Here is a 144,179-nt window from a genome sequence, read left to right on the forward strand (position 1 = left end):
AATATCACTTTTCATAAAAAGTGGCTGAATTACTAATAGTTTGATATTTTCCTCTTTTTTGTATTTAGGAAAAATATGCCAATTTATTTAAAAATATGTCAAAAATATGTAAATGCCTTCTTCTCATTTCTTCTAAACACACTGAATCCCACCCTCTTCCTTCATGTAAGAGACTTTAAAGACAATAACTAATAAAGACCTGGTTTTTCTGTGGTGGAGAGAAGAAGCAAGAAGCATTGTGCACTTACCGAGCTATGGAAAGAGCCTGGGGCTGCTGCAGTTGCATTATTCACTTGTTAAGATAATACACTGTAGATCTGTGTTCACTCATCTGCTTTTCCTAAGATTGGAGAATGTGGTCACTTAAACAGCTGAGCTCTTGGAAGAACTATTAACACACTCTATCAAAGGCAGGGTTGGGCTTTTCGACTGCCCCCCTAGGTTTAATGCCAGTGAAGGAGTTGGACCACAGGGTGCCAGGAACTATTGTCATTATTTTTTTGCTATTGTGCATCCCCTAAATGGGCTTCATTGCTTTTTTAATGTATGGATTGGAAAATTCTTAATTATTTTAGAGGAAATTAACATAATTTTGAAAGTCTTACTGTAACTACTAAAACAATTTATATATATATTTAAACCTAGCTCAAGAGAGCTTTTGGAAGACTTTTATTAAACTAACAAAATGTGTACAACCTATTTCAATTCCATATACACTATCTTGGAGAATAAGAGAAAATACTAACTTTGAGAGATAATAATAATTTTTTTTCTACATAGGAGACTAGATGTGCTTTTAGTTAAGCTTCAGATGTGATTGGTGGTCCTCCCTCTTTGAAGATAGAAAGTTTATCTTATGAAGGGAACAGAAAACTTGCTGAGCACCAGTTTATAAAAGTAGACACTGTGTATTTATTTCATCTATTAATTTAAGAATGAAAACCTTTGGCAGATATGTAATATCTGCTAGAATAAGCAAAGATATAATATTTGGTATACAGTTTTACTAAAAAACTATTGGTCATTGGGTGTTCAAATTTGGCTAAAAGTCCTGTATTTTATCTGGCAACCCAATCTATTTGGCAATGCTGAGTTGCTCCAGACCCATATCAAAAATGTTTGGCCAAAGTCTCATCCCCCTTTCAGATTATGGAATTGACCAAATACTTTATTTTTACACAAGGTATGAGGTTGGAAATGTGACAACAGTGGGGTAGTGAAAGGTATCATGGTCTAAAAATATTCAGATTCATTGAAAATCTTTTTCACTCATGTAACTGGGGCTTTTCTGTGGTACATTTACACAACGGAATACTATGCAGCAGAAAGAAAGAAGGAAATCCTACCCTTTGGGACAGCATGGATGGATCTGGAGAGCATTATGTTAAGTGAAATAAACCAGGTGGTGAAAGGCAAATACCATATAATCTCACCTATAAGTGGAAAATTATTAACAAAAAAAAAAGCAAGCAAAATAGAACCAGAGGCAAGGACATAAAGAACAAACTGACAGTGACCAGAGGGGAGAAGGGAGGGGGATTAGGGGGGAAAGAAGGGGAAGGCTCAAGGCAAGGAACATTTATAAAGGACCCATGGACAAAGACAATGGGGGGCAGGAGGATTGAATATAGAAGGTGGAGGGTGGGTAGGGCAGGGGAGAGTAATTGGGGGAAAATGGGGACAACTGTAATTGAACAATAATAAAAATATTTAAAAAAATAAAGTATAATTTATTCAATTTTTTATTCATTCAATAACTAGTCATAGAAATCCTGCCAGATGTCAAGACTTTCCATCTGTAGTCTTGATTGAGGCTGGAAAGTTTCCAGGACACAGGGCAGAAACTCCACTGAGACCCTCTCTTTAGAAATACCCCATAAAGTAATTCCACTCAGCAACTATAGGGATAAAGAACTAATCATGTAGGATGTGAAACATGCTAGTTCTCAAATAGTTGACTGTCCTGTCTATGGCAAGGTAAAGTCAGAAAGCAAGAATAAGATTTTAGAAAATTTTATAGCAAGCAAAATTTTTTAGCAATTTTATAGATTAGTTTGTTCTATAGCCTCCAAACTTTTAAAGGTGGGCTAATAGTATATATGCTTTTTGTCTTATATTTTGTTTTTTATTAGTTCATTTTTTATAAAAGACTTGAATTTTTAGAATAGTTTTAGATTTACAGAAATATTGCAATGGTAATACAGCACCTCCTTACCATGTAACATGCACCCAGCCCCTTATTATTAACATCCTTCATTAATATAGTATTTGTTACAGTGAATGGATCATATTTATATTTAATACATTATTATTAATTAAAACATACTTTACTCATATTTCCTTACTGTGTACTTAATGTCGTGTAGACTTCCCTTGTTTTTTAACACTATGACTGTTTTGAAGAAAACTGGCCAGTTATGTTCTTCTAATACCCTTTTATTGAAGTTTGTCTAATATTTTATTCTCATGATTAGACTAGAGTCATGTAATTTGGGGAGGAAGATCACAGAGATAAAGTGTCATTGTCATCATATTCAATCAAAGGTACATACGAGCAACAAGACTTAACCTTGTTCCTATTGATCTTGATCACCTGGCTGATGTTTGTCAGGGGTTTCCTCTGTACAGTAATTCTTCCCCTCCACCCCCTTTCCGTGCTTGACTCTGTGGAAAGAAATCACTATGTATAGATCACACTCAAAATGTGGGAAGTTTTGCCCTCCCTTTGTGAACGTGGAGGAGCTTCATAGATTATTTGTGCAGAAATATTTGTTTTTCTTATATATTAATCAATTGATATGGTAATTATAGATTATTATAAATGTGATAAATATGATCACAAATAACTATGAATGCTATATTATTACACAAATATTAATCAATACATAATTAATAATATTTATGTTGTCTCATTGATATTGCATTATACTTTGAGTTATAATCCAATACCATTTGATTTTTTGTTGTTCAAATACTTCCAGCTTTGGTCATTGGGAGCTGTCTCTGCTGGCTCTTGTGTTCCATGGACACAGGACCCACTTTCAGTGTATATATTACCTTCTGTCTCAGATTCAACCATTTCTCCAAGACTCTCATGCTCTTTTTCTTGGAGAATGACATTAAAACCAAGATCTAGGTACAAGGGCTGTCCCACAGTTTCTTAGTTTTATGCTCCTTTTTCCCCCAAGCTATACTGAGGTATAACTAGTATACATAATTAATGTATACAGCTTAGGAGTTTGGACATATGTATACGCTTATGTTACTATCACCACAACCAAGATAATAAATGTATGTATCCATTACATATCTTGACATCTCTGAAACTTTCCTTGTGTCCCATTTTTTTATTTACAGGTTTTTCATTTTGTGGTAAGAATATTCAATGTGAGATCTACCCTCTTAACGTATTTTTAAGTGCATAATACCCTCATGGTTAACTGCAGACATGATGTGGTGCCATAGATTCTGGAAGCTTTTTCTGCATCTATTGATATGACTGTGAAATTTTTGTTCTTTATTCTATTAATGTGGTATATTATGTTGATTGACTTGCATGTGCTGAACCATCCTTGACCAGAAATAAATCCCACTGGGTCAGGATGTATGAAACTTTCAATGATCTGTTGAAATCAGTTTGCTAACATTTTGCAGAGGATTTTTACATCTATAATGCTGCTAGACATTAACATGAAGTTTTCTTTCCTTGAGTTGTCTTTATCTGGAGAGATTTCAGAATGGTATTTTTCTCTTCACCACAAGAATATGGTGGGGTTCCAGAAGTAAAACCCAAGAAAGAGTAGCAACTTCCCTAAGACTGTAGCCTTTGGGAATTTCTCAGTTTTAAACCCAATCCACACTCAGCATCCAGCAATTTGTCACAATTAGTTCCTAAGAGTTTAAGGTTCCAGCAGCTCCTGCTCCAGGTGAGCAGAAATGACAAGGGCTCTATGAACTTCGGAGTTTCTGAAGAAATCAGGGTTATTAGCCAAAAACAAGTTGTTGGTTTTCAAATTGTTCAGATTTTTTTTTGTTTTAAGGAACAGTAACAACTTCTAATGCTCCACATATTAGTACTATTACCAGAGTTCACATAATTAATATTTTACTGTATTTTATAAAAGTTGTGGTTCAAGGTAGTCACAAATTAAAGAAAAAATCAATCCTCTGGCAAGCAATTTCAGAAGAGCTGTTATAATAATGTCCAAGGCTAACAACAACACACTGATGCTGCCGGTGTCACATTATCGGGAGGAAGGTGCAGTAGAGTGTGTGGAGACCAATATTCTGTCTGGACACAACGTAGATCCTATGTGAACAGGGTTTACATACTCATCACAAATGCACTGGTGGGGAAACACATTTACTCATTCTCCCAGGGGCCTGAATGAAACTGAACAAATGTAAGACCTAGATTTTCTTCTGTACCAACTTATTCCTCAGAGTCTTGCTATCAGACTGGAACACAAAGGTACTCAAATATTAAGTAAAATATTTATTATCACTCTCTGAAACCTCAGGCTATCTGATACAAAAAAGCTTAAAATGAGGGCGAGGAGGTGGGAAGGTCCAAAGAAGAGGTCAGTGTTGAGGGTGCGGGGAATATGCTCCTTTCCAGGCTGGGTCTTCACTTGGTCCCATGAAGAGCTGCATTCTGAACTTAGGCCACCAACTGTCACTTGGCATACTCCTTGAACTTGCAGACATAGGGAAACTTCTGTTTACAGTTATAATCTTCCCATTTTAGATATCCTGGAGAGAGAGAAAAGATAAAGTAAGTGGGGCTGGCAGAGCTTGTGACCCAAAGGAGAGGCATCCTAGGCTCTGGCCTATGATTCGAAGCCCCTCCCTCACCTTCACCAGGGACTCACTCCAGGGAAAGGAGACTCCAAGAAAGGAGAGATGAGAGGAGGTGGATGAAGAAAGACCAGCATTGGGGAGGGCTGGGTGGGTGGGTTGGGATGGGAGTAAAAGAGAGAAAATTGTACTGCGACAACAATTAAAATATTTTTTAAAAAAGAAAGAAAGATCAACATTGCATCTCCTAGTTTAGGAGGATTCCTTGAAGGGTAGGCTCAGAAATGAGGGATCAGGGGATGGAAAGTCTGGCCAGAATGCAGCTTTCCTGTTTCTTACCTGAGCTTTGTGATAGGCTCCCACAGACGGCAGGGTTTGTGATGGTGGCAGGGTTTCTCTCCCAGGCAAAGTAATTTATCACTTCATTATTGCTCCACTCCTATCTACCTGCATTGGACTTGTAGCCCTAGAGAGCAGAGAATGGAGCCAGGTAAGGTTGAATGGCTATTAGTTTTTGCATAATCCTCTCTGGTGGATACTGATCCCTTCTTCAAGATTGTGGAATTTGGTCTGCTATTCCAAATGTTGTCACAAAGCTTTCCTCCTGGAAACTCTCCCTAACAACTTGCTCCTATTGGCTATTCAAAAGTCAATAATTACAAAGACCAATGAATCCACTCAGAGTGACACAGTGGCTGGTGGCGTGTTTATCATTACCCTCTGAACCTTAAAGACAATGTCTGTTCTATAAGGAAAAAATGCACTTTATCTTCATTTAGGATTCCTCAGAATAGTATGTGTAGACTGATTGAAGCTCTGAAAGATGAATTAAAAGGTGTTATGTCTGAACTGTATAACAATCTTGACAAGAGGCAGATTAATTTCAGCTGGAGACTACTGACCTTCACAGAACTCAGTCATCATCTGGCCTCAAAGTTCCCCCGTTCTTCCAAATATCCATCCAGATCTCTAAGTGCTGGGGTTCTTTAAGGTACTTTCTGGGCAGGCACAGGGCACAGGTAGTGGCCCTGATTGGGCAAAGCAGCTTCAGAGATGACAGAGTGGAGATGTTATTGCACCTGTGTGGGATCATGGAGCCCAATCCAGACGTATGGGGAGGTGTTCAAATCGTTCTTGACCAGAGAAGCTGGGAAGGATGCCTCAGGTCTACGAGCACAGACACAAGAAATCCTGAGTGTTGCTTCTGGCAAGTAATCTGTGTGGGGAACAGAGAGACTGATCAGGAGGTTCAGAGGTCACTGCAGGTAGGACAGGGCTGAGATGATAAGAAGACATGTTTTGCAAAAGATGAGGATACTCATTCTCACCCTCAAAAAATTCTGGAGAATATAGACCACCCTCCTCCCTCCTGTCCCTAATGTACTTTCTGTTATCACCTCTAACCACAAATGTACCTACTCACATCTGCATCAGTCCAGGATCTTGGATTCATAAACAAGGCATAGCAGTGGGAATGAAAGGCATAGGAGCCTTGGGGACAGCTACTCCATGTAGAATGAAGTTCCTTCTTGGAATCTTCACCTGGGGTGGAAGGGAATAAAGGAGAGGGATGGGGTGAAATGAAGAGAGTAAATCAGTGTTGGGAAGTGACCTTGGGGAATATTTGTGAGGCCAGTTTTTGGGAAGTAACACCAAATTCTTGACTACTCATCATTGCCAACACTTTCAGGATTTCTCAATCTTGAACCAGCCACATTAAACAAAGGACCATCTCTTTTTGTTCTATCCTTTCTCTTATTTAAAAGTACAACACTTCTGCCACTCTGAGCTGACTGTTCTCACTCTGGGTTTCTAATTATTCTTCTCCTTAAGTCACTCCTAATGCTTCATGCTTTCTCTCTTCACCCTGCCAACACAAATTAGAGCCCACTGACAAAATGGAAATTTTCTCATTCCATTGATAGTGGACCACTGTAGTACCTCCCACTGTGAGTTATGCTGAAGGAAGGAGTGATGATGGAGGAACTGCAGGCAGTTTCATTGTGTCAGGCTACACCTCACCACTGCCACATGTGTCACACAGGAGGCTTTCTCCTTATCTTGGCCCTGAGCATTCATAGTGATCCAATACTAGAGGCAGAGAACTCTCACCCTGCACCTGAAACAAGGGCGTCAGACAGGAGAGCAGCACCCAGGACATGCTGGGGAGGGCCACGGGAGACAGCATGGTGTCTGTGACTTGAAGAGGCAATTAGAGATCATGAAAGAGTTGTAGTCAGAGAGAGGGCATTCAGAGAACCCTCTGTTCTCCCTCTCATCTTTTCCTTTGGATAGTCTCCTGGGAACAAATTGATCTTGGTGACATCTGTTACCTTCTTATGATTCTTGAAATAATTGGAAAATCTATAGTTTCTACTACCCCTGAGACCTCCCAGCATGGCCTCAGCTGAGTCTCAGAGCTCCTATGTTCTCTGAAGACTAGCATCCTTCTATAGCTTCCTCTCAACTGTGTGAGGTAAACCCCTGCCATGGCTCTCATCTTCTCTCAGCTTCCACTCAGCTGTTTTGCAGGTCTCTTCAATGGTTGGTCAAGTCAGAAAAGACTGGACTTTTATAAGTGGATTTGAGGGTGGAGCCCTGAAATGAATAACAGACTTGTGGAGCCAGGACATGGATAGTGGGAAAGGGCTTGGCTCAAGGAGGTTCATGTCGGGGTAGTGGACTTTTCCTGGCAATGGCTAGGAATTGCCACAGCTGTTGTTTCTTTCCCCTCAGCAGGCCAGCACTTTGCCCAGGCACAGGTGAAGTAGACTTTAGATAATGCGTGGATTTCTGTTCTGAAAAGCTTCCGAGAATGAAAGTAGCCCTGTGGTACAAATTCTGTTGTTACATAGTTAAGAAAATGTGGTATTCGGTAGATAAGGAAAATGTCAGTAGTGTATTTTTGAGCAATGTGCCAAGAACCGTCCTATAGGCATATGTATAAATGTTTTATTTTTAGGTATACATATTTGTCTTTATACCTTGTCTCTTAAGATTAAATAAAAACAGATTACTAAGTAAAAATTGGGTGGATATAGGAATTGGACTTATTGGTTAGAACTATGTATCATTTGAAGGAAAAGAAACAATGAAGCCACAGGAAGGAGCAATGATTCGGAGTTGCTGCTGCAGCAGCTATGTAAGTAAGTGGAAAAGCCGGGCTGGAAGGGAGAGCAGATGAATAGATCTGCTGTCCTCCTCTATGTCGGAAGGCTGAGAAATAGTGTTTCAGTTCAGTCCAGTTTTGAGATGGTGGTCTGATACCTCCAAGTGGCATTCTCAGATTGTGATCTGCAGTCCCATGGGGGTTTTCAAGACACTTCCAGGGAGACTGTGCAGTTGTAACTTCTGTCATTATACTAAAGGGTTGTTTGTCTTTTTACAGTGGGCAAAAGCAAAGATGGGCAAAATTTCTGATGCACCAGCATTAATCAAAGTGGTAGTATCAACCTGTGTTTTTCGTACCCATACACTTTCAAGAAATGACATTATTTACTGAAGGATGTCCTTGATGAACTTGATGAAGCGGTAAAAATAATTATAGTAAATCTCAAACCTGTATACAGTTCTATAGATATTCTATATGACTAAATGGGAAGTCTGCCTAATAAAATACAATGGTTGTCTTGAGAAAATGCATTTGTAACAGTTTTAATGGAACATAATTCTTACTTGAAAAAATGGACTGATAGAAAAACTTGTTATTCTTATATGAGCATTTTTGATAGTTTTTCAAAAATGATCAAAACAAGTTTTTTAAAAGCATTGTTTTAACATCTAGTATTATAAATATCAATGATTCATATGAATAAAAATGGAGTCTTCAGTAATTTTTAAGAGTGTAAAAGTGTCTTGAAATCAAAACATTTTGAGAACCTCTGATTAACATTAGGCTACCAAGTTCCAGGAAATATAGAGGATAGGGATAGTTTATTTTATAGCACACCAATACAACCAGCAAAGTCCAGAAGGTGGAAAAATACAGGACAAATGACTCCATTTCCTCAGCAAATAAATTTAAAGCAACAAAGCAATATTATGTTCTAAACATTTGAAAGATGTATCAATCAAATATAATGTATGGACCATGTTTAGATCTTGATTTGAATAAAGCAAATGGAAAAAAAGAACTAAGTAGAGACAATTTACTAAAAGTGAACATTTGCCCTGGCTGGCATAGCTCAGTGGATTGAGCGCAGGCTGCGAACCAAAGTGTTGCAGGTTCGATTCCCAGTCAGGGCACATGCCTGGGTTGCAGGCCATGGCCCCCAGCAACCGCATATTGATGTTTCTCTCTCTCTTTCTCCCTCCCTTCCATATCTGAAAATAAATAAATAAAATCTTTAAAAAAATAAAAATGAACATTTGAAAATGTTAAGGGATTATATTATTTTAAATGTTAGGTGATTATGGTATTTTAATTATTTAAAATGTTCTTATAACTTAGAAATACATAATAAAGTATTTACAGATAAATTATATTATTCAAGATTACCTCAAAATAACCCAATGTTGTCAGGGAAAAGAAAGTGATGTAGAGAGCATTTTAGATCTTGCTTACTGGTAATTGTCATCAGTTTTGATTCAAATAAATTCTTTTTTAAAGGATATTTCATTGATTACGCTATTATAGTTGCCTCAATTTTTTTCTCCCCTTTATTCCCTTCCACCTTGCACCACCCCAACCCTCCAGCATTCCCCTCCCATCTTAGTTTATGTCCATGGGTTGTACGTATAAATTCTTTGGCTTCTCTATTTTCTGTACTGTTCTTAACCTCTCCCTGTTTATTTTATGCCTACCAATTACACTTCTTATTCTTATACTCACCCCCTTCTCCCTCTCTCCCACCCCACTGATAACCCTCCATGTGATTTCCATTTCTGTGACAACAAACTCACAACTACTAACAACTGAACCTAAAAAAAAAATAAAAACAAACTAAGCAAAAAAACTAGAACAGGAATGGAATCAAATAAATTCTTATAAAAATAAAAAAAAAGTGATACAGCAGAAATGAGGCCATTGGAAGTTTTTTTTTGCTAGTGACAGATACATAGAGGTTTATTTCTATAACCTTTGGGTTTGTGTGAATGCTTGTTATAAAATATTGGGGAAAGAGTTTTGGAAAAAAGAAAAATTGAGAAGCAGCAATTGAGGAAGAAATCTTAAAGCCAATCTGACTGAAGAACATTGGTATGAAATTTCTGAACAAAAATGCTAAGCAAGTGAAATTCACCAATGTAAGTAATAAAGAGAAAGGTGAATGGATCTTGGAAATGTAAGGATAGTTTATTAGGGGAAACTACTAATGTAATCATTGAGAAATTAAAGGACAACAATGTTTTATCATCTTAAAAGGGAAAAAAATCATTTTGTGAATTTCTATACCCATTACTGAGTGACAAAAATTAACAAGGAAAAAGAAGAATAGAAGAAGAGGAAGAAGAAGGAGAAGAGAACTCCTTAACATAATAAAGAAACCTACACAGACTCAAAATAAAACATTAAAAACATTTCCTTAAAAATCAGAGAGAGTCCTGGCCAGGTGCCTCAGCTGGTTGGAGTGTCAGTCTGTGCACCAAAGTTTGCCATTTCGATTCCAGGTCAGGGCACATACCTAAGTTGCATGTTTGATCCCTGGTTGGGGTGTGTACAGGAAGCAACCAATCAATGCTTTATCAGGAATGCTTTATCTCACATCCATCTTTCTCTCTCTCTGTCTTTCTCTCTCTCTTTCAAATCAGTAAACATATCGTTGGGGCGAGGATTGAAAAATAAAATTAGTGTGATAAAAGTGTCTCACCCTCATTGAATCTGTTCAACTGTATATGCTATGCTGTAGAAATTACGCTTAGAAAAAAATACCAGAAAACTTAAACATGGTAAGAGAATAAGTGCAATTATTACATGCAAATCATGTTTTCTCCACATAGAACTCAAAAAGATCTCCAAATAAAGTCTTAGAATCAGTGGGAGTATTTGCAAGCAAGAATATGGTATCAACATATAAATTCCAATTGAATTTTATATTACAGTGATAAAATTACAAAAGTGTTTTTACTGGGAATTTTTACTATTTCTACTATGAAGAAAGATATAAAGTACCTAGGAATATATATGATAAAAATAATGAAACTCTCACAAAAATGTTAAATAAAGAAAATCTAAATATATGGAGAAATCTAATATGTTTGTGAAAGGATTCAATATTCTAAAGGTGTTCCTTTTTATAATATTGATCAGTTGAAGTGCAAGTAGACTACAAATGGGGTTTTCTTAATAATTTCATAAACTAATTTAAGTATTCAAAGGTAAAAACAAAGGACAAGGAATAATCAATGGATTTCTGGAGAAAAACAATGAGGTAAAAAATTTTGTTTGACTATACACAAAGGCTTTTACTACAAAGTAATACAAATGTGGGGACAGCAAATTTGACCAGTGTAATACAAGACAGAGCCCAGAAACATAATCATGATATGTGGAAACTGAAAATAGGGAAGGTCATTGCTGATCCATAGGAAAAATAGGCTAAATGATTTGAGTTTATTGATTATCTATATGAACAGAAAATAAATTAAATTCTAACCCTCAAAATATAAAACAAAACCCCCAATAAATCCAGAAGAATTGATGACATAAATGTGGAAACAAAAACATTATTTTTAAAAATGATTTTATTTATTTGTTTATTTATTTATTTATAAAGAGGGAAAGGGAGAGAGGAAGAGATGGAGCAAAACATCAGTGTGTGGTTGCCTCTCGTGCATCCCCTACTGAGAACCCAGCCTGCAACCTAGGCACATGCCCTGACTGGGAATGGAACCAGCAACACTTTGGTTTGCAGGCTGACACTCAATCCACTGAGCCACAACAGCCAGGGCAAAAAATTTTAAAGCTTTAGAAAAGAATACTAAAAAATACATTTTTTACTTTGGTTTAGGAATGTATTTCTTAATTTAAGCTATAAAATAGTACTAAAGTGACCACATTAAAATTGAAACAAAAAATAAAATGTGTAAGGCACAAATGAAATAAAATGATTTAGATACATATATTTGATAAAGGAGTAATAACTAGAATAGGTTAGCAATATAAATCTACAAGAAAAAGAATAATGCATTTATTAGAAAAGAGTGAAGAAACCTAAGTATTCAGTTCACTAAAGAAGCAAAGTGATCAATACATATTTGACAACATGTCAAACTCATGAGCAATCAGGGAAATTCAAGTTAAAATAAAAATGAAATATAATACACCTGCCAGATTAACAAGAAGAAGATCTGACTTTCCAAAATTTTGGTGAGAAAGTGGAGCAATAAGTCCTTCATATTTATGCTGGAGGAAGTATAAGTTGATACTAACTTCTGGGAAACCTGGCATTTTCTTACACCCTAGGATGTATAAATTTAATATATACTCCAAGTTTTATATACAGGAATGTTCATAGCATCATTATTTATAATGGCAAAGAGCTAAAAATGAGTAATATATCCATTAACAGGAAACTGAACAAATTTTTTTGTGGTTTAAATAAGTGGTAGAATGTATTAGAGTAGTGAAATTGAGTGAATTACAGTTATAGGTATCAGTATGGTTAAACCCATTGATAAAATAAAATCAAAATATAGAGAATTTTGTATTGTGTAGTTTTTGTTTTTTAAAAATCAAAAATATAAGTAAATAATACATCATTTAGGGATATGTATAGACATAATAAATTAAATTTAAAATAAGATCAATAAACTCAAAATTCCAAATTGTTACCTCTGAATGAAGGGAAGGGAAAATTTTTGGAATGTAGATACAAGAATAATTGAATATACTAGCAGTTATATATACTTTTAAGTAGAGTGGTATGTACTTGAACTTTTAAAAAATATTCTTTTGATCATATACATGTTACACATATCTACTGAATATAAAATATAATAAAATTTATGGAACAATTAATTACCATATTTTTCAGACTATAAGATACACTTTTTTTACCACATTTTTTGCTTCAAATTTTTTTCCCCTATTTTCCTCCCAGGTTTTAGAGGAGGCAAATAGGGGAAAAAATTTTGAAGCAAAAATAGTTAAAAGGTGCATCTTATAGTCTGAAAATATGGTAATTTCTGTTGAATTAAGTAATATAGAAAGACTAGAAATAATTGTTAAAAGCAGTCTTCAAATTATTGGAGTTAGCCCATAGAAATCAATCTAAAATAAATTTGAACTTCAATTAAAGATTTCATCAAGATATTGGTCTATAGTCATCTGAAGGGTTGACTGGGGTTAGAATATCACTTCCAAGGTGAATCACTAACATGCCAAATTTGTGCTGTGTATTACATCAGTTCCTCACCAGGTGAATGTTTTCGTAGGGCTCCTGGTGTACCCTTAAACATTGTGATGGTCTTCCTGAAACTTGAGTGACTCAAAAGAAAGCAAGGCAAAACCTGTAGTTGTCATTTACAACATAGCCTCAGATGCTGCACATGACCATTTCTGGAATATCATACTGGTTACATGGGTCAGCCCTGTCTGATAGGGTATGGAATTACATAACCATAGAAGTGTAAATGGCAAGAAGCAGGGATCATTGAGTGCTCTCCTTATAGTTTGCTACTAGAGTTGGAACCTAGTGCTTTATCAGTCATAGGTCAGAACTTCTGTGTAAGCATTTTGGTCCTTTTCGTCAACCCTGGGAGATCCTTCTGAATCCATGTGGTTTATACTATTTGTACAAGGGAGAAATAACTTCACTCAATTCCATCCAGTATACCTCAAATTTCAAATAAACTTCAATGTGGGTGAGAGTAAGAGACAAAGTGTTTATCTCCTACTTTCTAGATAATCTGATTCCCAGAGCCAAGTCTATTCAAAATGTTCAGTTATGAACTGAATTATTGTCACCTGTCTAAAACCTTTCAGTCATTCCTTTATTACCTACTGTTACTTATTGCTGCACAATAAACTATTTCAAAGTTAGGGGGCCAAAATAACTATTTTTTTTCTCATGGCTCTGTGATTTTATTTATTTGCTTTTTCCTTGGGGCTTCTCAAGCAGATAGTGGCTGGAGCTTCACTCCTAAGAAGAATCAAATGAACTGAACCTCAAAGATGATGACACACTGAGAGCTCAGTTGGGGTTGTTAAATAGAATGTCATCATAAAACATTTCCATATGGCTTGGATTTCTTATAGTTCAAAGGTATCAAGATGGTAGGACTTCTTTCATTGTTGGTCAGGATTCCCAGAGGGCAAAAGAAGCAGAAGCTGCCATTCCTCTTAGAATAGGTTGAAAAATGGCATAATGCTGTTTCCACCATACTGTATTGGACAAGCATGAGTCTGCATTTGTGGAGAGTATTAAGAATACAATAATGTCTATTTAATAAATGAATTTATTCACAATTATTTCAATAATTACTGCAGTTGCCTTTAATTGCATAATGCCCTAAATGTTTAGAAGACTTGAATTTTAATTTTAATGTTATTTAATTTTAATCTGTTATTTTGAGTAAATGACTTTATCTTCCTCTCTTTGCATCTGGTTTCTTAATTTTTTCAATGAGGATGTTGGATGGAGAGGTCTATGAGGTGTGTTCTATAATCCTCCTCTTGTTGGCTGGAATGCTGGAATGTCATGAACATGGGTCAAGAGACCCTCTGAAAAATAGTTATTACTCCATATTAAAATCTCAGATAACCTTTGGGAAGGCCATCTTCTTATTTTATTGTACCAAAGGGATCATTTGTGAGCAGGCTTTGAGAAAAGTATACTGTCATGAAACCAGTCTGAAAATGGAGCCATGACATAGAATTTTCATTTGACTGTTTAGATAGTTGTTAATTATTTGGCTAGTAGAAACAACTTACTTACTTTATTAGAAAAACCCATAGAGTAAGAGGTCCTTGCATATTTGCATGAAACCATTATATTTAAAGAATCAGCACACAGTATTTTCAATTAAATGCCTTTATTCAAAGTGTAATAATTCATTAAATTCTGTGATCTCAGTCCCTATGGTGCTTGAGGACAAAGAGCACTTTGCCTAAAGTACTTAATGTGGCTACGGGCATATGTATAAAAAATTATCAGGGAAGAATTCAATTACTAAAAGGACAAAATTCTTTCAGAAAATCTTTCAAAAATTAGTAAATTTTGCTGAGTGCTGTTTCTAATTACTCCTTGTTCCATGGGTTAATTTGATTCTAGTAGGGAGACTGACTATGTATTAATACACTGAAATTTGACCTAAGTTAAAGAGCAGAATAGAGAATGCAGGTAGATGCAGAAATGGATTCTAGGGGAGATGTTCTGAAGGTCAACCTTTAGAGACTAGTTTACTAAAATAAAATGAAAAAAAGAAAAAGGATTAAGAACATGAAGAAAACATCAGATAATCTGAAATTCTTCAGATATCTGATCTTATTGGTGAGCTGGAGACAAGAACTCAGAGAACTTTTTCTTGGGTGGGCTGTGTTGGGAGGAAAAGATAGAAAATTGTACTGAAACAACAATTAAAATAAAATTTTTTTAAAAATCAATGTTTAAGCTACCTTAGGAACACCATTCAAACATTTTATAAAAGTTCCCTTCTATTCTGCTCTGGTAAGATTTAGTGTTAAATCAGGGATGGATATTGTATTTATTGTATTTATTCAAATGATTTTTCTGAGTTTTGAGATAATTATGTTTTCTTTTTCTTTTGGGTTGTTAATGCAAGAAATAAATTGATGAATATTTGAATGTTAAATCAACCTTGCTTTTCTGGAATAAATTCCACTTGGTCATCAAAAAAAAAGTTTTTCTTTTGTTCTTTAACCTGACATTTTATGGTCTGAAGTTGAAAGGAGAAAGAAAAGAAATTTCCTAGAAAATACTCAGAGCAGAGTGTACAAAATCCAAGGCTTTTTTTTTCATTTGTCCTTTTCTCTTTATGTTTCAACCTTTGTTGCTTAGGAGAGAATGGAGACATGAATAAGATTATATTTTAATCAAAAGGATGAACAACAGTTAGGTCAGAATCAAAATGCAGACACTAAACTGAGGACTAGGTAGAAATGGAATACTAGGTAAGGAAGGTAAAATAACCAGATACCCCAAACTAAGTTCTAGGTGAAAAAGAAATGGCACATCTCAAAGCTGAGATTAATCCAAAACAACTGAGGAGAGTCAAGGAGCAAAACACTCCAAAAGCAAATCTTAGAGCACCATACTCTCAGGAAATGATGAAAATTCTGGCTCCAGCCCTCAGGGGATACTTGAAATTAGGTGGTTTGACAAGACTAGGGAACCCAGGTGTGTGGAGTAGAGAAACTATGGGCCTGGCCTTCCCAATAGAATTCCTAGGCTGGAAATTATGTGAGAGAGTATGAGTGCTTCAAAGTTATGTGCTCACTTTCCTATTCAGGATGTTCCCCTGGGCCTCCAGATACCCGTGCTTATTTGCCTCTGTGACAGCCCAGACAGTGGCTTAGTGGAAAGAATAATCAACGAGGTATAGTGATTAAGGGTTGAGCTCCCAAATCAGACAGACTCACCTCATGAGGTTGGGGTGGCAATTAAACAAAATAATGAATGAATATCCTTAAACATGATGCCAGATACATACAAGTATAATAACACAATAAATGAAAGCTAATAATGTGTGGGGGGGTCTACCCACAGGGCTCCCCTCCACGCTACCCCCCTGCCCCACCACCAAGGATGAGAATAAGTCTATCAAGATGTGATCTGCTTAATGCAGATCCTCCTTGGGGAGGAAAGGTGGCCAATCTCTCAAAGGAGAAGGGCTAAGAGCCTTTACCTCAATTGGCTTTTATTGGGTTCATTTGCACAAGAATATGGGTAAAGCTCATTAATCATTGTCAGGCAGTAAGGATCAAACAATAGATAACAAAGTACTCCAAGGGCCTATTTTGAATCAGGGTCAGATAGCTAAAGATCTATAAAACTTTGAGGAACAAACTCACTTCTTGCTTGGACCCTTATCATTTAATTGGGAGCATTCTTAGCAAAACAGGTTTCACAGGGTTCTATGTACTCTTTCTTAGGGCTGATTGCCCAGGGAACCCACCCTTTCCAGCATAGGGCTGCACCACCCTCTGTCATTTTTTCAGGCTTAAGTCAGGCAGGGGAAGTAAGACAGCCAAGAGATTAGGAGACTTCTCGCAGACAGAATGAGGACTCAGGTTATGTCAAAGCCGAGGGGTGAGGGTCCATCACCCCCTTTCTCCATAGACCCCCAAGTCCTTCCAAGGGGCCTCCATGTGATTGTGCCTGTCTTAAGTCTTCCCCCCTTGGGGAATCTTACTCACCATTGGCTAACCGACCAAGCAATGGGGGCCAGTTATGGGTGAGGTAAAACGAGCAGAAGCAGTGCCCCTGCCAGGGAGATAAGCTTTGTCTCCTTAGTGGCTTTTAGTCCAAAGGTTGCTCACTCAGCCTCAGCCATGGAGGGTTACAGCTTCTGAAACCAGGCAGGATGGTTCCCAACATAATAATAATATTATCTTCAGGGCCTGGTAGTGTCATAATAGATGCTCAATAATTTTTAATGGCATTAGTATTGAACAGTAATTGGGGTTCTACTGCCTGCTGCTCAATGGGCAAACTCCAGAGGCAGAGATTTGGTGAAACGGGCACGGGGTCATTTACTCAAAAGTGATAAGTTTTGGAAGAATGACAAGCTTCTACCTCAGAGCCCATTCCCTCTAAAACACCCAAAGACCAATAACCCTACTACCCTTTGCCAGATTAGCTGAAAGCTGTGCCTAGAATTCCTTTTCCCAATTAAAATACTGTTCTTTGGGAAACACAGGAGACTGCGGCACAACCATCCAAATGGCTTATCTGGTTCCTGGTGGCAATCTGTATTCAGGCGTCTTTATGGAGTTGGTGCACTCGCAGGAGTCCTGCTTGTTTCACTATGCCCTTTCTTCTCCTCTTGCCTGCCAATCCAGCACCTGTGCCACATCCCTCTGGCTGTCTGCTAGCCACCGAATCTGTGTGCCCTGCGGAGCAGGACTTGCCAGAACGCCACACCATACCAGTTACCTGCTTCCACCTTTGCATCTCGCTCTGGGAGGGGCCTAGGGTCACTGTCAAACCACAAGATCTCCAGGGCCTGCCAGCCCAGAATGCTCAGACCCCTGACCCTACGAGTGAGGGGAAGCAGAAGGGGACCAAGTTTCCACCCGCCCTCCTAAAAATCCAGGGCCCAAATCCTATACGTTCTGGAAGCATCCCTCTTTTCTAAGTGATCCTACCTAGACTGGCAGGTGTGCCACTCCCCTTATCACAGTGGTCCAGAAGCAGGTAGGGAGTTTCCAGCTCTGCGCAGCTTCTCTGGCCAGGGTGAGACATCACTCGCTGCTGCGGGGCCATGCATCCCATGCATCCTCGAGGCACTGGTTTGTTTATCGTTACCTGTGGGTATGGAAATCTGTCTGGGGCAGGCTGTGGTTTCAATATCACCGCCTTTGGCACTTCCCGAACCCATTCCTTCTCAAGGGCCTGGGAAGGTTCTCAGCACCACCTCAGGGGTCCCTTCCCGCTCCCCAGGGATCTCACCAGATCCCCTCCTGTAACAGAATGACATAAATATATAAACACGGTCTGCAGATGTAAGTTATGGAGAAGTAACTCCTCTGAATTATTGCTTATCTATTAGTTGATCTGACCTTTACCAGTGTTCTCTTGAGGGCATCAAGCCAGCAGTGGTGTCTAGCCATTTGTATTCTCCATATAGCTTTAAGTGAAATAAAATAATATTTATTTTTAAAGGTGTTTTGATGTCACTGATTTAGGAAAACACTCCACTCATAAATTCAGTTGTCAGGGACTTGTCAAACTAATTTGTGCAGGAGCTCCTCTGATTATAGATACCACTTACTCAGCACAAATTTTGTGCCTGGCACTGTGAGAATGGCTCTACATAAATTATTGTATTTAGTGTCTAGAGCATCATTATGAGACAGCTATGTTTACCTCCTTTCTCACATGAGAAAATGAAAACTTTGGAGAGGTCATGAATAACTTGGTCATGGTTCCTGGAAAGCATAACAGTGTGACAATTAAAACCCAAATGCCAAAGCCATGGTCTTAATCATTGTTGTTCACTTATTTTAGAAGAGATTTCTTTTTTCCTATTTTAAAAAATGGAATATTGTGCTGGGGTGAAAATGGAGACAACTGTACTTGAACAAGCCTAAAAAAAATAAAACCTATTTTATCTGTATAAATTGGGAAAAAAAGGAATATTGGCCTTTGCAGCAAGACCATTAACTTCTGCAGCATGAGAAAAGAAATACTTTTTCTAAGCTATTTAATTCATCATTGGGATGGACCTGACATTTAGAAGACTTCAGCCCAGAAAATCAGATTTCTGATACTCATACATAGAGAAGATTAAAAACACCAGGCAAATACTGGGACCAATGACAGTGAATTGCTGTTTGCTAAGCTACATTAACTTAATGGACACTAAGAAGAACATGTTCAGTGAAGTTAACAGATTCTTTTTATGTACACAAGTATAATATTGTGTATCAATTCCTTGTTTCTAGAAAAACCTTGATATTGTTGTTGTACCTCTAATAAACATCCAAATTCTGGGAACTCCAACTACTCTTAGATTTAGGCAATTATTTAAATCATCAATACTGTCCATTATTTCTGGCATTCAGTAGAAATGAGTTAAATTCTCAAAAGATCTAATTAATTGCTCTCTGACACAATAGCTTTTTGAAAGGTTTTACCTGAGTTGATGGACTCATTAATTTTAGAGCATCTTATTTGCTTTTGCTAATGGAATTTTCAGCAGATGATTGGTTACCTTTTCTCAGTCTCATGCAGAGTATAAATGTCATTTTATACAAAGATATTTACTGCACAGAATATTGGTCTAATTAATTTTTGAGAGCAAGGAGGAATTGCTCTAAGTCATTCTTGTCTGCAATTGTACTACTGGCCTTGAAAATATCATTGGGATTTCTTAGTAACATGTATGTACCCACATGTGTGAATTTAGGTGCACGTGTATGTGAACATAGGTTTTGAGTGGTGAGTTTTCTTTACGAAACTTAATATGTGTTTTAAGATTTTTTCAGGGATGGAATCTTTTCCCACAATTGTCCAGCTGTAGGTGACACAAGAGCTTGATTGCAGTATATTCTGGAAAATCCTTACAAATTACTAAGAAAGACATACATATAAAATACATACAAAGACAATCAGGAAATATCAGCAGTCTTAGGGAAAGGTGCCATCAGTCATAAAGAGCAGACTTTCAAAATTTGATTATCAGCCCCTGATAAACACATGTGCAAATCATGGAACAAAGGCTAAAACTCAGGCAAGCTGAGTAGGCTGGCAGTATGAGTAGGAGTAACTTACCTCTAGAGCAACCTGAGGAATCCTTTCCAAGTTCAGCAGTTCCTGTGCTGAAGCTTGAAGAATAAACTGGGATTCTTTAAGATAGCAGGTAACACTGACCTACTGAAACACTTGCCACCTTTGTTTGGCTGTGCATTCGACATGAATGGAACCAGTCCCATGGTGTGACTTTGTACTTTGTGTACTTTGAACACATCATGTTTTCTTCAGCTTCAAACACTTGACAGGTTCCTCCTTCCTAATGAAACACTCATTTTCTCCTTCCTTTACACATTTCAGTTTATTCCTAGTTAACATTTAGGTTTCAGCTTAAACATTACTTCTTTGGAATACCATTCCTGAAATACTGGCTAGAAAAACATTCTTCTACTCTGTGTTTCCATTGTGTACAACTCTCTGCACGTCATTGCAATTACTTATACTCAATACCTATTTTACACTCTAGGCTATAGGTTCAGTAAAGAAAGAGACTACAATTTTCTTCCGTATTGCTATATCTCAGTCTTTAACATTGAATCTGGCCTGAGTCCAAGCCAACTGAGACTCCTGAGAATAAGTAAAGGGGTGTTTCCCAAGGACATGTGACTAAAATTGTTGGAGCTGAGGCTGAAATCTGAGTTTCCTGACTTCTAACCCCGTGGAGTTTCAGTCTACACAGCAGGAAAGAATTCTGCAGTACAACACTGGTGTTCTAAATCCCAAACACCATTTGGCTTGCTTGGATATCAATAAATTTGGACTTAACCTCTCTGTTGTCAACTATCCGCTCATGAGAAATGGTGCACTCATGACCCTTCCTCATTCAGAGGCACAATATGAGAATCTGGTGAGACCGATGATGTGAAAATGTTTTGAGAAAACTTACCTGTAGCCATGGACAAGTACACAGATAACAGGACCATTATTCTTTTCATAGTGCTTTCCATCTCAAGCTTCAACCACATTTCATGAGGTCATTTGGACTAGGACTTTATACATATAAAGTATGTATATATATTATGTAGGATTTTATGTGTATAAAATCACAGTCCCTTGTATCAAACTGATGTCCAAATAACTCATGGACAGCAAGAGAACTGGAATTGGCTTCTAATCCTTTAAAAGATTTTTTTTCTATAAAAAATGTAGTGGAGCTGTTGCGGTGAACATTTATATTTTTATTCCAAGTGAAGGAGGTGGACAGCTCTACTTGCTTTATTTCATTAAAGGGAAAGACCAAAGTAGGAACTTGAATCTTTGAATGCTTGCTCTCCAGCCTCCTATTGTTTAGCACATCTGGTTTAAGAATTGACCTTGCACCCCATCAGCTGCTCATGAATGTAGGTATTCAACTTGCAGGGGGTAAGCATGAATCAATAAAACTTCCCCTCAGTAGAGGATATGACTCACAGTTCAGCACTACTAATGGAGACTAAAGGGTAGTCAGGGACATTGCTTCCAAATGGAGAATGGAACAGGAAAGTGACAGGTGTTTGAATTACAGTACTTAACAGAATATGCTTACCTTGGTCTTCTTGACCAAAACTCGAGGCAAAGGCAAAGATCCTCAACTCAGTGACTGTAATCATCATTCACCCTCTCCCCTTCATAAGCAGTGTCCCAGTGATACTCTAAAATGCATTTTAATCATCTCACAGAGGGATGGTTTGTGGTAATTTAAGTAGTCTTGTCTCTCTGGTTATATACTTTATATATGCTTTAAATAAAGTGGTAAGGTTCTTTCTTTCACCCCATAAAATCAGGCACACACCAGCAAAGCATCACGGGGCTGTGATTTAAGTCACTGAACTTACCTCAACAGCAAGTGAATGCCATGGATGTGGTGTGTTTTTCTCTGGGAGCAGCCTTATCCACGCCAGGTTCTGCTTATGGGAACATTTTGAAGATGAGTAAAGAACTGGGTTTTCAGATCAGAAATGGCTTTAAATATGAGCTTTGACAGGTCCTGATTATGTGATATAAGTCAAGTAACTTAACCTCTTGACATCTGTTTCATCAGTGATAAAATGGAAACACTATCTCAAGATTCTTCTGAGAATCAAGGAGAAACATTGACTTACCCTGCACAGCATGAGGCTAATGAGGCTGGCACAGCCCTTTAGGTGTAATTATCCCAAAGTTCACATTCTAGTTCACGCTCTAACTGTGTGTGTGAATACTGCTCCTGTCATCTCAACCTTAGTTTCAATTCTTTTCCTTTATAAAATGGTGATGATAACATCTACCATTCAGGCTTCTTTTTAGGATGAGCAAATATTTGCTGCTACCTAACTGCTTCTGAATCATGTTCTGTCTCCTAACTTTCTACACCCATTCTTTCTTCCCACACCCTTTGGACCACAAGTGTAAGGTGTCTATGCTGCCTCACTGAGGCCCACAGCTGTTGATCAAGTTCACCATCCACACCTCTCCAGTGAAATTCATTCCCAGGACAGTAATTTATTTATTCCTTCTCTGAGAATTATAGACCCCCTTTTATGTTTAAGACGAAAATCATGTTACTTTTCAAATTAACTGTTTAATGAGATGTTATAAGACTAGCGAATTAAAAATCTTTACAGAGAAGTCACTCTTGAAGCACAAACAGGGCGGAGGGTGGAAGGATGGACCCTCAGTCTATGTTGTATCCTGTGAGAGGATCTCCATGGCAATGCTGAGGCCCCTTCAGTTTTGGGATCCCTCATACCTGAGCCCAACTGTTCCAGTGCATTTTTACTGAGCCAGCATTATCTGTTTTTGGTGAGACAACCACCTGTCTCTCTCCTGAAGGGCAGACATGGAGCTGAGCAATGGGGCCAGGGCAGGTTTTGTGTGAAGCTAATGACACTGTTTTCAGAGTCAGTTCTCCTCATCCATAGCTTCGGCTTCATGACAGAGTTAGACTTGTTTGCCCACTCCTCTCTTTGTAAGTTCTCTCCCAAAAGACTCCTCAGTATCCTACAAATAAATAAGATTCCAATTGGTTGAAGCACTTCCAGATAGTTGCTCAGACATATCTTAGCCCAGGATCTGGGCACAGCTCAGGCTCAGTCTGATACTTTTGGGGCTAAAGCTGAAACCAAGAACCCAGGATGTTTTATGAGCTTACCTTAGTACAGGGGCAATGTGAATGGAAGCTAAATGTGACTGCGCTGCTAAGATGGTAGACTAGTTGGCAGTGTGTATATTAAAAATACTATAGGAACAAAAGAGAATGTGTACCTAAACTACCATTACTATAATATTAGGGATGCCTGATACACCTGGCTTCATCATTTTATTATTTTTCCATTGGCTTCTTAGTATATGGATGAAAGAGGAGATAGGTTCAGAAGGATGTTAGTAACACAAATTTGCAAGAAAAGAAACTAAGTCTCAGAGATGGCACATAGCTGTCCAAGTGCACAGAGCTGGTGAGATATATGCAACCCAGGTAGAGTCTACATATCAGTACTATATGCACCTGGAGAACAGCTTTGATTGTGGGAAGTAAAGATGATTTTGATTTTGGATATGTTGTTTTAGGTTGTTGATAGGAATTCCCAGGGGAAATGTGAGATGGATATTAGGAACAAGGTCAGGTTTAGAGTTTTATCGTTGAGATGGTCCCCAAATGCACCTGTGTAGGGGTGAAGGACAGAACTAAGAGAGAGGAATGAGAAGACTGAGTCCAAGTCTGTGAGAGGGTATGGAAGGCAGCAGTCCAGGCAGAAGCAGTACTCATTGCTCTCTTTCCCCACATTTATACTGCTCTGTTCATGTCTCTCTAACCACATTAAAACCCTTCAAGGGCAGGAATTGTGTTCTTTGAATCTTCCATGGTATTTACTGCAGGGCTGGATAGAGAGGACTTCAAAGTGAGGGGACATCAGACATCCAGATAACTCTTTGTCCCCAGAAATTCTCTAGACTCAACTGTCTGTGACAAACAAAATAAGGTAAACAATTATAAAGGTTGTATGATTTATTGCTCCTGTCATGCTGCAAATAAAACCTTCAGTTATTAAAAAAGAAAAAATAAGAAAAAAAGGACGTTAGCTTACAGCAAAAATGTGAAACTACAATGATAACTTGAAGGAAGACTGTTGCACTTTTTTAACAAGAGAGTTGGGAAACAGTTGGTCGCTCACCTGCTATCTGTGTGTGTTCAGCTTCAGGCTGTCTTCACTTGGAATATTTATTGGCTTTTTAAATTACATTCAACACTTAATGTTTCCCAACCCAGCTATCTCTGTTGAGTTCTATTATTAGGACTGACTGTTTATCTGCCTGAGCTGCTGCATTTACCTTCAGCCTCTGAGACTCAATTATTCCAGAGCCAGGAAGGTACACATCAAGAGATGGTTGCCTCAACAGCAATGGCTGAAGGCAGAGAGAGTGGGAAATGGATGGGACCACCAACTGGAAGAAAGGTCTAAAAACTTTCTTACCTACATGGAATTCCTTTGTCATAGAATTGTTGACTCTTATGGTCAGAAATTACCTTAAATTTCATCCAAACCAACTCAGTCTAAAGTCTAAGAACCTTCAGTGATGGTGAACTCACTCTTCTGTGATGTAAGTATTTACATCACAGTCCCACCCTTTCTGTAGCCCCACACTCTGCTCTCACCCTTTATAATGTGACTGGACACCATGGGTGCTGGCAAGGATGCAGGGCATGTGAGGATGACCTCAAAGTAGGATGGCAACAGACTAACCCTATCTCCTCACTGTTGATTCGGGCAGGATGCAGCAGTTGTTAGGGGAAAGGAAAGGAAAGCAGGTCTCCGTTCAGAGTTGATAAGAGCAAAATGCAAGATGTGAGTGATTAATTTCTGCCAAGCTTGGGAAGGGGTGGAGAGGGTTTGAAGCAAAATAACCACTTGGTCACCTCACAGGAATTTATTTTCCCTGAAAAGGGGACTTTTTTAATGGGGCAATGGGGGTGTTACTACAACAGAACTTACTTTACCAATGCTCATTGTCCCACAAAAGTATTTCCCAGGCATGAAGAACACCTCTGTGCCCCCAGAGCAATGAAATTTTCTTATCCCTCCATCTGTTTTGCTGTTCCAACTTAAAAAATAAAAAACTATTTTAAGAGGAATACAAAGTTTCAGAAAAAAAGTGCTTTGTGTTGAAATTTGCCTGCATGAGACCTAAGTTCAGTGCTTTATCCAGGGATAATGCAGGCTAGGATGTCCACAGAAGCTAGGATTTGTCGTTAGCAGGCTCAGGATCTATCTTTTCTGTCAGCTGTGTGATCAAGAGCACATTGCTAATCTCAGATTTCATTTGTTTAAAATGGAGTAGTCATCAATCCCTTACAGATAAAATGTGACTATAAAGGCTCTTTAATGAGGTACAAATCTCTTTATCAACCTTGTCCAATAGAAATAAAATGCAAACCATGAATACATATATCTTTAAATTTTCTAGTAACTAAATAAAAAATTAAAAAAGAAACAGGTGAAATTAACTTTATAATATATTTTATTTAACTGAAAATATCCAAAGTATCATTTACAGTTAATCAATATAAAATTATTGACCTTACAGCTTTTTATGATAATTTGTAAACATCCAGTTTGTATTTTACACTGATTTTACACTGATTTTACACTGATTTTACACTGTATTTCATACTGCAGCACACCTTAGTTAGACTCCAGGCACTCAACAAGCACATGTGACTAGTGGCTGCAGTATGAAATAACATAGCTCTATATAATAATTAATAGTAATTAATTGATATTAATTAATAGTAATTAATATCAAATATTAATTAATGTGTCTTTTTTTGAGATAGGAGGGCTTTTCAAAGGGATGAAATGTTGCCACTACTATGTAGATGTTTTAAAAAATGAAAAAAGAAAGTTCCATCCTCTCCAGTTGATAAATTTTACTCTGGGAGAATAATTTATGAGTTCGCTTGAGAGGGACAGTGTATTAAGCCATTAGCAGCTCTTAATTTGTTAGGGTATAAGCATCTCACAGTTCTTCCTGCAACTGGGTTTTGAGGGACAGAAGGTAAGGGAAAGAGTAAATAACCTTAAAATGTTGGAGGAGAAGAAAGCCCAGTGGTGGAATAAAAGGGCAAAAAAGACAGACTGGGAGACTCAGGGAAAAGCTTGCTAAAATTCCAGTGTTCACAGGTCTATGTTACTTTGTACAAAGGCCTAGAGGGGGTGCTCCCCAGAACAACAAGGAACCTTTGGCTGAACACACACTTATTCTTCAGGGAACATGGAAAGGGAGTAGACAGCTTAGCACATTAATGCAGCCGGACTCCTAAAGATATCTGTCAGGCTTGAATTAAAGACCCTGCCTTACCCAACCCAATCTCCTTGGGCAGAGCCCTGGAGCCCTCATCTGCATCTGGGGCCTTGATTCTAACCATTCAACCTCTGCATCCTCTAGGTGGACAGTTACAGCTGATCTTTCAGGTGAGGGCCCCACTTCTGTAGGTGTAGCTTAAAAGTATTTGCCCAGAACATGGGTTGGTGAGCAGTTATAAATTCAAAATATTATCAGGGCCAGGCAGCAAAATCCAATTATTTTTATGGCCATTGAAGCAACCAACCCACCAACATGCAAACAATAGTAGATAGTGGTTAATAGTAATTAAAAAGTAATTACCCTCTTTAGTGTAGTCTTGAACTCAACAACCTGAAGTTGAACAGTATTGTTGGAGTGATTGGTACTAAAAGAGAGATTTAGTTTCTAAATGGATCTCCTGGTTTTACTATTTCCCTAATTTTCCCTTAGTTGTTTCTTTTGTGCACCTGAAATGCTGCAGGCTGCACCAATTTAAGACATGTTTAACCCTACAGCTGCTTTATAATAATGCAGTAAGACTCCAGGTAGGCTGCTGTGTTTCCCAACATTTTGCTTCTGCCTTCCCTCTCCCCTGAGGGGGAAAGAATAGTATTGGGGGTGGGAGCAGGGGCAGGATGAGAGCAGTGATTCTCATCTTGGTGTGATCCCCCATGCCCCTACCTCAGACTTTTGGCAATGTCTGGAGTCATGTTTGGTTGTCACAACTCAAGGAGAGGTGCTACAAACATTTTCTGGAGGAAGTGACTTTGAGAGAACCTTAGTGGGTGAGGAGGAGGTAGCCATCAAGAGTGGGGTGGGGAGGGAAGATCACCCAAGCAGGGGGCATAAAGAGCACAGCAGGTGTGTGCAGGGGCAATACAACATCCAGTGATGTTGAAATGGAACATATAAAGTGAAGAGGAGCCACTGTGTAATTTTCTATATGGCTGTAACTCAGTCCTTTCCAATTTCTTTCAAATCTTGTTCACCTTCATCACAACTGTGCCTTTCATGCTTCTTTCATGCCTCCTTTTGGCCTAATTCCTGTTAAATCCTGTGGGAAAGTACAGGAGACCATTCTGGATGGTGTGGGCCCAACTCCCACTCGGAGATGCACAGGACCCACGCCCACGGATAGGTTCTCCTGTAGGGAATCAGGCCTGCAATGTACCTAGACTGCTATGAAACTTGCTTGTGCTAAAACTCCCTCACCTGGAATTGAGGCAGCAAACATTTACTGCATGTCTTTAAAGTAACTTCCTAAAATCTATGCTAAACCTTCCAAGGATGAGTTCAACCACTTTTCCCTTTGCATTTGTAAATATCCTTCTTCTGTGATGTGATTAACAGCCTCAGCTCCTTTGTTGTCTGTGAAAGGTCACCACCTAAAGTGAACATCCGCATTGTGAATGAGGACCATTTACTATGGACTAATAGTAGATATTCTATGATTAATTTACCATTTTCTAGGGCTAACGTGCCTAGAAAAGCAATAAAAGCTTGTCAAGGCAAGGGTCAGGGAGCTCTCCTCTTGAGAGAATGTCTGTGCTGTCCCTTTTCCTCCACAGGACTCAGTAGTCTGTGTGAATTTGTCTCATATCTCATCCACAGGAAAGTGGCAATCATGAGATGTGATTTCTGCTTTAGGGTGTCCTGAGCACATGCAGAGTCAAGACGTGATGCTTGCTTGCTTCTGTGACCCAGACCTCAGACTGTAGTCCCACCACTGAACACTGAGCAGGCTGCAGCCACGCAGACCATCATTCCAAAGTCAGCCTCACTTATCTGAAGGGTTTTTCCCTGGCTGTTCCATGACTTGGAATGTACTTTGCCCAGAGCTGTGATGGCTATTTCCTTCTCAATCCAAATTTCACTCCTCAGCACCTCTCCTATAACCTGCCAGTATGATTTGACCTCCTCCCACCCTCTGTCTACCATATTTTGTTGCCTTAGCTTCTTGAAAGCACTCATTACCATCTGGATGGCCTTTACTAGCCTGTTTCTCTACTGCCTGACCCCTGCTAGAATACGAGCTCCAGGAGAGCAGGACCGGACCTGTCCAGTTTAGTGCCATGTCATTAGCATGGGCTGTGGGCCTTGAATCTGCTGACACTGAGTAATATGTTTCAATAAATAAAATCATTCACCTAGAAAATCATCAAGGACTAATTAGTAATACATTTTATGACATAGTAAGAGGCTCCATTGGGTCATTAAGATCACAAATATAAAAGGGGGCCATATAAAGGGAGGGGAGAATCTTCTGAGGGAACTCCTGGCAAGAGGAATAAATGCAGGGTATATGGCAATACTTCTTTATTACCACATAATTGCTACCTTTCCCAGATCCTGGAAGAGACAAGGAAAACAGCCCAAGATTTGAAATGTGAACTTAATCCTCTACTGTCAGCTCACCCAGGCAAGGCAGGGCAGCTGACCAGCCAGCCCCCCAGTCCCAAGCCCCCTGGACCTCCAAAAATCTTCCATATGGTGAGAAATAGCTTTTGGTTTAGATTGCTGCCATTGCCTTTGCTTTCAGGTAAAGGCCTGGAGACATAGGGTCTCTTTGACTGCCAAGTGGGCAGCCGGGTGATGAACCACTTTGGCAGACAAAGAAAACTTGTCTGAGGTAATCTTGGAGGGGTGACTAAGCTCAGAAGTCATGGAGGAGATGCGATGTATGCAAATTGCCAACTGACTTGCCCTCAGGTGCAGTGGAGAGGGTTATGGTAAGAAGGGGTCATGGATGCCCAAATAGAGTGGGCTCCTACTTATGCTCAGGAGCCTATAGGGGTTCCAGTTGAGGAACCACCGTGTGGTTCCCTCACACAGTGTCTCCCCAGCACATGGATGCCTAGAGGTCATTTTAAAGATGGCTTTCCAAGACATCTGAACCTTAGTGTTTTCAAACTTGTCTCTTCTCCAGCCTCCCTCAGTTCCCTAAGTGACATCACCATGTACCTAGTTGCCCAAGCCAAAACCTGACAGAGCTCCTTGATGATCCTTATGTCCATTGCTGTCAACTCTACCTTCCCAATGGATCTAGAATCAGCCGACTGCTCCCCATCCCCAATGCTATCATCCTTGTCCAGACCATCACCTTGAACCTGGACTTTAACTGCCAGTCAAGTTTTTTTGCCTTCTGCTCATGCTCCCTCTGTTCTTTATGCAGAAGCTGAGGGTCCTCTGAAAGAATTTAATCAGATAAACTCACTCTATATACCTCATTTCTACGGTTTCTGCCTGATTTAGTTTGCTCCTAAACTGGGGCTCTCACCTCACCTTATATTACCTTTCTCCTAATCATCTACCAGCTGTGGATCCTGAGGAAGCCAAGTTTGCTCCCAGCTCTGGGCTCTGCCACTTGCTATTTGCGGGGCCTGGCGTGCCCACCTCCTGCTCCCTGCATGACTTGCTCCTTCCAGTCTTTCATGTCTCCCCAGAATGTGGCTTACTCAGTGAGCCCGCTTAGACTTTTCCTCTCATGGAGCATTGTCTCGGCCCCTGGTTACTCTTTATCATATACCCTATCTCTTCATCTCAATGCTGTTGTGTGTCATTTAAAGGCAGGGGTGCCTGCAGGTTTATGAGTCCTTTGTTCTTTCATCCCTGTGGAAGCCCCATTCATCTTATTTTCCCTTTGTACTGGCTGGACATAAGGGCAACTTTACAGTGTGAGGTAAAGTCTTTGGCTTTGGGCACCAGCCAGTCTGAGCTGAGGTCCGAGTTCTTTAGGTAGAATCTTGGAAACTCTAAGTGTCAAGGGGTCCCTGGCCTCAGGGCAATTATCAGAGGAGACTGGAAGCAGTCTCCCACTTCCTCCATCATTACCAGGAGTGAACCCCAGAGGTAATTTATTGAACAATTTTGCTTATCTCTCACAATACCTTATTATTCACACGTTTACTTAGTTGTGGTCAATATCTCTTCCTAGCATGCAAGCTCCACTAGGGTAGTGGACCTGACCATCCGGTTCACCCATTTTCTGGAAACAGTAAGACCTTGGGAATATTAGTTAAATTAATTGAGCTAAAATTAATATTAGTTAAACAGTAGGACCTTGGGAATATTAGTTAAATTAATTGAGCTAAATGTGTTTGAAATGCCAACAGAAGGTATATCTATGAGAAAGAGACAATATTAGTGGGATTTTAAAACAATGTATTTGTGCTCAGGTTCTGATTAGGTGTCTGTCTCAGTAGCATCCCCTGGGCAATAGGGGCAGACAGATTCAGTCTCAACTGAGAAAGACCCCTGCCCCACTTTGAAGCTCAAGGTCCCTGACAATCCATGATCTTGCAGTCTAAGGTCCCTGAAAGAGAAAAAAAATTAATTTCAAATTTTAAGGGCAAAGCTTGGAGGTCTTAGTGATGAGTTTTACCCTAAGAAATAGCATAGGGGGATACAGAGTAAACATCAGAACAGGTTCCCCAAAATTAAAAAGGGCTAAATTTTCAAGCAGACTAAATTACTATGATATCTGAGCACTGAAAAGGAATGCAGTACCCTACTCCCCTAGGCCTTGGCCTGGGCTGTTTTTAGGGCTAAGGTGATAAAAATCTCAGGTGGAAAAAGGAAGATGGAAAGTAATATGAGCTTACCTAATGTGGTATTCCCTCTGGCCATGGTCCATGTGGTATAGGAACAGTCCCATGTCCTATAAAAAAGGAGGCACCCGGCTAGATGATCCTCACCTGGGCCTCCAGATGCCCTCAGCCTGTGGTGGCATACACGGGCCTCACTTTGAGGGGGAGGCTCCTCTGTGTGTCTGTGGAAGGAACAGCATGTGTGAGAGGCCCAGGTGGACTGGAGGAGCCCTGGGTTTGGGATGAGGATATCCCAGCATATGACAGCCTGATGACTAGAAGAATATGGCAAATGTAAATCATAGCCACAGCAGCGGGAGCCAAGTTAAACCTAGAGAAAGCAAACAGGGCAGCCACATGTCTTTAATCCAAAGGAGAGGTTACTCCACATTCAGACAAGGTGAGCAGGGCAGATTCACAGGCAGCAGGTAGACCAGTAACTTTCCCTATGTAGCCATGGCACTGCTCAAGCTTTGCTTACACTCTTCTGCATGGAAAGGAGGATAAAAAGTGACTTCTTGAGTCAATAGGAAAAACACACTTTGTTTAAAATTTGACTAGTACTGAGTGGGAAATTAGCTTGATGTTGAGATAACTTCACATTTACTACCAAGCTATCCCAGAGACCATGGAACAGAAATGCTCAAATCATACTCTTCATTAAATCAATAGGAACATACAATGAGAAAAAGCAAAAGGAAAAGATGTGGTAAGTTAGCACACTTTAGAGAGGCTGCAGGTGGGGCAGAAGGGCCACACTACCTGAATCCTGGGATTCAAGGTCTCTATATGTCCTGTTTCCACACTTCAGCCTCCCAACTAATGATGTGGCTACAGGACCAGAGTTGAAGTTTAAGCAAATGGCCCATGGATGGAAGTCACCCTGGGCCAGTGGCACACACTTGCTCTATCAAAAACACTTAGTTAGGGAAAAGACATCTGATCAACAGCTCAGCTTGTCAATTAGCCAGATGAACACTTGGTTAGCTTGTCTTACTTGTGCTTGTTGGGCAGAGGACACAGAGCCAGAATGAGAGTCTCCAATGGGCAGCTAGATTAAGCCTCATGTATATTAAGAGCTCATATATATTTAGTGCCTCTGTGTATTTATTATCTCATAAGTCTTCTGCATGTCAATTGTACAGCAATTTAGTAGCCAGGCACCTCATGCCTATTAGGTTTCTTTTTCTCCTTCCATCTCTTCCTATCTCTGTTTAGCACACAGATATCACTTACTAACCAGTTATCTGTGATTAACATAACTTAAAATATTTCTATTATCAAATATGAGAAAGTCTCACAAAAATCCTCACAATAATTGTGAAAATCTCACAATTATCTTCAATAATAGAAATACTCTCTAAAAGCAAATACATTTTTTACAGTTTCAACTTGATTGCCTATTTACCTAGAAGATAAATTCTAAACCACAAATTAATGAAATAGCTTTGACTAGGAAGTTTAAGCTTTCCTTTTTTTGCTTTTCTTTTTCCTTTTTCTGCCACCATTGGAAATGAGCAGTTGAGACCAAGAAGAAAAGATTCACAGACAAAGAAAAGCTATCTTATTTCCACGTCTGAGCTGTAGTTCACAGAATGTCATGGAACACTTTGCAGAGCAGAACGGCATTTGGTGAATTCATTACTGTGCTCCACAGCCTCCTTGTCCACCCCTTTCCTTTCCTGAGGACCATTGTCTCTGCTCACTTGGGCTTCCATTTGTGCTCAGTTCATTGCCTCTGCCCACTTTCCCCATGGTGGTGGTGACTGTCGGTCCCAACTCCAGGACATCGGCAGTTCTGGCTTTGCCTCTGACTCTCCCCAAGTTGGATGGCGGACTGAGGCTGTCTGACTCACACACATAGGCAGCTGCTACCCATGCTGTTTGCATATTGGGATGCCTGCTTCCAGAAGAGGGAAATAAAAGCATCTTGTAAAGGGAGAAGCGAGGAGCTCCTGGGCTGTTTTCTGTTATTGTTTTGGAGGTGATGAGCCAAGAACTGCTGAGAGCCTGTCTGTTCTGAAAGGCATTCCAGCTGGCTTCCTATGGAGCAGCAGTGCCAGGTCTGAAGAGAAATAGCACAAAAAGCAGGGAAGGAGAGTCTTGAGGCTTCAGTGACAAACATCACCTACACAACTGAGCCACAGGTCAAACTAGAGCACCTGTGAATGGGAGCACGATGTCATCAAATTTTAGGTAACATCATTTCTCATCTTCAGGGCACATCAGTGACTCCTAGCCTAAGTGAGGAAGCCCAGACCCCTTATGAAAACCTCACTGGGCCACTATACTCTGATCCCAACACTGGCTTTGCAGAGACTCTATCTGGCATAACCGTTCCAACAACCCCACAGGACTCTGCCCACCCCTCAAATACCTCAAACAGTTGTCGCCTCTGAGATTCTGGTCTTGCTATTTCCTCTGCCTAGGATGCCCATTCACCTCTCCTCTGTCTCTTTTCTGGAGAATTCTTTGCTCTCTACAGCTGCTTGCTTAAGCCAGTATCACAGCTCTTGGCAGGGGCTGCCTTAGTAAGCTGAAAAGTGTTTCTCTAATGTAAATTGTCTCTGAAGGCAGGAACTGTATCTCAACTCATCTCTGACCCTCAGAAACTACACCAAGTTCCCTGCACATGGTAATTGAATTAATTAATTCCCTTGATTTATTAATTAATACAGAGCTGTTCCTGCAAGAGGTTGTATCTCATAACCCTGGCAATGGCCACTGCATCCCGAGACACATTTCTCACGGACAGATTCTGATTTACTAGGCCTGAACTGATGACCAATTTTGCTTCCTTGAGTAGAAAGTAAAAATGCTGAACTCTTGACAGTTCCTTGGCTGCTGATGTGGTAGTAGAACATTATGTCAAAGACCAAGAAATTGAATCGCACAATTAAAGATGTTGATAATTAGCATTTGTGAACACAATTTAAGATTAAATGGTTATTAAAGGGATACTCACGAAGCTTAAGGTTTCCCTTTTCTGGCTAATACCCTTTTTTTCATGTTGGAAATCAATTAAGTGTGAGGAGCAAAGTGGGAAAATTATACATTTTCATGGCGTCTTTCTTTTAATGAAGACAAAGTGAGAATGGAAGAGAAAAAGGCAAAGCTCATTTGACTCATGACTTGGTTGTTCTTGCAAAGAGGTAGTTACTTGCAATCAAATAGACAATTGATTTTTTTAAATTCGAGGACTGGAAAGAAATTGCCTCAGTCCAGTGAATAATGGGATTTCAAAATGAAAACAAGGGAGTTCTTCACTGATATATTTTCCCGTGAAACTTGACTTTAGGAAGAGGCTCCTTTTATACTACAGAAAAACTTTGATGATAAAGGAGTTCAAAGCTCAGGGTGGGAGATATTGTGTCAACCGGGAGGAGTTTGGTGATTTCAGTTTAGTGAATTATTTTAGGATCTTGAACCTTTGCCTGCCCCTGTCCCTTCGAATGATGATGTCCAGAAAAGGTGCAGCTTCAGCGCTGGTGGACAGTTGGCCATTGCCTCTGCAGCCCTGCCCATGAGGCTTCATCAGACACCAAATAGAAAACAAACTCTTCTAAAGGGGGGCCACCTCTGTGAAATTTACATTTCATTGTGAATTTCTAAAGCTAAACCCCGAGTAAAATGGTGATTTTAATAGTTGGAGAGGATTTGGTGAGGACTAAAGCATACATTATATTGGGTTGGCCAAAAAGACCTTTTATTTTCCATAAAATAAAAGATACACTTTTCATTTTCACCAATAACTTTATTGACTTGGATATTTTGAGTATGTTGACTACCTCCCATGTGGTATAACATTCATTGTTTTAAATTAATGCCTCAACTTGATTGCTATCAACTTCAACAGGCCTACCTGACTGTGGGGCATAGTCCAGCGAGAAATCTCCAGCGTGAAACTATGCAAACCACTTTTGACACATTCAATCCATCATAGCACCTTCTCTACACACTGCACAATCTCTTTTTTTTGCATTTCAGTTGCATTTTTACCTTTATTGCAATAATAAAGCATAATATGCAGAGAATGTCATTTATTTTCTTCCATCTTCAATATTGAAATGGCTACACAAAAATTCACTACTTTTTTCCTGGCTGGTGTGGCTCAGGGGATTGAGTGCTAGCCTGAGAACCAAAGGGTTGTTGGTTCAATTCCCAGTCAGGGCACATGCCTGGATTGCAGGCAAGGTCCCTGGTTGGGGGTGCAAGAGAGGCAACAACACATTGATGTTTCTCTCCCTCTCTTTCTCCCTCCCTTCCTCCCTCTAAAAATAAATAAATACAATATTTTTTAAAATTTCACCAATTTTGATGTTTTTTTTTAAATCTACACTGACATGACAGCTGTCACAATGCAATTTAACAAAATTATTTTGAATGAACTTAACAAAAACTATACACTACTAGAACCATCTTATGGAAAAAAACCAAATGAACTTTTTGGCCATCCTAATTATACTTGTGACATGGACACCAGCCCCCAGTGTCCTTGGCATTATGGATGAGAAGAGATAAATTCACATGGACTATCGAGTCCAGTGGAGGAAAAGGGACTGAACAGCTACTCTCTCGAGGGGAGAGCACCCCTACCCTTGCCTTGACAAGCTTTTATTGGCTTTCTAATAGCATACATCAAAGAAAGTTTTCATTCATTATACATAGGTTTGCTTTAGGTAATTACTTTTTACAGATAGCAACAGAAAGGATGTCACAGATTACTTCTTACAGATTAACAAGGAAAAAATATTGCAAATGCAAGGGAACCATAAGAGTAACAGGTCTGGTTACACTTCAGTCCTTGGGAGAATTAGCACAGACTTCAGGAAGTTACTTTAAAGATATACAGCAAGTGTTCACTGCCTGAACTCAGGGTGAGGGAGTTTTAGAAACAGCATGTCACAAAGCAGCCTAAGTATAAAGCAGGCCGATTTCCCACAGGAGAACTTCTTCACAGGCGTGGTCCTGCGTGCTAACTCATACCCCACTGGTTTTCCATGTGGGTGCTGAGCTACATTTCCACGTCTCTCGAAGCGGTTCCCTACATACTTGTCTATGTATCTATGTATCTATCATGGGTCATAGATTCATCTAGTGATCTAGTGAACAGGTAAATCTGTGTGTGTATGTGTGTGTGTGCATGAATGTATTGGAGTTTCAAACTGGTTTAGCCCTTTGTTGCATAAATGAGAGGCAATATGTCATACTGTTTAAAAGCACAGACTCTGCAATCTGTCAGGCTGATGTTTGCATACTGGTTCTGTCTTTTAGTATCTAAGGAGAATTTTACCTATTGCACAGACTGAACATTATCTTCAATAGCATGATATTTTGGTAGACTGCCTGGTTCATCGTAAACTTCAATACATGCTTCTTGTTGTTGCTATAGCAAAAAATGCCTTCATCTCTTTGGCTTTCTTCAAAGGTCATGCTTCACATAGCAGGACTGAATGATTAGTATTTCTGCTGTTTTAGTCACAATGTCTCCAACTGGACACAATGTTGGAGTGAGAACTGGCCTCCAGCTCCAGTTCTTGGCTGTCTGATGACTCCCTCTGCCCTCCTCAGTGGATGCTAGGGGCTGCCAATCCACGGGGCTGTCCCCTACAAAATATTCTGGGTGTGTTTTCTGAGAAAATCAGAAATTGTTTCCAAGAGTGTGTAGTCTTTAAAAACAACCTTGGTTTTTGTGATGACTGATTGCTTGCTCCTTGATTGCATAAGCAATAAGTACTCATTACACATCACTGGAAAATACAATAGAAGACACAAGAAGCTGAATGGAAGATCTGCTGGACCTTGCTTTTTAGTAGGTCACAGGCTTGGCCATCTCAGGGGCAGAGGATGCTGGGCCTTCAGAGACTGACAAGAGCAAAGCAGGAGCCATGGCAGTGAGGACACCTCACAGTCTGGGTTGCTGGGTGTGGTGCTGCAGCTCTGCCACTTCCACTTCTGAGAGCTGTGCATGAGCTTCTGCAGTAGGGAGGTGGTACCTCCCTGTGGAGGATGCCTCAGGTTCTTACTTTGTAGACCAGAACAGTGGAGAGTACTGGAAACTGCAGGATGCAGTGGTTTTGTCTTAAGCCTGTGGAGACCTGTGCCCTGAACCTGAACACAGATGGAATCCCTGCTCCAGGGTCAGGCCTGGGCTTAGGGAACAACCTAGCTGCTTGTATGGGGTGTGCTCAGTGCCCAGAGAGATGGCTAAGAGCCAGTCTTCTTTGCGAAAATTTCTGGCTCATAAGCCAGACACTGAAGACTGGTTAGAAAGAGATGATCTGGCTTCACTGCCAGCAAGGTGTATCCTCAGAGCCCTGAAACAGAAATAGTCAGATGATTTAAATCTGGGATAATATCTTTTCTAATGACCAAGGGAAATCAAGTTTTCTTTTTTGTTTTTGAGCAGTGGGGACAGCTTTCCCAGGGGCAGGGTCATGCTTAGGGTCTGCTCCAATGTTTAGGGTAGAGATATTTCTGTGCTACCATTATACCAGCCTGCGGGTGTATTGCAGCTGTCACGGAGCTATCATCCGAAAGACCCTGACATGCACTGGCCAGGTAGCTCAGTTGGTTGGATTGTCATCCCAGTGTGCCACAGTTGCGGGTTCCATCCCTGGTCAGGGCACATACAAGAGTCAACCAATGTGTGCATGGGTAAGTGGAGCAACAAATCAATGTTTTTTCTCTCTCTGTCTCTGGAAATCAATAAATACAACAATAAAAAAGGACTCAAAGATTTCTCAGTACCTAAACTGTGTCAGGAGCTGAGCTTGCTGACAGTGACTGAAAAGGACTCTGACTGAGAAGACCGAGGTGCTGAGCATGAAGACAGATGGTGTCAGGGCATCATGTGCAACAGGGCTGAGTGCAACAGAAGAATAACCTACGTGCCTGAAAGAACATGACTTCTCAACACCACTGCCCATAAATACAGAAAGCTCCTTCCCTGTTGGGGAGGAGACACCATTAAAGCATGAGTTCACCCTTCTCCATTCCTTCATCAAAGGATTAAGCTTCTGCTTTGCTTTACTGAACTCAGTCTCATTCTATTGGCATCAATATCACTGAGCAGAGGATCTTGGTTTAGGTCCCTGGCCTGAGAGGGTCAGTAAGACAGCTACACCACCATCACCACCACCACCACCACCACCACCACCACCACCACCACCACCACCACCAACAACAACAACAACAACAACAACAACAACAACAAATGCCTCTGTCTCCCACTGCCTTCCATTTACTTTCCTTCTCCATTTTGCATCAGCTTGGCCTCTCACCCTCACGACTTTGCTTTTCTCTTTCAGCTACATTGCTATCTCTCAGAGCTGGCCTTCAAAAGTGGCTCTTAACACTTGGCCACTTAGGACAGTACCTGCCTGGTTCTGCTATGTCCTGAGGTCTACCCTTAGGTGTCTATGCTGCCACAATGTCACTCTCAGGGGACCAGAAAGGATGGGCATAAATTCAGTGCCAATGGGATGAAGAGAAAGCAGGATTAGGGTAGCATGTGCATTTAGGATTGGTATGGGACAGGATGATGACATGGATGCTCGAGCTGAGGGCAGCTGAGGAGGCTGGGGATCACTCACAGTTTTTCATGTTTGTTTCAGAGCCTACCACGGGCCTGGGCCTGGGTTAGGGCCTAGTGAAGAGAGGACAGAAAAAGGGGAACAGACAGTCTATTTTATTTGAACTCGACTTTATTTGAAGAAGAAATGACGACAAGCTGAAATACAGCATCAAGTGTGCTATGGTCTGAATGCTTGTGTTCCCCACCCCCAAATTCACATATTGAAATCTGAACGCTCAACATGATGGTACTTGCAGGTGGGGCCTTAGAGGTGCTCATTGCATGAGGGCAAAACTCATGGGTGGTATCAGTGCCTTACAAAAAGAGGCTTGAGAGAGATCCTTAGCCATTTCCACCCTGTGAAGACATAGCAAGAAAGCACCACCTATGGACCAGGAAGAGGTCTCCTTCACCAGAAAGTGGCATGCTGGCACCTTGATCTTGAAGTTCTGGCTCCTATAACTATGAGAAAATAATCTTTGTTATTATGAACTACTCAGTCTGTGCTATTTTGTTACAGCAGCACAAACAGACTCAGGATGTAACCACATGCAGAGTATGTTGGCACCGATTTTATTTGCTTTTGAGAAAAGAATAGCACAAGAAGAACAGGACTTGAGTTGGCTTAATAGCTCTGGCCCCAGAATCAAGTGCTAGAAGTTCTATGTAACCTTGGGCAAAACACCCTCTCTCTAGTTTTATTTTCTTATTGTTACAACAGAGATTAAACTGGATGGTACTGAAACTTGCTTTCTGTGTGGAAAGGCTGTGGATTTTGTTGCACTTAATTTTCCTAACAATCTCCATGAAGGTGCTCTTGTCATATTTTACAGACATGAAAATTGACCATAGGAAGTTTCAATGACCACCTCAGGTGGTTGGGTCAAAACCTGCATCTAGGTCTGTCTAGTCCAAAACACAGGCTTTCTTCTACAATGTATCCCAGGGGATTTCTGTCAACACCAAATGAAATGAGTGAGTGGTCTCTGCCCTCAAGATGCTCACAGACTACCAGAAAGACAAATAACTACAGAAAATGCATGTCTTGTAAACAGCTACTCAGATAGTTATGAACCCACAGAGGAGAAGAGTATGTATGTGTGGTGAAACAGAGGTTACAGGAGAGTAAGTGACGATCAGGGGAAGTCAGAGGGAAGAGATAACTTTTGAACCTGGCTTTGAGGGGACATATCCAGCCAGCATAATCTGTGTGAGAAGAGATGCAGAAGTACAGATATGCACATGTAGTTTTGGCAGAGAAGCAAAGAGCGGCTGTACCACAGGCAGCCTGGGGAGAGGGCCCGGGGACGAGGTTCCGTGGGTTAGGTCCTATGGGTTGGGTGTGGACTACTCAGTTTTCAATGGTGGCATTTCTGCTCCTGATTCCCCACCCTGTTCTTCAGCTGCACAGAGCACAAAGTCTAGCCCCTCCTGCCCTGACCACCTGCAACCTAGCTACCCAGCACAGGCGGGAAAAGTAGGTGGGCCAGGAGGCAGGAGTCTACCTGGCAGCAGTTTTGGCTCAGCCCTTTTTCCAACGTTGGCTTCCTACTTTACACCCCATCCACCCCCATGAAATGAGTGACCTGCCAGCTCTGGTGACGGCCTGTGCCCTGGAGGGGTGGGAGCTGTGGGGGCTGGTGCTCCACTGGAAAAAGTCCTGAGAAGTAACAAATAAGAAATTACCAGTATGAATCCCAGGGCAGCCAGGAGCCCCCATTCCTGTCTAGTCATGGTGGGGTCACATGTTGGCTTTCTGACTGCAGGAAAAGCCCTTGGCCTCCACTGTATCCCACAGGGTCAACACCTGTAGGGCCTCCTTCAGATGGACATTTTGAAGAAAAAATTGGATGATATGTAGATTTGAGAATATTGGATTCAGATGTGGTGTTAAAAATTTCTTCCTCTTTTCACAATTTATCTGGGGGATAGACAATGCAATTTAAATGATTTTTATGAATGGGAATACAAAAGATTTCTGAAAACATTCTCATTTTTGACAGAAACCTTCATTTCTCATAAGTAAGCACAAGAGGGCACAATAAACCCAGCTAAGGATATGTGAGGCCCTAGGGATTTCCCTTCTGGTTGTAATGCCTGTTTAGATTTCTCCGCACTCTGCTTCTTAGACTTCTCCTCGCTGGAGTTAGCATGGAGCAGCTTCTCGGGGGTGTGTTAGCTTGACTCTTGGCCCAGTTCTGACCTCGTGCAATAATTCTAATAAGTGAGCTTTTGCCTGGTTTAACAACCTTTTCTTTCTCTCTTGCTCTGTAATCAAAATCTCTATCTTCATTCTTTTACCTGAATCTCAATCCAGATAACTGACACATTTTAAGACTTGGCTGACAAATTTCTGGTGATCTGTTGGAGCAGACGCAGGGTGGGAGATAGAAGCACCACACTACTGAGGGGTGTCTGGTTTGGCAACTGGAGCTGATGCTGTGGAGTATAGTGCAGGACTTCCTCCCACATGGAGGGGCCAAGGCACAGCAGCTGGTGGTCCCGGCCACCCTGAATGGTCAGAGCAAGGTGGAGCAGTATTCATGGTGGAGCTGGCTCTGGGGTGAACAGAGTGTGTTGGTAAAATACTAATTCTATTTGATGATGGGATTAGGAATATATGTGGTAATATCAGTGATTAACAGCACCCCTGCCTCCAGTGGGGCAGAGAGCCCACCAGGAGAAGGGCAACATCCCATTCTTGGCAGGACTCTGAGCCTAGACAGGTTGTCAGAGAAGGAAGTGGAGAAGCAGGGGGAAGCTCTCAGAACAGGAGACCCACAAGTAAGTCTGTTGGGCTCAGTTAATTTGAAGCCTGAGCTGCAAATGCTGACCTGAGCTAAGAGATGTCCGGTGCAGGGTCTGGCAAACTCTGGCCTGGAAACCCAACCTCCCTCATCATGTTAAATATTTTCTATGGCTGCTCTTCATGCTACCAAATCAGAAACTAGGAGTTGCAACATAAATGTATGCCCTGCAAAGCCTAAAATATTAATATCTGGCTTTTTACAGAAAAACGTGCCAATCCCAGTGTAACCCTGATGCAGACACAGCCCTCAGGGTCTGTGGCGTTATGGATGAGACATGAGACAAATTCACACAGACTACCGATTCTTGTGGAGGAAAAGGGATGGCTCGGCTACTCTCTCAAGGGAAGAGAGCCCTGACCCTTGCCTTGACAGGCTTTTATTGGGTTTGTTTTGCACAGGAATACAGGTAAAGCTCATTAATCATTATCAGGCAGTAAGAATCAAACATACAAAGAACTCTGAGGACCTATTTTGAGTCAGGGTCAGATAGCTAAAGAGCCATAAAACTTTGAGGAACAAACTCACTTCTCACTTGGACCCTTATCATTTAATTGAGAGCATTCTAAACAAAGCAGGTTTCACAAGATTTTACATATTCTTTCTTAGGTCTGATTGCTCTAGGGAACCTGTCCTTTCCAGCAGAGGGTGGCACCCACCACTGGCATTTTTTCAGACTTAAGTCAGGCAGGGGAAGTAAGACAGCCGAGAGATTAGGAGACTTCTTGCAGACAGAATGAGAACTCAGGCTATGTCAAAGCTGAGTGGCGAGGGCCCATCACCCCCTTTTGTTGTAGCCCCCCAAGTCCTTCCCTGGGGCCTCCACATGATCATGCCTGTCTTAGGTCTTTCCCCCCTTGGGGAATCTTACTCGTCATTGGCTAACCGATCAAGTATTGGGGGCCAGGCAGGGGGAAGTAAAAGGAGCAGAAACAGCACCCCTGCTGGGGAGATAAGTTTTGTCTCCTTAGTGGCTTATGGTCTGAAGGTCACTCACTCAGCCTTAGCCATGAGGGAGGTTACAGCTTCTGAAACCAGGCATGGCGGTTCCCATCAAACCCCTCCATTTTAGGATAAAAATGCCTCTCAGAGAGGTCGGGGCCCAAACCAGAAGTAAGCAGAGATGAGACTAAATTAATAGTCACCCAGGTAGTTCCATGTTCTTGTCCCCCCTGCTTCACTTTTGCCTGCCGAGTATATTTTCTCTCTCACATGTATTTGAAGGCTATGTGTCATGATTGTCCAAGAGGAAGTTGTCTCTCACTCAGAAGACCTTTGGGACTTTGGCGAGCGAGCGAGGTGTGTGTGCATGTGTGTGTGTGTGTTGGGGGGTGTCTGCATGTGTGCATGCGCATGCCTGTACGTACTCTTCTTCCCTTTGCAGACCCCTTCCTGCATCCTAGCCAGTGTTGCTCCTCCTAATGCAAAGGTGGCCCTGTCTGGCAAGTATTATCCTCAGGCACCTCAAGGCTGGAAAATGAGGGGTAATTTCCTCTTGAACTAGAGCATGTGAAACTGCCTTCTCCTAGGGAGAAGTTGGAGGTGAAGATGCAGTGGGGAGAGAAGGGACTTTGCACACTGTTTCCCAGGAAGTCCCATCACTCAGATTTGCCAGGACGCCAGCCTCAGCTCCCACCCCTTGTCTGCTGTCTCTTTCATTATCTGAGAAAAGAGCAAAAGGCCAAAGACCTGCAATTCAGACATCTGCTCACTTCACTTGAGACAGGATTCTGGCAATACTTGGAACACACAGCTGAAGATAACAACATAATTGCTGTCCAAAAGAAAGACTAGGAGGCCAGGGGTGAAGGAGATAGTTTTATTGACTTTATAGACTTGTCTCCTTGGGCCTTTCGTGTATGTAATAATAAATCTTTGTCCTACATTTACTAGTGGTTTCATTGATTTACCAGAGACAGTTCAGTGAGAATTAGGGTTTGTGTCTGGCTCAGCGTGAGGTGGCTATCAGGTGAAGTACTCCTATGCTTCCTCTCCGAGGCTGTGGCAGGTGTCTGGAGTGACTCCCTGACACTGTGTCCTCAGAGTTTGGATAGCCATTTGAGGAGATTCTTAACTGGGGCTCTCACACCCACCTTGGATGTACAAGTGAATTCACATGCCTGCTTTGTAGAGCCTTCCCAAATTTCAGGCATTGTGATTCTTCTGTTTCTTAGAAAGATAATGTAGCTCACCCCTTGGTGCCCAAATTAATGTAGCACATAGATGTAAGACCCTGATGTTTGCAAAGCACTGAACTTTGAACCTCAGCAGTTCCTGGACAAGGAGGCAGCACTCCCTTCTATCAGGTCAGAACCGACATTCACCGAGTGCCTTTGTATGGTGGGCAGAGGCAATTCACCTGGTCAGTGGGCTCAGATACAACACGTCAAAGCTACTTGTTTCTTTTACCTCTGTATTGAAGGGCCTTTTTGGAGTCTCTATTAAAGTATTTAAAGGAGAGTTGAATTTGTCTCTATTCCAACTCCTTATGATTTGTAGCTGAAGACTAAGGGATGGAGAGAAGAGAGAAATTAATTTTATAAAAACATTTTCAACTATGAATAACTCTATCAATAAATTCTTTATATTAAAAGAACTTATATTAAAAAAGTTTTAATATTGAGGGAGAAATGCACACTCTTGTCCACTGGAGTGCAAGCGGCACAGAACTGCTGGATGCTGAGGGAAGTCCTGCGGTTTGGATTGTTTGACCTTAACCTTTTACATCCCCCATGACCGGGTTCAGCTTTGCTCTTCTATTACTGTTATCATTGGCATTATTATTGACTATCTTCGAGGCTCCACTGATCAAACCCTACCAATATCTAGCTTTTACATCTCATGGAATAGAAAAGAATATGGGATCAGAAGCCAAACAAACCTGGTTTCAAACTGGGAGTGTAGTGGGAAGAGATGGGGATGGAACTTTAGGGGACAGCATAGGGTGTGATGTTCGGGAGGATGTGATGTTATGCTGGGCTGGGTCAGAGGAGATGGTGAGCAGGAAATGGAGTGGGTACCACAGTTCCCGAGCAGAAGAAGAGGGTGCTTCCTGCAGGGAGGAAGGAGCCCCTGGCACAAGCTGTGGCTGATCTCTGCAGTGAGCTAGGGTCCCCTCTTCTGGAGGCCCTGATCTGCACAGTCTTTAAAAATTAAAAATATATATTTATAAACATTTTAATTTATTGATTTGAAAGAAAAAGAGGAAAAGCGGAAGGGAGGAAGAGGCAGAGGTGTTGGGGACTGCCCTGCCTGGTCTCAGGAAGCTGTAACCCCCCGTGACTTAGGCTGAGTGAGAGACCTCCAGACCAGGAGCCACTAAAAAGACAAAATTTATTTCCCTGGCATGAATGCTGCCTGTTCTGTGCCTGACCTCCTAAGCTTGATCAGTTAGCCAATGACGGGTAAGATTTCCCATGGAGGGAAATGCCTAAGACAGACATGATCACGAGGAGACCTCTGGGAAGAGACTCCAGGCTGTGGAAATGAAGGGGTGATGGACATCAACCTCTGGCCCCTAGCCTTTGTCAAAGCCTGAGTCTTCATTCTTAGATGTGAGAAATGCAAGTCTTCTGGCTGTCTTTGTCTTTTCTGTTAACTCAGGCCTGCAGAAATAGCAGGGGCGGTACAGCCCAGACCAGAAACGGTGGACCCCCAGGGTAATCAGGCCTAAGACATAAAATATGCAAGATCCTGTGAGATCTGTTTGCTGGAGGATGTTATTAGATTAGAATTTGAAGGCACAGACAGGAAACCAAAACTAGCCCTTTAAGCAATATGTTAAAATTCCAATCTCTGCCCAGAATCACAGCAGGGGTTCTTTCTGCACCTTTGTAAGTCACCTACTTCTTTTGATCTTTTCTGCCACACTGTGAATCCACAAACTAAGTTTGTATTCTCAATAAAAATCTGCTTGGGAATGGAGACGAGGTGCTCCCCACTAGAGAGAGTGGCCATTCTGTTTTTACTTCACCACAGGAACTGCTTGTCTCTGTGTATGTCTTTCTCATTTTTGACAAGCCATCTGCAGCATTCCGAGCTCACTGCCGGCCAGTGAGCATGAGTCACAGAGGGAGAAGGTAAGGGAGGCAGGGGTGGAGGGAGGAGAGAGGGAGAAAGAGAGAGAGATCGACTTTGTTTTTTCCAGCCATCCATGTATCCATTGGTTGCTTCTTGTATGTGTCTGACCTGGGACTGAACCTGCAACTTCAGTGTATCCAGTTGACACTCTAATGGAGCCCTGGTCTGCACGGTCTTTTGAGGACTAAAACTGGGTGATTAGAGTGGAAGGAGAGCAGGAAAAGAGCAGGCTTCTTCTAAGGGTCCTCCCAGGGGCCAGGAGGCAGGGCTGCCTTGGGGAAGATTAGGCTGGAGTGTGGGTTATGTGGAAGTCTCTGTGGGGTTGGGTGGGACACAGAGCACTTGTGCAGCCACTGGCCTTACTTCAGTGGCCAGGGGAGCAGCCCACAGGGCTTTGTTGGGGGTCCTTTAGAGGTAGCTTTGCTGAAGGGAAGGCTTGGACCTATGAAGAAGCACATGAACAGAGTCTCCCTTAAGAGTCAGCCAAGTAGGACCTCCTCTTAGATTGAATCACAATCTTGGTTTCTCTTCTGTAAAAGGAGAATATTACTGGTAATGGTCTCATAGGTTCTGGTAAAGGGTGTATTTAAAACAGGTAAAATCATGACTACAGACATAAAATGAAATGTGTCAAATATTGTATTCAACTCCTAAGTGAGGGAACCAAGCAGATATTACAAGAGGCTTAAATAATTCAAAAGGGCTGTTTATAAAATGAATTTTCAAATGGTTACAAAACCAGTGTATTTACAAATGATTTAGGGGAGACGTTTGTCCCAACAGATTTTTTTGTTTTTTTTTTTTCTTGGTGGCATGTCTATAGACGAGAATTGTCTACAGTGCATTACTGTCAGCTACGGCTGTAAAATAGCTCCAAAGACAATGAAGGGGTGGGTCCCTCTTAGAATCAGATTGAGAATGAAAACCAGAGGGTGTGTTCCAGTTTTCCTTGAAGCTCCCAAATCTTCCCTGGAACGTGCTCTGAGTATTAAGAGTTCTTACAGGTGGGTAGGTAGGATTTTGTAAGCAAAGGGAGACTTCGACCAAGAGCTGGTGTCCTTGGAGAGAACGGGAAGTGGGTCCTGGGCGCCACCTGGTGCTGGAGGGAGAGATACCACTCACTGCGTGAGACACTGCCGTAAACTATGCAAATGACTCCCATTTAATCTTCTTAATCACCTTGTTAGTCATTACTATATCACTTTAAAGGTGAGAAAACTGACTTCCCGGGATGGGTAAGTGGGTGGAGGTGCAGCATCTGACATCTTAGGGCTGGGCCCAGACACCAAAGGGGGCACAGCAAGGGCGCTGCGTGGTGCTGAGCTTACTTAGGGCGCTAAGGCTCCCTGGGTACCTAAGAGAGACCCTGAGGAGCCCTGGGAAGGAGGAGTACTAGGGGGCACCAGGAGCCTTGGCTGGTCCGCAGGGCTACTTACGGCAGCCACTTGCTGTAACACTGACAAAGGATGTGAACCACAACACTCTCTGTTTAGGGGTAAAGACTGGGAACCCTCAGACCACGACGACAGGGCCTAAATCTCTAGGAAAAGCAGGTTAGAGCGTCCTTAACGGATTTTGAGAATGAAGACCAAGGGGCCCAAGAAGCAGGAGGAGGCAGGGTTCCTGGAGCATCGCAGACAGGGGGAGCAGGAGGCAGTATCAATATCAAAGGGCGTGTGAGATCTGGCCGGTGTGGAAATCGAGGCAGTGGTCAGAGAGACAGACGAGCCAGAGCTTGGCACCTCCGACTTTTCCACCGAGCTCCAGCCCGCGCTGGAAGTTTGTGTAGGAAGGGACGCCCGGGGCCCAGGCTGCTTCTGCTGCGGGTGGAGCAGGGAGCTGGACCTGCGCTAGGGTGCGGTCCGCGCAGTCCTGTAGGAAGGCTTGGAGGACTTAGAAATCTGAAGAAGAATGGGTGGGGTGTCGGACAGACCCTGGGGGGCTGACTAAAGCCCGCGGAATGGGGGTTTTCGAGGTGCGGAGAAGGGCATGAAGGGGCTGAGAACGGTGGCGCTCACGATCCGGGACGTTTAGAGTCCCCCGGCGGGGCCCCACACGGGGCCAAAAGCAGGTTTTTGACAATAGTCAAGGGAATTTTCTTGGCGATTTGGGCGCGTAGTGGCAGAGACGGGAGCTATAGGATCGGAAGCTGAAAAAGTTGGGAAACCGGCGTGCAAGGGACTTGGGTCCAGCAAGGTCGGCCGACTATGAAGCCGGAAACAAAGGTTCCTTGTTGGGGGACTGGGGAGAAAAATACAGGATGAAAGTTAGAGAAGCGTCAGGGTAGCCCCTTGGGGCGGGGAGAGATGAAAGTTTAGGGAATTGAAAATTGGTAGGGTGTCTATAGCTTTCGAATCCAAGGTCGTTTTAGGACGCTCAGAGCCGCAGAGACTGGACCGCCGACTTATAGGGCCCCCTCTGGTGGCCGTTTGGAAGAGCGCAGAAATATTTCCGACATTCACATGTGAAATGCAAAAAGCTTTTGTAAAACAAGGAACAGAAAAAAGGAAAGAGAGATATGGGGTGAGGGAGATGGAGACTAAATTGGGAGACAAAAAAGAAACTCTGGGAAGTAAAGGAGAGAGAATACTTGCAGGGGTAGCCGTTCTGAAGGGGATCTCAGGGGCACCAGCCTCCCTTTCTCCAACATTGACTCGTCAGGGCCAAAGGTTGACCATCACCCAGCTCCTCACAGCGCCACCTCCCTCCTTCCCCTAGGACTGCAGGGACATGATCTGATGTGTTGTTCACAGTTGTTAACTACTGCACACTACACAGAACAGACTATTGGATGAAAATGAATTAGAATTTTAAGAAAAAAAAAGGAGACTTTATTCATTCTGATGAATATCCAAATGCTTATAAAGCAAAAACCACCCCATCCAAAACCCCAGTGGACACTCCACATTGCCATATCTGTAAAACAAGTCAGTGGGGACTTTACTCTGACCCGAGTGCCATTTTAATTAATTTGTGAGTGTTTGCCAATGGGTTTCTTTCAAACAGCTTTTGGCCAAATAACATATAGTATATGGGAGACAGTTTTCAGTCCAGGGCTCAGGTTAGAGGTAACTTACATCCTCTCTACACAATTTGAGAAAGAAGTTTCTCCCTGGGCCATGGCTTGCAGAAAAAATGCAGTGGGAGGGGAGAAGACAACTCTGAGAGGAGAGCTAGCCCTGAATGGGGACGCCCTGGGAGGAGGAGCGAGGCCAGTGAAATTGCTCCCTTCTGGTGTTGATTCAGTAATTTGCTTTTCACTGCTCACTTTGTGTTTCAGTGGTGAGGAGCTCTGGACTGTTCCCTGTAGCTATCTGAGGCCCATGTGAAAAAACTTTAGGCCATATCATCACTGCCTACCCCTACTGCTTCCCCTTGGTATTTCAGGGACATGGTGTAGGCTTTAACACTCAATATCACAAAAGAGAAAACCAAGAATCACAGATTAAATGCCTTAGTTAAGATAAGAATTGCCTGTGATGCTCTGTGGACTAGGCCCCCAATTTACCTGCATTTTATTTCATTGCACTTTTTATTGCCCTCCCTGCAGAATCTGAAAACATAGAGAGTCACTTTAAAGTAGTGAGGCAGTGTAATGCTGGGCCACCTAATGTCTCTCCATCTCTCAATCTGTGTGTGTGTGTGTGTGTGTGTGTGTGTGTGTGTTCTGTAAATTGGAATAAGCAACCATTTTTCCTGGGTGCTGTTAATGTCAGTTTAACACCTGGCCATTGTTGTTTTAACTTGTTAACTGGGATCACATCATTTATTTATCCTTCAGCTTTAAAACATGGAGACTCTGTGTTTGTCATGAATTAGGGGCTGGGGTCATAAAACTAGTCAGGGAGATGTATGTATACACTAATTGCAGTAAGGTTTGATAACATAAATCAATGCAGGATGTACAAATAAAGCCAGGTGTCCAGGATGGGTAATCTTAATTTGTCTTGGAGTTGTGACTTGATCCTAGAGTTGCAGTGATACTCTTAATTGGATTTTGACGGGTGAATACAACAAATAGAGCGAAGGTAAAGGGTGATTCTGGGTGTTTCCCAGGAAAGGGAACAGCATAGAAGAGTAAAACTATGTAGTTGGTACAAATAATGGGATATGTTTCATTAGAGCTAGAATTTTGAGAGTGAAGAGAAGGCAGGAACCAAAGATAGGGAGAGAATGTTGAAAAGCTATATGTGGCTTTGCATGTCAGGCCCAATAATTGGATTTTAGGGTTTGTTTTTAAGGAGGACATAATTAGCTATGCTTTATTTTTTTATTTCCTTTGTGAAATCTTAGGGCACTATGAAGAATAGATTTAGGGATGAGGTGGAGCAGAGACTGGCAGTATGGAGCCCACTTGGGTTGCTGTTTCAATGTTAGGATAAAGTGACTGAAAGCTCTAACTAGCATGGTGGGAGGCAGTGGCAGTGTGACTCAGTGACTAAGAGAATGGTTTCAGTGTCAGATAAGCCCCAGGTTGGAATTCTAGTTCTGTATGACTTGGGGAAACTTAACTTGTCTTGAATTTTCTGTTTTCAAATTATTATTGGAGAATTCAAGTAAATTAAGTGTATGATGTGGTCAGCACACTTCTTGGCACACTGTAAGAACCTCCACTGCCAGGGCACATGGTTGTGAGAGGGCTTTCAGAGGAAGAGTTGGACACAGTGTGTATTCCTGGCACCATTGCTTATTTCTTATTTCACTTATTGGTTTCTTGGCCATAGGGAGGCTGATTCAAGGGACATGTTAGATGAAGCCTGTCTAGAAAAAGGGAGTGGAGGGGAAGAGAAAAAGAGAAAAAGAGAGAGAAAGAGAGAGAGAAGGAAGCAGGAGAATTCTCGGGTTACTGTCTTAAGATGGACAATAATTAAAATAATTGATGGCGGTTTCATACCAGATAGAGGATTCAAGGGCAAGAGCCACCCTCAGGGGGTAGGAGAACAAGAGTTTGATTTTAGCTTTGAGATTTAGTTGCCTGTAAAATATTCACATGGATTTGTTTCAAAGGTAGGAGCTGGGACTTATTTTTTGCATATTTTTGGACTTAGCAGCCTAAAAATGGTAATTGAGACTATGGGTCAGTATTTATGTCAAGAAAAGAAGAGGCTGAGGAGACAGGTCATTGAGCCCACCAATATAGTTAAGGAGTGAGTAGTGTAAAAGGGAAAGGGGATTTGTTGGTAAAGAGGTTTGGTAAATGGGAAGGAGTAACAAGAGAGGATCATGGAAATGAAAGGAACTACTTCTAGGGGGGAGCACTCAACTATGCCTGACTCTGCTGATCATAGTGAAAAGTTAGAACAGGACAATGAACACCAGGTTCAAAGGGCAGAGCACTTTCAGTAAATTTAGGAGTAAATTTGAGGTAAATAAATATAAGCATTGAAAATTGTCATTGTTCACACACACACATTCCAGTCCACTCTCCTTGGCTGCCTGGTTATATCCATGTTGTGCAAAACTGTTTTGAGGACAGACCATATATGTGTACATGTGTGTATATGTATATGTGTATGACTTCCTTACTCATTTATTCATTTATCCACCCATGAACACTTAGGTTTTTCCATGCCATGGCTATTGTGAATAATGTTGCAGTGGACATGAAGGAGCAGTTATCTCTTACACGTACATATTTCACTTCATCCCCTAGAAACAGGATTGCTGAATCATATGGTAGTTCTCTTTTTTAATTTTTTGATGAAACATCATACTGTTTTCCATAATTGCTGTACCAATTAACATCCCCATCAATAGTGCATAAGGGTTCCCCTTTCTTTTTATCCTTGCCAACTCTTGTCTTTTTGTTCATAGCTATTCTAACAGTGTCAGGTGGCATGTTAATTTGTTTTTTATTTTCATTCCCTGATGATTACTGATATTGAATATCTTCATTTTCATATGCCTGTTAGTCATTTTTGTCTCTTTTGAAAAATATTCAGGTTCTTTGCTCAATTTTTCATCAAGTTATTTATTTTTGCCACTGATTTGTTTGAGTTCCTTACATATATTAATATTTTAGATATTAATCCCATATTGGATCCATGGTTTGCAAAAATTTTCTTCCATTTCATTGGTTGCCTTTTCTCTCCATTAACTGTTGCTTTTGCTGTGCAGAAGCTTTATGTTTGATACAATCCTACTTGTCTATCTTTGTTTTTAGTTGCTGCACTTTTAGTTCCTGTGTTTTTAGTATCATTTTCAAGAAATCATTGCCCACAGCAGTGCATTAGTTATATACTTTCTGGTTTTATGATTAGGTATTTAATCCATTTTCAGTTGATTTTTATATTTGGAATGAGATAAGGGTCCAATTTCATTTTTCTGCATGTAGATATCCAGTTTTCCTGGCAATGTTTACTAAAGAAACTATCCTTTCCCTTTTATTTGCTCTTGGAACCATGGTTGGAGATCAGTTAACCATTGATGTGTGGCTTTCTTTATGAGCTCTCTATTCTGTTTCATTGGTATGTTTTAAAATCAGCAAATACGATGCCTCTAGCTTTGTTTTTCTTCTTCAAGACTGCTTTGTCTATTTGGAGGTCTTTTATATTTCAGTGTGAATTTTAGGTTATTTTTTATTTTCGTAAAGAGTGCTACTGGAGTTTAATAGGGATTGTATTGAATCTACTTATCACTTTGAATAATATTGATATCTTAACAATATTGTCTTTCAATCCATGGACACAGGACGTCTTTCCATTTATCTGTGTCTTTTTTTTTTCTTTCATTAGTGTTTTATAATTTTCAGTTTACAGGTCTGTCATCTTTTTGGTTAAGTTTATTCCTAACTATCGATAATTTTTATCTTTCTGTTGCTATTGAGAATAAAATTGTTTTCTTAATTTCCTTTTCCAATAGTTTGTTGTTTTGTGTGTAAAAATGTAATTTTTGTGTGTGTGTTGATTTTGGATCTTGAAACTTCACTGTGAGGCAGTCACCAGCCAGTGGCAGCTGTGAGCGTTGCAGATGCTCGAGATATGAAAAACACACACACGGACTATCGAGTCCTGTGGAGGGATAGGGATGGAACAGCCACTCTCTCAAGAGGGGAGCGCCGCACCTTCCCGCCTGAGCAGGCTTTTATTACGAATACAGATACAGTTTGTTGATTACAGTCTTGCAGGGAAGATCAAACGAGTAGATAACTTCCAAAGAGCTGAAAGGGCTCATGCTGAGTTTGGGGTTTTATCACCTAAAAGCTACAGGACATATAAAGCTAGTTTCGTTTCCTGCCCGTGCCTTCATATTTTAATTCAAGAGCATCCTCAGCAAGCAGGTATCACAGTATCTTGCATATTCTATGCCCCAGGTCTAATTAACCTGGGGGTCTGCCGACTCTGGTCTGGACTGCATTGCCCCTGTTATTTCCGCAGGCTTGAGTCAGGCAGAGGAGACAAAGGCAGCCTGGAGATTTGGATTTCTCACAGCCAGAATAAGGACTCAGGCTTTGTCAAAGCCAAGGGGGAAGGGGTCAATCACCCCCTCATTTCCAAAGCCCTCTGAGTCTCTTCCCTGAGGGCCTCTTCCCACATGATTGTGCCTGCCTTAGATCCATTCTCCTCTGAGAAATGTTACCCATCTTTGGCTAACCGACCAAACAACTGGGGCCAGGCAAAGAGCATGCAGTGCTCCAGCCAGGGAGATAAACTTGTCTCCTTAGTGTCTCCTGGTCCAGAGGTCTCGCACTCAGCCTTAGCCACAGGGGATTACAGCTTCCTGAAACCAGGCAGGGTGGACCCCAACAACACTGACTTAATTTGTTTACTAATTCTAACAGATCTTTTTGTTGTTGCATCTTTGAGTTTTCTACTTATAATGCCTTCTGCTAGCAGAGATAATTTTACTTCTTTCTGATTTAGATTCTTTTTATTTCTTTTACTTGCATGTTTGTTCTGGCTAGGACTTCCAGTATTGTGTGGTATAGAAGTGGTAACAGTGGACACTCTTGCCTTTTGCTGCATCTTAAAGGGAATGTTTTCAGTTTTTCCTTATTGATTATTATGTTAGTTGTGGGCTTTTTATACATGACCTTCACTGTATTGAGTACATTCCTTCCATACATATTTTGTTGTGAGTTTTAATCATGAATGGATGTTGAATTTTGTCCAATATTATTTCCATGTCTATTGAGATGATCATGTAGTATTTTTCTTTCTAACATGGTCACACTGATACAAAAGCCACAGATCCACAAGAAAACTACAGACCAATATCCTTAATGAACATAGATTAAAAAATGTGTAAAATGCTAGTGAACTGAATCCTACAGCACATTAAAAGGATCATACACGATGGTCAACTAGGATTTATCCCTGGGATGCAAGGGTTTCAATATACACAATCAGTGTGACATTTCATAAAAGGGTAGGTGTTTTACATTGTAGGGCCAGTAAGGAAGAGTTGGAAAGGATTAGGAAAAAGGTAAAAGTGGCTATAGGAGAGGGCCAATTCTAGAACAGAAGTTGATGGGTGATCTCAGCTAGGTATAGGTGGGTTGTAATCACTAGGATAGTTTAGATATATAGAGATGTAAATAGAAGAAAGATTGAGAAATCTTTTGATCAAGAGCACTTATGTTAATATCATTGTCAAAAATTGCTGTCTTTGTAGTGGCATTTTTCTGATTTATATCTCTGTTCTCCACATAGTGGCTGTATGATCTTGAGTAGTTAGCTTAACCTTAAGGTGCCTCAGTTTCTTCATCTTTAAAAGAGAGATACTAACACCTTCAAACTTCTAAGGTTATTAGCAGTGTTAAGTAAATTTATATATACATATTAATTAAAATTGAGGCTGGTCATAGTAAACCTTCAATACATGTTAGCTGCCATTAGAAACACTGATGTTGAAATCTAAGGTTGGATCAATTCTAAGTCTGAGAGTTATTGTAAGAAGCAAGTTGAGACTGGAAGGAAAAGTTAAAATGCAGGGAAGGCACTACTGAGAACAGAAGAACAAGCCCTCCAGGGATGACTGAAGAATTGTCAGATGGAGCTGGAGACTCATTTGATCCTGGTTTTGAACATCGCATGCTCCCTAGCCACCTCTGGGAATCAGGGTCTTGGGGTCTGTTAGACTCTTAATGGTTAGCCCTAGCCCTTTGAAACATTGCTTAGCCAATCAGCAGCAAGTGTGTGATATTGCTTACTGTGATATTTCTGTGGCCTAGAAGCCAAGAATAATGTTGGCAGCTTTTTATCTACTTTTAAATACAATTTAGAAATATATTGGTATATTCCTTTGGATAGACTCTTAGAATTTACATTAAGATTAGAATGTTAATTAAATTTCTTGGACCATATATACATCTAGTTAGATGAAATTAAAAAGAAAAGGGCAGCTACTTTGTGGATTTGAGAATTTCTGAAATATTTGTAAATTAAATTTATGACAGCAATGTTTTGCTACTATGGGCAATGGTTATGGAAATGAAAATCACACTCACCCTGGCTGGGTGGCTCAGCTGGTTAGAGCATCGTCCCCTACACCAAAGGTCAGGGGTTTGATCCCTGGTTGGGGTGTGTATAGGAGGCAACCAATCAATGTTTCTCTCTCTCTCTCTCTCTCTCTCTCTCTCTCTCTCTCTCTCCCTTCCTCTGTCTCTCTAAAATCAATAAAAATATATTCTTGGGTAAGGATAAAAAAATCACCCTCTGCATTCCATGCCCATGTCACTAATAATGTGGGGTCATCGGGGAGAAGCAAGAAAAAAACTATCAACATTAAAATGATTCAAAAGCAAGGGACAGTGACGTTATGAACAGCTAGACATATTGAGTAACTGCACATCAACAGAAACATTCATAGAATATTAATAGAATGAACTAAATTTTGTCACCTACATGTGACATTCCATATTTTGACATGTATAATGCACACTTTTTTGCCCAAAGTTTTGAGAGAAAAATAAGGATGTACATTATACTTGGTCAGTACCCAAAATAACCTTGTATCTGTTCTTGCGTTTTGTAATTATTTGTCACATAAAATTTCTTGCACCATTATATGTTAAAAATAAATGCTAAAATTACTGTATAATAAAAAACAAGTACCTATAAATGAATGAAAATTGAATTAAAAAATTAAAATGAAATTTTTTTTTCCTGAAAGTTTGGGCCAAAAACGTGGGTGCGCATTATACATGGGAACACATTAGGGCGACTCAGCACTACAACACCGCCTCTTTATTTCATAGACATTTTTAGATAGTACTTGAGGAATTCCCATATACCCCCTTGTTGATAATAGAAAAAAAATAAAGAGTAATAACCAAGTTAACATTGAAAACTAAAATCTTAAAAGAGGTGTTTACTGTTATGTAGCTTGTTAGATTCTTTAAAGCTGGGTTGTCAAAATATTATGGGTAGAAAAATCAGTTTGGTGGTTTGCAAACAGAATTTAAAAACATTCAATAAGACAGAAAATTGAAGTAGTAAAAGCAAATGTTCTATGATACTTTTGTTTCCTTGTGTGTATGTTTATATGGGGTTGTGATGTAAAATTAATGTATGGTGGCTTTCAAATGTTTGAGAAATAACAATTTAGAATGAATTAGGGACAGGATGCTTAGAAAGAGTAGAAAATTATAAAGTACAGTTGACCTCTCAACAACAGAGATTTGAACTGCATGGGTCCACTTATATATGGATTTTTTTCACACAAATGTTGTAAATGTATTTGCTCTTCCTTATGATTTTATAAACAATATTTTATCTTAGTTCATTGTAGGAATATAATATATAATACATGTAACATACAAAATATGTGTTAATTGACTATGTTATTGATAAGGCTTCTGGTCAACATCAGGGAGTCAGAAGTTATATGTGAGTTTTCTTTTCTGTTTTTTTAAAGATTTTATTTATTTTTAGAGAGGGGAACAGAGAGAGAGAGGGAAAGAAACATCAATGTGTGGTTGCCTCTCATGTGCGTCCCTCACTGGGGACCTAGCCAGAAGCCCAGGCATGTGCCCTGACTGGGAATCAAATCAGCGACCCTTTTGTTCACAGGTCAACAACACTCAGTCCTCTAAGCCACACCAGCCAGGGCTGTATGTGGTTGTTGAACTACACAGGGGGTTGGTGCTCTTAAACCTCGTGTTGTTCAAGGGTCAACTGTGCAAATAAATTGAATCATTAGAAAATCTTATCTAGAGTAAACCAATCAACCTCTGTAAAATAGATAATTATATGATGATTGAGAAGTTTCAAGAACAGACAGAAAGGAGTTGAGTATATATTTAAGGCAGGACCTTCTTTTTCAGATCTGGGGTGGAGTTTAGTGTCATCACTAGACTGAATGAAATGGTCAGAACTGCATGTCCTCTGACCTCAGGGGACTGGGAGCCGAAACCAAGACTCAGAAACAGAAAACAAACTTGGGTTTAGGGCAGAGCTAAAATTTTGGTCTGAATGGTCAGAGAGACTATTGACAATAGGGGAAACTTAGAAGCTGAGGCAAATTTCTATGTTGTTGCCACTCCTTTTTATTGCCCTCTTTTAAGGTAAGAGTTTATTTTGCCTTGTTAGATGGTATCTAATGTGAGTGTGCAGGCTGATCTTGTCTAAATGAAGGAAAAATGACGTGTCATGTGTATCATATCACTTTGGGGGGATCTGCTGATTGTCTAACTTGTGGGGAAACAATGACAAACTGTGGGGCTTGAGTGACTCTCACTTGTTAGGATCCACACCTTCCCCCATGTGTGCAGTAGTTTCATGGAAGTGAGGACGCCGTTGGAGGATTTTTTTTGACGTGGTGTCTGTGCCTCTTTTAGGCCACGACTTCCTTTGGGAAGAGCCCACAGTTGTTGGCCTTTGAGTCGGCCTCACTTTGAACATTGCCTACTTCCTCACAGTAGGAAAATGATACATATTTATGTACTTGAACAGTTGAATGAATCTGAAGACAGGAATGAAAAATGGCCAGAAAAATAGATACAATAACTTAACATAATCATAAGGAGCACCAAAAACTTAAAAGTTATCAAGTGCATGTATTAATTACTAACAAAGAAAACAATGAGTCTGATGTCTGATGACTTAGCTGTGTTTTTCATGCCTTCGAATGCCTGCTATTCTCTTCCTCAACGTGGATGGTGACTTGATCACTTAGGAAACTGGTGTGTGATAAAGGGCCTACTCGACTCCTCATTCTTGGCCTGTTCCTCAGAGAGGTGGTATTATTCATTGGTTTAGAGCACAGTGTCTACTTCCAGACATAACCCACGTTCAAATCCCATGGCAAGATTTCTGCAAGGTATTCAGCCTCTCAAGTCAAACTGGCTTGGAAATAGAGGGAATGTATTAGCTAACACAACTGAAAGTAGTTATGTTCCAGGGTTTCAGGAGAGTTTATCCAAGGTTCCAGCTCCTCTCTTCTGGGATGCTCTCAGCTCTTTCATTTCCCATGATTATTATCTTGTTTCTCAGGTTTGTCTCCATTATGGTTCAGAATCTGCAGTGAGTCCAAATCTGACATGTGCATACCGAATTGACCAGATGAACAGAGTGTACCCAGCAGAAGGCCGCACATTCATTTTGGTTCTATTTGTTTAGACTCCTTGAATGAGGTGATGACCTATGAAGCCCTCACAGGACCCAGAAGAGGTGACTGGGAGGCTGGCTGAGCCAAAGGGGAGCCTCAGTCCTGGCAGTAGAAAATGGAATCAGAATCCTTGAAGCAACACGGATCAGGCAGAGAAATCAGGCTGTTGCCTGTTTGTTTGTTTCTTTACTTGTCATTTATACACTGGAGAAATAATGCCATTTGTCCTGTAAATTTCTTTTTTTAATATATTATTTTATATTAGTTTCAGTTGTACCTCATAGTCATTAGACAATTGCCCAATTTACAAAGTGATCCCTTGCTAATTCAAAACCCACCTGGCACCATACACAGTTATTACAGTGTTATTGGTTATAGTTCCTGCAAATTTCTAACATTTTGGAATTGGCTGATTGCATCCCCAAAGTGTCATTTAACACAGTCTGCCATTCCCTGTGATTTTGTCACACTGAGCTGAGGGATAAGGGGGAGGGAGGGAGCATATCATGTCTCAAGTGCCATAATGTCTCACAGTTTTCATCAAGATTTACTAGGTGGTATTAAATAAATATTTTTATTTTCTGCGTGTTCTTAGGACACGTTTTAGAGACTTTAAGTGTTTTTTTAATTTTTTAATATTTTTTAAATTTATTTTTAGAGAGAGGGGAAAGGAGGGGGAAAGAAGGAGAGAAACATCAATGTACGGTTGCCTCTCACATGCCCCCTACTGGGACCTGGCCCACAACCCAGGCATGTGCCCTGGCTGGGAATTGAACCAGCGGCCCTTTGGTTCACAGGCTACACTCAATCCACTGAGCCACACCAGTCAGGGCTACTTTAAATGTTTTTACTTAATGTTTCCCTCATTACGATTTTTCCCTTCGAGACAAGAATTTCTCATGCCACCTTTGTGGAAGTGAAACCTTATATTATGATAAACAGATTTGGACTTGTTTCCTGTAGTCATGAAACTGATGTGTAGCTATCCCATTTTTATGTGTTTTGCTTTATTTTGAGTTTTCTAAAAAATTACTTTCTCTCTTTGTTTGGAATTTATATAGTGTATTTCTACTTTAGTAGTTATCCTGGAAATTTTACCATATATGTTTAGTTTTAAAATGTGTAAAGTTAAATTAATGGTTCTCAACTGGGGGTGATTTTGTCCTCCCCCGACCTTGAGATATTTGGCGATGTCTAGAAACATTTCTTTGTAAAAACGGGGAGGGAGGTTGTGGTGCCACTTGCATTTAGTGGCTAGAGGACAAAGATACTGTTTAATATCCTGCAAGCGAAGGACAGCCCCTCACAATAATTATCCACTTTCACCCCCATCATTTTTATCACTCTGGCCCTTGCTCACTGTTGCTACATTTTGAGATTTTTGCCTACCTTTTGTGAAAGTAGCTTTGCCTCCAATACTGTATCCTTCTAGTGCTGAGTAGTGTTCCTGTGAGGGGTGACTTGGAAACACTAGTCAGCTACAGCACCGGGGTGCAAGCCTCCTTAGATCCCTTTCAAAAGGCCACACAGAAGAATGCTCCATAAAAGCCAGTCCATTGCTTCTCAGCTTTGAAGATCAAGTGACCGGATAAGTGAGGGGTGAGTGCAGTACGTTGTCTCTTTGGAAACTGTACTTGAAGCTTCTTTTGGCTAATGGTCAGCACCAGGAAACTTCGGAGGATTTCAAGGTAATAGATACTGATGTTTCCTGGTAGAAGTCAGGTTGGTGAAATGTGCCTGTTTTACTCTGTTGCCTCCGTGATTTTCTTGCCTTTGCAGCTAAGTTTCGAGCTGAGATTCTCTGAGATAAAACTTCCTTCACTTCTTCTAGACACTTTTGGATCAACTTTGTAAAATGCCAGTGTGTGTAATAGCAAGAACAGGTGCTTGATCCTTCCCTATCAGGGGCTCCTCCTGCTGTGGGGTGCGCCGTCACAGCTGTCACTGGGGGCTGTTCACAGCTGTCAGGTGTAATAGCTTAGTTTTGACTTCCTTTGTTTGCGGAACCTATTGCTGTCAGAGTGGGAATAAGTAATTTGAACACTTTAGTTACAGCCAGCAGAAATGGAATCAATACATGCCAAGATTAACTTCAGTGATTAATCCCAGAATCAATGAACCAAATGATTATCATTTTTGTCAGCTGAAGATTCTGGATGCAAACCCGTGATGAACGAGGTGGGTTAATTTTCCTCGCTGGCTCCTGCAGCAGGCACGTGGGAACCACTGTCTTCTGCTTCCCTCGCCTTGCAGTCGCTTCAGTGACAGCTTCATGCTGCAGCAGGTTTTTGTGTCACAGAAGCCAGATTTGGCAATGACAAAAGGCCAAGTCAGCATAGTCTGAGCTGCTGAATCTCCAAGCATAATGCCAAGCTCATGAAACTTCTAACTTTTAAATCACAGTGATTATTCTGACTGTGTTATGGGTAGGCGGATGTCATTCACTCTTTTTCAAAAGGGAGCAGAGGAGTTTGGAGGAAGGACTGGGAACAGTGTTGCCTACCTGAAGGCTCCGCATCTCAGTCTGCTAGGGGGTGAGAGCCGATCCGGTGGTGGTGCTTCCCAGTGGGGACTCAGGCCCAGGAACCCACCCCTCCTAGTGGGACTGAAGCATGACTGTGTGCCAGGCACAATGCTCAGTGTGCTGTGTATCTTACTCCATTTGAGGAGCACAGCAACTCTCTGGCGTGGGTGCTGTGAATACCCTCACTTTCCAGATAAGGAGACTAGGCCTCAGCCACTTAAGTCACTTTTCCAAGGACACATGCCTATTTAACCCAGGTCTCTTTGGTTCTAGGTTCTCAGGGGTCAGTTGAGATTATCTGGGTGTGGATATAAAGAGAGATGGTTCTTATGTGTTGAAAGTATCCCCTAAGATACATTAAAGCTCTAACTCCTAGTACCCCAGAGTGTGAACTTATTTGGAAATAAGGTAATTGTAGATGTTATTAGTTACAACAAAGTCACACCAGAATAAGGCAGGTCCACAATGGATATGAATAGTGTCCTCACAAGAAGGTATGATGTGAAAACAGACACGGGAAGAACACTCTACAAAGGTGGAGGATTGGGGTGATGCATCTATAAGTGAAGAGATGCCAGAAATTGCCACAAACCACTGCATTTCAGAGAGAGTGTGGCTCTATCCACACCTTCAGTTTAGGTTCTGAGCCTTCAGAACTGTGAGGTAATACATTTTTGTTGTTTTAAAACACCCAGTTTCTGGTACTTTGTGACAGCAGCCCCAGGGAACACTCAGGTTAAGTGCATATGTATGTATGTATGCATGTATGCATTATTGGAATATCCATTAAAGCAAACAAGCATGCCAGCAAGTCAAACATAACTCTTAAAGCCTGTTCTGTATAGAGCACAAGGTCAAGAGTAATGGGAAAGTCAGATATCTCAAAGCTGAGCTATGTGCTTGGCTGACATAGTGCTTCTGATTTATTTCCTATTTCCTATTTGCCAGGCAGTTCCTGGGTTGAGGAGTCCATGTCACACAATAAGTTCCACCTCTGGAGTCATATCTGCTTTTGTGTGAGGCCCTACTCTCTCTGAACTTCGTTGCCTTGGGAAAATGACTTAGCCTATCCATTGTCTCAGTTCCTTATCTGTATGAAGGGATGCTGATAATAAAGAGGTTGGTGTGAGCATCAGTTCTGCTGTTTCATGCCAGGTATTTTGCACAGTGCTTGACATACAAGTGTTCTATAAACAGAATGTGTAATTACTTTATCTTTGTGCCTTCAGTAAGAACAGTTAGGTGGCAGAAGTGTAAGCCTGGCGCAGCTCTCCAAAGTCTGGGTTATGTCCCTTCCACTGCACTGCTTCCCAAAGTGGAGAGCATGCAGCCCAGTCTGGTAAATAAGAGGATGCTGGTCCCTACCTATTAGGAGATCAGTGTGTGTTCAAGGCCAGGTGTACCGGTGAGTCCTGTGAGTGGTTTGACCACCCACGGAGAGTGTTCTCATCTTGTTGGGACATCCAGAGGAGGCTCTGCAGTGGAGGAAGGGGGATCTCAGCACCACTGGTCTCCTTTCCATCCATGTCAGGAGCATATCTCCATCTGCATTAAAAAGGTTTTAATAACTTTGGAGAATACTGTCTTTTGAAAGCAATGAGAAAGGCACACCAGGGGGAGAGGAGGTGGAGGTGGGTGTTTCTTGCCTCATTAGGCTTATGAAGTGGGGTAATCTGAGACTGAACACCAATATTTTTAAAAACCTTATTGGCTAGAAATGCCAAGAAGTTTTTTTCTACTTCTTGCTATTCTAGAGATGGAGCAACAAACAGAGCCAAATGAAACATTTCAATGGACCTTTCAGTTATGAAAGTGTAAAGCCAAAATCTATATTCAAAATGGAGAAACACAACACAACGTGGAACTAAATAATCTGTCTGCATAAAAATCTAAACATTATTTCTATCATGGACCAAGTTCAAGGTGAAAGGAAAGATGGCCACTTCGACATCCATCAGATGTTGTGCATCCCTGTAGACACACATGCGGGCGACACACAAACTTGAACGAAGGTGGGGAGGGAAGCCAACCAGGCTCCAGACCCGAAGGCACTGTTAGTGGTGGAGAAACGCAAAAGCCATTTCAAATAAATTGCTCTGGAACTCTTAGCCTCAAACCACTTTCCTGATAGAAGTGCAGAGCCTGTTTCATTTATATCTGTATTAACTTTTAACCTCTGCACCATTCCAATAAAGGAAGGTTACTCACAGAGCCTAATAGTGTAAATTAATAAGGGCAAATCTGCATTACTGATAGTACCAACTGCCAGAAGTGTTAACAAGAATGCAGTTTTATTTTCTCTTGTTGTATATGTAAACAGTGAATTAATAAGTTCCAAGTAAAGTTCTTTCAGCATTACATGACACAATATGCTTAAAATATCCCTACATGTTAAAAAATGCCTAGTATACATACATGAGATAATCAAGTTATTGTTGAAGGAATCCTCAAATATCCCTGGCTACTAATTTTAGTCAGTATCTCTTTTAGGTGTGTGACCTTGAATATCGATAGAGGAATTATTTTGAACTTTTATTCCATAAGGCTCTCAAGATTTCATTATACATTCAGAATGGATACATTTGAAACTATCGATATTTTATGATATATGTAGATAGGCTGCCTTAGTGAGTCCATTGCTTTGGCCTTGGAAAGTGTTCTTGGTGTAAAAAAGCAGAGAGCCAGCAGGTGGCAGTGTTTCCCCACCTGTGAAGGATGTGCTCCTGATTCAGGAGAAGTCCCACTTGGGGTTGAAAAGTTACGGCAAAATGTTTCTTTGCACCTTGAAAGGTGGAAATCCACCATCCATGTTCTTTTCTGGACACAGCTACAGAGGGCTGGTGAAGAACCTACTCCCAGAGTCCTTTTCTTTTGGGGTTGGGGGCGGCCCTGCCAGGTCACCTGTCCTCTGGTAAGGTGTGGTACCCTTGCTGCCTCTAGGGGACAATTTGGAAAATCCTGTGGGAGACTAGTGGTCCGACGCCTGAGTCAGAGCCATGTCAGTCTAAAGTACTTTCCAGAAAAACGGCATTTTCCAGACACTCTCCGGGCAATGAAAAAGGTGATGAGGGAGCATAAGTCAGTGCTGCTCATCTTTCTTCAATGCTCTGTATGAGAAAACAGTCCCTGGATGATGGCAACAATACAAAGTCTTGAATTACTGAGCTGGAAAGAACCTTAGAGTTCACGGCCATCCTCCTCATTTCACAGAGAAACCAACTGAAGCAAACCAAAATTATTCACCCCAGACCACACAGCTGGTTATGTGGTAAAGTCGAGAATGGATTTCAGGCCTTTCTCCCACTCAGTTCCTCTTTTCCCCCTACATTTACAATGCCTTGATATTAGGTAAAGAAAAATTTTGAACAGGCAAAAGCAAGTAATGTTTTTTTGACTGGCTTTTCTCTCCCAGGCCCTGTGTTTGTTCCTTTTGTATGCATGTCGTCTTTCAATCCCCCAAACAAACTGCTAGCTGATGTTACCTTCAGGTGGCAAATTCATCACCCGAAGCTCAGAGAGGTTAAATGACCTGCCCAAGGTCATGCAGCTAGTAAGTAGGGGTCGAGATTTATGTGCAATACCTACAAAGAGAAGCCAGGGTTGGTTTTTAGGAGTCCTTAAGTACTTGGTAAGGAGGAAGCCACGAGAAGAATTAGTAGAGATCCATGGTCAAGTAGACTCAGCCTTCGTCTTTGCAAGTAGCAATCTACCTTTCATGGGATGCTTCCCAGGGTCCTGTTTTCTATATTCAGATACTGCTACAAAACTTCCTTTGGACACTAAGTACTTAATCTGAACAAATATATTCTTTATAGTGGGTGGGCTCATCAGTCACATATCAATTATTGCTTTTAAGAAGCAGTTATCAAAGAGAGAGAGAGAAGCAGTTATCTCTTCATGTGTAAAAAAATATTTTCTTCCAGTTTGACAGTAGGTGCTCACTAAGTATTTTGATGGACTAATGAGTTAAATATGTTTTTTAGCACAGCATAGTATATTTATTAAAGAAATAGTATGCACTTGAGTAACGAGTTAAATATTTAAGTAGATAGTAGAAGCTTATAAAAATAGGACACATCCCTCAAGGGAATATTAACACTATGCTCTTAGTTTCAACACTATGCAGTCCTTTCTGTTTGGAATCTCTCTAAGAACAGGGATCACTGCCACCAGCCCTCTGGAAGCAGAGAACTAGTGACCTCGTGTGCTTGGTCAGGTAGCCTGGACTTTTGGGGTCACATGGCACTGTTGGAGAGACAGAGTGACTATTAGTTTTCCTAAGCTTCAGTGCTATCATTTACGCAGTGTGTTTTGTGCATGAGGGGAATCCTGGTACGGCTTAGGTTGTGTAGGCTGCCATATACCTGGGATGAGAGGGTTCAGCTACCTACAGTGGGACTTACTGCTAACATCTCCCAAAAAGGAATTCTGTGTTGAATAGTAGCCGTCATTGAGCTCAGCTAATGCATCTTTTTTCTGAGGGAGTATTCATGTTAGGTAAAAAATAAAATAAAATAAAATGGGCCATTTGGGCTCATTTTTTTTGTGCTGAGTGACACTAAAAGGTTTTTCAGTTCCTAACCTGTGTTGAGAGTGGAATCTAGGGGATCTTCTTGCCGATGTCACATTTGAGTGCTGCATCACATTTCTGAGCATCTTGCCATAAACCTGCCTCAGTAATGGTTAATATCTCTGTCTCTCTTTTTCTGTCTCTGTCTCTGTCTTTAAATTGTGAGATGGAGTCACAGAGCTTTGTAGCTTGGTATTTTATTTCCCGAAACACCAAAATCAGAAAGGATGAGAGGGAAGAGACCATAGATTTAGAGTCAGATTCAAGTGAACTTGATACTTGCCTCTGTCATACATTAGGCGCTCGAGCTTGTGTATCATTCCAGATCTTGTTTTTATGCCCGTGAGCGAAGTGAGGATAATAACACTAGCTTCAATGAGAATGGGATGAAGTAATATTTGGAAAGTATCTAGAACACTATATGCCATTAACAGCTGCTGAATAAAAAACAATGAGTTATATCAACCAGTGGGGCAAGGACCACTTAAAAATGCTTGTGACATTGAAGAGAGAAGCAAGGCTGTAACTGTGCAAACTGGGGCCTGGCCACTTGGCACCTTTACATATAACCCAACAATTTTTGTTGAAGAAAACAGGTTTTTATTTAACAGGGTTCCTACCTTGGGGGTACCCTGTTAATAAAGACCCAATGCTTTCCTTACTCCCCAAAAGGCTACAAGCCAAAACCATGCTCAGAAGCTCCCCATATCCTTGTCTGTCCATCAGTCCTGCAAACAGATCTCCATCCTCTCTGGAATGTGCACTTGTAGGCTTCAGAGTTGCCATCCTCTTGCAGCTGCTCTCTCCTTTAGGACCTGGGGTATATTGTTCTCAGCTTCCATGTAGTGGATCAGAAAACCATGTGCAGTGTTACACTGTCCCAGCCCAGGACCCTACCTCCAGGAGTGGGGTCCCATCCTCTGCAAGGTCTAAGCCCATGATGGGCCCTGCATTTCCTGGTCCCACGAGCATTCCTGTTCATTCAGGTAGCAGGGCCAGAAGCCCATATGTCCAAATGCCAAAAGCCCAGAGAGAAAGAGCTTGAACCAACCTGTAAAGTCCGTACCAAGAGTCCCCATACCAAGACAGTGACTTCTCAGTAAGTTCTTCAGAGAAGCAGAAGTCTGCAGCTAAGCTTTCCTGTTCACAGTTCAGCTCCAGGCATCTCTCATGTGTCTTTGTTTGGCCAGACAAGCTCCTGTACCACCACCAGCTCTGTCTCTGTCTTCCCCAGGCAGACTTCCTCCTCTCCTCATGGCTTCCCTCCTGACCTTCAGCCTACTCTAATTTAAATGCTTGACTCAGAACTTCCAATGTGACTGCATATCTGGCTCTTCCTATGGTATGTTAGGGTCTGCCATTTTTGCCACCTCCCCAGTGTCTTTGACCCTCTTTTGGCTGCCATCTTTAGTTAGGGCAAGAGTCCCCAGTGATGCATGGGCATCTGCCTCCTTGCTATGACAGAAGTCACTGCACATTCTCACAGTCATGTCATACACAATTCTGCACATTCTGAGATCTTTCTTCCAGGAAGGAGCAGCTGTTAACCTTGCCTTTGTTATGAATGTGTCTTAAATTCTGTACTTTCTGTTCTGTGAACACCCTTCCTGCCCCAAATCCTGCCTGAAGACAGGATTGTGAGGGTTGTCCCTCTGTTATCAGGAGACCCATGCTCTGTACCCCGTGACAAAGACTTGGTTTTAAATGTGAGCCATTCACTCCTTTGCTTATCATTTACTCATTTGCTAACTCTCAACAGTATTTTACTAGATCTGAACTAGGTAGAGTTATTTTTTTACTTTTAAAATAAACTTTATTGAGACATAATTTCACACATTAAAATAAACCTATTTGAAAATTAAGATAAGAGCAGAGATTAAATTACATAAAGACTAGAAAAACAATAGGGAAAATCAATAAGATCAATACTTGGCTCTTTGAAAAGATGAGTAAAATTAGCAGAATTGTAGCTAGATTAACTAAGAAAAAAAAGGAGACTCAACTAAAATCAGAAATGAAAGAAAAACCTGGATGGTGTGGCTCAGTGGATTGAGCACTGGCCTGAGAACCAAAGGGTCACTAGTTCGATTCCCAGGCAGGGCACATGCCTGGGTTACAGGCCAGGTCTCCAGTAGGGGGTGCGCAAGAGGCAACCACACATTGATGTTTCCCTCCCTTTCTTTCTCCCTCCCTTTCCCTCTCTCTCTAAAAATAAATAAAATATTTAAAAATGAAATGAAAGAAAAAATGTTACTATTAAATTTATAGACATAAAAAACCTTGTAAGAGAGTACTGTGAACAATTGTACATCAACAAATTGGATAACCTAGATGAATGGGCAATTTATTTTTATCTTAATTTATTTTTTATTTATAGTTTACATTCAATATTATTTTATATTAGTTTCAGGTATATAGTATAGTGGTTAGACAATCATATACTTTACTTAGTGTTCTCCATGATATTTCCAGTACCTATCTGGCACCAAACATAGTTATTACAATATTATTGACTATATTTTTATGACTATTTAGTAACTACCAATCTGCATTTCTCAATCCCTTCACTTTCTACACCCAATCCCCCAACCACCTCTCCCCTTTGGCAACCATTAGCCTGTTCCCTGCAGCTATGAGTCTGTTTTTGTTTTGTTTGTTCATTCTTATTGTTCTTTAAATTCCACAGATAATTAAAATTATATGGCGTTTGTCTTTCTCTAACTGACTTATTTCACTTAGCATACTACCTTCTTAAATGGTAAGATTTTCCTTTTTTTGTGTGGCTAATATTTTGTTGTATATATGTACCACATTTTTTATGCACTTGTCTATTGATGGGCCCTTAGCTTGCTTCCATAGCTTGGCTGTTGTAAATATTGCTGCAATAAAATAAAGGTTCATATATTCTTTTGAATTAGTGTTTTGGGTTTCTTCAGATGTATAACCAGAAGCGTAATCTCTGGGTCATAAGGCAGTTATTTTTTGAGTTATCGCCATACTGTTTTCCACAGTGGTTGCACCAATCTGCAATCCTTTGAACAGCTCTTGAGCGTTCCATTTTCTTCACATCCTCCCCAACACTTGTTGTTTGTTGATTTATTGATGATACTCATTTTGACAGATGTGAAGTGATATCTCACTGTGGCTTTAATTTGCTTTTCTCTGATGATTAGTGACATGAAGCATCTTCTCACATCTATTGGCCATCTGTATGTCCTCTTTGGAGAAGTGTCTATTTAGGTCCTTTATCTGTTTTTAATTGGATTGTTTGTTTTTTAGGTGTTGAGTTGTATGAGTTCTTTATAAATTTTGGATATTAACCCCTTATCAGATGTATCATTAGCAAATATGTTTTTTTATTCAGTAGGTTGTTTTATCATTTTGCTGATGGTTTCCTCTGAGGTATAAAAACTTTTTAGTTTGATGAAGTTCCATTAGTTTATTCTGTCTTTTGTTTCCCTTATCCAAGGAGATATATAAGAAAAAAATGTTACTTAAAATGGAAGTAGACAAATTCTTGAGAAATGCAATCTATTGAGACTGAATATGAAGAAACAGAAAAGTCTGAATCAACCTAAAACTAGTAAGGAGAATTGAATCAGTCATTCAGAACCTCCCAGCAAAAGAAAGCCCAGGACAAAATGACTTCACTGACCAATTGTACCAAATATTAAAAAAAAATCAATCCCTCTTAAACTTTTCCAACAATTGAAGAGGAAGGAACACTTCTGAAATTATTCCATAAAGCTATCAGCACCCTAATACCAAAGCTGAACTAAGACACTATAATTAAAGCAAACTACAGGCCAATATCTTTTATAAATAGTGATGCAAAAGAATCTCCAAGAAAATACCAGCAAATTGAATTCAATACCATATTAAAAGGATTATATACTTTAACCAAATAGAATTTATTCCTGGGGTTCAAAAATGGTTCAACCAATAAAAATCAATATTATATACTATGTTAACAAAAAGAAAAAGGAGAAAACTCTGTAGGATCATCTAAATTGATACAGATAAGCCATTTGACAAAATTCAATGCTCTTTCATGATAAACTAATGGTAAAACTAGGAATAGAATGAAAGTATCTCAACATATTAAAAATTACAATAAAAAACTATATATAGAAACCAATAGTCAACATTATACTTAATAATGAAAGACTGAAATCTTTTTCCCTAAGAAACAATGCAAGGATGTCGGACTTAGACATTTTATTCAACATAGTACTAGAAGTCCTAACCAGAGCAATTGGGCAAGAAAAAAAATAAATAAAAGACATCAAAATTAGAAAGAAAGAGGTAAAATTATTTCTGTTTACAAATGATATGATATTATATGTAGAAAACTATAAAAATTTTACATAAAAGCTGTTAAAACTAATAAATGAGTTCATCAATGTTACTTATTACAAGGATATAGTATTCAAGGCAGTTAGGTTCTGGCATAAAGACAGACATATTGACCAAAGGAATAAAATCGAAAGCACAGAAATGAACCCTTGAATATAAGGTCAACTGATTTTTAAAAAGTGTACTAAGACAATATAATGAAGAAAGAACAATATTTTCAACTAATGATGTTGGGTGAATTCAGTATCCACATGCAGAAAAAGGAAGCTGGACCCTTACCTTACATCTTAAACAAAAATTAACGTAAAATGGATCAAGGCCTCACCATAAGACCTAAAATTATGAAATTCTTTTGCCTTGGCTGGTGTGGCTCAGTGGATTGAGTCCAGCCTATAGACAAAAAAGTCACTGGTTTGATTCCCAGTCAAGGCACATGCCTAGGTTGCAGGCCAGGTCCCCAGTAGAGGGTGCACAAGAGGCAACCACACATTGATGTTTCTCTCCCTCTCTTTCTTCCACTCTTCTCCTCTCTCTAAAAATAAATAAATAAATCTTTTTTAAAATAAAGAAAATTCTTAGAAGAAAACAGGAGAAAAACTTTTTGTCATTGCATTTAATAACAATTTATTAGATATAATATCAAAAAAACACAGTAAACTAAAGAAAAAAGACAGACAAATTTGACTTCATCAAAATTAAATACTTTTATGCAACAAAAGACACAATCATCAGAATGGAAAAGCAACAAATGGAATAAAGAAAAATATTTTCAAATCATACTTATAAAGGATTAATGTTAAGAATGTATGAAGAACTTTTCTAACTCAATAACAGCAACAAATAGAAAACAACCCAATTAAAAAATAAGCAAAGTGCTTGAACAGACATTTCTCCAAAGAAGATATACAAAATAGCCAATAAGCATGAAAAATGCTAATTGTTAGTGAAATACAAATTAAAACCATAATAAGATATTACCTAATACCCATGAGAACAGAAGTTATCAAGAAACAAGACAAAACAAAAACAGAAAAATCAAGTGTTGTCAAAGATGTGGAAAAATAAGAACACTTATCCATTGCCATGGTGAAGCCACTGTAGAAAATGGTGTGGCAATTACTTAAAAATGTAAAATATAGAATTACCATATAATTTAATAATTCCACTTCTGAGTGTTCACTCACAAGAAATGAACTTTGGTATTCAAACAAGTGTTTGCACACCCATTTTCACAGCAGTTTTATTTACAATGGCCAAAGGTAGAAGCAACCCATGTTTTCCTCTACAGACGAACCGGTAAGCAAAATTTACTGTGCATATATTCTAATATCTACTATATGTATAGCTTTTAGTATGCTTTAATGTATAACATATATATTAGGCTATTATGCAACTTAAAAATAAGAAAATTCTGAATCATGCTACAAAATGGAAGGAACTTGAAGACATGCTAAGTAAAATAAGTCAATCACAAAAGAACAAATATTGTATGATTACACTTACATGAGATATCAAAGGTCTCAAAATCATAAGGACAGAAAGCAGAATGGTGCTTTCCAGGGACTGAGAGCTGTAGGGAAAGGGAAGATATTCTTTAATGGTGTGGGGATAAAAATATTAATACTTTTCCTCTCACCTTCTAAGTTCTTCTGGCTGGGCCAATAGCCAAATTATCATAGGCAGATTAATAGGAGAAAATAAAAGTTTAATACATGCATGGGGGATTCACAGAAACATGATAAGTTTATGAAAATTACAAAGACAATGAGAAAACACTGGGTGTATAAGACATTCTGAACAATGGAGAAAAGGGTGGGAATGGGTGTTTATTATATCTCAGAAGTGAGAATGGGCAATTTACAGGTAGTCAAGGAAGAGCTGAACACACATGGCAAGAAGATCCTTGCTAGGCGATGACCAGAAACAGTGGACCCAGAGGGTGTCTGGCTAGCAGGCACCTGTGTAAAGCCCTGTTATTTATCACACTGAATTTAATTGAGGATAAGGGAACTTTATAAGAGCTCCTTCTTGAGGCAGATTTCTCTGTCTGAATTCTTGTGAGGGAAAGAGGGGAAAGTCAAAGTATTTTTTGAACTTTTTGTTTCTTAACAAATAGCTTAAAATCAATATCCTTCAAAGCAGCCTCAGAGTGGCAGCATTGTGGTTCCTTCTGTTGCGTGGGTCCCCGGCCAGCAGTGACCATGGAACGCTGTGGATGGCTCATCGAAAAACACACGAGAAAAAACATGCACAGAGATAGACCAGTTTCTGTGGAGAAGTAGGGACGAAATGGCCACCCCCCCTAGTGGGGAGCGTACTGATTTACCATCCATACCTGCTTTTATTGGGCTCATTTTGCATAATAATTCAGGTGAAGTACAGTACTCATTAGGGGGAAGTAAGGAACCATAGAAAACAAGGAACTCTGCCGGTCTATTGAGTCGGGGTTAAAGAGCTGTAAGACTTTGAGGAACAAACTAACTTCCTCCTTGGACCCCTCTCATTCAACTGAGAGCATTCTAAACAAAGAAAGTTTCACAGTAATTTACATATTCTTTCTTAGGCCTGATCACCCGGGGAATCTGCCCTTTTCAGCACAGAACTGCACCCCTCTGTCATTGTTTTAGGCTTAGGTGGAGCACGGGAACTAAGGCAACCAAAAGATAAGGGGATTTTCTCCCAGATGATGAGAACTCAGGCTTTGTCAAAGCCGAGGAGCGAGGGTCCATCACCCCCTTTTGCTGCAGCCCCACAAGTCCTTCTTTTGGGCGGCCTCCCAAAGTGATCATGCCTGTCTTAGGTCGTTCCCCCCTTGGGGAATCTTACCCGTCTTTGGCTAACCGACCAAGCTTTTTGGGGTTCAGTCATGAATAAAGCAGCAGAAGCAGCATTCCTGCCAGGGAGGTAAGCTTTTGTCTCCTTGCTGGCTTATGGTTCCAAGGGGGTTCCCTTAGCCTTAGCCTGGGCGGGGGTTTCAGCTTCTGGTACCAGTCAGGGCGGTTCCCAACATCCTTCAATGATAAACAGCCTTAGTTGTGGAAGGTGAAGGGTATTGCAGATGGTGGTGATGATGGTTGTACAACAGTGTGAATGCTCTTAAACACCACAAAACTGTATTCTTACAAATAATTAAAATGGTAAGCTCTATGTCATGTATTTTTAAAATCTTCACCCAAGGATATGCTGATTGCTTGAGAGAGAGAGAGAGAGAGAGAGAGAGAGAGAGAGAGAGAGAGAGAGAGAGAGAGAGAGAGAGAGAGGGAGAGAGAGAGAGAGAGAGAGAGAGAGAGAGAGAGAGAGAGAGAGAGAGAGAGAGAGAGAGAGAGAGAGAGGGAGAGAGAGAGAGGGAGAGAGGGAGAGAGAGAGAGAGAGAGAGAAAGAGAAATATGATCAGTTGTCTCTTGAATGTGCCCTGACCAGGGATGAACCTAGATAGGTATGTGCCCTGACTGGGAACTGAACCTGTTACAGGGTGCAGCCAAGAGGGGGGACCCCAAATGGGCATTTGAAATGGGGTCCAGAACTTAAGGTGTCCAGGAGATTTTAAGATGTCTCCATCCCCCCCACCCAGGGTGTGGGTTGGGGGAAGGGACAAATGGAGCAGGGCCATTGAGAGCTGTTTTGCATAGCAACAGCCTTGCAGCTACCCTCTGGCATGGTCATTTAACATATCTATAGCCTTTGGCTGGTCGCTTAGATATGTTAAATAGCTGTGATCATCTCTGAGCCGGGGGAATGGAAGTAACTTCCCCACCAACACGTGACGGGGGCAGATCCCCCAAGCTACAGCGCCTGCGTGGGAGCTCGGAGAAGATTGGCTCCAGGACTTGGGGCCACACCTGCCCAGACTCATGATGGCAGCCCAGTAAAGCTGGAAGGATACGAGTTCCGGCATGTGAAGCCGAGTGTGGGAGGAGTCGGAAATGAGGCTGCAGAGGAAGATTGGCCGCGGGGATTTAAAACCCAGACTTGGTGGCCATTAGGAAAGAGAACCACGCAGCTTTGGCAGAGTGGGGACTCTCCCCTTCCCGCAGCCCTGAGGAGGAGAACCACACGGCTTTGGCAGAGGGAGGACTCTCCCTTCCCGCAGCCATAGGAAAGAGAACTACGCAGCTTTGACGGAGTGGAGACTCCTGCATCCCAGAGAGAACCGTGCTGCTTTAGGAGAGAGAAACACGCGGCTTTGGCAGAGTGGGGACTCTCCCCTTCCCGCGGCCCTGAGAGAGAGAACCACGAGGCCTGGACAGAGTGGGGACCCCCACAGCTTTAGAAGGGGGAACCACCACCTGGTTTTAGCAGAGATCCCGGCTACTCAGCGGAGGGTGCCGGGAACCCAGGGAGGTCTCCCAGTCGGATGGAGGATTAACTGGGAAGAACCAGAGGACTGTCTGAGCCATGGACTTCGTTTTCCTTTCCTGAGTTACGGTACTCTGGACTGGGCAAAGGGAGAAGGAAGGAAGGACTGTGACTGTGTTTGTGGGTGTTTTAAGGGACTTTGGGATCTTTGATAAAGACATTAGGTCACTACTTTAAGTCTGTATAGCATTAAATAAACATTTCCTTTCCTTTTCACGAATCTCTGGCATTGAGAGATGTCTTTCCTCTGGCGGCGGACATAACGGACCCGGGGCCTTTTAAATAATAGTATATTGTCCCAGGCCCCCCTTGTTCTGTTCTGTAACAAACCCACAACCTTTTTGGCGTATGGGACAATGCTCCAACCAACTAAGCCACCTGACTAGGTCTATGTTATATATTTTTAGCCACAATTTAAAGTGTGTGTTTGCAAGCATAAACAACTACTTAAGCATAACTTTGACTAATAAACTAAATTTTTAAAAGTACACCTTTTCTATGTGACCTGTTTGATTAGTTTGACAAATACATACATCTGTATAACCATCACCCAACCATGTAACCACTACTCCAGTCAAGAAAGAGAACATTTCTGTTACCCTAAATATTTCCCCTTTGCTTTTTTGTAGTCAATCTAATCCTTACCGTGAGCCTCCAGTACTGATCTTCTTACTGGTCTTCTTTTAAGTCACTGTAGGTTAATTTTGCATGTTCCAGAAACTCCCATAAGTGGAATCATAGCATAGGTATTCAGTTGCATCTGTCTTCTCTCATTTGGCTTAATATTTTGACTATCATTCATGTTCTGCATATTGTAATTCGTTCTATTTTTATTGCTGAATAATGTTCCAATATAGGAATACAGCTCCATTTATACCTGTTCACCTGTTGATAAAGTTTTTTTTATTATCTCCAGTTTTTTACTATTATGAATAAAGTATTCAAGTATTTGTGTTGATCTATATTTTCATTACTCTTGGGTAAATGCCTTGAAAAGAGATTGCTGAATCATATGTTAAGTGTATATTTAACTTTACAAGAAACTGCTAAACAATTTTTCAAAGTGTTTGTAGTAATTTACATGTCCATCTTTTATGAGAAGGTACAACATATGAGAGTTCTGATTGCATCACATCTTTGCCAACACTTGATGTTAATAGCGTTTTATAAACAAATCCATTTTGGTGAGGTTGTAGAGGTCTCTCAGTGTGCTGGTCAGCATGTAGAACAACAGGAACTCCCACTCACTGCTTGTGGAAATACAGACTGGTACAGATGCTCTGGAAGACAGTTGGCAGTTTCTTACAAAACTAAGCACACTCTTAGCATAGGATCCAGAAATTGCACTCCCTGGTATTTACTCCAAGGATTGTAAAATGCATGTCCACAGAAACCTGCATGTGGATGTTTATAGCAGCTTAATTCATAATTGCCAAAACTTGAAAGCAACCAAGATGTCCTTCAGTAGGCAAGTGAATAAATAGACTGTGACACATCCAGATAGTAGAATATTATTCAGTGCTGAAAAGAAATGATCAAGCCATGAAAGGATATGGAAGAACCTTAAATACATATTGTTAAATAAAAAAGCCAGTATGAAAATCTATGTAGGGTATAAGTCTAACTATATGACATTTTGGAAAAGGTAAAAGTATGGAAACAGTAGAAGATCAGCAGTTGCTGGAGGTTGTTGGGGGAAGATGAATATGCAGAAGAGCATAGAGGGTGTTTAGGGTGGTGAAATACTCCATAAGAAACCTTAAGGATATGCATAGTTATAATATATTTCTCCAAACCCATAAAGTGCACAACTCCAAGAGTGAACCACAATGTCAACTCTAGACTTTGGGTGATAATGATGCATTAATGTAGGTTCCACAGTTTCATCAAATGTACCACTCTGCTGGGGGATGTTGATAGTGGGTAAAGCTAAGCACATCTGGTGGCAGAGAGTTTATGGGAAATCTCTGTTCCTTGCTCTGAATTTTGTTGTGAACCCAAAACTGCTCTAAAAAAATGAGTCTTAATTTAAGAACAAAGAACCTGGTGTTTGGTGAGAGGGACTAAATCAGAATTGGAAGGGATGTGATGAGCTTGTCCACATGGCAGTCTGAAGACATAGACCATGCATGGGCAGGAGACTGAGGGATGGTGAGTTGCAATAGATGACAGGGATAGGGCACTTTTCAGAGCCCTGTTCTATACCTGGTACCAAGGATGTAGAGATGTGGATTTCAACTTACTCCAGGACAAGAAGTTTGTTGCTATTTACCATCCCAATAAAGTACCAGATAACACTGCAAGAAAAGACTAATTAAAAAAGATGGTATGAGACCCAATTTTAAAAAGTACACCGTCCTTGGCAGGTTAGTTTTCTATTATCACTACTGTTATTTCATGCTATCTTATCCAGACACAACCTCTAAATTTTCAATGAGGAACTATTTCTCACTCTAGATAGGAATGTAGCCTTCTTACCCTAAACTTGTCCTTTGTTCAGAGTTATTTTGCCTCTGAGCAAACATAAATATCTAATCAGTGGCTTTGAGAGCTGGTGAATTCACTGTTGAAACCAGTCAGTTCCAAATGAACATTTCTGATTGCCTCAAACATCACTAGTCCTGGTGTCCTTTTGGACCTGGTGTCAACATTTTTCTTTGCAAAAGAGAATCCCTGGCAGAAGAGCTAGAAATAAGTTCAAGGTCTGAAATAGAGTTCACTCTTTGAAATTGAAAACTGAAGAAAGAAATTCCATGACTTGGCCCAAGCCCCAAGTTTGATCTATACAAGAACCAAAGCCTTCAGACTTCCAGAGTCTTTAATTATATGGCTCTGTGTCTACAAGGGGTGGCTAGTAAGCCAAATTAATAATTTAATGTACATTTTTTAGAAGGATTTAAATGCATTTGGCTAGGTTTGTGGATGAAGTCTCAGTAGTTAGTTTATTAAGCCAGGGATATTTCAGATGCATAATAAACCTTTCAAGGTCAAGAGTGATTTTGGTTTAGATTACAGAAACTGTTTTGCCTATCTTACCATTGAATTCATTTTGAATCCCAAACGGTGTCCTGTGGCTGCTATTTAAGAGGCATTTTGTGTGGTGGAGTCCAGTTTTAGGTGTGAGCACAGCTGTGGAAAAGCCAGGATGATGCACGGCTCTGCTGAGAATGACCTTGACCTCATTTTTCCCACAATGGCTGAGACTCACCTTCTCTTTGCCACAGTGTCAGTTTTCATTACCTTGACATCTCTCACGCTTTGATGTGTGATATGAAATGGTAGCCTTTGGCAATAGATGGGGAAATGAGGCTTCACAGGGACATGGAGCGCTTGCCAAAGGAAAGGTATGGAGAATGGATGCGACAAGGTTATTCAGATTGCTTTCTTAAGGCATTTTAGTTCAGCTGTGTATGATGATGCCAGTTTCTGCTTTGGTTTGTTTGTTATAGAGGTAACTATATATCAACTATGTATTCCTTTGTGAAATTTTCATGGATGTTTTTGCCATCTTGTCTATCTTTGGGAAGTACTGTCTGGTAGAGAAAACAAACTAACCAGTCATGTAGGAAAGCCTCATGAACACCGGGAATTTCCATTTCAATTGCTGAGACCTCAAAATTAAAATGGTGACCTTTTTTTTTTCCCATATTGCTATTGCTGATTCTCTTTTTACAGGTTTAAATATTTTGTTATTACTTAGTGAGAGTCTTTATGAATTAAAGAACACCTTAGTCTTTTTTTGTCTATAGAAAAATAACAACTAGCAGTAATAGAAATATCCAGATGGCACTGGCTTATTTTTTTTCCTTAAGATGTAATGATAAGAACATGGGACTGAAACATAGAAGGTATCACCAGAAACTTAACCTAGACTTCTAAAAGAACATGTGAACCCAGGTATGCTTTGGGATAAGATTCCTATACAGTGGGATCTGGTCTGCTGTCTGGGCTTTGGCAGTAAGCTCTCTTAGGCAGGTGGGCAAGGACAGCATGATTCCAAACGACGGATCTGTTGGTGTCAGGATTCTGCTCAGCCAGGGGCTGGAAGAACAGTGTGTGCATGAGCATGTCCACGTGCTTGTGGGTGTGTGTGTGTGTGTTTGCATAAAGTATGGCTTCTGTCCTTGTATTAGTTTTCTATCACTGTATAACAAATTACTTCTGCCTGGCCAGCAGGAGATTATCTCTGATGCTTCATTTCTTTTTCAAGGCCTCATCTGTCTAACCAGTTCAGGTCCACCCAGGATAACCTCCTTCTCAATGATCTCAAATCTAATTGATTAAAGCTATCATTACATCTGCAAAGTCTTTCACCTTTACCATATTCTACTAGCCACAAACAAATTACAGGTTCTAATCAGCAATCAAGGGTGTGACACTATGGGGCAAAGATCTTGGGAGCAATCACACAATGCTGCTTCTCCCAGTCCCCAGCCACTCTACCTAATCTATTGTCATAAGGACCATTGGTGGCTGTTGGGAACCGCCCTGACTGGTATCAGAAGCTGAAACCCCCGCCTAAGCTAAGGCTAAGGGAACGCCCTTGGAACTGTAAGCCGGCAAGGAGATAAAAGCTTATCTCCCTGGCAGGAATGCTGCTTCTGCTGCTGAACCCCAAAAAGCTTGGTCGGTTAGCCAAAGACGGGTAAGATTCCCCACGGGAGGGAACAACCCAAGCCAGGCACGATCACTTTGGGAGGCCCCCCAAAAGAAGGACTTGGGGGGCTGCAGCAAAAGGGAGTGATGGACCCTCACTCCTCGGCTTTGACAAAGTCTGAGTTCTCAGCGTCCGGAAGAAAATCTCCTTATCTCTCGGTGGCCTTAGTTCCCGTGCTCCACCTAAGCCTGAAACAATGACAGGGTAGTACAGCTCGGTACTGGGAAGTGCGGATTTCCCGGGGTGATCAGGCCTAAGAAAGAACATGTAAATTACTGTGAAACCTTCTTTGTTTGGAATGCTCTCAGTTGAATGAGAAGGGTCTTAGGAGGAAGCTAGTTTGTTCCTCAGCCTTACAGCTCTTTGACCCCCCAACTCAATAGACGGGCAGAGTTCTTTGTTTTCTATAGTTCCTTACTTCCCCTGGTGAGTGCTGTACTTTACCTGAATTATTATGCAGGATGAGCCTAATAAAAGCAGGTATGGACGGTAAATCAGCGTGCTCCCCACTAGGGGGGGTGGCCATTCTGTCCCTACTTCCCCACAGAAACTAGTCTGTCTCTGTGCATGTTGTTATTTCTCGCGTGTTTATCGTCGAGCCATCCACAGCGTTCCGTGATCACTGCTGGCCGGTGACCCACGCGCAACAGGTGGCCTCCTAATTGCCATGGCCAGCAGCCCTTTCTCAGCCCTTACTCTCTCTGGCACCAAGTGTTGCTAGCCACTTTCTTCATCCTTCTCAGGGTTTTCTGATGTTGCCCTCTCTCTCTGTTTCCCTACCGGAGAGGCAGTGTAGGATCAGATAAAGCATATTTGTGGTCAAAGAGAACCAAGTCTCAGTCCCAGCTCTGTCTGTTATCAGGAATAATCCACCAGTATCAATAGCTTGCACCTGCTTCTTGAATGAGGCCGGCAGGAATTGGAAAATGCAGAGGAACTTCTCTGCTTCCCTATTTCACTCCCCTTTGTTATTCAGTGCCTTCCATGAGCAGAACTGAAACAGAATCCAGTGGTTTCCAGCAAGAGAATCTGAGAAATACAGACTGCAAGCACCAGCCCCAGCATTCCAGAGCAGCATGAGTGGTCATGAACTGGAGTGACAAAAGGTAAATAATGAGCACAGGCATTTACCTGTTGTAAGTAATAGTGACAGTTGAGCAAATACATCTATGACCTTGTTAACTCCAATCTGGGATAACAAACATTCCCTGTGGGTACAACTCAGCTTTGTGTCACAAATATAGAATGCTCTTTTGCCTTAAAGTTCCTCTCTCATGCCTTAGACCTGTTTGACCAGCTAACAGTAGCTTTCCACTTCACCTCTGTATGATTTCAACATGGAGACTGAGGTTTCCTGGGTCTCCCCTTAGAGAGTTTTTAGAATCATTTAAATCCCTCACTGAACACGGTTTCTGAGCTCCACTGTTCGGGACTACTCACTGCCACTGTGATCATCTTCCCTCCCACCCATCCTCACCTGGTACTTTGAATCTCAGCAGTCTGGCATGCCACAGGCGTCGCAGGAGGGATGGCAGGAGCAGCAGAATTGGTTTGGACACAGTTGCCCTAGGAGAGACTGCTCATGACCCTGCCCCCTCCCGGGTGGCCTAATGCTAGTCTGACCCACTTTAAACCACCAACGCTGGAAGAGACTGGCCTCCTGTGGGTTAATCTGCTCATACATTAATCTGCTCCTTTTCGTTGTGCCTCTTATCTCTCTGGGTTATTGTAAAGGTGCAGAGATTAATTAACCTTGAAAGCTTCATTACATAATTTTAGTCATCAGCAAACCTTGGGAAAACCTAAAAAGTGAAGGTACTAAATCATTTTAATTGGAAATTTAACTGAGTGTCTTTGTAAAATATTTTATTGCTCATCTTCGGAACAGACAGCTGCCTCAATGTGTCCTCAGACGCTGGAGTTCGTGGCTGGGTGCTCCTTAGGAGATTTTGTTCTTGTCTTGATGTGAGAAGGTGGGATGCGTCTGAAGCAACAGGTGTCCTTCACAACAGGCAGGCCCTGCTTTAAGGAACATTAGTGTTACCGGAGGAAACATGCTCTTCTGCAGGGTCGTGGAAAAAGGATTTCAGAGATACTCACACTGGAGCTGTTTTAAGCGATAGTGGCCAGATTTATTAAAGCAGAGAAAAGTAGTGCACTCTCACAGAGGAGGAGTGGGCAAGATCGAGGCCAGCAGCTGCCCTGAGGTCTTTGTTGAGCTTCCTTATATTCCCTTGGGTTTAGAAAAGAGGAGGCTTTCTTTCTAACTGTCCCAGATTTTTTTTCTGACTTTTCCCAGGCTGTACTTGTGCCCTCCCCCTATCCAGTCTCTTTCCTGGATTTTCCAGGGCCAGTGCCTTTCCCATGTCTGATCTTTCCCCCAGATTTTCCCAGGTTTTGCCCTCCCTCTTTTATGGTCACTATTTGGGTTCCAGCAGCACATACCCTTAGTCTGGAAAAGCTGTCCTTACGGCACAGTTGGATGTTTTGCTCTGTTTGGTGGAAGGATGTCTGTTACTTCCTGCATGGGATGGCTGTAAAGCTGTTTTTTTTTCCTATTTAATCAGGCTTATTCAGATATCTGGTTCCATTCTCCCCTTTTGTTAATATCTAATTGCCTACTCTAACACCAGCACCTGAAAGCCAGATTGTGCAAATTATATTACAAAAAGAATCTAGTTTTAAAGATTGAGATTCTAAAATAATGCATATATTTTTGTTTTTATTGGATAATCTGCTTGGTGAGGATATATTTTTCTCTGTTACTCCAGGGACATGCACACTGGGCTCCAGGAAATCCTGCCACACCTGGGGCAAGCAGAACAACACGTGCAGTTGGAGACTGAGTGTTCTCTCAGCTGCATGGGAGCATTGCCCTCTGGTCAGCGCAAGTGACCTTCTCCTCCCCGCCTTGCTCTGCACTTTATCAAAGGTAAAGTAGGGAAGGGATCACCTCTGAGGCTCCATTGCATGTTCAGAGGGAGATACTGCTGGTGCCTTGACAAAGTGAAAATGAAAGAAAAGTAAAATATTTTATAAACAGAATTTAAAAAGTAAACTAGCCTTAACACAAACTCAATGGTTGTTTTTCATTTGATATTTACCCTTTCCCAGAAATGTATTGGATCTAGGTAACCAAATCCTTCTGACTCCCTTGAGGGGTGAGAAATAAGCCTCTGTGAGCTGGGCTCTTAGAAGCAGCCTGAGCCCCACCCCTCCCTCCACCAGCCATCATCACCCCAGATTCATGAGGTTTCATATAAATGGCTAACAATTAGAGGGGAGGGGCAGTTAAAGAATCCACATTGTCCTCTGTGTATTGTTCTGAATTGTTCTGTGTGCGTCTGGTTCTTTCTGTTGCCTGCTGCCAAGGTTTCTCCTCTAGACTCTGCAGAGGCTGTGAGGGCAGGGGACACATAACTACAACAAAAGCCCAAGTTCTGTCTTTAGCTTGTGTGTTTGCTTCCCATTTCTGAGTGATCCTGGGCTTGCTTTTCCTCCCATTTCAGTCTCTGAGACTGTGTGTGGATACACGTGCATCTGAGCCTCAGTTTGTCTCTATCTATCTGAGTGATAGTCATATGGACTGATTCACATTATTTTTTAAATAATAGGCATTCATAATCAGATATAGACTTTGGAGTTGCACTTTATGGTTTGTTGTGTTTTATGTACTAAGAAAACCATTTGAAATGTATTTTTTGAGGAAAAGTTGTAATACCTTTAAAAAGGAACTACACTTGTATTAATGTTGACAGTATTTCCCTCTCTGTACAACTTTTTCTATCATATCCTTAAAAATGACATTATTGTCAATGCCAATTATGCAAAAAAAGAAATTCCTATCCTTTTTGAAAGTTGAATGACTCATAAAAGTATTTAAGATACCAATGCCCAGAGAAAACCACACACCATGAATTATGAGCTTCTATGTTTCTAGCCATTCTTTCTCACTTTCGTCACCACTATTACTTCCTTACCCTTTTCTCCTTTGGATTGTGCTTGAATCCAGGAGGGAGTGTGGGTTTGTATCTAGTTTAGGTGTTTGTCAGTAATCTATATCATCTTCTACCAAAATGTCCTTGTTCCCATCTGGTCTTCAGATGTCAGTTTTTGGTGACACAGACCGCTGCTGTCTTCTCTCGAATCCCAATCCTAAAGCAGCTTTTGTTCTGCCAAGGTCTGTGTCCACCTGCACACATGAGAGGTGCCTTGCTTTCCCTCATGAGGTTTGGGGACAGATAGAGGTGTCCAATATGAGACTCTCTCAGCCCAGTTATTCAGTGGAAACATTTCTTCCAATTCAGCTCCCTTAATAGCATCTATGTCTTATATCAACCATCATCCTTCAATATCTCCACCTTCAAATTACACCGAACACTTCTCATAGATTTCTATTTAGAAGAAACCCTGTCTCCTCATATTTTCTTAGTGTAAAGCAATTTCCTCCAAATTTTACTTTATCATAAAAATTTTCAAATATATAGAAAAATTGAAAGAGTTGTACAGTCAGCACATATACACCTACAACATAGATTCCACAGTTGTTAATATTTTACTATATATGTTTTATATTATGTCTATCAGGATATTTATTCAACTACTTATCCATTGATCAATTCATCTGTTTTGGGTACATTTAAAGATTTAATGTGAATTGCAGGCATCACTGACCTTGTGGTAGCCAGCCCCTGAGATGATCCTTATCTCCTGATATTCTTACCTTTGTACGGTTCCCACTTATATTTTATTAGGTTTGGTGAAATGTGACTGATAGAAAAGAATATAGCAGAAGTGATGGTGTGTGACCTTGAAGGCTAGATTATGAAATGCACCAAGCCCTACATCCTTCAGTCTTCCCTAGATGATTCATTCTAGGGGAAGCCAGCTAGCATGTCATGAGTAGTGCTGTAGAGAGTCTCATTTGATATGGAACTGAGGCCTCCAGCCAACAGTCATGTGAATAAGCTTGTAAGAGGATTCTCCAATGTCAGTCAAGCCTTCAGGTGACTATAGGTTCTCCCACTATTTTGATTGCAACTTCCTGAAAGAATCTGCCCCAGAACCACCCAACTAAGATACTCTCAAACTCTTCACCTATAAAAACTATAATATAGTAAATATTTATTTTTTTATGGCACTACATTTTTGGGTGATTTGTTACAGAGGAATAGATAGCTATTACAATGTATCACTTCATCCTTAAACACTGAAGCATGCATAAAACTAACTAGAAAATTAAGTAGAATTCAATATTTGTTTCCTGTTTCTCTTCTCCTTCTCATCCTCCTTCTTTATGTTAAAACAACTGATCAAAATAAAATTCTGGTTTATTATTGGTCAACATTGTTTCACACATGCATCAAACAGGCCAAATAAATAAATAAACAGCAACTTTATAGACAAAAAAAAGGAAAAAAATGAAACCATCTATCTTTGGCCTTTTAACCATCTCATACAAACCAACTACTTATAGTACAGCTAAGTATTTTACATATACAAAAGAAGTTACTGGAATGCTTGGACTATGATTATTTTTGCTATTGTTTCTGCTCTTTTAACTAGGAATTTTTTCTCCTTTGAGTTATAATGAACATGGTCACACCACAAGCATAATCAGAAGTAGGAAAGACAATGCTTCAAAGGCTTGCTTGATCTTGACAACCCAAGATCATTAAAAATGGCTACCCCTAAAAATATATACAGAAATATGAAATGAAAATAAGCCCTGACTGGAGAGGCTCAGTTGGTTGGGCTTTGCATGGCAAAGGGTTGCCCCTTGGTTCCCTGTCAGGGCACATGCCTGGGTTGCAGGCGGGTCCTGGTTGGGGGAATGAGAGAGGCAACTGATCCATGTCTTTCCCCCACATCAGCATTTCTCTCTCCATCCCTTCCACTCTCTCTAAAAAAAAATAAATAAAATTAAAAAAATGAACTATAGATAAAAATACAAACAAATTTTTCTATGTACTTTTAAGAAAAAAATCAGGGCCTTGGGAGTTTTGGGCTTTTCTCCCTGCCCAGTTGCAAGTTCATGTTGTGGTTTTGGTTGGGTGGCGGAGAGCTTGTGTCATCTGTGTGTGGGGCTGCCTGTGGTGCGCTGGCTGGTGGGACTGTACTGGAAGGTGACCATATTTAGATTCTTAGCAGGGAGTGGAAGATGAAAGGTCATAGCAGCCTTTTTTAATTTTTTAATTTAACTTTTTTTTTTGCTGTCTAATCATCCTCATTGATCTTCTGTTTCCTGGTGTCAACATGATCACCCTCAATCATTTTCAGCTGCCTGTATGCCCATGGCTGCCTCAACTACCTCATCTTCACCTCCATCCTCTTCCTCTCATCATACCCACATCCTGCTTCTTCTTCCTTTTCTTCGTCTATCCCATTGTCAGCTGCTTCCCATTGTTCTCATTAGTGTTCCCATTTATAGGTGCATCTCCTCCATTCTCTGCCTCTTCCACAACTTCTCCTTGAAGTCCTTGATGGTGATCTCGGAGCTGGTGTCCATGGCCATGTCTCACCTGGTGGGGCACACCGGTGACACAATGCAGTGGATTTTTTTTAAGTGAGAATTTGCAGACTCTGGCGAAAAAGCTGCAGGAGCCTGCGGTAGAAGAGGTAGCTACTGGAGAGCAGGACAAGAGAACAATGCAAAGGCGACTTTTCAGATCAGCTTGTGGGGTTGTTTCCTGTGTTTTTGAAGCTAAATTTACATATAATGAAATGCACAAATCTTAAATCAGCCATTCATTGAATTTTTATTAAGGCCCTATCATCAGCCAAAAATGTTCCCTCATATCTTTTCTTAGTCAATTTCTGCCATGTCTCACACATAAACTTTACTCTCATTTTTCATCACAGATTAGTTTTGCTGATGGAGAAATTAATACAAATTAAGCCATAGAGCATAGGTTGTTATTGTATGGTTTCAGTGTACTGTTTGATAGATTTGTTCACTAGTGATTTTTTCTAGAAGTTTGTTCCTATTTTTGTTGAGTAATTTCCCAATATATAACTACACTGCAATTTGAAAAAAATTATTAACCTATTGACAGATATTTGGGTTGTTTTCAGTTTGGGGCCATTATGAAGAAATCACAATAAACAATCTTGTGCAAACTTTTTACAGAAATATAATCTCATTTCTCTGACAGATTGTTTGACAAAGTGGCTGTACTATTCTACATGCTCCTTAATATTGCATGAGTGTTCTGGTTGTGCCACACTCTTATCAACACTTGGTTTTGTCAGTCTTTTTAGTTTTAGCCATTTTGATAAGTGTGTGATGTATCTCCTTTAGTTGTTTTCTTCTGTTTCCTCTATCAAATTTATTCTGAGGTATTATTTCCCTTCTGATTATAGGATAATGTTTCCTTTCTCTGATTCATACTGTTTTTTTTCGATAGCCATATGTAGGTTGTGCTGTGTTTTGATTTATTTTTAAACTTTCATATTCTTATTCTGAATTCAGAAGTAGTGTATTAAGTTCTTACTTTTGTTTACTTTTAGTTTGAGAAGTTTTTTTTACATGGTTTCAAACAAAATCCCAGAATGTGAGCATATTTTTTACAAACAAATTCTTCTAGATCACCTCCTTTTCCTTGGACAGAAAACAAAATTGCTGAATTTTCCAGGTAAACACAAGACATCTTCAAGTATACATGGATACATGTGGGATCTCCCTTAGAGATCTATATCCTGAGGCAGATATGCACAGCTTTTAGTTCAAGTTCCAGTGTTGGAAAAAAACACATTTGACATGCTCATACCTGATGAGAGGATAAATTCATTACTTTTCTCCCTTTCCTTCACTCTTATTAAAGTGAGCTTTGGAAATCTCCTGTGCCCAATACACACAACCACCACAATGCTTCCTGTTTCTGTACTTTTCTGCTGGGCTTCACTTGTTGAGACATTCAAATGACAATGTTTTTCTGTATTTGCTCCCCCTTTCTGGATTGTTTTTTGTGAGTATTTCCTTTTACATATATATCTTACATGTGGTGCACATTTCTCCCAGCTTTTCATCTCTCTCTCTCTCTCCCTCTCTCCCTCTCCTGAGCCTTCCCAGGTATGGTGATGAGCATCTGAATGTTGCATGTCCTTTAATTCCTCTGTAGCACCACTAGGTTGTGTGGATTTGGGTGGTAAGACCTATATCTTATCTTATTTTTATTATTCAGATTTCCTAACACATAGAAGACTTTTGAAATATGTCATATTTAGTTGGACTAAACGGAATCATATCTAAGTTTTATGGGAAAATATGAAATATTTTTGCAAAACCACATGGCCAGAGATTCTTCATCCATTACCCTCCCCAGGCTAACCAGCATTTGCAAGTAATAAGTGCAGGGCTGTAGGGAATTCACAGCTCTGCCGATCGCAGCTTACATGAAACTTGCAGTCCAGTCTCCTGAAAGCGATACTATGAGATATATTATTCAAAATGCTCTACTTGACTGTTATGTAAAAGCTATTGAACTATAGTTCATAGGAAGAATGCGAAGAGATGCAATGTATGTGAGAGTGAGGCGAGGAGTGCAGGTGGAGAGGAGGCTCAGAAATTACTGAGGGGAGCAACTGAAAGCAGGGAAACATTAGGAACAAGATTCTGCAGGAAAGAATCTAAGCTCAGTTCTAGCAACTGTTGATTTGCTCTCCCTTTTTTTTTTAACCATTATTCCTTGTTAGTTTTACCTGGGAAACTTTCAACAAAATGCTGATGCCTGGACTCAGGGATATAGAACTTTATAGTGCATCTTTGTGTAAATAGAAAAGGCAGCGTCTCTGAGTAGATGCATCCCTGGTCCCTGGTAGCTTGGCCATCAGGCACACATTTATGTGGATTAGGAATAAAGGATCCCCTCCTCTGGGCAAAGTTACCCTATTTCTAAAGCCCAGGCTGAACTTCCAACTGCACTGGCCTCCATGCCTGAGCACCCTTGCACATGAGCAGCCTGTGCGACTGTCTGTGGAGGTGTGGCAAGTCCCTTTGTGACGAGTCATGGTGGTATTCTGGAGAGAAATCTGGGAAACTGTATTATAAAAGAAGGAAATGAGGGTAAAACAACCTCTGAAATAGATATCAGGCATAGGAGACTACAGTATGTCATTCATTCTCCACTTATTCATTAATGGCTATTAACTGAGCACTTAAAGTTTATTTTTTTGAGTATTTAACCTATGTACTTTTGAGAACCATCTGGAGTTGATACGCTTTTCTTCAGTGATGAAACTTCTTTAAAGATTTATCACATATAAAAGCATCTCTAGTCATTTTATAGTGCAGAGATGGTGCAGCACCCTGTCTGAGAAATAAAGTAACTTCTTACACACTGAACACCGCAACACTATGCTCACGTGAAACTACCCAACTGTTGGCTCTTCAGGGTGTTTCCTTTCAAGGTCATCCTGAAGCAGTCACTTTGAAGGGACTGACATAATGAGGAACCTTTGTCCAGAGAAAATAATTCTATCCCCAGCATCTGTCCAGCTTCGAAAAGTTAGTCCTGAAATTGCCTGACTATCAGCAGAAGGATTAAACTTCACAGTGACAGACTCAGAGAGAGAGAAAGAGGAATTATTTTGCCCTCAGAGTTCTTTAGAGAGCTTTTCCGTCCCTGAATGGGAGCCAGCATTGAGGGGGGTGGCTACTTAGCACTACCTCAAAGGAGGACCTAGATTGGAATAAGAAAATGATAATAGATTAACAAGTAACATGTGTTGAATTATTTTATAATGATAAAAGTAACATAGTTTCCTGAAAAGTCAGTGGTACTTGCACAATCTGGAGAGAGCCACTGGGTATATTTTCTTATTAAATTGGTGTACTTTACAATACATGAATTTTTAATTCTCTTTTTATTTAAACTATATTATACATGTGCTCTACTTCTTAAATGGCTTTAAGAATAATATTTTAATTTGCTTATTGATATGACATTTTTAAGGATTTTAATAAATGTATTGCCAAGCTACTACCACAAATTTAAAAAATGTCATCTTTTTTGGCATCATAGGAATGGCTTTTCCACTACTTTCACCACTCTGGGAATATTTTTTAAGCTTTACAAATTTTGAGAAAATATTGTACTTTCTAACCCATAATTTTAATTTTGCATTACTAATGCAATACATATTAATTATATGTTTATCAATCATTTTTAGTTCTATGCATTGTGGAAAATGCACATTGTTCACTTTTTATGTTGAGTTTTGATAACTTTATTGTTGATTTATAAGGTTGTCTTTTATTATAGAAATTTATTTTTTCATATATTGTAATTTTTCCAGTTTGTCTTTTAATATTTTATGTATTTTTCTAGGAGGAAGAAATATTATTTAATGTTTTCAAATATCAATATATTGACATTCTCTTATTTGCAAATCTTGAATTTACAATTTCAGATTTATTCTCCAATTGCTAACATTCTAGTTTCTCACTAACCAGTTTCTTTATATTTTATTTTTAAATTTAACTACATAATTTATTCTGGAATTTATTTGGATTAGTCATATGAGGTAGATCAATGGTAGTTTATTACTGTTAACTATTCATTTCAGTGCCACTCATGAAATAAACTCTCCTTTACTTACTTATGACATATCATCCTCCCACTGTATTAAACTCTTGCCTTATTAGGGACTGTCTCTGGGCTTTCTGTTCTATGTCACTGATCTTTAATTTTGTGGGGCAACCTCTCCTACTTCTCTTTTTACATTCAATTTTTTTGGTATTTTATTCATTTTTTCAAAATAAATTTTTGGATAATTTTGTTAAACTTCCTCCAACACTACCTTGTAACTTAGTGATGTTTTGATTTAAGGAGGACTTAATGTTCTTCTAATATTTTTTTCACTGATCTAGAACATTAAACAGTGTAAAATTTTTAAATTGACTTAATGATATTAACATGAACAATAGTAGCAGGAGGTTATAGTCAAATTGCACTTCTAAACAGAGATCTACACATTTTTTAAGAAAAAAATGAAAATTGGTTTTACAGGACTTCAACTCTTGGAGAAGATTCAGTAACAAGGGTAGAATTTTTTTTTCTTGTATGACATGAGTAGAAAAGTGGACAAAGTACATAACAATATGTTCAGAAAGGTAGAGGCAATATCGAACATATATAATAGAGAAATGGAAGATATGAAAGAGGCCAAAACTGGCTTTCCAAAGATGAAAATTCTGTCTGTGATGAACAACAGATTATATACTTCAGAAGAATTGATTAGTGAACTTCAAGACATGCAAAAGAAACTATCCAAAATAAAACACACAGAAAAATACTGAAAAATAAAGTGAACAGAGCATCAGTTAGCTCCAAGACAACTTCAGACAACCTAATAAACATGTAACTGAAATCTCTAAACGGGGGTGGGAAAAAGAAGACAGAAGAAGTATTTCAATACAATTTCAAATTTGACAAAATAATTCAAAATATGTAACCCAAGAAGCTTAATGAATCCCAAGTATAAAAAATATGAACAAAGCTACACCACATCACAGCGTAAGAAACTGTTTAAGACAAGAGATAAAGATACCAGGCAGGTGTAGCTTAGGTGGTTGGAGCATCCTTCTGTACACCAAAGGGAAGGGTCACCAGTTTGATTCCAGTCCAAGCATGTGCCTAAGTTGTGGGTTCGTCCCCCATTGTGGTATGTGCAAGAGGCAACTGATCAATGTTTCTCTCACATCAGTGTCACTCTCTCTTTCCCTTGCTCTCTCTCTGGAATAACTGTGGGAGTGGGGGTAGGGTGGGAGTGGGATGGGCGGAGGAGGGCAAAGGGGAAATACTTGGGATTACTGTAATAGAATGACAATAAAAATGATTTTAAAAATAAAGAAATGAATGACTGATATTTGCAACCATATAGATGAATCTCAGAAACATTAAAAGAATCTCAGAAACATTAAAAAAAACAAAATAAGGGATAAAGAGAAAAATCTTTAGAGCAGACAGAGGAAAACAATAGAGTACACTTTATATCTATGAAAGTTTTTCTCCTTCCAAAGAATCTAATGATGAATTATACTCAAAATGTATTAAAAATTTAATCGTGACAAATGAAAATAATCATTTGATGAATCACCAAAAATACATTGTAAATCAAGAGAGAAATAGACCCTAGGCATGTAAAACCACTGTGTGTATGAGAACTGATAAGTAAAATAACAGAGAATGCATATGATGTCTGCTCTCCCCTGCCTAATATATATGTTTATTGAGAATGGTAAAATTACCTTGAGGAGTTTTTTTGTTATGTTTTGTTTTTCTTTTCTTTTTTTACTTATCATAACTTCTTTTGGGAGGTGAATCTGAAAAATATATTGAATTTTACTGTTGTCTCTATTAGGTCTTCAAGGTAGAAAATGATGTCATGTGATAGTTAATTAATTAATTTATTTATTCAACAATGGATATTTTAATCTATACCTCCATAATTGTATTGATTGGAATGTCCAGAATAAACCTGACAGCAAAAATAGATAGGTGGTGAAGAATGTGGTCTTGTCTAAAGAGATCTGATTTTTGTCTTTGATTTCTGGGAGGTAGCTTTTAAATGCTTAGAGCTTCCCGAGTGATAGGTGCCTTGGTCTACTCCTATGACATCAGTTGGATCTTTGAGGTGGGGAGGTAAAGACTGAGTTTTACAACATGGTCAATTAATCAATTGATCATGCCCAGATAATGAAGCCCCAATAAAACTGTGGACACCGCGTTTAGATGAGCTTCCTGGATTGGGAACTCTCCCGGAGTATCATCACACACAGATGCGGAACCGGTAATCACCCTGAGCATAACAAAACCTTCCCACATACAACTCTCCAGAGTCTACCCTATGAGACTGTTTAACTTTTATTTTTTCACTGATATTAATGTATTTACTATCCCTGAAATAGACCATAATCATATATATAATACTTTCCAGTGAGTTTTGTGAATCTTTCTAGTAAATTATAGTTAGGGAGCCTTCTGAACTAGCAGTTAGTGTCAGAATTGAGGGTGATTATATGTGGACTTCTGAAAACTCTGGAGGCAGACCCAGACTCCCTGAAGGTGGTGTTAGATGTCTTGGGCCGACTTGGCAAATCTTGAGCATTCTGTCTGTAACATTGTGGTTTAGCTAAAATTCTGGGTAATAAAGGTCACCTGTTTTATTACAGAGTGTATTAGAATTTCTTATTGCTAAATATAATCATTAGGGTTTCAAATACACATGATCTTTATTTTGTCCAGATATTCATTCTTATTTTTTAAAAAGATTTTATTTATTTATTTTTAAAGATAAGGGAAGGGAAGGAGAGAGGAAGAGAAACGTATTTGTGAGAGAAACATTGATCAGTTGTCTCTCGCACACCCCCAGCAGGGGGCCTGGTCTACAACCCAGGCATGTGCTCTGACTGGGACTGGGACCAGTGACCTTTTCATTTTGCTGGAGGATGGATGGCCAACGCACTGAGCCACACCAGCCAGGGCTCTGACATTATTTTTTTATTCCTAGTTTATTATTTTAAAGAATCAGGAATGGATGTTAAATTTTATCAAATGCTTTTCAAAAATTATTTTCTGTCTATCTAATAGTAAGTAATAGCTAATTATTGATGACTTTCCAGGCTAGGTACTTTAAATACATTATCTCATTTAATCCTCACAACAAACCTATGAGACAAACAACATTTTATCTCCATTGGTCTGTGAGAAAACAGAGGCACAGAATGACTAGGTAATTTTCCCAAGGTCACATAGTCAGTAATTGGTGAAGCTGGAGGTGGAAGCCCAGTCTGTTTAAATCTAGATTTGGAGATCTGAAATCATACTATGTGAATTACATCAATATTTTTCTTTGTGCTAAAATATTCTTTTAAAAAATCAATCATATGGATTTAATACTGTGTATTTTTCTTTTAATATTATTCTAGATTTGATTTACTGCTATGTTAAGTAGAATTCCTACTTTGGGATGTGAGATTTGTATACAATTTTCTTTTATTGTGTTTTATAACAGGTTTATTATTAAGCTAGCTTGAGTAAGTGAATTGAAAAGCTTTATTTCTTTTTGTGTTCAGGATAAATTTATGTGTGATGGTAATTCTTTGGTCCATGACTATTTAAGTATAATTTCTCATTTAATTATATGTGCTTTTGGCCCTTTCTAGTAGTGAAATTTCTTTTATATATTTTAAAAATAATTTTTTCAGTATCTTTTCAGGTAAATGATTATTTCAGACTGTCTAACTCTTTTGAGTCTATTTTTTAACACCTTATATGTGTATATGCATGTATATATAAATGTGCATATATATGAAATAAAATCTTTACATTATTCTTTCAAATTTTTGTTGAATTTCATGTAGGATGTCTTTATTACATTTTTATCTCTTTTTCTGCCATTGTTTTTTATTGTAGTAAAAATAGAATGTATTAAGTTTTCCATCTTAACCATTTTTAAGTATACTGCTCAGTAGTGTTAAGTATATTTAAATTATCATGCAATGGATATCTAGAACTTTTTATCTTGCAACAGTAAAATTCTACACCAACTGAACACTGTTATCCCCTTCTCTCAGCCCTTTCTACTTTGTTTTTATAATTTTGACTTTAAATACAAGGGTAGGTGTTGGGAACTGCCCTGCCTGGTATCAGAAGCTGTAACCCCTGACAAGGCTAAGGCTGAGGGAATTACCTTGGACCATAAGCCACCAAGGAGACAAAAGCTTATCTCCCTGGCAGGAGCACTGCTTCTGCTACTTCATCCATAACTGGCCCCCAGTGCTTGGCTGGTTAGCCAATGATGGGTAAGATTCCCCAAGGGGGGAACAACCTAAGACAGGCATGATCTCGTGGGGGGCCCTCAAGGAAGGATTTTGGGGGCTACAGTAAAAGGGGGTGATGGACCCTCACCCCTCAGCTTTGACATAGCCTGAGTCCTCATTGTCTGTGAGAAAATCTCCTTATCTCTTGGTTGCCTTAGTTCCCTTTCTTCACCTAAGCCTGAAACAATGACAGGGTGGTGCCGCCCTGTGCTGGAAAGGGCGGGTTCCCAGGCGATCAGGCCTAAGAAAGAATATGTGAAATCCTGTGAAACCTGCTTTGTTTAGAATGCTCTCAATGAAATTCTAAGGGTCCAAGGAAGAAGTAAGTTTGTTCCTTAAAGTTTTTTACAGATCTTTAGCTATCTGACCTGGACTCAAAATAGGCCCTCAGAGTTCCTTGTTCTTTATTGTTTGATCCTTACTTCCTGGTAGTGAGTAATGAGCTTTACCTGAATTCTTATGCAAGTGAACCCAATAAAGGCCTGCTGGGGCGGGAGAATGAGGCACTCTCCCTTAGGGGCGCTCTCCCCTAGGGAGGGTGGCCATGGCACTCCCCACTAAAGAGAGTGGCCGTTCCGTCTCTATTTCCCCACAGGACCTGGTTGTCTCTGTGTATGTTTTTCTCATGTTTCGATGAGCATCCACAGCAGTCACTGCCAGTTGGTGGCCACGTCAGCTTCGGTGGCCATGTCAGATGGGCAAAAGTAGGTTTACAGTTACAAGTATACAGAGTTTATTCTTGTATTATTATTGTATTTTTCATACAAAAAATTATAAACCTACTTTTGTCCACCCCTGTATTTTATAAGTAAAATCATACAGTATTTGTTCTTTTGTAACTGGCTTATTTCACTTAGCATAATATTCAAAAGATTCATCCATGTTACATTATTATCATAATATTCTTCATTTCAATACTGTATAATATTTCATTGTATGTTTATATCACATTTCTAATTCCATTCATCTAGCAATCAACATTTGGGCTGCTTATACCTATTGGCTATTGTGTGTAGTGTGATGAACATGAGTGTGTAAATATCTCTTTGATATCCTGCTGCAAATTATTTTGGATAAGTGTCTGAAATGGATTGGTGAATCATATGGTAATCCTATTTTTAATTTCTTGAGAAACTGCCATGTTGTTTTTATAATTACTTCACCATTTTACGTTGCCATCAGCAGTTTTTTAGAAACCCAACTCCCCAACATCCTTGCCAAGACTCTTAAAAAAAAAAGACTCATTATTTTCTATTCTTTTGATAGTGGCTGTTCTGATGGATGGGAGGCAATAAATCATTGTGGTTTTAAATTACATTCCCCTAATCATTAGTGATGTCAAACATTTTCCATGTGCTTATTGGCCATTTGTATATGTTATTTGGAAAAGTGTCTACTTAAGTCCTTTGGCTCCGTTTTGATCTGGTTATTGTTGTGTTATAGAAAGTCCTTATGTGTTCTGCATAATAATCCTTTATCTTCTATAAGATTTGCCATTTTTTCTCCTATTCTGTATGCTGCCTTTCTCTCTGTTGATTGCTTCCTTTTGATATTTAGAATTTTTTGTTTGATAAAATTTTAATATAGTTTTTATTTTACTGTCTGCTGTTAGTGTTATATCTTAGAAACCATTGTTAAACCTAATATCCTGAAGCTTTTTCCCTATGTTTTCTTCTATGAGTTTTATAGTTTTAGCTCTTAAATCCATTTTGAGTTAAATTTTGTATATAGGGTAATGTAAGGGTCCAGTGTCTTTATTTGGCATGCAGATATCCAATTTTTTCAACACCAGATGTTAAAGAGACTGTCCTTCTCCCATTGTGTAGTCCTGGCACCTCTGTTGAACACCATTGTACCGTAAATATGAGGCTTTATCTCTGAGCTCTGTTTCATTAGTATATATGTCATTTTTTCATGCCAATACCACACCATCATCTTAATTACTGTTGCTCTGTATCATGTTTTGAAATCAGAAAGTGTGGTGCCTCCAATCTTGTTCTTTTTAAAGATTATTTTGGCTACTTGGGATCCCTTGAATTTTCAAGGGTGTTTTTTTTTCCTATTTTGTAAAAAGTATGACATTAAATTTTTGATAGGTTTTACACTGAATCTATGGATCATTTTGTGTAGTGTGGACATTTTCACAGTATTATGTCTCACTTACAAACATGGAATATCTTTCCACTTATCTGTATCTTCTTTCATTTCTTTTAGCAATGTTTTGTAGTTTTCAGTGTACAAGTCTTTCGCCTCCTTGGCTAAATTATTTCTAAGCATTTTATTGTTTTGATACCATAGTAAGTAGGGTTGTTTTCTTAATTTTCTTCTCAGTTGTCATCGTTGTTAGTGTATAGAAACAGAACTGATCTTATGCATTGATTTTGCATCCTGCAACTTGGCTGAAACTTTTTTAGTTCTACTAGGGGTGTGTGTGTGTGTGTGTGATCTTTAGGGCTTTTCACATATAAGGTTATATTATCTGTGACTAGAACTCACTCTACTTGGCCTTAATTGGGTAACTTTTATTTCTTGTCTAACTGTTCTGGTTAGGACTAATTATTGTAGCTAGGACTTCCAGTACTATCTTGAATAGAAGTAATCAGAGTGTGCGTTCTTGTCTTGTTCCTGATCTTACAAGACAAACTTCCACTTTTCATTGTTGAGTATGATGTGAATTTTGTGATTATCAAATAAGGCCTTTATTTTATGGAAGCATATTTCTTGTATCCCCAATTTGTTGAGAATTTTCATGACATTATTTAAATTTTGCCAAATGCTTTTTCTTCATCAAGATGATCACATGGTTTTTTTCATTGTTCTGATAATGTAATGTATTACATTGATAAATTTTCATATTTTGAATTGCCCTTGCATTCCAAGCCCAAATCCCACCTAGTTATGGTTGTATGATCATTTCAATGTGCTGTTGAATTTGGTATGGCAGTATTTCATTTAGGATTTTGCATCAAAATTCATCAGGGATATTGGTCTATAAGTTTTATTTTCCTTGTGTATTTTTCTTTTTTTAATATATTTTATTGATTATGCTATTACAGTTGTCCCATTACCCCCCTTCATTCCTTCCCACCCTGTGCACCCTCTCCCACCCACATTCTCCCGCTTTAGTTCATGTCCATGTTTCATAAGTTCTTTAGCTTCTACATTTCCCATACCAGTCTTGCCTTACCTGTCTATTTTCTACCTACCACCTATGCTACTTATTCTCTGTACCTTTTCCCCCTCTCTCCTCCTCCCCCTCCCCTGTTGCTAACCCTCCATGTGATCTCCATTTCTGTGGTTCTGTTCCTGTTCTAGTTCTTTGCTGGTTTTTATATTAAGGTAATTCTGGCCACAAATGAGTTTGGGTGTGTTTCTTTTTCTCCAATTTTTGGAAGAGTTTGAAGGGATTGTTATTAATTATTATCTAAATGTTTGTTAAAATTTTCCAGAGAAGCCATTTGGTCCTTGGCTTTACTTTTCTTTTTTAGGACATTCCCCCACCCCCCACCACCCTACCCTGATTCAATATGCACTCTAGTTATAAGTCTGTTCAGATTTTTTATTCCTTTGTTATTCAGTCTTGATAAGTTTGTGTTTCTAAGAATTTACCTGTTTCTTCCAAATTACCCAATTTATTGCCATATTTTTGGTCATAGGAGTCTCATAATTATTTTTATTTCTGTTACATTTATTATGTCCCATTTTACTTTTGTGTTTACTTGTGTGAGTCCTCTCTATTTTTTAAGTTAGTCTAGCTGAGGATTTCCTTTTTTTTCATTTATTGTTGTTCAGTTACAGGTGTCCCACCTTTTCCCCCATTGCTCACCCCTACTGAGGATTTTTCAATTCTGTTGAACTTTGTTAAAAAATTCTCTTAGTTTTAAATTCTTTCTATTGTTTTTATATTCTCTGTTTAATTTATCTCTGCTGTAATTATTTTATACCTCTTTCTGCTAACTCTGGGTTTAGTTTATTTTCATTTTATAGTGTTTTGAAGTATATGGTTCATTTGTTGATTAGAGAGCTTTGTTTTTTAAAATCCAAGTGTTTACTGCTATAAACACCCTTTTAGTATTCATTTCAAAGCATCTCACAAGTTTTGGTGTGTTATGCTTTTGTTTGCATTTTCTCCAAGTGTTTTCTAAATGTTCTTGTGATTTATTTTATCAGTTGGTTGTTCAAGAATACATTAATTTCCACATATTGGTAGAATTTCCTGTATTCTTTTTGTTATAGATTTCTAACTTTATCTTGTGGTCAGAGAAGATTGTTTGCATGGATTCAGTGTTTTTAAATGTAATAATGTTTATTTTGTGGCCTAACATGTGGTCTGTTTTGGATAATGTTCCAGGTGTACTTGACAAGAATTTTTATTCTGCTGTTGTTGGGTGTTCTGCATACTTCATAGGTCCAGTTGGTCAAAGGGTTGTTCAGGTCTTCTGTCTGGATTTTCTACCCATAACTGAAAGCAGAGTGTTGAAATTGCCTTTTATTATTATGTTGTTGTCTACTTCCCCCTTCAGTTCTGTAAATGTTTGCTTCATATATCTGGGAACTATAATGATAGACCCATACATATTGGTAATTATTTTATCTTCCTGGTGAATTGGCATTTTTATCATTATATAGTGTCCTTTTTTTTCTTTATTTTTATTACTGACACTATTACAGATGTCCCCATTCTACCCCCTCCCTTTGCCCACCTCCACCAAGCCCCTGTCCCCACTTCCCTTCCCTCTGGTTATCACCATGCTGTTATCTGTACCCATGGGTTTACATATATGTTCTTTGGCTAATCCCTTCATCCAGTTCTCCCCTGCCATCTCCCTTCTGACAGCTGTCCATGTATCCATGCCACTGTTTCTATTCTATTCATTAGATTCTACATATAAGTGAGATCATATGGTATTTGTCTTTCCTTGAGTGGCTTATTTCACTTAGCATAATAATCTCCAGGTCCACCCATGCTGTCACAAGGCGTAAAAGTTCTTTTTTCATTTTTATGGCTGCATAGTATTCCACTGTGTAAATGTATTGTATCACAGCTTTTTTAACCCACTTATCTGCTAATGGGTATTTGGGCTGTTTCCAGACCTTGGTTATTATAAATAATGCTGCTATGAACATAGGGGTGCATATATTCTTTCTGATTAGTGTTTCAGGATTCTTAGGATATATTCCCAGAAGTGGGATTGCTGGATCAAAAGGAATTTCAATTTTTAATTTTTTGAGGAAACACCATACTGTTTTCCACAGTGGCTGCACCAGTCTGCATTCCCACCAATAGTGCACTAAGGGTTCCCTTTTCTCCACATCCTCATCAGCACTTGTTGTTTATTGATTTATTGATGATAGCATTCTGGAAGGTGTGAAGTGATACCTCATTATGATTTTAATTTGTATCTCTCTGATGATTACTGACTATACTGTCCTTCTTTGTCTCTGTGGCAGTTTTTGTCTGAATGTCTACTTTGATATAACTGCAGCCACTACTGCTCTCTTTAGGCTCCTATTTGCATGGAATATTTTTCTACCCTTTCATTTTTAGCCCATGTGTGCTCTTAGATCTAAAGTAAATCTCCTACAGACAGCATACAATTGGACCTTGTTTTTTTTTAACCCATTCAGTCAATGTGTCTTTTAATTGGGGCATTTAATCTATTTACATCAGTAATTACTGAAAGGAAGAAATTCCTATTGACCTCTTGTTAATTGATTTCTGTATGCCTGGTAGCGTTTTTGTCATTGCTCTTTTCCCTTTGTGTTTCATTGTGATGTGTTTTGATTCCTTTCTCTCTTCCTTTTTTGTATATCTATAGATATTTTCTTTGTGGTTACCCTTGCTATTCTTTAAGACAATGTAAAGTTATAACAATTTATTACAAATTAATAACTTCATTCCCATGTAAAAAAAACATACTTCTTTATATCTGTCACACCCCACTTTATGTTACTGATTGTACAAATTGTCACTTTTTGATTGCAAATACATTAGCATAGATTTAACATTTTCTTTTATGCTTTTGGTTTTTCAATTTTATGCCAGATTAAAAATTTTTACACATCTATATTACAATACTACAGGTTTCTATGTTTGTCCATATATTTACCTTTATCAGGAAATATATATTTTCATATGGATTTGTGTTGCTGTTTATCTTCCTTTCTTTTTAAGTTGAAGAACTCCCTTCAGTATTTTTTATAGGGTAGATATTGTGACAATGAACCACCTGGACTTTTATTTGGGAAAGTGTTAATTTTTCTTTACTTTTGGACAGTTTTGCCAGGTATAGTATTTTTGGTTAGCAGTTTTTCTTTTAGAACTTCTAAATATATCATACAATTCCCTTCTGGCCTATAAGGTTTATGTTGATAAGTATGCCAAAATTCTAATAGGCACTTCTTTGTATATGACAAATTACTTTTTTCTGCTTCTTTCAAAATTTCCTCTTTGTGACTGTTGGCAGTTTGATTATAATGCATTTCTGTGAAGGTCTTTTCAGATTTATCCTAATTGGAGTTTTTTAAGCTTATTGAATTTGTAGGTCCTTGTGTCTCTACAGATTTGGGAAATGTTCAGACATTATTTATTCAGATAGATTCTCTGCCCCTTTCTCTGTTTCTTCTTTTCCTGGGTTTCCCAAGATGCAATGTTGTTCTGCTTGATGTTATCCCGAAAGTCCCTTAAGTTCTCATAATTTCCTTCATTTTTTCTTTTTCCTTCTTTGCATCAGTCATTTAGAAAGTACCGTTTAAAGTTCACTGATTCTTTCTTCTTCCTGGATAGTCCAGGCCAGGGGTGTCAAACTCATTTTCACAAAGGGCCACATTAGCCTTTCAGTTGCCTTCAAAGGGCTGAATGTAATTTTAGGACTATATAAATATAATTGCTTCTTAATGGGGCAAGGAGCTTGGCACTGCCACCAGGTAGAAAGAAGGTGCCAGGCCTGATAAAACAAAGTGGAGGGCTGGATTCAGCCTGTAGGCCTTGTGTTTGCCACCTATGGTCCAGGCAGTAAAGTTATATTCTTCAGTTGTAGAATTTCCACTTGGTTCATCTTCGCAGATCTATCTCATTGTTGATGTTCTCATATTGTTTAAGTGTTGTTTCTGTGATCTAGTTTAGTCATGTATCTGTTTTCTTTTGATTCAGTGAGTAGTCATTTATTTATTTATGTACTTCTCACCTGGACATTTTTTCATTGCTGAGAGACAGAGAGAGAGAGAGAGATCAATGTGAGAGAGAATAATTGATTTGTTGCCTCTCATACATGCTCTGACAAGGGATCAAACCTACAACCTAGGTATGTGCCTTGACCAGGAATAAAACCCTCACCTTTTACTTCATGGGACGACATTCCAACCAACTGAGCCAGACTAGTAAGGGATTCAGTGAGTATTCTTAAGATGATAATTTTGAATATTTTGTTTGGCAATTCATACACCTTTTTTTCTTTAGAGTCAGTTTCTGGAGATTTAATTTTTTTTCTTTAAATTTTCTGTGCTTCCCTGTTTCTTTATGTCTTGTTATTTTTATTAAGATTTAGATATTTAAAGAATCTGCCACCTCTCCCACACTTTGTGATTTGGTTTCATGGGGGGGGGGTGTCTTTTTTAATTCAGTCCTACTAGAAAAAAGTCCTCTCAAGCCTTATTCTGGGGAGCTGTGGACTCTCGGTTTCTGTTGTAATGTCCTCATTGATGAGGTTGGCTGGTTTCTATCCTGGCTCTCCCCTTGGTGACTCTGCCACATTGCAGCCCCTCTGGTGGTGTAATAATCCACAGTACTGAAGCTTCACCCCTTGTCTTTCCGTGGTACTGCATAATCTGGTGCGCTTTAATTGCCTTGTTCTGAGTCCCCCAGTACACCTCCCACTTCCTACCAGTACATGTACATAGGGAGAAGGAAACTGGTCCCTCAGGAAGGCTTCCTTACAAGTCTAAATGTTGGACAAACATTCTACTTCTTTTCCATCCTGAGAAGATGTGAGTTAGAAATTTTTTCCTGCCTGCCCCCCGCCCAATTATGTTGCATCATGCGGGGAAGGGGGTGTGCTTCTGGTTAGAGATAGTGACCATTTTTCCAAATATGTTTTTATGCTGTGAAATTTATGCTTAATGGAGTGTACAGAATCTTTAATCCTGTACTGGATTTCTTACAGAGGTATTTGGTTCATGTATCATTGTTAGGTGTCTGCATAGGGGAATGAGGATTTAGGGCCTTGTATTCCACTACCTTGCTGGTGTGAACTCTTTCTTGTGTCATCTTAAGGTTTTTTCTCTTTCTTTAGACAAACTTTCAGTTTTAGGTTCATAGGAAAGTTGAGCAGAAGGTACAGATTTTCCACATACTTCCTGTCCCCACATGCATAGCTTCCTTCATTATCAACAGTCCCTATCAGAGTGGTATATTTATTACTACTGATAAACTTACACTGACACTTTGTTATCATTGATGACAATTATTTACATTGGGGTTTATTCTTTGTGTTATACATTTTGTGGGTTTATAATGATGTGAATCCTCCTTATAGAAACATAAAAAGCAATTTCTCTTCCCTAAAAATCCCCTATGCTCCACCTCCTACCCCCCAACTCTTGGCAAGCATTGGTGTTTGTACTGTGCATAGATAGAATTTCACATGCCAGGCTCATATAGCATGTAGTCTTTTCAGATTGGCTTTTATCACTTAGTAATATGCATGTAAGTTTCCTTCATGTCTTTTCATAGCTTGATAGCTCTTTCTTTTCTTTTTTTAGTGCTTAATAATATACCATAGTCTAGATGTACCACATTTTCTTTATCCATTCATCCTCTGAAAGATATTATGGATACTTCCAACTTTTTGCAATTATAGATAACATTGTTGTGAACATTTTTGTGAGGTTTCACGTAGACATAACTTTTCAACTCTTTTGAGTAAATTCCAAGGAGCACGATTGATTGCCTGATCATGTAGCAAGAGTATACTTAACTTTGTAAGAAACTGCCACATTTGTCTTCCATAGTGGTTGTGCCATTTTACATTCTCATCAGCAACAAATGGTCATCATTGTTGCTCTATCTCCTCAGTAGCATTTTCTGTAGTCAGTGTTCCAGATTTCGGTTAATCTAATAAATGTGTAGTGGTATATTATTCTTGTTATAATTTTAATTTCCCTAATGTCATATAATGTGGAATATCTTATCAGTGCGTATTTGTCATAACTATATCTTCTTTGGTGAAGTTATCTGTTAAGGTCTTTGGCCCATTTTGGAAACAGATGTGTTTTTTTTAATATTTTTGGGTTTTAAGTGTTTTTTATATGTTTTTTATAGTAGTCCTTTGTCGTATAGTAAGTCTACCTTTTTCTTCTCATTCTTTTGACCTTGCTTTTTGAAGAGCAGACACTTTTAATATTAATAGGTTAGCTTATAAACTTATTTTTTCATTGATCATTTCTTTGGTATTGTATTTAAAAAGTCATTACCATAGAAAAAGTCAGTTGTATCCTATATTATCTTCTAGGAGTTTTGTTGTTTTGTGTTTTACATTCTGAGTTAGTTTGTAAAAGATGTGAGGTCTGTATCTACATTTTTTTTTTATTTGAATGTCCAGCTATTTGTTCAAAACTGTCTTTGCTGCATTGCATTTCTTTTGCTCCTTTGTCAAAGTTCAGTTGGCTGTATTTATGTGGGTTTGTTTCTAAGTTCTCTAAATTAATCTATTTTTGTATTATTTTACCAGTACCACCACACTGTCTTGATTACAGTGCATAATTGTAAGTAGTGTCAGTCCTCCAACTTTGTTTTTCCCAGTTAATATTGTGTTGGCTAGGTCTTTTACCTATCCCAGTATACTTTAGTATCAAAATGAGTTGCTAGGATTTTGATTGCAATTGCATTTAATCTATAGGTCAATTTGGTGAGAACTAACATCTCAACAATATTGATACATTTTATACATGATAATGGAATAATTCTCTATTTATTTAGTTATTTGATTTTTTACCATAGCTTTTGTTTTCTTCAAATATATCTTGAACATATTTTTTAAAGTTATACCTAAGTTTTTCATTTTTAGGGTGCTAATATAAAGAATATCACATTTTAATATCAAATTTCACTTGTTCATTGCTTTTACTTAGAAATCTATATTAACCTTGTGTCTTACAACCTTAGTATAATTGTTTACTAGGTCCAGATATTTTTTCATTAATTCTTTTGGATTTTATATGTAGAATATCACATCATCTGTGAACAAAGACAATTTCATTTCTTTCTTCCCAATTTGTATAACTTTTATTTTCTTTCTTAGCTTATTGCAATAAGTGGAAATTCTAGTCCACTGTTGAAAGGAGTAATAAGAGAAGACATTTTTGCTTTCTTCCTGATCTTATTTGGAAAGCTTCTAGTTGCTCAGCATTAAGAATAATGTTAGCTGTAGGATTTTTAACCCTGTTGATTGATGGACACATTAATTAATTTTCAAATTTTGAGCCAGTCTTGAATACTGTAAACAAATCCCACTTGGTTATGTTGTATGATTCTTCTTCATCTTCTTTTTTATTTTTTTTACATCATTGGATTTAATAATACCATAGGGATCCAAACACCCCCCAGAATTTATTTAGTAAAAAATTATATATTTATTCTTACATGTTTAAATTTTAGTCACCTTCAAGGTACTCTCCATTTGATGCAATACACCTATCAACACATTTTTTCCACTGCTCCAAACAGTTTTTGAACCTGTCAATTTTGATGCCTTTGAGTACTTCTGCTGTTTTTGTTTCACCACTTCCACATCAGCAAAACATTTCCCTTTGAGGACTTTTTCCATCTGGGGAAACAAAATCAAGTTGCTCGGGGCAAAATTGGGTGAATAAGGAGGGTGGGGCATGCAGATCATGGTGTTGTTGGTCAAACACTTCAGTGTGATGTGGGCAGGTGTGCTTGTATATCACCCATCATGAAATGGGCAAACACGTTGAAGGAGTCTTCAAAAAAATCACTGATGCCAAACACAGTCTCTCACAACAACATCAGCTGGTACACTGATACAAGTGGGTTCCTAGAACATTCACCTAGTGGGGGAAGCCTGTGCTACAAGGGGCCCACACTCCAAAAGATAATTCCAGTTTTGGGGGGGGTCCTACCTTATATTTATTGATGAATTTTGCATCAGTGTTTATGAGAGATAATGATCTGTAGTTGTCTTTCTTGAAATATGTTTATCTGATATTGGGACTAGAATGATGTTGGCCTCAAAAAACAACTTTAAAAATATTCCTGTACTTATATCTTCTGAAAATAAATTGAAAAATATTTTATAGAATTGATATAATTTCTCCTAAATATTTGGTGAAATTCATGACGGAACTCACCTGGGTGTGCTACTTTCTGTTTTGCTATGTTATTAATTATTGATTCAGTTTCTCTAACAGGTATAAACCTATTCAGATTATCTATTTATTCTTTCATGAATTTTGCCAATTGTGTCTTTTATGAAATGGGTCAATTTCATAAAATTTGTGAGTTTAGAGTGTTCTTAGCATTCCTTTATTGGTTTTTAAATGTCCCTGAAGTCTGTAGTGATATTCTCCATTTTATTTCTCACATTAGTAGTTTTTGTACTCTGTTTTTCTTAGCCTGGCTCAAGGGTTGTCAAATTTATATCTTTTATGTCTTTTAAATTGATTTTATTTATTTATTTTTGGAGAGAGGGGAAGGGAAGAAGAAAGAGAGGGAGAGAAACATTAATGTGTGGTTGCCTCTTGCATGCCCCAAACTGGGGACCTGGCCCAAAATCCAGGCAGGTGCCCTGACTGGGAATTGAACCAGTGACCCTTTGGTTCATACACTGACACTCAGTCCCCTGAGCCACACCAGCCAGGCATCAAATTTATATCTTTTCAATGAAAGAAAAGAAAGCTTTTGGTTTAATTGATTTTTCTCTGTTTTTTTTGTTTGTTTTCAATTTCATTAATTTCTGCTCTGATTTTTATTAATTCTTTTTATTTACTTTAGATTTAATTTGTTATTCTTTTTCTAGTTTCCTCATCTAGTTTTTCTCATCTTTCCTCAAGAGCAAAATTAGGTAACTGATTTTAGGTTCTTTTTTTGACATATGCATTCAATACTGTAAAATTTCCTCCAAGCACTGCTTTTGCTGGATCCTACAAATTTTGATTATGTATTTTCATTTTCATTCAGTTTATTTCATGTCAGTTGGTTCCCCCTGAGATTTGTTTTAACCCACATGTTATTTTAAAGTGTATTTTTAATCTCCATGTATTTTGGGATTTTCCAGTTATTTTTTTGTTATTGATTTTTACTTTAATTCCATTGTGGTCTGAGAGTAGACAATGTATTATTATTATTATTATTATTAATTATTATTATTTTATTTATACTTTCTAAATTGTTAGGATGTATTTTATTTTATGTTGTCTATCTTGGTGAATGTTTTACATGAGCTTGAGAAGAATATTTTAATGTTGCATTGAATAGTCTAGATGTCAATTGTATATAATAAATACATTGTTATATTAAAATACTTCTGATCTTTTTTCATTCTGCTTCTTCTGGTACTTTATTAAATATGGTTCATACATTTTGCCTTTGGATTTTTTTTTAATTTCAGTTTTATTCTTTTTCTTTTTCTCTTTTGAAGGGTTCTGTTGAGATATACCCAAGTGCAAAGGTTCTTTCCTCAGCTGTGTTCAGTTTACTAATAAGCCCATCAAATGTATTCTTTATTTCTGTTACAGTGTTTTTGATTTCTGGTATTTTTTTTTAGTTTTTTTTTTCTTAGGGTTTTCGTTGCTCTGCTTACATTGTTATCTCTTCTTGCTTGGTGACTACTTTATTCGTTGCTCTGTCTCTTCAAACTGTCTTTTTTGCCTTTTATATGTCTTTTAGCATTTTACTGATAGCCAGACTTGTACTAGGCAAAATGAACTGTTATAGACTTTCAGTAATGTGGTAGTAAGCTGTGGGTGGGGGGAAGCATTCTATTGTCCTATGATTAAGTTTGAATCTTTTATTGATTCTGTGCCTCTGGACTGTGAGCTTCTCGTGTGCTTTTTCTCCTCCCCTTAGGTGCAACAGGATGGCTGGACTGGACGCAGTTAGGTATTGCCCTTACCCCAGGTCAGTAGGTTCTGATACAAAACCAGTTGGTTAGGCTCTGGTTAATTAGTTTCTCCTGAAGGCAGGTCTTGTTAGGAAGAACCCAGTTCTCTAATACACAGGCACACCTTGGTCTATGAGGTTTGGCTCCATAGATATAGAATCAGAAACCAGAAATAGTATGTTTAATTTCTTAATTTTATATTTTTATTGAGAATTGTTGGGAATATATTTATATTACTCTTGTTATTACAACTAAATATTTAGTTAGCTTTTTCAATAGGAAGTTTTATATGAGGTGTTAGTTTGTCCCTTTACTTAAAATTGAGGTGAGAAGAAAAACTGCCTCACCTAAAGTTTTTAAATTGTAACCTGCACTTGCTTAGTCTTATTCAATCTTTCTCTTAGTTGCAAAATAACATTTGTATTATCTTGTTGCTGTTTGTTTGCTGACCTCTTGGATAGAGAAGGAGCACAGGCCATAATGTTCCAGAAAGTTCTGACCCTATGCCCCCAGGAACCACATGTCCCAAAATAATAAACTGTGAGGACTCTTTCATTCAAATATCCCTGGTTTTCAAAGTGTAGAGCAGTGGTATAGTAAAATGAAACTTTTCCTTCATAAAGTTTGGTTTTGGCCAGGCTGAATTTCTCCTGTTAAATCTACTCCAGGACTTTCTAAGGAGCACAGCAACAGTACCATGTGTCTTGTCCCTGACAATAAGAAAGGCCTGTTAGGTACATTGATTATTGCTTTCTGCATTTATTCATTTTTTATTGATTGATTTTAGAGAGAGACAGAAACATCAATTTGTTATTCCACTTAGTTATGCATTCATTGGTTGATTCTTGTATGTGCTGCCTGGGAATTGAACCTGCAATCTTGGTGTATTAGAGGCTGCTCTAATCAACTGAGCTCCCTGGTACCTAGCCAGGGTTGTTTTCTGTATTTTAATATATTCATTGTTGCTTCCATCCATCTTTTTTTCTTGTCTTTGAATTGATATTCAGTACTACACCTTGAGTTAGAGTACTGTTTTCTTTTGTACTGAAGGTTCCTGACCTCCAGTGGTGGCGAACCAGGTGATGCTCTCTGAGACCCTCTGTTCAAGAGCTGTGCCTGGAAGTGAGTTCCAGAGAAGGGAATACTCTACATGGGAATCATCATCTCCTTCAGCTGTGGTTCATCTAGCGATGGGAGACACTGTCATGAAAGTTTATAATGAATTCAGTCTGGGAGTCTACAGGGATTTTGACAAATAAATCGCTTTTATGTCCCCATCCCCTTAAAGTCATGTGTGGCCATTTAAACAGGTTTTAGGCAATGAAATGTGATCAGAATTTATAGTGGTGTTTGTGTATTCCGGGTGGATGTTTTCAAAGTCTGTGCATGATTTCCTGCTTTTTATCACCCTTCTGAGAAACTGCGGAAGCCTCTGCCAACCTGGGTGACAACAATGAGCAGAGCTCCCCTGGATACCCTGTTGGAGATGGAGTGTTAATACTCAATAAACATTTGCTTTAAGTGCCTGATATTTTGGAGTCAATTGTTACTGCAGCTTATGCTAGCCTATCCTGATGAAAATATCTGTAGTCATTTAAAAATTTAAATTACAGTGTATGTGATGAATCTTCTAAGCTTCTCAGATCGAAGGAACTAGATGCTTTGAAATTTTATCATACATTTTTATGGGTTTTTTTTGGATATATGCTTTCCTTTCTTATAAGACCTATCAGGACTTACTTTTCATAATAATTTAGTGATTAAAATGATTGGTTCCAAAGCCCATCTACCTGATTTCACATCCCCAATCTGCTACTTAACAGTTAGGAAAGCTACAAAGTCCCTCTCTTTCTTCATTTTCTCTTCTGTAAAATGGAAAGAACAATTTCACTTACCTCATGGGATTGTTTGGAGAATTAAATGAGTCAATACATATAAAATACTCAGAAATAGTATGTCTCACTAAGGAAGAACTCATCAAATATTTGCTATTATTCCATATTTTTATCTACTTACAGTCCTAAAGTAAGTTTCATGCACATACTTGGTTCAGTTTTTTATTTTATTTAGCAAACATTCCCTTCCTCTAATTTCAGGTGAATTAATTGATGATTTGTTAAAGTAGTGCTTTTGGAGTCTCAGACAATGCTCTGCATAAGTAATCCTTAATGACTGGGCAGGATCTTCTGGAAGTTGTAAGGAGGCAGGGAAGTTAACAGGAGGGAACAGAACCTGTGTTGAAACTTTTGGATTATTTCCCCATTGGCCTCTTACTTGATACAAAGCATTGAATATGAAGTTGCTGCTTGGGAAGTTGCCATGTCCCAGATTTCAAACATTTTTCAGTTCAACTGTTTTTACTCTTGATTTGTACTGAAACACCTTGACCTGAATATTCTCTTGCAGAGTCAATTTTTCAATTTGGATATCTGTTGTCAAAGGCATCTCAACTCAGTGTGTCTAAGATTGTCCAGAAAATCTCCATATCAAACCTATGCTGGCTTCGTTTTTCCCACCTTATCAATTGGCACCAACATTCATCCAAAGTCACATACAAGGAGCAATGGACCATCTTCATGCCCTCCCCTTCTCTTACATACAGTCCATACACTCAAGTCGTCACCCATTTAGGTCAGGTTAACTTCCAAACATAGATACGAATCTATAAATAGATTCAATTCCTTGAATCTATCTCTCCTCATCTCTGCTGCTACATGTTTAGTGAAAGTGGCCCTTACTTCTCTTGCACAACGCTATATAGTCTTTTACTTTGCCTGCCTGCTTTTCTATTCACAGCTCTCCCTGCAAGTGCTCTTCATTTTCAGTGGAATGATTATATTGAAATATTGTCTCAACAATCTTGTCATATCTCCTTTTATACTCTTGAAAATCTTCCCATTGCTCCCAGGGTGAAGGATAAAGTCCCCAAAGCACTGTATGGTCTGCCTCACTTTGTGACCTCATCTTGTGCCTGTCTCCCCAACTTCTAGCAGTTTTAGTTTCTAAACTTGTCTTTATCTCACTTCTAACTTTTGCAAAAGAACACTCTGTGCTATTTGCCTAATGGAATCTTCTCATCTTTTAGGTTTCAGCTGAAATACCCCTTTCTTGAAGGAATCTTCCTGAATTCTCTGGCTGTCCCCCATTAATTTCAGTCTTAGATATTTACTTTCTGACTAGGCATTTGATGTCTTTAAGTATGCCTGCAATTTTTGACCTTAAACTAGGAAAAAATATTGCATGGAAACCGCAGGATGCACAAATTGATTATTCACTGTGTTGCCCATACCTTAAGAGGGTATCTCTGAGTCCCATTCTAAGGTCTTTCTTCTTTTGCTTCTGTCCCATGAAAATACCACCTTTTCCACACCCTGGCCCTGCTCTGCCTCCTAACCCCAAGGAGGTAAGATGCAGCAGCTCCTTGGTTTCATTGTAGGAGGAGGTGCTGGTTCTTCCAGATTGCTCAGAGGGAATCATCGCAACAATGTTTCTCTGCCTAGTGATATCACTATTTTTCTTGTAACTTTTTCTCCATGTTCTTTTTTTATCTTATCAAATATACTCTCATGAACAAACAAAAAATGACTGAGTATGGGAGCAGTAAAGATGGAAATGTGAAAGAAAGGAAATAGTCATGTGAGAAAAGAAAAGATCCCATCCTGTAATACACTTACTACAGTCTTCAATCTGTTTATTTGAAAATAATCTGCCTTCTCCACAACACCTGAAGACAAGGACCCTCTCCATTTTTCTCATCACTGTGTAACTATTACACAGCACAATGCCCAACAATAAGAAGACTTTGTTGAGTGCCTTAGTGAATATGGGATGACTCTCTGTACAAATACTGACTATGATCCAAATTGAACATCCATCCTACAGCTTGTTTTCCTTTTAAAACACTTTTCTTTGAAATGGGATGTTAATACTGTAAAAGGAGTACATATCCTATACCTAAATTAATTTTAGTTTGTGGTTTGCAGCTGCCTGGAGACACTGAGAATAGCATTATTTATTTTTTGTTAATTTATATCTTAATGTTTATATATTTATAAACAGTGAAGCAAGTTTTATTTTTCTAATTGTATGTTTCTAATTGTATGTTTTCTAATTGTATGTTTCTCTGATATGTGTACTCATATATTGACAAATCAGGACATTTTTAATAACAATTACCAGACACTCAGGTTTGGAGGCACATTGTATACCACTGTGATTTGGGGAAATAACAAATTAGGAAATAAATTCTCAGCTTTGTCCTTTCTGACAGCTAGGCTGTGATGACTGACAGGTAAAGAGGAAATTCTGGCAGGGTTTGCTGTGTATCATGAGACACATCTAATACACTACTCTAAAATGTGGCTATTTACTTGAATGCACATCAATGAGCAGAGATCTAGAATTCCAGGTTATTTTTATTTTTTATTCTCTCTTCCTATTTTCACATGGTACCTTCCATTCTTGCTCAGTGCCAAACATGTATGTACATAGCTCTAAGTTTTTCAGTTTCTCCTTAGATCTACTGCGCCTGAGAATGATGTAATTGATGTAATTGAGGGTGAGTTTGCAATTGTCATTTGCTTTAGTATTTTTTGTCTTCTATATTTGAGTTGATTAAGATCTTGCTAGAATAAAACAAAAAATAAGAATATAAAGAAAAAACAAAAAATATGTTAATATAAATTATCTTGTTTAGGCAAGGCTGATATTCAGGTTTGCTTAATTCTAATTTACTAGTTTTTTTGTATATTTGATAATAGCAAAAGTATCTGATTATCAATGTTAACACAATCAATAAAATACTTTTGTGCCATGAATCATTTCTTTATAAAGTAAGAAAATGTAGAAATGATGCTGCTATTCTAATCTCAGTTGGGATTATCTTTTAATTAAATAATAAAAATACCTTTCTTATGCTGAGCAACAGTAAAATTAAATGTTCTTTTTAAGCCTTTGGGTGAATATGATTGACAGTTTAGAATTTTATACTATCAAATTTTCTTTCAATAAATTTCATTCACATAATAAAAATCATCAGATATAGGAACTATACTTAAATAAACCAGCATTAATTTTATGTGTTTGTTAAAGACAAATATATAAATCAGATTGTAGGAAGGAAGTTGACTTTTACTACCTTTAAGAAATATTACTGTTATAAAAAATTAAAAATCAAAAAACTAACTATGTAGAAAGTATCACCCATAATCTCACTGCTCAAAAATAACCACTGTTAATATCTATGTGTACAGCCCTGGCCAGTGTGACTCAGATGGATGGAGCATTGTCCCACACACCAAAAAGTCAAGGGTTTGATTTTTGACCAGGGCACATACCTAGGTTGTGGGTTCAAACCCCAGTTGGGGTGTATATGAGAGGCAACCAATCGATGTTTCTCTCTCACATCAATGTCTCTTTCTCTCTCTCTACCTTTTCCTCTCTCTCAAAAATCAATAAACATATTTAAAAAATTAAAGAAGACATCTCTGTGTACATTATTCCAAACATGCACTCACACTCACACATAACACCCACATGATCTTACAAATAGGATTTCATACTGTTTAACCTGCATTTATATTCAAATTTGTATGATTGACATCCTTTATTTTATTTAAATTCTTCTACATAATATTCATGAGGAAGAATTCTATTATGTGAATATATTATAACTAGTTTTACTAATTGTCTATTCCTTAAAGATTGGAATATTTTTGATGTTTTTATTATTTAAAATAATGGATATCTTTCAAGTTTCTATTTCTGACAAAACACTTGTTCTGTAACATTTAGAAAGCTCTGAGCATCTTTCGTGGAAGGAGAGAGTGCTTGTCAGAGGGAACTGAAGTCTTTTAGAAAATAGAAATGTCAAGGGGAAAGGGAGTGAAGCAAAGTGGCTGGTCCAGTAAAGGATAAATGTTTCAGATATGTGTCAAGGGGGATCAGAATAAATTCATTTCTTTGGATTCAAATGTTTCCCCTGGTGCACCTCTTAGTTTTGGGGTTGAACTGTAGGGAGGAAATGCTAACATAAAACTCAGTGGCTATTTTCACTAAAACTCATTGAGACATTGGGCAAAGTAACACTTGAATTTCTAGAGGGACAGAGTATAGGTAAGTAGCGGGTGGGGAGATAGTCTCTGAATTTTTTTCAGAGCATATCATTGCTGTAGGGTGAGAGGGACTCCAGAGTCTGCAAGGGCAGCTCTGGTGCTTATCCACTCACACATTTGCAGTGCCTAGAAGATGGCAGCAATGGCCAGAGACCGCCAGTTCATCCCTGTCAGGATGATAGGCTTAACTCTATGTTCAGAGAGTTGAGCAATTCAAAACACACAACCCAAGAGACAGGATCAGAGGGAAGGATGCATCTGCCTTTCGTGGTAGTACATAGACGTTTAGAAAAAGTTTCTAAAATTTTTAAATATTTTAAATGTACAAGAGGTTGAAAATATGTTTTCATTATTTTGCAACTATTTATAAAGTGACCATGTGGTTGTGACTATTCAGATTCAGAAATCAATCCTTATTTGTATCTGAAAGTTTCCTTATATATCTCCCCCACCCCATCTCCCGATCTTGACCTTAGTCATGAATTCTGTGACCACCATTTTCACAGTCATTTTTACAGATTTTAACACACATGTATGCATTCCTAAACAATATGTTGTTTGACTTGGCTTTATTTTTGCTTTTTTGGAAAAATTCTTACTATTGCAGTGATATATGCTTCTTTTTCTCAACATTGTTTAAAATGTATATATAAATATCTTTTTAAGATTAAACCAAGTTAATGTACATACAGGCAGTCCGTTCATTTTTTTCCATTGGATATATTCTCAAACTAGTTATTCATTCCATTATTGGTGGTCATTTAAATTATTTTAAGTTGTTTTGTTCTCACAGACACTGCTGTTATGGACATTCTTGTATATGCCACCTAATTTATATGCAAAAATTTTTCCTAAGGTGTATACATACCTATGAAATACAATAGTTTTTTCCTAAGAAATGTGTCTGAGTAGAATCACTGGCTTTTACAGTATGAAAATATTCAACATCAGTTGGTAATATCAAAATGTTTTCTAGAATGGTTATAGTAATTTGTACATTTATCAATAACATGTGCTTTTTCATTTCTTGCCATTTATGCAAATACTTGGGTTATAGATTTTGTAATTTTTGCCAGGCTATTTGGTTTAAAGTGTATCTAGTTGTGGTGTATCTGATATGAATGACTACTCTTTTTTTAATGACATTCAAAAATTTTACGTATTTATGAACTATATGTATTTCCCTTTCTGCGGAATGCCTTTGCCCTCTATTTTTGATTGAGTTGAATTGACGTCATTGTATTATTTATACTTGCTACACATGGACATCAATCTATTTTGTATGTACTTACTTAGGTCTTCTTAAATGTTTTAAGTTTTATATTTTCACATAAATGACTAGAATATTTTTGTTTGACTTATATCTATGATGTGTGTATATATATATATATATATATCACATGTTCATAGCCACATACCATACGTATATGTAATACAACTGACTGTTGCTGGTATGTAGAAGTGCCATACATTTTTGATTTATTAACCACAAATGCAGCAATTTCACACAATTTGCTTATACATTTTCATAATTTATTTCCAGATTACTTTGGATTTTCTATGTAGACAAATCACTTTCAAATGGCAACTTCTGGTTTTTGCTTTTTCTTTTTATTCCTATTTTGTTTTTCTTTACTGCATTGAAAAGTCAACCTTGTAATGTTGAATAGAAATAGGTACAGCGGGCATTATTTACCCAGTTGGCTGTAGCTCTATTTGTGTCCCTATTCTTACCAATGTTCTCTACCTGATTAAGGAAATGGTCTTCCATCCAACTTTGAATAATTTTTTTACAAGTAGAGGTTAAATTTTTTGTAACCGTTGTTTTTATTCACACTGCCTGAGATAATTACATATTTATTCTACTTTTATATGTTAATATGTCGAAGTAGCCTTTTCAGTGTTCTGATATTAAATCATCCCTAGATTCCTGAAATTAGCCTAATTTGGCAGTGACACCCAGAGGAATTTTCCAAGTTTGTTCATGAGACAGTCTGACTCAAAATTTTCTTTGTTCTGCTCTTGTTTGTTTTTAGTATAAAAGTTACTCTGGCTTCATACAGTGAACAGAGGAGCATTTCCTCTATTTCTATCACCTGCAAAAATGTGGGAATTTAATGTTCTTCAAATGTTTAATACTGGCAACCTTTATAGTTATGTGCCTTTCTTATTCTTACTATTTGTTCTTTTTACTTGATCAATTTCAATGAATATTTTTTATCAAGCCTTTTATGTCTCAAAAAGAATCTACTTTTGAGTTTATTGAGCCTTTCTATAATGTTTATTTTTATTTCATCAATTTTTGACTTTGAACTTTCTATTTTCTTTGGATTTATTTGAAGTAATTTCTATAACTTCATATGGTGGATGCTCAGTTCACAAATTTTGAAGTTTTTCTTTTATAATTTAAGACTTTAAGACCATATATTTTTAAAGTACTGCTTTAATTTCATACTAATATTTTTATTGTATAATATGGTAATAATGTTAGTCTAACTCTATTTTCTATGTCAGTAACCTTCTTTCACTGGATTGCATTGTGAATAGGAAGTCTGTCCAGAAAAAGTCCAGCTATTGTTAATATAATGAAAACAGTTTGGGAAACATCAATGTAACCTGTCAGCCAAGGAAAATGGACTGGAATGTGCAAGTGTGAACAATAACAATTTCACTGTACTAGTCAGTGGGGGCAGTAGACACCATTGAGTGACCAAGTGTACTGTGTGGCCATCATATTCAAAATGACTGAGCAAGTAGAGCAACAAATTTGTGTCAAATTTTGTGTTAAGTTTGAACATTCTTTGATGAACTATTTGGGTGATGCAGAAGGCCACAGCTATGGACAACTGGTGGTTGGTAGTTTTATTCCAACAACTTGTCCACTCATGCATCATACCTGGTGCAGTTTATTTGTGAAACATCAAATCACCCAGGTGATTCAGCCCAGCTATAGTGTAGGTATAGTGCCCTGAAACTTCTGGCCTTTTCCAAAGCTAAACTCACTTTTGAAAGGGAAGAGATTTCAGACTGTTGATGAGATTCAGGAAAAAAAAATGACGAGGCAACTGATGATGATTGGGAGAACTGTATGAGGTCCCAATGAGCCTACTTTGAAGGGGTCTGAGGCATCATTGTTCTATGTACAATGTTTGTTTTATCTTCTTCAGTAAATGTCTCTATTTTTCATATTACATGGCTGGACAGACCTCATGTTTCTGGATAGACTTCATATTTCTTCTGACCTATTTTCTAGTTCACTAATTCTCTGTTCATTTAATGTGTTGAATGCGATTTATTTCTAGAAAATTTATTTTTTATCCTCAGATATGCTCATTTACTTTTTTATCTGCTTATAATTATAAGATTTTATATTGTTTTTTAAAAATATTAAGCATCATTATTTAATATTCTATAACTGAAAATATTTATATCTGAGTTTTGTGTTTCTGTTTGTACTGCATTGTTTCTGCTGGTTCTCCCTCAATGTACTTTGTTTCCCTGTGTATTTTTATAATTTTAAAATTGTATACCGCTTGTTTTCCTTGGAATTTTATCTATTAGAATTCCTTAGTGCCTAGGTTCATTTTAGATTTAATTAATAAGTTTGACATTTAATTTGATAACCTCCTGACTCACTAACCATTTTGATTACTTTACACTGATTTGTTCATTTGAGATTTTCCAGATAAATTTGGATCAAAAACCCACATGATACTGGCTTGTGGTTATAAATTTTAAGGAGAGATTTTTCTTCTGTTTTTATTCCACTAAGTGCTGAGTTTGAGAAATACAATGTTTCTTATTTTACTTTTTTCCTGTTTACTTCTTATTTTTCCTTATAAAGCAGATGTAGATAGCTTTTTTCCCAAGGCTATCCTATTATATTTCCCTATCTAGCAAAGCCCTAGACTTCTTTTTTTCTTGTAATGTCCCATGCAACATCAAAGCAAAATTCAACATTTCCAGGCTATATTAAAAAAATCCTCATATTGAAATCTAGCTTAAAGGTTAGTTTATTTCCTAAGGTTCTTATTTTCAACTTATTTTTTTCAGATCTGTATATTTCCTAGTTTATGACAAATCAACAATTCACTTAAATATAATTTTACAGTAAGTTACTCACTATCACTATACTAGTTATCTATGGTTGCAAATAATATTATCACAAACTTAGTGGACTGAAACAACACATATTTATTATCACACAGTTTTGGTGGGAAACTCAGCTTAGTGGGGTCCTCTGCAAGGCTGCACTCACAGTTACAGCAAGGGCAAGTTCTCATCTGAAGGCTCAACTGGGGCAGGACCTCTGGTTCAGCTCCTGTGTTTAGTAGCAGGATTCAGGTCCTTGAATGACATCAAACAGAGGGCTTCAATTTCTGCTGTTTGTCAGTTGCAGATTGCCCTGACTTCCTAGCTGGTCATTGCCTGGAGAGTGCCTTCAGCTTATTGCCTCACAGATTGCCACAACATGGCCACTTACTTCATCCAAGCCAGCAAGGGAAAGCATGTACCCCAATTCAATGTTATGATCTTATGTAACATAATCACAAAAGTGGGTTTTGCCCTATTCTATTGGTGAGAAGCAATTCACAGATCTTGCCCATACTAAAGGTGAGAGATTATACAACTATGTAAGTATCAGGAAGCAGAGACCACGGGGGCTGCCCTCTTAATATCTTTCAGTTGCTTAAATCAGGAATGTTGTTCAGAGTGTCTGATACAGTGCACTTCCAGAAAAGTGGCATGAAACACACTTGAAGCTTTAGAATACCTGAGGGTGAAAGTAGAGGTTTGAAGAAAGCTGAAAAAGTAAAGTAAGCTACCACAAGCAATTCTTATTAATACCACACACACACACACACACACACACACACACACACACTTCATTTTTAATGTTTTATTGTTTATGCTATTACAGTTGTCCCAAAATTTTCCCCCTTCACCCCCCTCTGCCCCACTTCCACAGTCAATCCCCACACCATTGTCCATGTCCATGGGTCCCTCATATATGTTCACTGGCTAATCCCTTCACCTTCTTTAAGACAGTCCCCAGCTCCCTCCTCCCCTCTTACCACTGTCAGTCTATTCAACAAAAGCTCTGCTTTACTTTGGTGCAATTTTTGGAAAACAAACAAACCTTAATACCACATTTATTTAAAACATTCAGTTTGCTTTAGTGCGAACAACCTAAACGTCAGGTGAAAATGCAGTTACACATGCATTTTTCCAAATGTCCTGTTCTCTTTAAGTAAGCCTTGTACCAACTTCCTTCTTTCCCTTCTTGAACCTGATCCATTGTCACAATCATGTAAGTCATGGTTTTACAAGATTTTTAAATGGTCTGTTTCCTATATTTGCAGAGAAAACACTGCAAAGCCTCAGCTGCTCATTTCTCCCCTGTCACTTTCATTTATGGGCAAAGTTATTTATAATGCATCAGACCCCTGCCAGCAGTGGAAACTGTATTTACACTGATAATTCAGGCAAAAACAGAAGCATGAACAACTTCAATACACTTTGCCTCAACTGTGGATGATTTTAGCCAAGCAATTTATACTGGTCAAAATAACCAAAATTGCTATTTATCTTTGTGTGTACTTATACAGCTTGAAAACAAAACCACCAAACTTGATAATTCCTATGTCAATGGTTATAACCCTAGGGGCAAGCTTTCAACCTAGATTTTCCCAGTAGGACATCCTTGGGAAAATGATAATGACAGTAACACTTACTGCCCTTCTATTTCTCTTTTCCACATTCCTGAGTCCCATTTTTCTTTACTTTTGAGTTACTCACACATTCCATCCAAGAAGTCTGAAGTCACCGGACACTCTGTCTTCAGTTACCATTAGAACTTTAATTCTTGCTAAGGTGTTAGCTGACAATGAGATAAAGTGATATTGTTTTTAGTAGCATTTGCATTTAAACAACAATAAAAAATAAAAAAAATATGTAATAAGAGCATTTTAAGTGATATGACTGAGTGGGAGGGTAGGGAATTACTTTTCCGAGCCACTTAAATTATACCAATTTATTTTATTATGAAACTAGTACTAATAACAATAGCTAATGATTTGAGGCTGCTTGCTATTATGTGTTAGCTACTGAGACAAACTCTAAATAGCTTATTTCAATAAATACCTCCAAGAGAATGATAATGTGGGTCCTTTATTTCATTTTACAGCTTAGAAAATATAAGCTTAGGGAAGTTAAGTAATGTGGCCAAAGTCACCATAGCTAATAATTGAAAGATCCAGATGGATACAATTCTCAATACCGCAAATACCAGACTGTTAAAATGTGTGCTCTTCAGTTGAGGGTAAGCAATGTTTTACCATTGGCAATCATATAGTAGAGAGTGTCTTGGGATTATATTCTGAAATTTTAATCTATATTTTCTCTAATTAACTATTTGTATGTAACCAAGTCATTTAGACTTTCTTAGTCCTGGTTTCTTCCTGTACTAAAGGAGAAAAAGAAGTAAATAAACCATGAGTTTCTTTTTTCATGTATAATCTAACATATACTGTTATAATTTACATTTACTATTGCAGGCACCCATTCTAAAATATTGGGCTGCACTTCTAAATTTATGCACAGAAATGAGAATGTAATCACAACCTTACTGAATTGAAAGCAAGATCAAAATCTCCCCTTTACGAGAGTATTTTTTCTGCTTCTGTGAAAAATGCCAGTTGCTATTATTATCCATACATTTTGAATTGTTTGATTTCTTAACTGTTAATTGAAATCTAATTTCATTTGCATAATATAAGACTAGAATGTTAATTGACACTCTCCTTACTAATTGCCAGCCAATTAACCTATTTTAGGTGTCTTGGTGTCAGTGCATCATCTAAATATTATCTTCCTGCTTTAGTTGATTGTAGGGCTGTTATTTCCTTTATGGCTTATAAAATTTAAAATTAATTGCATTGCAGCTAGAGCTGTGGTGCAAACTTAATATATCAAGAAGGGTCCATTAGGCAATTATTTGATAACTAATTAAGTTTTAGCCATCTCACTAAATCAACCTAAAATGCTCCTCTTATAAAGTAGATTTAAAGGGTCACAAGAGAATCTTGAAGATCGGGCTCAGAGTCAACTTTACTATTCACATTGTCTCTTTATGGTTTTTCAAGAACATCCATTCATCATGGTTGATTCCTGTCCGAGGGTTAGAAACCTCTTATGCCCCATTTTAGAGGCAGAACTTTGACAAAGAAAAAGTATCTCCTTTTGAACTGAAATTGATGACAGCTTCAAAATCTGTTAACACCCAAGTCTTCTTTTATGATGTGTTCTGCACTGCCTGCTCCTACCTTCCCACATTTATCTCCCTGACATGCTCTCCCATAGGGGCCTCAGACAGAAGAACAAAGACACAAATCCCACCTCTCAGGGCTGGATTTCCTTTGCTGGATTATAGATATCTTAAGATTTCCCTGAATGACTATTAGCACTAAGCTTTTGAGCTCTGGGAGTAATCAGTTATCTCAGGGAATGCTGATACATGTTATCAAAAGAAAAAAATAATCTTTAATCCCTTGTATTAGAAAAAATCATTTTTAAAGATGAGACCATTATGCAACCAAACAAATTGTAACATGTTCAGATTTTAAAAGGTGAGCATTTCAGGTGTAAACATAGCACATCAAACTGTAGATGTTGGGAATATAACTTAGTGATCAAGTATCTTCATACTCCGAAACCTTTATCAGAAGTTTTTCTAACTGTTGCTACATGGTATTAGATTTTCTTATGTATATTCTACTATTTTATTTCTAGGCATAAAATTGGGTGGGCCTTTGTTGATTCATTGATTAACTGATTGACTCAATACATATTTATTTAATACTATTATATTTCAGATATTGTGCTAAGCTTTGAGGATATAGTGCTGAAAAAGATATACTCCCTGAATTCAGGGTTTTGGTGAAATTATAGGAAAGTGGTACTAAACAAATGACTATCAGGATTAAGAAAATGGAGGCATATTGTGCTAATGAGACAGATAATGGGGAACCCACTTAGTTCTCATGATTTCAGAGAGGAGGTTGCCCTGAAAATATCCCAGCTAGGTACAGAAGTATGAGAAGTAATAAACTGGTGGAGCTATTGGTAGTGCTGGCAGGTGCACTAGAGTTGGCATGGATGTTATAGGCAAAGGGAACATTAATTTCTGGCCCAAGAGGGACTGTGACACAATGAGGAGCCCAGAGGAGCTCAATATGCCCTCACGGGAAAGGGGAAAGAGATGGAAGATGAATGTGGAGGGTAGCCAGGGCCCTGTAACACAGGCTCACATAAGCCATGCATAGATTTACCCCCCAGTGTTTAGAAAGTCATCAAAGAATTTCAATTCCATGTGTAATATGGTTTTGTTTTTTAAATGAATAGCCCAGACTGAAGAAGAGTAGAGTATGCCACCTTCTCACTGTTCTCTGGTTATATTCTTATCTCAAAAAGTTTGATTTAGTTAGGTATATCCAAAACTTCAAAGGGAAGGGAAATAAAGGGAATAAAGGGAAATAAAGACCATGCTATAGGTGTATTACAAACCTCCAATAAGAGGAAATGGAAGCTATATTTTCAATTGTAGTTCAAAGGATTATATTATAATATCATAAATGTTTTCCTTCAAAAAGTGGGAAAGTCTATAAAATTGTAGGCTGCTGTTACTCTTAAAGTCATGGCACAAACTCTGAGAAAGTTCAATGGAAAAAAATTCCTTAATATGAGAGAAATGTATTCTAATACCAATAATAGTATCTCATATATATGTAGAAATTCATTATTTTCAAAACACCTTCACCTGAAATATTGGATTTAATTATCATAGCAACCTTTCCAGGTAAGCAAGCTAAATATTGCTATTTCTTTTTTATAGATAAATACATCCACCTTTTGCTTAGGGAAACCACGTTACCTATTCTAAGCTATATGGTTTCTGTGGAAATGACTTACTTTCCAATCTCAGGAGTGGGGCTTGATTAAGAGAAGTCAGTGAATATAGCTAATCCAGGGGCCCCCAACCTTTTTGGCACCAGGGACTAGTTTCATGCAAGACAATTTTTCTGGGTTTATAGTCTGCCACCAGATGCAGCTTAATTGTCACTTGCTACTCATTAATAGGATTTTGGCATGAGTCTGCAAGCAATTGATTTATTATGGTCTCTGTGCAGCCAAACCTCTTTGCTAAGGGTAACCTGTATTTGCAGCCACTCTCCAGCACTAGCATCACTGCCTCAGCTCCACTTCAGATCATCAGGCATTAGATTCTCATAATGAGCATGCAGCCTAGGTCTCTAGCATGTGCAGTGGGCAGACGGGTTTGCTCTCCCATGAGAATGCAATGCTGCTGCTGCTGATCTGACACGATGTGGAGCTCAGGCAGTAATGAGAATGAGGGGCATCTGTTGTAAATACAGAGGAAGCTTGGCTTTTCACCCACCATTCACCTCCTGCTGTGTGGCCTGTTTCCTAATGGTCTACCCACTGTGGCAGTGGCTGTGGAAGTGGGGTTGTGGTGGGGGTTACTGCTGTAACCTGTTCTCAGCAGTGATTGACTCGGGGACAGAAGGGTAAGCTAGTGAGAGCCAATACAATGTGAAGGTATATTTTCTGAGGGTTTGTTATTATTGTTGTTGTTTTGAGATTGGGAGGGAGAGGAAGCAGGGAGGGGTAATGGAGAAAGGAAGTTGGAAGGCAAGAGGGCTCTTTTCTTTGGGGTTACTGTAGAGGACCCTTTCCCTTTCTCAGGTGTGAAAATAAAATATGAGGTTTCAAACCACCTCAGCCTTTCTCTGCAGTTCATAAAGAGTTGCTGGAACTGGTAAGGAATCAACATATGGAAATTGAAAGTGCAGTTGAAATTGTGGAAGGCAGGTTGGGAGAGAAACTTGATCTCTGGTGATTGACATTATTTGAAATGTTGATTGAATTTTGCTTGGAGCCTGGGCTACCTTAGGACTTTTCAGTTTTCTAAACCAATATTTTTTCTTATTGTGTAAGCCAGTTGATTGAATTTTCTGTCACCCTCATCTGAAAGAGGCATTAGCAATAGACGGTAACCAGGACTAACTGAAGCAAAGGGTGAATTTGTTAGAATCAGTGCAAAGAACAGAAATACCAATCCTAGTAATCAAGATGGAAGTTTAGCTTCCTCTCAAGTTTTAGAATTTTACAAATAATCAATCCAGGCCTGGAATTGTGCTCTGGACAGGGAACCAAGATCCTTCTATCATGCAAAACTTTCACATTTCCAAGGTTACCTTCAGGTCCAAGATGCTTTTCGAAACCCCAGCCACATCTACCTTCCAAATAGGAGGAAAAAGAATGGGGTGGGAGGGACAGGCATGCCTTTTCTTCTTGAGGATACTTTTTGGGATTTGCACATATCATTCTGCTTATACACCCCATCAGCCAGAACTTAATTATATAGCTTGACCTGGCTGCCTAAAGAACCTGAGAAATACATTTTATTCCATATAGTGATGTGATAAATAAGAAATTCAGTGCTATTACTATGTGAGAAGGGGAGAATGCATATTCAGGCGTGTGTTGCCACCCATCAAGGCCAGGGAGGTTCATGGTATTTGTGCAGATGGAAAAATATTCACAGAGCCGTTGGGATGTCTGGCATGAGCCTTTATTCATGGGTGGGTGAGCCACGCATGCTGCAAGCTGCGTGTCTATCTGCATGTCTCATGTCACGGTCTTTGATCCCCAGTGTGGCACCCATTGTGGCACCTGTCCCCTTGCATGTCTCTCATCATCATTGCCCCCAGCAGGGAGTCCCTACCTGTTTACATACTAGAGAGGAACAAACACAGAAAACTGCCATAACATAACATAACAACTCTGCACATGTGAGCCCACTTCATGTTATGGGAACAGTTTATTGGACCCAGTCTCAAGGCTGTGAAAACACTGGTTATCAGGTCCCTCCAAGGTGATGGGAACACTGCTTCCCTTAGCTACCCAGACACCTGGGTGAGGAAGCCAGACTGCCTCCACTCACCCTATAAGGCATGTCAGCAGGTTCTTACACAGAAGAATATTCACAGATGTGGAGGCAAAGTAGAAACCCAGGCATGACAAAAGCAACTCTGGAAGGCTAAAGGGCAAAACCACAGGAAGTCTCTCTTAGGAAGGGTGCAATGTATTCAAGCAATGCTTCCATTCAGGTCTCCCTTGATCAGGGTCAAAGCTCTGGGCAAGAGCTGCACATGCGCTAGGCTTGGGGCACATGCTGGCCCCACAGCTGTGCAGAGGTGATGAGAGGAGGGAGCTACCCATGGCCTTTTATGGTAAGAGGCGGCACCTGGGTTTGCCTCCCATTGAGACCACTTACCTAGTAAGGCAAAGATAATTTCCCAAAAGAAATGGGGCATTACTGTGTAAAGCAAGAAGTTTTCAAGGCAACTTAATAATAATAACAGCAATAATGTTAATTGTAATACAAATTTTCAGTATTGCCTCAGGAGGCTAACCTGAAATGACCTACTCAAGGAAACATGTAGCTAGAGGCAGATCCAGGAATAGGACTCTGCTTTTTCAGTATCCATTACTGTGTTTTTCCCACATTGCCACTCTATCTAAATTCTGCATAATTCATAGAGGAAGCTAATACTTCCTTTCCTACTGCTACTGTTTTAATACACATGATCTAATTTTAAGCTTGCATTTTTGCTTTTATAGGAATCCTATAATCTAGTTAGAACATGTACCGATATTTTTTTTCAGATGAGAAAACCAAGGGTTGGAAAAATTATGTGATTCACAGAACTTGAGCCCAGAACCTTGGATTCTTGTCTTAATACTTGACCAGGACAGGGGTTCTCAAACTCAGGTAACTTTGCTACCCCTGTTCTGCCCCTGCCTATAATGTTTTAAAATATCTGGAGACATTTTGGTTGTCACAACTAGCTGGGACGTGCTACTGGCTTCTAGTAGGTAAAGGCAACAGATGTTAAACATCAGCTTAGTGCAGTGCACAATACAGTTTCCCACAACAAAATATAAGCTGGGCCAAAGTTGGGAAACCCTGGCACAGGACAATGGAGGGAAAATGAGATATTTAATCTCCAACCATTTTTAGCCCAGAGAGGCTAGTCCCAGTCTCTTCAGAAGGTAAGGGGTACAGTTTATCAGGCATCTGATTCCATAAGGTGGCACTCAAGTCCAAGCTCTGTTACCCTTTGTCCTTTTCCTTGTGTCTGACGCACCCAAGGAAGCCCCTATATTGGTGCAGAACTGCTTCTTTTTTCCCTTCCATGAGTATATAGCATAGTCACGCTGCATTCCAGTGCTAGTTCTCACAGTTACTGGCCGTGTAACCTTGGGCTAAGTATAACTTTCTCAGCTTCATTGCCCTAACCTATAAAATGGAAATAAGAAATAATATTATTTACCTACCTCAGAGGTTCCATGAAGATTAAATTAAGTAAAGCCTGTGAAGCATTTGACACATAGTACATTCTTAATAAAAGTTACATATTTTTGTTATTTCATCAAATTGCTTCGGCCTATTTACAAAATATGAAATTAGACACTTGTTCCACATTGTACACCTAAATATATTAACATCAATCTCTATCAAGTTGTTTATCTCCCTGGTCTTTTTTTCACTGCCCAATTCTCGTTAGGTATATAATATAATATGTTGCAATTTGGCTATCCTCTTGTGAAAAGGGAGTTTTTTACTTTTAAAATAGATTTCTAGGACTGACAAATTTTTGTCCGAAATTATGAGGGGACCCAATCCCATGAATGAAGTCAGACAAGACTCTGTAATGTCCATTCTAATGTCTGTTCATTTGCTGCCTTCAACAGTGGGTTAGCAAGAGTCTCAGTGTCACCAAGACATTTCCCTTTAAACCGGAGTGTAAGGCTTAGTGCTCACAAGGTTTCCTATTTAACACATCAATGCTCTTTGAAGGTTTAGCCTTAAATTATTTCAACTATAAGCAAAGATAAAATGATAGATGAATACATAAACACTTAATTGGAACTGGAACTCTCCTAGGTATGGGGGCATGTTCCTGACCCCAAAGAACGCATGGTCCAGAGGGCATTTCCTATGTGTGTAAACAGATAGCTCTCTCATAGAACAGGCATCACTTAAACAAAAGTGCTTTATATAAAATAATAATGAAGGAAGACCTAGGAGAGTTGTAAAGTGAGTTGGCATTTGATGTGGGTCTTGATAAATGAGATGACATTGTTCATGCAGTGAACAACACACAGGACAATCCCATGCACAAAGACAATGTGGGGTAGCTTGGGCAATGGCGAGGTTGAAGGTATGCACAAGACCTACTTTTGTGGGACTGAGTTAACAACCATAAGGCTGATGAAAAGGGAACACTAGGAGAGGAGGAGAAGAAGGAGAAGAAAACAGAAGGTTTCCCCAAGGGAACATAATATATCATTTTCACTGCAGGTGGCCTGGAGCACCCACACTCACTCACTTTACTGTCTGAAACTTGAATTCAGAGCTTAAGGGCTGGAGCAAACACAAGGAGTGGGCAGGGTCTACTCCATAGATGATGGCCGTGCCTCACCTCTACACATCAGCAGTCTCAGTCTTGTTTAAATTAGTAGATCAATGAAACCTGTTAGATCATGAATAACAGATAGAAATGAAAATAATATGCTTTAATGTAAGTGACAACAGCATTCCTCTCTATCTTCTTGATAGGAATACTTTAATTTATCTAATTGAACATAATATGATTTAAAAGGGTGGATTAATATATGCAATTATTCAAACAAACATTTATTGAGCATTTATAAAATTCTGGTCACTCAGCTGGGTGTTGGGGACAGAAGAATGAATAAAAGATACAGCTCCTACCTTCATGGAGCTTAGATAAGTTTCTGAAAGGTAAGTATAGAGTCCTATGGGAGTGTATTAGTTTTGTATTGCTGCATTAATTATCACAGATTCAAGCAGATTAAAACAACAACCATTTATTTGGCCACAGTTTTGTAGGTCAGAAATCAGACATAGCATAACTAGGTTTTCTGACTCAGGGTCCATAAGGCTACATTGAGGCCTCACTGGGCTGCCTTCTAATCTGAAAGTCAGGATTCTTTTCCAAGTTTAAGTGGTTGGTTCAATGCTTTTTAGCTGTAGGAATGAGGTCAATTTTTTTGCTGGCTGTAAACTGAGGCAACTTTCAGGTACATTTCATGCTACTTGGCTCTTCCATCTTCAAAGCCAGCAGTAGATAATCTCCCATGCTGAGTGCCTCACTTGTTTTGACTCTCTGTCTTCAGGAAGAGCCCAGTCCCTTCTAAGGGCTGTCCTAATTAGGTCACGCCCACTCAAGATTATCTCCCTTTCTTAAAGTAAAATGTGCCAGAGAACAGAACTTCATCATAGAGGAGAGAACCTCATAAAATTCAAAGATCCCTCGGGTTATATATAACATCTACAAAAGGGTGGGAATCTTGAGGGACATCTTAGAATTCTGCCATTCATAGGGAGTAGTATATACACATAAGATGTAAGTTAGATGTGAGGGCAGTCATGGCCAGAGGTCTCCTTAAAAGACTTTAGCCAGGTGATGAGTCAGTGATTCAGGCAGAGACAGGGACAAGAGACACTGCCTTCACATTTGCAGATGAAGGAAGCAAAATTTGCCAAATCCTGTTCTCTGCCATAGCTAGCTGATACGTACATTCTCTGGATAAAATTATCCCCTCCCTTAGCCTGCTTAAGTTGTCTGAAAACATCAAAGGGAAGCAGGGACTGAGGAAGCCCTGAGGAAGACTGCAGAGACTGGGGGCTTCTTCCAAATCCCGAAAGGGGTTTCCTGTTTGAACCTTGCCTGAGTTGGTCATACTTGAAATCCTTCCACCTCACTGACCAAGATTTGGCATGTGAGGGAAGGCCTGGCAGTGTTTCCTCTGCAGAGAAAGTGTCCAAATGACAGAGAGGACTCAGAACTACACTCACTAGCAGTGAGATCAGGCAGATCTCACCACATGCCCAGGTCAGAACTTGTCCTTAGCATTTTCTGGGTTAGTCTGGTTTGAGACATAGTGGTCTTTAGAACAATAGTAGCATGCCATTCAGTTGGTGCCATATTGCATATCTGGCAGAAGGTGAACCTGATTCTAAGAGATGTCACCTTCTTAAAGAGTGTAGTGGGAGAAGGTAAGCAGAGATGGCACAATCCTTAGCATTTCCTTTCCACGAGGCACAGGCAATTAATTCATTTGTATTTGACTACATTTTATTAACTCTAAATTTACTCAGCCAAGAAAATGAGATGAACACACATGGCCCTTTGCCTTTTGTGCCTGAGTATAATCAGCTGAAAGCTTTAGTATGTGACAAACCAGTGTGTATCACTGGGAGGTCTTTGGAAGCACTGCCTTTTGCTTTTAACTTCATGAGAAAGAAAAGAAGGGTGAATAAAATTTCCTTGACTATTTCCCATAAACAAAAGGGCAAAGAGGCAGTACATCATTAAAGGTCATTGTTAATTTCAGAGCAGACAGCACAGGGTCTGGTGCCACATTTGGGGATGTGTCTGTCCCTTCCTAGGGGAGCTCACATTTAACTTGACTCCTTAGTTGGGACATCAGCCCTCATGATCTCATTCAATACTCTTAACAACATGTGATGTAGATACTGGAGTTACCCTTACTTGAAGAGTAGAAGATAGGGAATCAGAGAAGTTAAATAACATGCCCAGAGTCACACAGGATTAAGTAGCAAGCCCAGGATTGTCACTCTGACCCTACACAGTCCTTTGCTGTATGCCATCTTCCCATTCAATTAACAAATTAGATCTGTTGAGCATTTACCACGTGTCAGGTTCCATTCTGGGGCTTTACATGTATTAGTTTGTTTAATCTCTATGATAACCCTTGAAGTAGTGGTAGTATTATTCCCATTTTACCCGTAAGGTAACTGAGTTTCAGGAAGGCAAAATAACTTATCTAAAGTCATACAGCTAATAAGTGGTGGAATCAGGAACGAGGCAGTCTGAATCTAGAGTTTTCGGTGCCCTCAATAATTGTTCTACCCAGTCTCACTTAACACACCTTTGCTTTGGTAATTATAATGAGGTAGATTATGAACTCTTTTAGAGTTGTTAAAATCACTGTTACAGGGGACTTCAGAAACCCTCTTCTCCAGCCCTACCCTGATTGCTCTTGCACTCCTAGGAGCTCCTTTATTCCAATGCTGGATAAGTAGACCACCATGGTCATTTCTGTCTTTCACCAAGAAGAAGTCAAAGGCACACCCAGAACCACTAATTCAAAGTTCTTACTCAGAAAGTCTCCCAATAGGTGATTTCTGAATGTATTTTCAGAGCAGTTTCACTAGAGATGATGAGATTTTTAAAGATATGATAAAACCAGATTTTCTTCTAGCTGTTAATGTGTTTTAGAGGATTACAGTTATTATTTGGTTATGCTTATTTGAACACTGATTTAATTTTTTAATTAGAATGCTCCATTGCCTAATTGCTTAGGAAATCCACCTTTCAGTAATAAATGATGTTTGGGAACATTACTGATAATAAGCCAAATATGCTATCCTAATAGCATTTTATATTACATAAATTTAAATGCCGTGTGTCATGAAATTGAATTAAAAAAATACCTTACCTAAAATTAAATGAATTCTCCTCTTAAAATTGAACAAGGAAGATAATATTTACTTTAATAAGCATCAAGGACATCTATGAGCATTACTTTACTTTTCTTGATACCGCTGCAGGCATTGCTTTTATATTCCTGAAGAGGTTTTCTTCTGAGGCGCAGGGACTGTTCTTTTTCCTTTGAATGACATATGTGCTTAGCCTTTTCCCTGAAAGTAGCATTTCTTAGTTCTCCTAATTTCTATTTTTTTCTTTTCAATTCTGTGTACCCTGTTTAGATACTGCTTACTTTGCAGTTATTTTTATTCAGAGAGATAAAACTTGTAAGCATAAATCCCTCTAGAACTAGGTTGAAAGAAAGACCTTAAGGTTGGAAAGCTTTTATTGGAAGCTTTGAGTTTTTTTGAGACTGACTATTCTTCTGATCTGATAACTTGGGGAAAAGGTTTAGCCAATATGTTTGGTATCAAATGTCAGTTTTGGTTTCAATCTTGCCACCAAGTAAAAGTTGAGAGGTTTATGCCACAAAGGGAAATAATAAAATAGTGGTAGACATGAAATATAAGAGATTAATGGGATCTTTTTGAAGTAGTATACAATTTGAAGCTACTAAATAATCCACAGACAGGCTGTAACAGGTAGTGTGGGCATCAGGCGTTTCTGAGAGGATGCAGAAAAAGAACCTTTTCCCTCACAAAACAAATTCTACTAATGTTTGAAATGCCTCTAAGGCAATATACTCCCCCTCCCCCACCACACAAACCCTATATTTTTTACAAAGAAAGTTGGACATTAACATTTGTCTACCTAAGACTAAGGAAAACCAGAGACTACAAATGAAAATGAGCTATCAGTAGTAATGCATTTTCTTACTGGAGGGTATATTTTCTTTTCTCTTCTCTTCTTTTCTTTTTTTTTTTAAAGATTTTATTTATTTATTTTAGAGAGGGGGATGGAGGGAGAAAGAGAGGGAGAGAAACATCAGTGTGTGGTTGCCTCTCATGTGCCCCCTACTGGGGACCTGGCCTGCAACCCAGGCATGTGCCCTAGATTGGGATTCAAACCCAAGACCCTTTGATTCACAGGCCAGCGCTCAAATCCACTGAGCCACACCAGCTATGGCCCAAGGGTATATTTTCAATGGGACAATTGTGGACTGTGAAAGGAAGATAGGCAGAATCATGGATAAGAACACCCCAGGGAAGACTGCCCTGTCTAATCTGGGTGTGCCTCATCCAATCAGCTGAAGGCCTGAATAAAACAAAGGCTGGTCCTTTGTCAGAGAAGAAGGAACACCTCTTACCTGAATGCTTTTGAAATGGGACATCAATTTTTTCCCACTTTGGACTCCAGTTGAAATACAGTGGAATCTTGGTTCTCAAACTTAATTTGTTCCAAAAAATTGTTTGAGAAGCCATTTGTTTGACAATGCAATCTCTTTTATTTGTAGCCTGAGAGACATGTGACTGATCATACAGGTATCAGCATGCAAAAGGTGTCAGAGAATCAAGACTCAAAGTTTGTTATACAACTGAAACATTTTTTCCATGAACAACTTGGTCTAGAACTGAATTGTTCAAGAACCAGGACATTTGAAAACCGAGGTTTGAATGTATTGGCTCTTCTGATTTTCAAACCTACTGGCTTTAGGATTAGAACTTATACCATCAGCTCTCCTGGTTCTCAGGCCTTCACATTTGGGCTTCACACCACCATCGGTTCCACAGGGTCTCCCGGTTGCCTACAACTGGCTTCAGATCTGGGGACTTGTCGTTTGTCAGCCTCCATAATCACAGGAACCAATTTCTTAAACTAAATCTCTCCCCTTCACACACATGCACCTTATTAGTTTTGTTTCCCTGGAGAACTCTAATACATCCCGTAAGGCATCCAATCTTTCAACATGTTTTCAGAAGGAAATCTCCTGTCTTGAAGGTGATCTTAAAATGTGACACACCGGTTTCGAACTTGGAAATAGGGAAAAGATGAGAAAATCATAAAGGGGAGTCTAGAGACCTGGGCTGAGATTTCGTGTAAAGAGGAGATTTTATGGCAAGCATGGAGGTATTCCGAAGCCCCCTATAGTTATTATTGGCTCAGTAGGTGGGAGGACATTTGTGTGTGTGCTGTTCTTCAGAAGTTCTTTCAGAGTTATTAGGGATACTTGTGATGTTCAGGAATCTCAGAATAGAAAAGTTATTCTAGTTTAACCCTTTTCCTATTATATCAATTTCATTTTTATTATACTCAACCAGTGTTTTGTTAGCATTTTAATGTCTCTGTTTAAGACAGCCTTGTAAGATCATTTCCATTCCCCTTCCCTTGAAGAATTAAGAACTTTTGTTCATTTATTATCAGATATTTATTGAATGCCTTGTGTTATGAAACTTTGCTGTTATGTGCAACATCTTTTAGGGTTTCCAGGTAATGTAGAAAGTGGAGACAGTTGTGTAACTTAGAAGCCTTCACTGAGCGCCTGTAGCCTTTGAGCCTCATGAGAGCAGTCAGTGTGAGGTCTCAAAGCTTGCCTGGAGGAGGAATTTCAGGGCTTTTACACAGGTGCTCACTCATTATTAAATGCCTCCTTCAAGTCCTCCCAATTTCTGCTCCCACTGCAACATTGCCAAAAATCTTTTATCCATGATGGGAAGATATATTTATTACCAAAAGGAGCAGGAGAGTCTCCTGGTGCTTAGAGTGTTAAAGATCTTTCCTCCTCACTAGAATCTTGACATTCTAATCATGTGCTTGGTTTTCAGCCCTTGATCAACCTGTTCTCTTATGACTAATTTTTCAATGGTGTCATTGAGGTGGAACAATGATCAGGGCACATTGTTGCATGTGAGAGTGAGCTTTTTGCTTCCAGGTCATAGACACTGTCAATCCATTGAGGTAACTGAATTGTCATTGTTGACTTTGATATCTCTACTCCATGGCCTGCTGAGCCTATTGGCTTCCTGTCAACTGTGTTCTCTGAAGTGGAGCCCTTGATATGGATAATTGACTGTCAGTGATTCTGTGCTGTTGTGCTTAGATTTTCGATCTCAGAGCAGAAAATCTCATTTGTCCCCATTAACATTTCATATTATCTACTATTGGAAGATACTGATTCTGCTATCAAACTAATAAGTTCGTATTCCTCACTAGATACCATTCCAGGGTTTGGCAAACATTTTATTTTCTAGGATCTTAACAGAGACCAGCCACTGTGATTCAGACCAACTGCACATGACTGTTAATCCATTAAAAGTTTTTCACTAAGTCTATTTTTGAATTAATTACACTTTAATGTTACTAGCTCATATTTCTTCAATTTATCCACAAGACTAACATGAAAAGCTTGTCATTCTAAAATCCAAATGCTTTATGTTCACAGAATTATTTTATAAGCACTTATCTATTAAAATAAGATACAAGTTTGGGGTGCAGGTTTTAGATCTCAAAAGAGGTTCAGAGCAGTAAGGCCTGGCTGAACTTGGATTGATTCAAATTCAATTCTATGTCATTACATACCATCAGGAACAGCTTGGGTCAATTTTTTCCACATCAGGAGCTATAGAATCTTGTACTGAATAAATATCCTTCCTAGATTCTAGCACTATGATATCTATGCATCTTAGTTTTTAATGGTTTTGAGAGTTTTAAACGTTTGTTTCTTTTCTTTATTGACATGACAATGATAATTTGGGACTCGCTACATTGGTGACACCATTTTGATCCACAAGTATAAATCTCTATATTTTTTAAGGTATGATATCTTATTGTATAATAAGCTTCTGCACAGTACAGGAGTCAGATGAATAGTGGGTTCAAACACCAAATCTAACATTTATTAGTGGTATGATATTGGACAAGTTACTTGTCTTGTCTAAGCCTTAGGTTCCCCGAATAGAGCTAATATTCATTTCAACCTTACAGGATCACTGTGAGTGTGTTTGTGTTTGTATGAGTGTTCCCAACACAGACAAAGTTCTCAAAATGATGATTCTTCAATTTGCTGTTATAATTATTATTTCTTAACATGGCCATCAGGCTTATCCTTTTGATTCAGAAAGGTACCCTTCACAGTTCCATGCATAACCTTTCCAATGTGTGTGGGTGTGAAGTAAAATGTGTGTATTCAGCAATCAGAGTCCTTCTGTGTATCCTTGGGCCTTGTGGGAATTGTAAAGAGCCCCAGTTGCATTGCCATGCTGTGCGCTGAGGCTGAGGGAAGTGCTGACTGCGCTGGCTGTGCTGTCAGACTTTGTTCTCGACCATACATCAGCTGCTCTCAAGAAATCATCGATCCTCTTGGTTGAGTAGCCTTTGGATATCACTGCACTTTGTCTTCAGTGTTCATGTCTTTTCCTAAGCGCACTTTGCAATCATTTATGCAGTAATGGCACCTTATAGTTGTAGAGCATGTCTATACATTTTTCCCACAGTGCTTTCCCATCTATTATCTTATTTGCTTCACACAACATTGTTTAATAAGTTATTATTCATCCATTACAGATGAAAAAACTAAGTCTCTGGCAAGTTAAATAATATGCCACAGCTCACATTACCTCATTTTTATTGAAGATAGGATGTGAAATCAGGGCTACTTCCATATACAGACCATGAAATCTTTCTTCTTCTTGTCCTAGTTCACTTTCAATCTCCTGGGAAAGGTATGGCTTTGATGCCCTGGCTTGTATTTTTATTCCAGTCCTCTACTCTCTTCTACCCCATTCTAGCTTCTTAATATTTTGACTATTTTTTAATTCTTGGAAACAGTTTTGTTCTCTTTCACCTTTTGAGGGTTCAAATTAGATATTTTTTTTTCTGGAAAGTCTTCACTGGACTTACACTGTTAACCCTGGGCTGCATTCTCCTCTCATGCACTTTCAGAATATCCTGTTTATCTCCTTTTATAAAACTTATTTTGATGGATTGCAATCTTTTCTTATTGTCTGGCTCCCAGACATGACCAGAAGGGTGGAGGCTATCTCCTACACACTGGTGTATGTCCAGCACTCTTTGGTCTGAATGTATGAGTCAACACAAATTTATATTTTGAAACCCTAACACCCAAATATGATGGTAGTGGGAAGTGAGGCCTTTAGGAAGTGCTTAAATTGTAAGTGTACCATCACAAACAAAATTCTTATAAGAAAGGTTTTAGATCCATGTCCTCTTCTATCATGTGAGGACACAGCAAGAAGGCAGCAGTCTGCAATCTAGTCTTCCCCAGAACCAGCCTTGCTAGTACACTGATCTTAGTCTGAAAAGACTAACACAAGCATCTAGCACATTATAGATGCCATGTTCAAGACACATTTGTTGAATGAATGAATGTTTCACTTGTTATTACCCCACTTCCTTTCCATTGCCTTTGGCACATTCTCCATGTGGAATACTACCTGGAAAGTAATTAACCTTCAACAAGGAGTGCCACCAATAGTTATGTAAGGCCAAAGAGCTCAAAGATATAAAAACTGTTGTTATGGGGCCGTAAACTTCTATGATTATATGAAAAAACAAATCCAATGACAAATAGATGATTCTTTAGAAATGTTTTTATCTTTATTCTCTTCAAATTCACAAAAACTGCAGGTTCAACTGTTGAAGCAGTAGTTTTGCATACTGGTTATTGATACTTCAAGCATAAAATACTTCCTTCCATTTGAGCTCTGCTGGTCTTTTAAAGTTTATTTGCTGAAGGCCAATATTGTACATGGCCCATAGTATGTGCTCAGTTAAATATTACTTAAACAGAAAGTAATAGTTTGAAAATTACTTTTGCTTTTCTTAAATGATCTTTGCATATTTTCAATTTTTAACCTGTGTGAAAAACTTGCCTGCCTTGATGACATTTCTAAGTGTCCAGTTAGTTGTTTCATAAGAGAGATGTGTATTTTGTGACTTTTTATTTCAGGACCTCAGAAGTGTAACTACTGCAGATTGGAGAGATAATGGTAATGGTAATGGAAATGGTAATGGTAATGGAAATTACCATTAGCCACAAATATCCCTTAACTTTTCAAATAGTACTAGATTTTTGTATGTCTGTGAGTCTTTATCAAGGGCAGTATCAGGTTTGTGGTTAGGGTAATACAGCTTTAAGGGTCCTCTTTATGGGAAAGAATATAAAACCTTGAAACTAATCACAGGAACTTCGGAGAGACCTGGATAGGATGACAGTGGGGAGCCCTGAAAGTTAAACTTATGCACTTCCTGGTCCATGTGCCACTGGCCTTTCATTAACCATTGTCTGTATTATTAGTTAGCCTTAAGTCCTTTATTCACCTGAGCAGCAATATTGACTAATGCACTAATTTTGCTAACATTAAAAGAAATATTTTTCCATGGTGTGTTATCTAGTGTTTAGCTTACACCTTTATTATTTTTAATTTTTTTGTTTATTTTTATTGAATTTATTGTGGTCACATTGGTTAATAAAATTACATAGGTTTTGGATGTATTATTCTATAATACAACATCTGTATGGAGTTATCTCAAAAAATTAAAAACAGAACTGCCTTATGACCTAGCAATTCTACACTGGGAATCTATCTGAAGAAACGTGAAACACGAATTCAGAAGAATACATGCACCCTTATGTTTATTGCAGTGTCACTTACAGTAGCCAAGATTTGAAAGCAGGCCCAAGTGCCCATCAGTAGATGGGTGGATAAAAAGGCTTTGGTATCTTTACACAACAGAATACTACTCAGCTATAAAAGAAGGAAATCTTACCTTTTGAGATAGCATGGATGGACCTGGAGAGTATTATGCTAAGCAAAATAAGCCAGTCATAGAAAGACAAGTATCATATTATTTCACTTATATGGGAATCTAATGAACAAAATAAACTAACAAACAAAACAGAAACAGACTCATAGATACCAAGAACAGACTGACAGCTATCAGAGGGGAGTGGGTTGTGGGGGCTGGCTGATAAAGGTGAAGGAATCAAGAAAAAAAAAAGACCTCATAGACACAGACAACAGTATAGTAGTTACAGAGGGGAAGAGGTGTGGGGGTGGTAGAAGAGGGTAAAAGGAAGATAAATGGTGATGAAGGGACAATTTTGTTTGTTTTTTTAATCATCTGTTTACTCATTTAAGTTACTTCTTAAGTGCAGATCTGCTGTTATTCTTGCAGCATAAGCCAAAATACATTACATTATATCTGATCTGCAAGTGAATGGAGGGGAAAGGCTCATTTTTTGAAGGTCAATAGACTTCTAAAAGCCTCTGTGGTATCTTTTAGAAAATTACTACTTCAGTGCGACTAATGGAGCCCATGGTGCCCATGAGTGGACCTTAAGCCATTGTTTTAATTGCCTTCACTCAGCACACTGTGTCCTTATGGACATTGAGTTAACAATTTATTTGAAATAAGTCTTTTCTGGGGGAATTTGGCTTGTGTAGGATGCAGTGGTAATAACTTCTAAAGTTAAAGCTACACAATTTTTCACAGTAAAGTGACTGGGGCCTGCTGCCTACTTTTTCTGGCATAAGTATCAAGTCCTTTGGCTGATCAGTTACTAATCCCCCACTCTGGTGCAAACACAGTAGCTCGCTCTCCACAAAGCCCTCTCAGAAGTCACCTCAAAGCAAAGAAGTGTGAGAGGCAAAAATTAAAATATAAATTTAAACAAAGTAGGTGACATCTGCAGCCTCCATGAACATTGTTATATAAGGCAGGCCAGGCAAATTCAGAAAAATCAAACGGGTAGCAAGAATGCCACCTGGTTGTATAGTAGAAGCTGTGACATGCTGCAGAGATCCCCCTTTAAGACTGAAAATCCTTTGTGTCCCAACTTCTTTTATTCCCACAGAAACATGTTCTTAGTATACTTTCATTCCTGTTAAAGGCTGTGCCCCAACTTCTGAGCTACTGCTTTTTGCCATCAGTCCTCTGTAGCCAGCCCTTGACCAGAGTTGGCTGCCCCATTTAATGCCATGTCTCTCCTTGTGTTAGCTGGCATTCAGTGACTGGTACATGAAGAAGTATAAAGGCCTGACTCCCATAGTGCAACGTGGGATAAATTTGAGGCTTCAACTGAGTTTTAGAGCTCCCTGCAGGGTTGATGAAGTCCTTGTTGTATCTTTCCCATAGTCTACCTTCTCCCTCTGCCTTCCTTGCATAGACTGATCCTGAGTTCAAATTTCCTGCACACTATTCTCAGGCTCAAAGTCTTGTGGTTGAAGAGCAACCCGTGGTCCAAGTAAAGGAAATGACTGATTTAAATTGAGGGGGGTGCAACAGTCTCAACATCAAAAGTATTTTGGGAAGTTACTGCTTCTTAGCCTTTATGTACTTTTTTAAAAATGTCAATGTTTGAAAAACTTATTTCTCTATTGTCTTTTCAAAGTTATTTTCTTCTGTTTCTACTCTTTCATTCCTTCAGAGTTAGGCATCTTGATATGATTTTTTATATGCCCCCTATCTCCTTTGTTTTTAATTTTATTTTAATTGTTGTTCAAGTACACTCTTTTATCTTTTACTCCCATCCCAGCCCACCCACCCAGCCCTCCCCAACTCCCTCCCATGTCCATGCCATCCCTAGTTTTTGTCTATGTGTCCTTTATATTTGTTCCTGTAAACCCTTCCCCTTTTCCCCTGAAATTCTCCTGAAATTCCCTCCCCACTCTCTTCTGGACACTGACAGACTGTTCTCTATTTCAGTGTCTTTGGTTATATTTTGCTTCTTTCTTTGTTTTGTTGTTTAGGTTCCTGTTAAAGGTGAGATCATATGGTATTTGTCTTTCACCACCTGGCTTATTTCACTTTGTATAAGGCTTTCTACCTCCATCCATGCTGTTGCAAAGGATAGGAGCTCCCTACCCTTTGCATAGAATTCCATTGTGTAAATGTACCATAGTTTTTTCATCCATTCATTTACTGACGGGCATCTAAGTTGCTTCCAACACTTGGCTATTGTAAATTGTGCTGTTATGAACATTGGGGTGCATAGGTTCTTTTGGATTGGTGTTTCAGGGTTCTTAGGATATAATCCTAGCAGTGAAATTGCTGGGTCAAAAGGCAGATCCATTTTTAGTTTTCTAAGAAAATTCCATACTGTTTTCAATAGTGGTTGTACCAGTCTGTAGTCCCACCAACAGTGCACTAGGGTCCCCTTTTCTCTACAACCTCTCCAACACTTGTTGTTTGTTGCTTTGTTTATGATGGCCACTCTGACTGGTGTGAAGTGGTATCTCACTGTGGTTTTAATTTGCATCTCTCGGATAGCTAGCGATATGAAGCACCTTTTCATGTGTCTCTGGATCCTCTGTGTGTTCTCCTTGGAGAAGTGTCTGTTCAAGTCCTTTGCCCATTTTTTAATTGGGTTGCTTATCTTCTTAGAGTAGAGTTGTGTAAGTTCTTTATATATTTTGGATATTACACCCTTGTCTGAGGTATCATTGGCAAATATGCTTTCCTATACAGTTGGTTCTCTTTTTATTTTAATACTGTTTTCTTTAGCTGTACAGAAGCTTTTTATTTTGATCCCATTTGTTTATTCTTTCCTTTATGTCCCTTGCTCTGGGGCACATATCAGTAAAAATGTTGCTGCATGAAATATCTGAGATTTTCCTGCTGATGTTCTCCTCTAGGACTTTAATGGTGTCACGGATTATATTTACATCTTTTAGCCACCTTGGATTTATTTTTGTGTATGGTGTAAGTTGGTGCTCGAGTTTCATTTTTTTGCACGTAGCTGTCCAGTTCTCCCCAACACCATTTGTTGAAGAGGCTATTGTTACTCCACTTTATGCTGCTGCCCCCTTTGTCAAGTATTAATTGACTGTAGAGACTTGGGTTTTTTTCTGGGGTCTCTGTTCTGTTCCATTGGTCCATGTGCCTATTTTTATGCCAGTATCAGGCTGTTTTGATTACAGTGGCCTTGTAATACAGTTTGGTATCAGGTATTGTGATCCCTCCTACTTTACTCTTCTTTCTCAAAATTGCAGCAGCTATTTGGGGTCATTTACAGTTCAATACACATTTTTGAAGTGTTGGTTCTATGTCTGTGAAATAAGCCATTGGTACTTTAATAGGTATTGCATTGAATTTGTAAATTGCTTTGGGTAGTATGGACATTTTGATGATGTTAATTCTTCCAGTCCATGAACACAGTATATGTTTCCATTTGTTTGTGTCTTCTTTGATTTATTTTTTCAGTGTTGTATAGTTTTCTGAATACAGGTCTTTTGCCTCCTTGGTTAGACTTATTAGTAGATATTTTATTTTTCTTTTTGATATATTGAATGGCATTTTTTTCTTGATTTGTGCTTCTGCTGTTTCATTGTTGGTATACAAAAATGCCTTTGATTTCTGGATATTGACTTTGTATTCTGCTCTTTTGCCAAATTCATTTATTAGGTCAAGCAGTTTTTTGGCGGAGTCTATAGGATTTTCTATGTACACTACCATGTCATCTGCAAACAATGACAGTTTTGTTTCCTTCTTTCTGATTTGGATGCCTTTTACTTCCTTTTCTTATCTGATCACTGTGGCTAAATCTTCCAATTCTATATTTGAATAGAAGTGAAAGTGGACAACCTTGTCCTATTCCTGATCTTAGTGGAAAAGATTTTAGTTTTTGACCATTGAGTATGATGTTGGCTGTAGGTCTCTCATATGTGGCCTTTATTATGTTGAGGAACGCTCCCTCTATTCCCACTTTCCTGAGTGTTTTTATCATAAACGGGTGCTGTGATTATCAAATGCTTTTTCTGCATCTATTGATATGATCATGTGATTTTTGTCTTTGTTTTTGTTTATGTGATATATTACATTTACTGATTTGTGAATATTGTACCATCCTTGCATCCCTGGGATGAATCCCACTTGGTCATGGTGTATGATCTTTTTAATGTATTGTTGGATGCAGTTTACTAATATTTTGTTGAGTATATAAGCATCTATGTTTACCAGCGATATTGGCCTGAAGTTTTCTTTCTTTGTTGTGTCTTTATCTGGTTTTGGGATTAGAATGATGCTGGTTTCATAAAAAGAGTTTGGGAGTCTTCCATCATTTTGAATTTTTTGAAATAGTCTGTGAAGGATAGGGTTTAGCTCTTACTTAAATGCTTGGTAGAATTCTCCTGTGAAACCATCTGGACCCGGGATTTTGTGTGTCTGGAGTTTTTGATTATCGCTTCAATTTCATCTGCTGTTTTTGGTCTATTCAGGCTCTCTGCTCCTTCTTCATTGAGTTTTGGAAGATTATATTTTTCTAGAAATTTGTCCATTTCACCTAAGTTTTCAAATTTATTGGCATACAGTTCTTCATAGTAATTTCTTACCATCCTTTGTATTTCTGTGATATCAGTTATAATCTCTCCTCTTTCATATCTGATTGTGTTTATTTGGGCCTCTCTCTTTTTTCCTGGATGAGTCTGCTTAAAGGCTTGTCTCTTTTGTTTATCTTTTCAAAGAACCAGCTCCTGTATTCATTGATCTTTAGAATTGTGCTTTTAGTCTGTATGTCATTTAATTCTGCTCTGGGCTGTTTTTGTTGCTGTTCCTCAAGTTCTTGTAGACATAGGGTTAGGTTGTTTGTTTAATATGTTTCTATGTTTTTTAGGTTAGGCCTGTATTGCTATGAACTTCCCTCTCAGAATTGCGTTTGCTGTTTCTCATAAGTTTTGGGGTGTTATGAGTCCATTTTCATTTGTTTCCAGAAACTTTTTGATTTCTTCCCTAATTTCATTCTTGAGCCATTCATTATTTAATAGAATGCTATTCAGCCTCCATGATTTTGAGTGTTTTGTGGTTTTTCCCTTGGGGTTGTTTTCTAGCTTCAGTCCCTTGTGGTGCGAGAAAATGCTTGGTATGATTTCAATTTTCTTGAAATTCTTGAGGCTTGTTTTGTGTCCTATCATGTGGTCTATCTTTGAAAATGTTCCATGTGCATTTGAAAAGAATGTATATTTAGATTCTTTGGGATGAATGGCTGCATATATATCACTTAAGTTCATCTCATCTAGAGTATTGTTCAATGCCACAATATCTTTGTTGATATTTTGTTTGGAGGATCTGTCCATTTTGGGCAGCAGGGTGTTAAAATGCCCTACTATAATTGTGTTGCTGTCAGTATCTTTCTTGAAGTCCTCTAGGATTTTCTTTATGTATTTGGGTGCTCCTATGTTGGGTGCATATATATTTACAATGTTTATGTCTTCTTGGTGGATTCTTCCCTTGAGTATTATGTAGTGACCTTGTGGGTCTCTCTTTATAGCCCTTTTTTGGACGCCTGCTTTGTCTGATATGAGTATTGCTACCCTGGCTTTTTTTTCCCTGTCCATTTGCTTGGAATATTTGTTTCTAGCTCTTTACTTTCAGTCTATGTAGGTCTTTTATCCTGAGGTGGATCTCTTGTAGGCAGCATATGTGTGGATGATGCTTTCTTCCTTTCTTTTTTTTTTTTAAGATTTTATTTATTTTTTAGAGAAGGAAGGGAGGGAGAAAGAGAGAGAGAGAGAGAGAGAAACATCAATGTGTGGTTGCTGGGGGTCATGGCCTGCAACCCAGGCATGTACCCTGACTGGGAATCGAACCTGCGACACTTTGGTTCACAGCCCGTGCTCAACCCACTGAGCTACGCCAGCCAGGGCTCATGCCTTCTTATCCATTCAGCTATTCTATGTCTTTTGATTGGGGCATTTAATCCATTTACACTTAAGTTTATTATTGATAGGTACTTATTGCCATTTTCGTATCTGTGTTCCTCTCTCTTTTTTCCTTCCTTTCCTTAACACAGTCCCTTTAGCATCTCTTGCAGAGCTGGTTTGGTGGAGGTGTATTCTTTTAGACTTCTTTTGTCTGGAAAGCTTCTTATTTGGCCTTCTATCTTGATTGAGAGCCTTGCTGGGTAAAATAGCCTTGGTTACAGGCCTCTGGTTCTCATTACTTGGAATATTTCTTGCCATTCTCTTCTGGCTTGGAGTGTTTCCATTGAGAAGTCAGCTGTTAGCCTTATTGGGGCTCCCTTGTATGTTACTTTCTGTTTCTCCCTTGCTGCTTGTAAGATTCTCTCTTTGTCTTGGAATTTTGCCATTTTAATTATGATGTGTCTTGAGCTGGGCCTCTTTGGGTTCCTCTTAATTGGGACTCTCTGTGTTTCCTGGATTTGTGTGGCTTTTTCTCTCATCAAATTAGGGAAGTTTTCCATCATTACTTTTTCAAATAGGTTTTCTATCCCTTGCTCTTCTTCTTCTCCTTCTGATATCCTTATTATATGGATATTATTATGTTTCATATTGACTTGCATTTCGCTTAATCCCTCTTCATTCTTTCTGAGCCTCTTTTCCTTTTCTTGCTCTTTCTGGGTGTTTTCTTCTACTTTGTCTTCTAGCTCTCTGATCCGATCTCCTGCTTCATCAATCCTGCTTTTCATTCTTTCTACTGTGTTCTTCAGTTCAGAAATTGTATTCTTCATTTCCTCTTGGCCCTTGTTGAGAGTTTCAATTTCCTTTTTCATGTTGATGTAGTTTTCAGTGAGTTCATTGTAGCTTCCCTGTAGTTTCTGGTAGCTCATTGTGAACTCATTGAGCTTCCTGATGATCATTGCTTTGAACTCAATATCTGATAGTTGAATTGCCTCTATTTCATTTAGCATTCTTTCTGAGGCTTCCTCCTTTCCTTTCATTTGGGGATTGTTTCTTTGTCTTTCCATTGTTTGTGAGATACTTCTTGTTAGCCTCAGCTTCTTAAATTGATCAATTCTGGCTCCCTGGGTTTGTGTGTGAACTTCTTTGGCAGAATAGCAGTGAGTTTCAGTGGTGCAGTTTCCTTGACCTCCCAAGCTCACTGGTCTTTGGCTGTCATTGAAGTTGGCTTTGTGTTTGCCTTTGGGTTTTGATTGTTGTTGAGTCTTTCTTTGGTTGTTCCTTCCCACCAGCTGGTTAAATGAGGGCCACTCTGTCCACTACCTCCTGTATTTTGTTGTGCTGGTGAGGGCAGGTTGTGTTGAAGCTGGTTCTTCTGTGTGTATAAGGTTTAAAGAATTCTCTCTTGCTCTTGTTCAGTTGTTTGTATTGGGTACTGTCTCTACTGTTTAGTTGTATTTCCAGATAGGTCCTGGATTGAGGTTTGTGTGGTTACCACTCCCTCCTTCACCTTCTTCTGTTGTTTTCAGTTAGTGGTTCCTTTGTTGTTGGGTTTCCTCTTCCAGTGGGTATCCTGGTGTTCACCACCTCCACCTATTCTTTTTTGTCATCAGTTGGAGGGGGAAGGCAAAATAGTTTAAGGCAGCAGCAGAGAATTCTATGATATTTACAGTAGCAGCAACTAGGGAAGAGATAGGAGATCCTTTGACTATGTATAGTGTTAACCGTGATCTTCCACCCAGCTAGCTGATTTTTAGAAAGGATGGAAAGAATATAAGACTCTTGTTGGGGAAGGAAGGATTGTGAGTTGGATCTATAAAGCAGGAAGGTTGTGGAAGGTCAGATTCTGAGGTAAGGTGAGAGTAAATGATAATAAATACGTGCAGTGTGTGAGAGAATAGAGTTCTACAGTAATAGAGTTCAGGAAACCATGAAATTGTCTACGACTGGGAGGGGTGTTGTGTAGTATTTACAATTGTATGGAACAGCTATTATTTACAATAATATTAGTGCAACAGTCATATGACAGAATCTATGAGATCTAGATAACAAGAATTGGGAGTATAGGGCCTTGAGTAGTGTGCTAATGGAAGGACAGTAAATTAGCAATACACTGTGAAAAAGAGATCGGGGAAAGCTATCAAATGATACAATATAACCAGCCTGGCAAATCAGACGATACAGAAAGAAGAGAAATACAAAAATACTATTAAAATAAAAGATGTAAGAATAATGAAAAAATAATAATAATACAAATATGCAATAACTTGCAGGTTCTCTGTTACAGCAAAATGAAATTTGTCTCAATGTCTCAGCTGTTGTGATGCCCCTTCTTTGGGTCCAACTCTGGTCGTTTCACAGTTCCAGGGTT

The 144,179-nt window shown here is 39.0% G+C and overlaps 1 long non-coding RNA gene and 1 pseudogene across 1 annotated transcript; both read right to left on the reverse strand.

The window, feature by feature from the left end:
• Positions 1-4,531: 4,531 nt before the first annotated feature.
• On the reverse strand, positions 4,532-31,213 carry LOC123811739 (annotated as a pseudogene).
• A 4,721-nt stretch (positions 31,214-35,934) lies between these two features.
• LOC123811068 lies at positions 35,935-80,092 on the reverse strand. Its single transcript, XR_006784346.1, has 3 exons — positions 80,010-80,092; positions 61,959-62,138; positions 35,935-37,374 (listed from the first exon to the last, which is right to left on the reverse strand). It is a non-coding gene; the product is annotated as an uncharacterized LOC123811068 (long non-coding RNA).
• Between the last annotated feature and the right edge of the window lie 64,087 nt (positions 80,093-144,179).

The sequence above is a fragment of the Phyllostomus hastatus genome, unplaced genomic scaffold, assembly GCF_019186645.2.
Source record: "Phyllostomus hastatus isolate PE091 unplaced genomic scaffold, TTU_PhHast_1.1 phas_scaffold_78, whole genome shotgun sequence".
NCBI lineage: Eukaryota > Metazoa > Chordata > Mammalia > Chiroptera > Phyllostomidae > Phyllostomus > Phyllostomus hastatus.